The sequence below is a fragment of the Opisthocomus hoazin genome, chromosome 5, assembly GCF_030867145.1.
Source record: "Opisthocomus hoazin isolate bOpiHoa1 chromosome 5, bOpiHoa1.hap1, whole genome shotgun sequence".
Lineage (NCBI taxonomy): Eukaryota > Metazoa > Chordata > Aves > Opisthocomiformes > Opisthocomidae > Opisthocomus > Opisthocomus hoazin.
The window spans coordinates 84,175,787-84,319,965 of NC_134418.1; the positions used below are offsets into that span (position 1 = coordinate 84,175,787).

The 144,179-nt window shown below is 47.4% G+C and overlaps 1 protein-coding gene across 1 annotated transcript; it reads right to left on the minus strand.

Annotated features, from left to right (window-relative positions):
• Window positions 1-35,462: 35,462 nt before the first annotated feature.
• On the minus strand, window positions 35,463-97,594 carry KIT (KIT proto-oncogene, receptor tyrosine kinase). Its single transcript, XM_075421984.1, has 21 exons — window positions 97,510-97,594; window positions 77,796-78,035; window positions 73,831-74,109; window positions 70,303-70,439; window positions 66,822-66,981; window positions 63,049-63,238; window positions 62,348-62,463; window positions 56,213-56,327; window positions 54,761-54,954; window positions 53,503-53,609; window positions 53,283-53,409; window positions 52,910-53,014; window positions 52,716-52,826; window positions 50,528-50,678; window positions 48,195-48,283; window positions 47,723-47,850; window positions 43,849-43,971; window positions 40,594-40,705; window positions 40,397-40,496; window positions 39,512-39,617; window positions 35,463-37,754 (listed from the first exon to the last, which is right to left on the minus strand). Exons 1-21 carry the CDS (start codon window positions 97,565-97,567, stop codon window positions 37,629-37,631), a joined length of 2,874 nt encoding a protein of 957 aa, XP_075278099.1. The 5' UTR covers window positions 97,568-97,594; the 3' UTR covers window positions 35,463-37,628.
• Between the last annotated feature and the right edge of the window lie 46,585 nt (window positions 97,595-144,179).

Sequence of the window (144,179 nt, forward strand, 5' to 3'; positions counted from 1 at the left end):
AGCAGTAAGGAGTCTTACTGGAGCTGCTGGGTGGACTAACTGATCCATTTCTGTGCTGGAAAGAAGCGTGTGTAAACATCTTTCTTTCCAGCAACAGTGGTTAGATGAAGAGATGGATGAAATTTCTTTTATTCAGAAATGATTAGTGAAGACGTCACTCAAAACATGAGCACTGTCTGGAACAAGCCATTGAGATGCCAGTGGTGATATAACCACCATTCACACTACCTGGTACCAGATTCCTGCTTCTGCAGAGTGACAGGGTGTGTTTGACCTCTCTGCTGTTACTGCCAGGCACTAAGAGTCCTAGTCCACTAAATATCTGAAGGGTGGGTGTCAGGAGGATGGGGCCAAGCTCTTTTCAGTGGTGCCCAGCGACAGGACAAGGGGCAATGGGCACAAACTGAGGCACAGGAAGTTCCATCTGAACATGAGGAAGAACTTCTTCCCTCTAAGGGTGACGGAGCACTGGAACAGGCTGCCCAGGGAGGTTGTGGAGTCTCCTTCTCTGGAGATATTCCAGACCCGCCTGGACGCGGTGCTGTGCAGCCTGCTGTAGGTGACCCTGCTTCAGCAGGAGGGTTGGACTAGATGACCAACAGAGGTCCCTTCCAGCCCCTACTATTCTGTGATTCTGTGATTCTGTGATTCTCACCATGGTGGGTGCCAGAGTTTCCTGGGAATCACATTCGGTTTGCAAGAAAAACCTTCTTGGTCCCTTTGAGATCCTCACAGGTCAACCAGCTGCAGTGGGTCGGCTCTTCCCATTCTCTCCCCAAGGCACAACCTTCATTCCCAGCATCACATATCTCTGGGGAGAGACGTAGGCCGGGTGTAGCCAGGACGAGAGTTCACTCCTCTGGATGTGGAGGCGGAGGACTGTTCTCTTTTCTCTGCACCTGAAGGCTGGGTGACGGCCACGTGATGTGAGGAAGTCTGGTTAGGTCATATGAGATGTTCACATTCTCTTTGGCCGATGGACAAGTCTTGTTTCCCATGAAGAGGAAACAATGACGGGATTATGCAGGCTGTAGTCTTGCACCCTTGGTCGGGTGCAGGGTAGACAGAGGGAGAGAGGATATGGTTGCAGATCATTGCTCATTTTTAGCAAAAAGCCCAGCACATTGGAAACGGCGTCTTTTGTCTTTCAAACAATGTCCAGAGCTAATATAGGAGAATTACTGCGATATTGCGGCCCCATGCAGCGGGTGCTCCCTGCTCCCACTACACTGGAGGGAAGTGATTGTTTCTGAGTAAGCACCAGTAACCAGGGCCCTGAGTCTCTCTGAATTCAGAAAGAATTATCAGCAGCAAGTTTCACTGCTGTTCTTCTGGAGCTTTTCAGCTGCCGTTCTGCAGCAAGGAGATAAACACAAGCCTTATGAGGAAGCCTACACGAGGAAGAACTTCTTCACTCTGATGGAGCCCTGGCACAGGCTGCCCAGGGAGGTTGTGGAGTCTCCTTCTCTGGAGATATTCCAGACCCTCCTGGACAAGGTCCTGTGCAGCCTGCTCTGGGTGACCCTGCTTCGGCAGGGGGTTGGACTGGGTGACCCACAGAGGTCCCTGCCGACCCCTACAGCTCTGTGATTCTGTGATTCTTAGGAGTCTCTCAGAACTTGCCCACATACTGTGATATATTTTGGAGATTTAGCACAACACAACAGAGTCCAGTGGAACCGAGGAGCACAGCAGAACTGCCAAAACGGGGGAACTGGTGGGAGACTGCCGCTGCTTCTCTGACATTGCAAGCCTAAAGGCTGCATGAATTTTGCAGTGCACTTCAGCATTTTGAAGCAAGCGCACAATTCTCTAGGCTTTAGGTAAAGTTCAGTTAACACAGCAGACCGGAAGCTCTGGTTTTGAAACTTTGGGTCAGCAATCAGGTGATTGCTACATACAGCAGAGTAACAAGGGAGAGATGACTCTTGTCTGACTTCAAGTGCCTCTGAGGCACATCTACATTCCAGTTTGGTGACTAAGCAACCTTTAGAGTCAGCAGAGTCAATGAAATACAGAGAGAAATTACTCTTGCCTAAAGTAGGTGGTTGGATTTGGCCAGCTGGATTAGGAGATCTTGGCTGGTGAGGATGGGCATCCAGGCACCAAGCCCAGATGCAGGCACCTACCACTGCAGTAGATGTCTAATGTTAGGCAAGATGAACGTGGTCCAGGTATCTGCTCCCTCCTCAAGGTCACCAGCTACAACAATAACAAAGAAGATGCTGTTAGCAACAACCAACGCAGTGCCAAGGCACAAGCTTTTCAGAAAGAGCCGCTTTCTCCAATGCTTGCTAACAGGAATAGGAACCAGAGAGCCTGAGAACAACAACAAAACTCTCAGAGGGCTTAAACAGAGAAATCTAAAGGACTTGCCTGAACATCAGAATTCGGTTATTTATAACCCACTAAGAAAATGTGTCTCTGCAGCAGCACTCCTGGAGTGCCTTCACTTCAGAGACAGCGGCCAGTGATTAACAAGTTAACAGCATCTCCCCAAAGCAAAGCCCACCCTGAATGGTAGTGCCACCCTGGCGGGGCCCATTTTAGGCTGGGGCCGTATTCCCCAGCTCCCTGGGCTCGCACCGGTCTGTTGGTCTCTGCGGGAGGAGGAGAGCAGGAGAAGGGGAAGGCACCTGCAACCTCGGAGCCGGGACGTGGGTCTGGGGGTGGGATGAAGAAGATGCTGCCCATTGACCACAGACAAGCCCAGGGAGGACACCCAGCGCTAGGTGCTTCCCAAAACACCGGTGTGGTTCCCAGGAGCAGCAGTACCGATGTGCAGAATCCTCCTTAACAGTGAAGGGCATTAGGCTTTTCTAGACAGGGCTGTACTTTTCTTGGTCACTTAGAAATTGAAGCTCAGCCTTGCTTTGCTTGCACCTTCCTTCCACAGGGCTTTCAAGCACCGGTAGGCATCCTTGCTGCCCTTTCTCCAAAATCCCCTTCTTTTTCTTTCTGTCTGTGTCGATGGTGGGATGTGCACAAGGCCATGGTCACAGGCTGATGACAAAGCTTCTTCTTCAGAGGAGAACTGCATTTTTTTTCTCAGATATTTGTCATTTGTGCCCTGCTTTAAAGAAAAAAAATAAACTATTTATAGGTGAACTAAATTAACCGAGAACCATTAGTTACATATATACACATGTGTGCGCATGTACGTGTGTGTGCATATTCTGAATCCAGAAATACTCTTCCTCTGTTTCCTCCTGAAATTTTTACATCCTAGTAGTGAATAATTTAACCATTATTAATAATAATAATTTAATCATTATTAAACTGTTCATGATCATGGAATTACAATATAATCACTACTGGCCCGAACAGAATGCAGATATTTACACACATCACTTCTTTTTGCATAGGACATACATAAAGAAGTATACCTAAAGCAATATTCAGTTCTGGCTGAATTTTGTTTTAGGGAACAACAGGAATCAGACAGCAAGCATTGTTTTAAACAATATCAAGACATTTAATTAAGGAAAATCACCCCACATTGCGAGTAAAGCTGTGTGACTGTAGTACTGACGAACCTAAGCAATGCTTTGCTGAAGTCTGCCTCAGAGGTTACTGATGCCAGATGAATAAATAACCCTCTCCCGTGCTCCCGAAGCCTCGTTTCTCAGCGAGGACCCTCCCCGAGGCAAATGCTGAAGAGAACAGTTCAAAGATCTACATGGTTCGGGATGCAAATCTCAGGGGAAGCAACAGATTTCTCCAAGCAAAGAAACAGGAAAGGGAAAAGCAGCAGCTTTCCTTCTTCCGAGAGGGGAAAGCAGAGAAAGGGTCCCGGCGGCTCCTGCCATCGCCCACGATGCCGCAGACAGTCCTGCCTTTCACAGGCTGCGGAGCAGCGGCCATTCACAATTAGCAGGGGATTAACTGCTTTTCCCAATTTTTTTTTTCTTCCTTTTGAAACTGTAAGCACAGCCTCGTGGGAGAAGCTAGTGCTTCGGTTTGCTCTATCTACCAATACTGACCAACCAGGAGCATTAAAAAGCAGAGCTGCGATACACTTCATTTGGCCAGGCCTGCTCTCCTGCCGCCCCGATAATTATCAGTCTCTAATAATATTAGAGATACTATTATCTAGTTTGATAATTGAAGTTAGAGCACTAGAGACTGAGAGCATCGCCTGCCCGGGAGCCGTGGGTCGTGGTGGGCTGATCTCCTCTGAAGCCCCCAAGGCTGCGGGCAAGACGTGGCGTGGCACCGACAAAGTGAGATGTCAGAACGGTCACGTTTCCTGAGAAGCGCTTCCATCTTGATGTCTGGGCGCTTTCCCACGCAAGGCGCTTCAGTGGAAAGCTGATTCGTATCTGTTTACAGCCAGACTCATCCCTGCAAGGCAGATAGATGTACGTTAAAAGCCAAAAAAAAGGTTTGGTTGGTGGGGACGTTGTCTACTGAGATAGCAAAATGTTGACCCTTTGCTGATCTAGCTGCTCTGAAATCTTCTGCTGGTGAAATGTGCTACAGTGGGTGGAGAAATCAGGCCCCATCCCTCCCCAGAGCATCAATGTTTTTGTGACCTCAGGCTGTCAAAAAGCTTTTTACCAGTTTCACAGTCCCAGAGAGGTCAGGGCTACAGCCAAAGACTGAAGTGCTCGACGCAAAGCTTGGTGGGACTTTAATTGCCACAATGAAAGTTAATTTCCCAAACTCTGATCCTTAATCTATGTACAGTTGGGTTTGGGTTGCACTTCTAAGGCACCTCACTTTGCACCTACACTCCCAGGGAGGTGGTGGAGTCCCCATTCCTGGAGGGGTTCAAAAGACGTGTAGATGTGGCACTTCAGGACGTGGTTTAGCAGGCATGGGGGTGTTGGGTTGACAGTTGGACTTAATGATCTCAGAGGTCTTTTCCAACCTTAATGATTCTATGTTTCTAAAAAGGGAGGGTAGGTGCCTAGGCCTGGGCTTTGCATTTCCACTCAGTAGGTCAGCAGTCTACGTGTTTGATCATGTACTTCAGACCTTGTAGCAAGCACAGCGAGACGTTTGGGTTGGACTGGAGGGCTGGACTAGATGACCCACAGAGGTCCCTTCCAACCCCTACCATTCTGTGATTCTGTGATTCTGTTTGCCGTGCCGGGGAGAATCTGCTGCTTCATTTCTGGAGCAGGCTTGGCTGGTGGCCATGCAGCGCTCCTGCCTGCCTCTCCACCCCGCAGATAGACCATGGCCATTCCTCTGCTCTCGTCCAAAGTCGCCGCAGAGCCTGAGCTCCAGCTCTCAGAGCTGTTTGCTTTCAACGCCGCCTGCCTCAATCCTTCTTCACACTTGTACAGCCTGTGTGCGCTGCATCTTTGCCGCAAACACAACGTCTCCTTTGTTAATAACCAGGCGATGCGCAAGCCCCCAGCTCCTCAAAGCACAGTGAGGAGTTTCTTAGGTGCTTTCCAATGTTTTAAGGCAAGTTCATGAAAACAAGAGCGTACTAGTGACCTTGCAAGCTTCAGAGGCTGCAGGCGGGGGAATTTTGCAGAACCTCCTTGCATGCAAGCTCTTGCCACAGAGAGGCAGCCTCGGCAAGTAAGAGAGAAAGAGGAAAAAAAAAAACCAACAGTGAAACGTAAAGAAGAGCTTTGTAGGAAGCATCAGTAAATGGAAAAATCTGGACAGCATAGTCGGGACGCGAGGCTGTGCATGACCCCCTCCCAAAGTGCCCCTGGACTTTGTGCTGCGGATGGAGGCAGCTCTTCGGCGATGGAGGTGTTTTGCATGCAGTAACAAGGTGAAGTTTTCCTGACCTGGGAAGGCAAAAAGAAGTTATATCTGGTGTGAAATGACAGTAGCATCTTTGCAGGAGGTGATTCTCAGACTGGGGCAGCAGTTGTACCTGCCCTGGTGGTTTCTGTGCCCTCATGGAACGGCTTGGGGCATTGCTGAGCCCAGCCAAGGGACCTTGCCTTTGGAGACCGCTCCGTTCTAGCACGGTGGGCAGTCTAAAGAGAGCACGAGCAACAATTTACAGCAGGTAGGGCTTTACTAAAACCATGAAAGCCATGTATAAATTTTTTCCCTTATATTAAAAGAACAAGTTGAGGACTTGCTGGGTTTTTTTTCTAACTGAATATATGGACCTTTGTTCCTTTTTTTTGTTTTTTAACTGGGAACTCTGTGATATCAACATTCCTGAGGAAAAATGTCCTTAGCTTTCCACCTGCAAGTCAAGGATGTTTTTCTATTAAAATCCTAATTGTATCAATGAGGGTTTATTCATTGTTTCAAAGCTACTAGTAACAATTAGCACGCTGATGTTCCCTGATTAAGAGAAGAAGGAAAAAAAAAACCTCAACAGTCTAAGGTAAATAAATCAACTTAAAAATTATCCCTTTCTGCAAACAACAGCTGCACAGGAAAAGGAAGACTGTTAGCCATCTTTCACTGATGTGCTAGGCTGCTCCAGTAGATGCGTTTCAAGTACTCTGCGGCTGCGAGTTAATATATCCTACACTCCACAGGAAAGAACCGTGCAGGAAAACAAAACAAAACAAAAAAAAAAAGGCAGAACAATTGTGTGAACCGAGCGCCCCATCTTATTCTGAAAACATCTGGGCCTCTGGACGTTTCATTCATCCACTTGGTTTATTTGGTGCCCAAGCATTATCAGGCTGCCTCGGTTAATAATAGAAAAAGCAAATGTTGCCGTAAAGATTCTTTGCCTTTTATTCGGTAGGACACGGACTCGGAAAACAGGAACCTCTCAGGGGCTGAGGCTACACGAAGTGTGATGAGATTTGGCGTGGGGGAGGACAGCGGGGACGTGCGGCGCTGGGGTGATGGAGGCTGAGGGGGGACTTTAGAAATGCTTACAAATATCTGCAGGGTGGGTGTCAGGAGGACGGGGCCAGACTCTTTCCACTGGTGCCCAGTGACAGGACAAGGGGCAATGGGCACAAACTGAGGCACAGGAAGTTCCATCTGAACACGAGGAAGAACTTCTTCCCTCTGAGGGTGACGGAGCCCTGGCCCAGGCTGCCCAGGGAGGCTGTGGAGTCTCCTTCTCTGGAGATATTCAAGACCCGCCTGGACAAGGTCCTCTACAACCTACTGACCCTGCTTCGGCAGGAGGGTTGGACTAGATGACCCACAGAGGTCCCTTCCAACCCCGACCATTCTGTGATTCTGTGATTCTGTGGAGGGGATCAGGAATGCCGGCAGTTTTGGAAGTAGTGGTTTATCGAGAGCCTCAGTTCATCACAAAGTACAGGAGGGCTGGAGAAAAAAACTAGAGGGGTGAAAGAAATAAATGGAGGACAAAATGCAGACTCAGTAAGTCTGGGACGATTTTGGCACAGAGCTTCCAATAAGCCAGGATTTTCCCAGTCAGGATATCAGAGTTTCCGACAGCTGCTGCCAAGCGCAGCCATGGAGCCCTGCTGCAGTGCTGAGGAGTGTCCCGTGAAGGGTTAAGTGGCACAAGAGCAACCGCTTCATTTTGTGTAGGTAACGCAACAAAGCCTGGAAATGCAAATGCGTTCAGAAAAAGCCTTTGAACAACTGTTTTGTTTCCCCCCCCCCCCCCCTCAAAGTCATGACGTTGTAGAGGTTTAAGGAAAGTCCTCACTGTTTATTGTCGAGTGTTTATTACTGCAGACGTCAGGAACGGCCGACAAGTTTACATAAAAAATTCCGGATCTTAACGTTTTCCCAGTTGTTACTTTTCCTTTCCTACTGCTTCATCTTTAGAGAAGAAAGGGATTAAAGTGATGCATTTTGTCGCACTTTTTCCTGCAGTGAATTAACCCTTGGCCAACAACAACAAGGAAGACAGCACAGCTTTATGGAAATTAACTTGACAGCCCATAAACACGAGAGCCTGTTGTTCACTGGATTTCATTTTAATAGGCATTAACAAGGCTTTTGGGTTAAGTAAGCAAATGGACCCAGCCCTGAAACTACCATTTATCACCTGGGGCCAAACTCTTTTCAGTGGTGCCCAGCAACAGGACAAGGGGCAACGGGCACAAACTGAAGCAGAGGAAGCTCCAGCTGAACATGAGGAAGAACTTCTTCCCTCTGAGGGTGACGGAGCCCTGGCCCAGGCTGCCCAGGGAGGCTGTGGAGTCTCCTTCTCTGGAGATATTCCAGACCCGCCTGGACGCGGTGCTGTGCAGCCTGCTCTGGGTGACCCTGCTTTGGCAGGGGGTTGGACTGGGTGACCCACAGAGGGCCCTTCCAACCCCGAACGTTCTGTGATTCTGTGATTCTGTGATTCTGTGATTCTGTGATTTCATTTCATAGCCCTTTTCACAGGGATTAGCTCTCAGTCTGAAAGGCCTGTGAGGCTTCTTCTGGCTTTTCAACTGAAATTGTACTGAATCCATCACAATTCCCTTTTGCTCCTAAAATGCTACAAACAAGTGAACAATATCCATTGTCGATCCTTATATTTCTTGGTATGTGTCAGATTTTTAATCAGAAATCTGATATTGGAATGGTGTAAATCCTCACCACTCTACCAAGGGTAGAGCCTGCTTGTTCCCAGATCTTAAGTTAGTGGAAATCTTTATTCCACAATGACCGTTTTGCTTTAAAAAATGCCAAAGTTACATACAGAAGCTGAAGGAGCAGCTAAGCCTCTTTACCTTCCTCTCAGATTTTAGGCACAGTTTGTGCCTGGGCTGAGTTTTAACTGACTGCAAGCTGTCTGGTTTGGGGCACCAAGCTTGTGTTGCTCTGCAAGCTAATCAAAACTGAAGTGACATCTCACTGCAGACCTCGATGCTATCGTTCTGCTCATCCTCCTTCTCAACTATCTTCTCCTCCCAGAAGCAGTACAACAGTTAACAGCTGGGCAAGAACAGAGGCATGCTGCACACGCTTTATTTGGGGCTAAAAGAGCGCAGAGTAGCCACAGCGCCGAAGAATCAAGAAGAGCGGTTTTAATAATCACTTCTGACTGAGAGCAGCATATGGGAAATTAAAATAATGCTTTTATACATGCTCGGGCTGATCAAATCTTCCAGTCAAGAGAAACCACAGAGCTTCCTAACGGGACAGTCAGGGGCTCGCTGCAGGAGCTCCCATGGGGCCCACGGCTGGTGGTGGTGGTACCATGCTGCATGGCCCCAGCTCTGCACAGAGGCACCAAAGCTTGAGCACGTTGGTGATCCTGACAAGCTTAATGGAGATGTACCACAGGGTGCCTGGCATTCCAGAGAGCAGCCCCCTGTTTCAAGCCAGCCCTGTAAAGCTGAGGACCACACTGAAAGTGGCACAGTCATTGCATCCTCCAATGGCCGGGAAACAACCTAGACCGAATGGTTCTTGGCAGAAGACAGTTGGTGCTGGCACCTAGTGTAAGACCATCCCAGTGCTTGCTCCCCACTCATCATGTGCTGCAGGGATACTGCTGAAGTGGGACAGAAGAACGGTGGTCAGAGGGTGCTGATGTTAGAGAGTGTGACAAAAGGGTTAGTGGTGTAGTTCTACCGTGTCCATCGACACGCGCTTCTCAAAGTATTGAGTGGAAGGAGTTGGGTGGCTGATTGAAAACTGTTTTCCCAAGGATTCACAATTCAATCAGCCATGCTTGCATCCTTTTCACCTGCCTTCATGCATTTGTTTGTTTGTATAGATATTTGTGAAGAGTCTTTTATTTATATGAATAAGTATCATTCACACACAAGTGAATGTGTTGACATATGAACAAACGGGTTCCCAGGTACACAAGCACACTCTGGCAGAGATCACCCTGCCACCTGTACACACACATTTACTGGATGAGAACATGACTAGAGAAATCAAATGTAAAACATTCAGGACAGCCAATAAACGTCATTTATCTGTCCTAGTCAGGAAGGAAACCAGCTATTTTTAAAACAGGGATTTATAAATATAGCCAAATCGAAGGCACACTCTAAAGAGGGCGAGCAGGAATCGAAGATGCTCAGTGGCTTTCCTGGAGCACACAGCTTATTCACCATCCCGCTTATTGGCCCAGGCCCAACTGGAGCAGGGCTTTTCTAAGACCCTGTTAATGTGAGCGTCTTCTGCTCTTTTAGCTAATAGCATCAGTGCGTCAAAAAACATCTGTAGAAATATGCAGGCCAGGGCTTACCACTGCTGCAGGGCTCTGCTGTGGATTTCTGGCTCATGAGCTACAGGTGAGTCGAGAGTGGGGTTTTCTGTGTGTCTGCCTCACGCTTTCAGGCACATATGAACCTGAGCGTGGTCCTTCACAGATTGGGCCAAGATAGCATCTCCCCATTTTATTTCCTCTTTTCAAGAATTCAAAAAGACCCAAATGAGTTAAATTGTCCTAGAAAACTGTGCCTTATGGCTCATTCAGTGCTCTCAAGTCTTCATCAAGACCTCCACCAGAGGATCCTGCTGTGCAGCTCCTGTAAGAAGGATGTCCTCCAGTGAGGTGCACGAGCAGGATCCTTAGACGGGGCTGTTGTCTGAGACTCAGGAGGCCGAGAAGCTCAGTGCCTGGAAAAGTCTGTATTTCTGTGCTAAAGAACAGGAATGTAAATATTCTATTAAGATCTTGTATTTAACATCTGTGATCTCAGCAAAGGGGAGCAAAAGGAGGAGGAGGAGGAGGAGGCTGTCGTGAAGAAAACAGCAAACTTACCCAAAGGTTTCTATTTCATAGATCTTCAAAACATTTCACGTGTTATTTGCAAAGTTGTATACTAATTAAAACACACACTGAAATATTTATTAAGATGCTGCATCTCTCTCTTGGCTCCCTCTCTCAAGCTGACTAGGAACTATTATATCAGTTACTTTGGGGGTTTGTGTACAACAAACAGCCCAGAGGCTTAATTTTGTGCAGCACTTCTCAAAAAAGCTACGACCACAAGCTGTGCTTCAGCAGAGTGTAAGGTGGAAATGTAGCAAGATATTGCTGGCTTAATGTTCCTATCACATGGGTATGTAAGGCATGGGAGGTAATCAGTAGCTGGTTATTAAAAATCTATTTACTCCAGTGTTCTACAGTGCAGACATCCACCATCATAAGTAACGTAAAAAATTTTATTGTGAATCTCCAAACACACGGATTAAATTTTCTGATTTTTTTCCTTAGAGTTGCAGTTCCTGGAAAAAAGAGGGCTTGGAAAGGTGTTGTGGGAGCATTAAAACATTCCTGGACTGATGAAAAGGACACAGATATTGTCTTCTTATTTTGCTGCTTTGAAACCATTCTCACAATTTTACAGCCCTTGGTGAATTTTTGCATTTCCCAGTCCCACCAGCATTGACTACATGCAATAACTAGCAACTCATAGAATCATAGAGCAGTCTGGGTTGGAAAGGACCTTAAAGATCATCTAGTTCCAATTAACTTGATACTTCTGATTTGAGGTGATTTTTTTCCACTCTTCATAAGTTTGAAGACTTGATTTTACTCCCTAAATTATAGTCATAGCCCATAGCGTGAGGTTTCACTAGGGCTGTTCAAGATGGTATTTTTAATATCTTTTTTCAGTAGCTTAAAATCCTGCTGAATTTTAGTGAGTTCAGGGATGTTATTTTCCAGTCTGGGAGTCCACCTTCGTTGAACAAATTCTGAGAGTCTGGAGGAAGAGAGGAAATGTTTGCCCTCCTTACCGAAACAAGATGCTGTCCCTGAAGCAAACTTCTTGCCTTCACGCTTTGAAATGATGGCTTACTTTCCTACACACAACACCCCCACGTTTAAATGACATTATTCAGATGGCAAACTCATGCATGCAAAAGGTCAAAAAAGCCAGAATTATAACAAGGTATTTTTTTTGGGGGGGGTGGTTTGAATGTTGTGATGTTGACCCCATGGATAGGAACGTGCACTGTTTCTCTGTAGATGCTACATCTTGCCTAGCAAGTTGCCTTCACATGACTCAAATACATCTGATTTAGTTATAAATACTGAAATAGAGGAGGCGAAGATTCTCTCTTTTGTTGTTGACATCTGTTTTCATTATCATTACAAATATCCAATGGTATCAGACCTTTGCTTATCTCCTACAAGCCCACACAGCACTGTGGAGGAACATTCATTGTGAAATTACACGTATCTGTTTAACACCAAGAAGGACATTTGGTGTTCCAAGTGCTGGATTATACCAAGGTAAGTGAAATTTCTTTCACAGCTATTTTAGATTCACTTCAGTGACAGTTTGGGGAGAGGTGAGCCTTGGCACCAGGTTCCTTCGAGGCGTTTCTGCAGCCTCAAGGCTCCTTGGACTCCTGTGCTCTGCACAACTGTCTTCTTTCGGCAAGGAGCGGTCACTGTAGCTGGTGGCAAGATCTTCTGCCCCTTCCCCTGGGCTCCCCACACATCACCAACCCGGCAGCTGAGCGAGGACTGCTGCTGCACGGAAGAGGTTGGGTGGTCACATACCTTTTTTATTCCAAAAGCAGCCTCAGACGGATCACCAGTCTGAAAGGCAAAGCCAAAGCAGACAAGATAGTGCAGGAACGGCAGGAATTTCATTTGGAGCCAGTTTCGACTGAAATGCAGTGAGCCCACCAGATTGTGCAGACTGCGCTGTCGCATGTGGTGCTGGTTCTTAGCTGTGTTTCTTCACACAGGACTTTTTGCTTAGCTTAGTTAAATGGCAAATAAATGCCAAATAAAAGATCATTGCAAAAAGTACCAGAAAAATCCCTACTTTCCAAATGCCTTGTGGTTAGGACAAGAAATATCAGCAAAGGAAACTGAGGTTAAACTTTATTCCTTACTGTCTATCCATACAGTGAAAGTACCGCAGTACTAATGTGGGAGGCTGTGGAAAAGCCATCTTGGAGGGTTTTAAGGACAGGTTAGCAAATATCTCCTAGAAATGGATTAGGAATCGCAGATACTGCATGGGGGTAGAAGAGAGACGGGATGAGCTCTCAGCTTTTTTTCCTAGCACTCCTTTCTATAACCCATCGCATGCCAGAAATGGGGCTGCTATCCCAGTTTAAAAGAGATTCCCAGAGAAACCTATATTGGTCCACTGGTGCTGTGATGGGTCTTCCAAACCCCATGCTGAGGTCCCCAGCCCTCGCTGCTGTTTCACACCAACACTGAGCCGTCAGAGAGATGAGCCCACCCGTCACCACCACGAGAGCAGCTCGACTCCAGCAAAGCCTTTGGCTGCAGCGCGGCAGGGAGCCGCTCCAGCGGCGCTGGTTCATGGGAAGGGGCATCCTCAGCCCCTCAGTGGCTGCAGACACCTTTCCTGGGTGGAAACACGTTAGATTTCTTCGTTGCTTGTGCAACCCTGGCCAACACGCGGCACATCAAAACATCTTAGGGCCAGCTATGTTGTGCTCCAACGTGTCCAAGCATACCCAGCATCCACTGCTCTGCAGTGACTTGATGAGCCATCACTATTGGAAACCCACACTTTGGAAGAGCCAGAGAAGTCCGTCTCACTTCGCCTGTGAACTGGACTGATCGCCTTTCCATAGGGACAATGACCAAAACTCTCTTTCAGGGACTGAATTTCGACCCTTCCTCCATCACACTCCATCAGCCCAGGGCCATTGCGATAGTTGGTGGAGTAAGGAGGTGTAAAAGCTTTAGCTTAACTACTGCACTGTAGTGAAAAAGAATAGCTAAAAGTTTTTTTACCTCTTTTAAGATCTCATTTTAAGTCTCAACAGAAGAAACAGTGTGAGTGTGGCTCACACCGTCTTGAGGGGACAAATGAGCTTAGACAACTTGTCAGCCAAGGAGCAGAAGATGGGGAGCTACTGAGCGGGACAGCTCGATGCCAAGAGTGAGCAGGGAGCTGATGTGCCACCAGCTTCATCTGAATATTCAGGAAAGTTAGTTAAACGGTGACACCTTGTCCTGGCACAAGTCCCTATCCTCTCCTGTAAAACAAGCCCTGGCACACAGCACATGTCATGTCGCTTGCCTTTTTTCCTTTCGGAGGAAGAGCAAAAAAATTCCACACATTTGTGAGACATCTGCATTTTAAGCCACAATAGCAGGGAATGTAGATGACGGTGTCCTTCAAAAAATCAGTCCTGGGCCATATTTTCACAGAGTGCTTTGTGCCCTACCCTCGCTAGACCGGGGAGTCTTTAGGCCACAGTCACACGGATTAAGGCAGAAGCATTGTGTAGACTGAAGGTATCCACCACACTAGGGGAAGATTTGTGATTAGGGTGAGTAAAATCTAGCAGTAACTGAGATGGCAGAGATTTAATAATGCCCCTAAAATTGCTTGTGTGATTTTCCTGGCTGTTCGTGGCCTGGAGGAAATGCTTTCTAAGATGAGGGTGGTGCGTGCGACTCAGCAGTTCACACCTGGCAGAGAATTTGTGGAGTGAGCCGTGTAAACGCGGGATGTGTTTGGGAAGCTGTGGGGCTAGATGGCACGCGGGGCACGTGTGGCAAGAACGGACGGAGGAGCGGGCTGGGCAGGACACGGGGAGGCTGGCAGAGGAGTCCGGCTGCTTTTCGCAAATAACTCTGAGGTGCAGGGCTTGTTGGGGTGAAACAACTGTTTCGCTAGTGAAAAGCGAGAGCAGCTTTAGGGGAGCTCACCCAGAGTTCAGCCCCCTTTCCTCCTTGTCCACCGCTTTCACTTGCAGACTCGGAAAGTGCTTGGCAGCGCCGTGCTTCTCCTCGCCCATCTCACCCGGGAGCATCCTGGGCAGTGGCCACCCAAACGCCTGCCGTAAATCCTCCCTGACACCCTCCTTGCCCATGCACGCCCCTCGGTGCTGCTCGGGCTGCCCAGGTGCCTCATGTGGTGGCTGGACCCTTTGTGGGATGGTTGGTCACTGAGTAGTGACCTCAGGTCGACTTCCTGCCAGCTCCGCAGCAGCAGATGCCGAGCCAGTGTGGTCACTACTAGCAAAGAAGACTGAACTTGGGAGCAAAGAGCGCATTTTCCAAGGAGATTATCTGGCACATAGCGGTTTGCTTCTCAGATGACGGTGTTGGTCATTCTAGGAGGGACTGTGCTCTAGCTGGCTTCAAACACGAGGTTCGTCTTGCAGATTACAGATGAAACTAGGAAAGGTGATCAGAAGGAAAGACTCTTCAGAACTCAAAGGTCATGTCTCTGGCTTGATGGAGAAGCAGGTTTTTCTCCAGTAGTAGGTAATGATTCTTCTGTGGAGCACAGATTTTGTGAAACACCGCGGAACACTATCATTAATCATAGAAGGCTAAACCATAAAACCTTGCATTGGAGACACTGGGTTCAGAGTTCCCCTAGAAACTTCTCCCTCTGGCTCTTTATCCAGACCGAATCCAGGCTGAGGAAGTGCCCACGTTAATCCGTTTAAGAGGGAGGATCAGAGCAAACATCTCTTGACAGCAGCTGACCTTACAAGAATGCTTCCCTCATGATGGCAGAGACTCGACATAGATGCCTGAACTTGCAAAGCATTTGTCATTTTGAACTGCCACGCTGGGACAAGAGTTCATAGCATCCTTGGGATCTCCAAGCCTTGTTCTCTAATTGCTCTTCAACCTGAAATCCAGTCTGTTCAGAAAAGTCCAAGTAAATGTTTTGCAGTATTTGTTTTCAAATATCTGAGCTGACTTGGAGAACGCAGGATTTTTTCATTTCCACAAGAGCCATTTCTCAATGGAAATAGAAGGGAATTGCTTCCAAGGTAAAGAAATAATAGTTTTCAGCTGGTTAATAATGAAAAGAAATTGCATGCGAGAGTTTGTACTGCCAAATCCTCCTGTTAAACATAGGGAGAGAAGGGTTGCGGAGCACGGCTCCAAGTGAAATAGCATTATCCCTGCCCCCCCCCTCTATTACAGCTTTAAAAATGATCTGCAGGCTGTACCTCGAGACAGCTCAAGAAGAAGGGTCTCACAGAGCCAGAGATAAGCACCAGAATTTATCACCACAAATTCCTTCCATCTCCTGCCCGACTCAAATAGATGCAATCTAGACTGGAGACCTAATGTTCATGTACCTTTTGATATCCTTCTGACTGTGTGAAGGGACCGCAAACGAGGCGTAAGTATAATTTATGCATACTATAGCCTCACTTTTCATTGCCCCAGTGGAGACTTGCTAACTACGAGATTCAGGTCCAGAAAGTTCACATTAACTCGGGCATTTGTTGTTTCTTCAAAGTGTGAAATGGCAGTTGTACAGCTGAACATCCCGGTGGCAGCACCGAAGCTTCACAAGAGGAGACAAATAAAGCATTCAGTGAAAAATACCGCAAGGGCCAGTCTCCATGAATCTGCTGATCTCCCTGGCATCTGTCAAGCAAAGTCTTCTCGGAGACAGTTTGAGACCTCTGCAGCCCGAGAGCTCAGGGGGTGAATCAGATGCTGGGCGGGCTGGTGTGGAGTCAGGCTGGCCAACTTTGGTCAAAACCAGCTCTGAGAGCCGAGAGGCGAGCAGGGAGAAAGAGAAATGGCCCTGTTGTTACAGCCACGGTGCGTGACCCCGAGTCCAGGCTGGGGCCAAGGCAGCGGGCATGCTGCCACTGCTTTCCTTGCCTCCCCCCAGAAAATCTGGGCTCACAGATGCTTTGCTTCTCTTGATTTGCTTTCCCACCTGGACAAGGTCCTGTGCAGCCTGCTGTAGGTGACCCTGCTTCGGCGGGGGGTTGGGCTGGGTGACCCACAGAGGGCCCTTCCAACCCCAACCATTCTGTGATTCTGTGATTCTGTGATTCTGTGATTGCAGAGCAGCGGGCCATCGGGTTGCAGGAACATCTGAGCCACGTGGCCAAGGGATCAGCAGGAAAATAAGGGTGGGCAAAGGCAGGCGGTGACTGCTTACACCCCAGAGCCCTCTGCCAGGCAGTGCCCTGAGGATCGCGGTGTCCCCAGAGCTAGGACCCCGTTTGCATTCACTGTACCCCAACCTGCATTACCTGACGTGGGGAGGAGGAGGTCCATGAGGTGGGGAGGAGGAGGTCCATGAGGTGGGGAGGCCCAAGCGGTCAGCACAGAGTGAGGGAGCCTTCTGGGATCTGATACCTCTCCCCTTCGAGCATCCATCTCCCCCTCCTTCATCCTCTGCACCAAAAACGTTTTTCACAATTAAAAGCGGTTGTTAGAGGCACGCAGACTAACTCTGCTGTTTAACAATAGGTAGTAGCAATGCATAGATAACTTCTGTTTGTCTTCTTACTCTTACATTAAGCCAGGAATGTGTGTTTACATTTAGGATTTCGAAGTATCATGCTTCTCATGTGTGCCTGATTTTTAATGATCTCCTGAATAATTCATTCTAAAAGCCTCTTTATCTTCTTCTCTCCAGTTTAATTAACCTCTTGGTGCAGTCGTTGGGATTTTACCATAAAAGCATAATGCATTTTGCATTAGCGCGTAACTCGTGCTGGAAGAATCCGGGTACAGCCACTAAAGAGTTAATAGCAGGTTCTGGCTTAATGCCGTTTTATTACGGATGGTGAATAATAACAGAACATTTTCTTTATATGCCTGAGTGCTACCTTAGGACACTCAGGAAGGAGCACTCATCCTGCCCAGAGCCACCGGCCAGACCTCGGCACACGGCTTCCCCCTCGCACCGGGGCAAGGGCAGTATCTGGTGTTATGTTTCCTACAGAGTTCTCCCTGCCCTTCCCAAAAGACTGAAGAAAGCTCCCAAGCTGGTCCTCTGACAGAGCCTCAGATGACAAATGTTGTGGAAGATGTGATTGCGATGTCAGGAGGCTCTTGACTCATACGTGCTTTTGAGTTCCTGGGTAGAGACTTTTTGGGTTGCTACCAATGGACTGTATTGACCACTCCATTCAAAAACTTGGAATTCATCAGTAGAAAAGAGCATTTCTCCTTTCTGCTGCAAGTTGGCAGTGATTATCAATAATTGTGTGAGCTAGAGCTCCTTGTGCAAGTAGCTAGACTGCTTTCTGCGAGGAGAAACATTTTTCTGCTTTGGAAGATGGAAGTTGGTATAACATGGTAGTGGACAAGTCTTTATGAATCTGATGTATGAGGTGTCTTCCTATTTCCAACATGTCTTCTGTCCCACGGTTTCTAACTGCCCCGTGGCTAACGGTTCTCACTTCTGTCACCTGGGTGAGAACACCAACAGGAACCTTCGCTTGCTGACCCCGCCGCACTGCTTCAACTGCAAAGCCAGCTTTCCTGCGAAATGCCCCCTGTGCTCATACGTGCTCTCGGTAGGTGCAAGGGCAGCTCACATCTACATCTACTTCAGAGGCAGAAGACCCTCCTGATGCCTTCTGCCATTTATCCCATCTCTGGGCAAGTTTCTGCATCTCTTTCTTGGTACAAAGTCCTACTTGACCAAGTCATGCTTTGGTCACCTCAGTGCAATATGTTCGTGGCAGACCAGACGAGCATCACTGTGGTCCTGTGCTGAGGGATGGCATGGGGGCACGTCGGGTTCTGCTGGGCCAGGACCCAGAAGATGTGCAAAAGGTCACAACAGCAAGGACCCATGTTTTTCCCTGGGCTTATGAAAGACCACCCATCACTAGGTAAAAGCCCGACCCCAAAGATTAGAGCACGACTCCTAAAGCAGGCAAGCGATGAAGCCCCAGCTGGTTTGGTCTGGACTAATTAAGGCCCAGTCTTTGGCAGGGAAAAGTGACATGGGACTTCAATCAGCCCTGCACCATTTCAGGAAACAGATTCTCTCATGCTGGCATTTTTCTTCCCCCCCGTAGCTATTGTCCGGGTTCAGATTGTCAAAACACGCAGCGGCGGTTATTCGCTGTTAATTATTCGATCCTTTCTTAAGATCCTCTTATGCAACCGCTTCGTTATGCAATTCAACAGCAGCAGGTTGCCACACGCCCGGCGGGGCTGGAGGAAGCCGGCCGTACCTTAGATAAGCGTTGGGGTTGGCCGAGGGCCGGGGGCCGGGGTCCGGGGCGAGCGGGAGCAGGGGGAGGGCAGCGCTTCCTACGCGCAAGCCGCACCAGCGCCTCGGCTTCCTGAGCATCTGCGGCTCACGGGACAGCAAAGGCCTTTTGCTTCCTTTCTGACCAGACGAAAATATAATAAACCACCTACGTTTTGCAACGGGGCTAAACTGAAACCGCCTGGGTCGGGGCGGGGGGCGCGGGTGTGTTTCTCTCCTCCCTCTCTTCCCAGGTACACACGCGTGTACGCGCAAAAATGCACCCTAAAAAGAGCAGCGTAGCGGGTGTTTTTCATTAGTGAGAAGAGACGGTCCTGCTCCTACGTTTCCTTTCTCAGTTCCTACGAATCCTTTTCTCAGTTTGAAATCTTTTCTGGTTCTCTTTACTGGGCCTTTTAGGCGTTTTTCTTTCCTCAGCACAGCTCAAGCTTTAATCAGAGAGGCAACTGCTACCTCCACGAGAGAAGCAATCATTCTAAATTATTTTCCTCCCAGTGGTTTCTGAAGATATTTGAGGGGTTTGCATCCCAGCTTTTGCTGAGTGTGGATGAAAAGCCAACGCATTCGGAGCCTTTCACAGAATCACAGAATGGTCAGGGTTGGAAGGGACCTCTGTGGGTCACCCAGTCCAACCCCCTGCCGAAGCAGGGTCACCCAGAGCAGGCTGCACAGCACCGCGTCCAGGCGGGTCTGGAATATCTCCAGAGAAGGAGACTCCACAGCCTCCCTGGGCAGCCTGGGCCAGGGCTCCGTCACCCTCAGAGGGAAGAAGTTCTTCCTCATGTTCAGACGGAACTTCCTCTGCTTCAGTTTGTGCCCGTTGCCCCTTGTCCTTTGATGTTACAAAGTGTCCCCTGCATGACCACGGGGGCTCAGAAAGGGACAGAGATGGCACTCGAGTGGCTCCATTCCTTATGATATGAGGGGGCTCAGAGCAGGGATCACAGAAGCCAGAGCTGGGCTGCCTTTTGCTGCTCAGGCTCTCAACACGGGGGTCTTCCACCTTGCCCTGGGCAGCGGTACCCCGGCTGGAGAAGGGGAGAGCCTCCCTGCTTTCCATAGGTGTTCTCTCCTGGAACATAAAGCCTGATCTGCAGCTTTTTAAGGAGAAAAATTCAAGGGATGGTCTTTATCTGTGGAATCTTAAGTGATGTGGTCCCTGCACCAGCGCCTGTCGCACTCCTGGCAGGACACAGCGTCCAGCCCCAGCATTCCTGCTGGGCGTCACATCTTCCATGGGGACAGTGCCAGCGGCGGCATCTCCAGCAGACCCTGCCACTTGCTCGTCACGCTGATCTGCCCCAGCCTGGATTTGCGGGTCTCATCCCCTGCCCTTCGGGGTAGAGAGGGGAGCCCAGCAGGCAGGGGGTTGGTTTTAGGCATGGGCGTTTTCTTTTTCTGTGTTGTACATGAAGACCATCACAGTGTTCCACAGAAGGGACCGCACTTCTGAGGACACTACAGTAAGCTGTATGCCTCTTTATTAATTTTTTAGTAAGACCTTTTCTACACATCAGCTCAAAGAACTAGTATCCTGTATCCGGGGTTTCAAAATTAGGAAAGCATTCGAAGACTGTATTTGCCTCTCAGGTCTGTAAAATAGTCCCAGCAACAGTTTTCAGAAGCCAGTAGTTCATACTTTTTACACCTGAAGTACTTTTAAAATTTAAAGAAGTCTGAAATGTAAAATTTAAGGAATTTTAAGTTTAGTTATAAACTATTCGACTCAGATCTTTAAAAGCTGAAACATGAGTAGAACATATTTTTTAAAAAATTCTCGTTCCTGGATAATCAAGTAAAGATTGTGCAGCCATAGTTCAGGCTGTTTGTGTTTTTGTCATGTAACAAGATGCTGTTTTTTCCACAACATCCTGGCATTAGAAACATACACCAAATGTATTGCTTAAATTCCAGCCAATTTAGATCGTTTGATCTTGTTTGTTTTTTTCCTAGGCTTCATTCTCAGCCAAGAAAGTTAGATTTCTGTGTCCCAGCAGATTATTATTTCCATCTATAATTATTTGCACTAAATGAAAACATATAGGAAATGCAGGCTGCTTGGGGGCTTTACAGATCGCTATGGAGGAAATTCCTTCAACATAAAATCTGTCTGTCCAGCTGTGACTTGCTATGTGTTGAAACCTTTATATGCTAAACACATGGTATATGGTTGAAGTCTCCTCATGCTATGGAGAGCAGACCTTTGAGGGCATGACTTTAAAATGTACCCTCGCTTGGGAGACCTACCAGCGCACAGCAGCACTCCTTTGTGGGCACGTTGAGACGATGGTCACCGAGTCTCCATCTTTACCAGTAAATGGACTGGGGACACCCTCAAGCCCTGCCTTAGCAGGGTCTACATGTTGCGTGGAAGCACAACAGCCCCAGCAGGGACCATTTTATAGAAAATCTCAAATGCTGAGCAGAGCTGGTGTTTGTGTACCAGAAGTGTGAATTTTCAAAGGAAAAAAAAGACACTCAGAAAGTTTCCGGTGCTGAAGAGCAAATTTTCCTTACCGAGGCCTTTGTGGCAGCGCATACATTGCCAGGTTGTATATTTAAAGGTTTTCCAGCTGTTGTGGTTTAACCCAGCAGTTGGCAACTAAGCACTAGACAGCCGCTCACTCACCCCTTCCCCCGCAGCGGGATGGGGAGGAGACATGGACAGAAGGGGAAACTCGTGGGTTGAGATAAAGACAGTTTAACAGGACAATGAAGGAAATACTAACACTTCCAATAATATTACTACTAATAATGGCAGTAATAATGATAATAATGAATATGCAAAACAAGCCATATACAACACAATTTTTCTCACCGCCCAATGACCGATTCTCAGCCAGTCCCTCAGCAGCGATCGCGGAACGCCAAACTCGTAAATTTTGCAAATTTCACAGAACTCCCCAAAAAGATTGAACTCCTGGAAAAGTTCAAACTCTCAAGAGAAGATTCAAACCCATGGAAATGAGAAAAGCAGAGAGCTTCTTTCCCCCCAGTCCTAAAATCAACGTGACATCCACGGTATGGAATATTTCCACTGGCCAGCCGGGCTGTCTGTCTGGTCATGCTCCCTCCCAGGTCCCGCACACCTTCTCGTTAGCTGAATGTGAGAAACTGGTTAAAAGTCCTTGATTTCATAGCAACAGCTGAAAGCATCAGTGTTATCAACCTTCTACTGGTACTAAATCCCAAACACAGCATCTACTGAGAAGAAAATTAACTCTGTCCCAGCTGAAACCAGGACACCAGCCCACCCCAACGTGAATATGCTTGCTGAATTTTCTAGCTGGGGACCAGCTTTCCAAAAATTTTAATTACCCCATGCATCTTTTTACGGGACAGCATTGCGATGTTACAAGAAATCTCACCTGAAGAGCATAGCGTAATCCTCCACCACAAATTGTGTTAGTCTGTCTTCTGGGACGCTGAAACGCCAAGGGCAAAACACCACCTCTCTGTGTCTGTCAAACTGGGGTAATAATAATACTTACCTATATCACGAGGGTGCATTTAGGATTAATCACCCCTCCTCATGCCAAGGACGAATTTATCCCATGGCATTTGGTACTGCCACCCATTAGTGGTAATTTGTCTAACTAATTATCGTGAGGCCTGCCTGCCAATGTTTTCTCACACACACACACACACACATATACTTTCCATTAACTTCTTTCTAGTAGACTTTCTGGCACTAGCAGAAGTTTTGGGCAGATCTTTCCTAGCTAGGTCTTGCTCATGTTTTCTTTTAAAGAAGTTTATCTGTAAAGCAATCTCGACTGATGAGTCCCCAAGCAGTCTGGGCTATCTGTCCGTAAGGCGCAATTATTTCCTGCTAGCATTTTAGGACACGCTTTCAAGCACCTTTTAGAAAAGGAAGTAGAGTGGGACCCAAAACCAGGCTGCAAACCTCTCTTCCAGCTGGTGGCATCAGATTATGGCATGCAGCTCAGCGAGAAGACTGTCCAGCTCGGTCACTCCAGGGCTAAGGCAACACTCACTTCCCAAAATTAATAGGGAACCTAGTTTCCACTTCCAGAAGTCATTTACAAACTGACTGAAACTGTTGATGATTAAAGGATTCACCTCCCCTATCTTCAGCAGTAGAAATGCCGGCTTTATAGGCTTGAGTGATTCATCACGTCACAGGGTAAGCATCCAAGGCAGGCAAAACAGTCTCGCTGTCGGCTGCAGAAATAAACCGGGGTGGGTAGCTTGGCCAGGACGCCTAACTTTCAGGCAGCCAAAATTAACTGCAATTAATCCCACTTTAAGATGCTTTTGAAGAGGGGAATTAGTTTGTAAAGCCGCGACAGCCCAGAATATCAAAGGTCAGTGAGCACCTCACTCGGGCTCTTCTCCCCATTCTGCAAAATGTTCTCTCTGCACCACACGAAACTCTGGTGCTCGGATAAAAACGCCTGCCCGGTTGTATTTCTGAACTCGAGAATACAATGTCCAGTCTATAGCACAGCGCTCTATACTGTTTTGCATTAATTGAATCCTTTTCCACTGGAAAATTGGCTCTCTGGCTTGGGATATGCATGACACATAGGAAGGATGTCTGCAATCACTTGCACAAAGGTCCATATCCTTCTGTTCTTCCTGCTCTTTCCTTACTGTCTCTCATGCCCAAGCAAACTGCATCTTACACTGGGAAACGACAAGCCACGAACTACTTTCAATCGGTTAGAATTATGTTTGGGTCTCGAGTACCATAAAAGCCAGAAAAAACTGCATTTACTAAAACCTTTTTCTCTGAAAATTTATTAATAATGTATGATCATACTTCGTAGATAATGCAATAATGGCTTGCTTGATTATGTAGCCAAAATAATCATTTTCAGAGATGTTTGATTTTTGCCTGGTGACTACATTTTGCATCATTTTCAGGGCAACAGATGCTCGTCTATTTGTTCTGGTTCAAAAAACAGCTCTAAATTGAAAGTGAATTACTGTAAACCTTCTGCAGGCATCTCATTTTACTTTAAAAATACATGCAGCCTAAATGGTCTTATACTCAGGAGGGGAAGATCCACACACGAATTCCATGTTCAGAGGACTCAGCGCACTGCAATTAGCATCACACCGTGCCAAAACGGACAAATTACGCACCCTGAGAATACAAATTCGCGCACACACACGTTAAAATATGTGCACTGTGTTTCAAATCTGTTTCTTTAATCTTGATTCTGCTTATTCGACCTGGCATGACAGTATTTTATGTATGTTTTTTAAGTACAGGCATATTTCACTAAATAAATAAAAATAAATAAAGTAAATAAATAAGCAAATAAATATGTTAAAAATATATTAAGCAAATAAATACGTTAAAAATATAAGTAAGCAAATAAATACAAGATGTGATCTTGGCTAGGCTGAAATGTATTTAAAAACCTGTTTGGGTAATGATTTGAAAAGTATTAGTCTGTGCAAAACCTGACCTGCAAAATGGGAAAAATCTTAACATACATCTAGGGATAAGCAAGTACTAAACAAAAAAAAAAAAAAAGAGGAAAATTTGTCTTTGGAGATTTTTGTCCTAAAGAAAAGGGAAAAATCCAACAGCAGAAAGCAGGACAAAGATGCAGCTGGTGAACTCACCTGCTTCACTTTTTGGGTTGTCTACCTACAGCTTTCGAAAGCCGTCATCTCTGAACTGGCTGACTCCACCTGCTCCAAGACCAACAGGACCAAGGCTTGGTGAAGACCCCAGTTTGCAGCCTTGTCCAGACCAGCTTTCTTTTTAGGTGCTTAGCTGTGTTTTCGCTGCTCTAACCCAAGGGTGAAGCTCTCTGCAGAAGAGGCTTTCCCACCCGGCTCTGATGCCCTGCAGCAAGAGCGTCAAGGAGGGCACGCTGCCGGTGGGCAAAACCCACCCGGAGAGGACAGCCACCACCACGCCGAGGGCCAGCACGGCCACGACATCACCTATGGGCATTGCTACCCCAAGGAGAGGCCCACCTGGAGATCAGGTTCCACCACAGACCATTGGATTCTTATTGAATTTTGACAACTCCTGCTTGGTTTTGCCAGCTACTTTTTTTTTTAAACAACAGGTAAAGCGTGGGTTTGGGGTTTTTTTTGCGTAGATACAGGTACATTATTTTCTAGTTGTTTTCTCCCTTATTCAAGCGTATTTTCACCATGGCTAGGCCTGAGGTTGAAGGCAATTTAGGGCTTGGAAAGAGACTCGTGATCAGATGTAGCCGGCAGTGTAAATGGGCTCCCTTCTACTCAACCCCACTTATTAGATCCTCGTTCAGGGTGTTGCAATTAGATGAAGTAATGTCTGAGACTAAAAGAGGGAGAACGACCTCATTCTAGGATTTTTTTTTTTTTTTTTTTTCTAAATAAGATATTGAAGCAAAAACAAAGCAATGTCGCACCGGAGAGGAAAATGCAAGAAAGAAGTGGCCAATCTGGTTAGTGAGACGCTACTCAAAATCTGTTTCTAAACAGGAACTTGGGGTGGAAAAGGAGAAGAAAACACCCCAAAAAATATGGTCGGTCTTGGCATGCAGACTAAAGATAAGAGCATCAAAAAGACAGTCTGTGTGTGGCAGGTGAATGAGGTTGGTGCTCAGAAATGGCTCCCGATGGGGAGGAGCTGCTCTCACCAAGGAAAGGAAAGGAAAGGAAAGGAAAGGAAAGGAAAGGAAAGGAAAGGAAAGGAAAGGAAAGGAAAGGAAAGGAAAGGAAAGGAAAGGAAAGGAAAGGAAAGGAAAGGAAAGGAAAGGAAAGGAAAGGAAAGGAAAGGAAAGGAAAGGAAAGGAAAGGAAAGGAAAGGAAAGGAAAGGAAAGGAAAGGAAAGGAAAGGAAAGGAAAGGAAAGGAAAGGAAAAAGGAAGGTAGAGGCAATCTATGCAGTTATTAACTGCCTGATTTAAGAGGTGTTTTTTGCAGTCATTATCTTCTTGCTTTCAAATCCCAGAATATAATGAAATATGGTTAAAGAAATCCTTAAATGGTCTTCCTCCAGTCACAGCCACAGGTTGCTGTTCCCTGAAAAACAGGCAAATGTAGATTAGGAAAAAAAATTGGAGACAAGAGCTATGATGCTTCTTGATTTCAGCTGGCTCTTCACACCACGCAGCACAAAATCCTACCCGCTAAAGGAGCAGATGCTAGTTTGTGTTGTGTCCAAGCTTTGCCTCATGAATTGAAACCTTCTTTAAGCAAATGTAATTGGAACTACCTCTGTTTCAATAAGGCCCTTAATGGAATTGTGCAGGCATCAGTATTAGGCCTGGTTTTATTTAATATATTTCATTATTCATGATCTAGAATTTTACAAAGGCGTCAATTAATTACAGTTGCAGAAAAAACAAAACTAGAAGGTACATTACTAGGCTGCTGCCAGTAGTTAAAGTCAACTGTTCCTTTGCCAGGAAGATATTTTTCCCTTCCAGCCAAAATTAGCAGTGCAATTACCCCAGACTGCTGTGTCGCCTTGCCCTGGAGCAACTCCTTCAGGCAGTGGAGTCTGGTGCCTCAACCCTTCTGGCTGCCTCCCAAGGGGGTCGTGTGTCTGATGGCCATGCTGTGCCAGCCCAGCTCAGGAGCTGTGCGACACTGCTTCAGGCTTGCTTCTTCAGACTGTGCAGACAAAATAGTACAGAGTATGTGCCTACTTTTATCTACTTTTACCCTTTCGATAGACTTCTTCCCACATATGTCTGGGGCAGGCATGGAGGAGAAGCGGAGCAGATGCGCAAGGACTACAGGTTGGTGCTGGAAAGCACTGGTGGCGACGTAATGAAGAAGATGCTTTGGCAGGAGCCATTCTACCAACAGCAAGCATCCTCAGACGTAACCAGTTATTTTAGAAAGTCGCATCTGTGGGCAGCTGGCAAAACAGTTCTCTTGATGGACTTCTCAAGAATAATCACATCTTTTGTCACAACAAAAGGCCTCTGGACACCAGGATGGAAAATTCTGCACAAAGGCTAGGTGGAAGAATAACATGAATTCTGAAGTATTTCTTCTTCTTGTAGAATCTCCACAGTAAGTCTGTCATGCATAGTCATGTCGTAATATGCATAATATGCATAAGCCATAATGCATAGACTTGTAGCTGGCTGTCATAGCAGGCCTGCACAGCCCACTCAGGTTAAAATGCTAAAATCTATCGCAAATGGATTATAATGAGGGTGTCTGCTCAGAAGTGATAGACTTTCCGAAGCTGTACTGGTATTCAGGAATGGTCTTTTTAAGTTCAGCATCTACTTAGCCGGGAGAGAGGATTTGGAAATTATTAGACAAAATGAACCGTATTCATATGGTGTTTATAAAATACATTTGGTTGTTATTTCCCACTGCAGCAGATGGTTCCCAAAATAAGAAATGACCTGGAACCTCATTACCAACTGCATCAAGTCTGCACAAAACTGCTCAGGGGAGTACGAAAATATATGACTCGTCTTCTTTTGAAGAAGGCTTTATTTACTTGTGGTTTCTTCGAAAAGAAAGTTTGTGGAAGATACTCTTCACAAATATCCACTGTGACACTGGGCAGGACAGAAAGTTAGAAGAAATACCCAGGGTACCAACCATCAGCTACTGCCCTGGGTTGCAAAGACACATGCCCCACCATGGGACAACTGTTCGTGTGATGGATGGCTTGTTTCCAACCTCCCCTGAAGCTGATGATGGGGCCGTTGCCCAAGACTGCAACGCTAACTGCCAGCATTAATTTTCCAGGGAAAAGGCTGGAGCCTCCGATGTAGCTAGGTAAGTGTCCTGGTGTCATACGATGCGACCGTCCCACCTTCCCAGCCACGAGGGATGCAGATAAGGGTAATCATCCAAAGATCCAGCACTCGAGAGGGTGCCCATCTCTAATGCTTCCCTATTTTTGGCATCATGCGTTGTAGATTGCTGGAGTTAGCAGCCAAATGCGCGATCTCCTGTTTCCATTAGTATCTGCCACTGTCATGAGTTACTGGGGACAAGGACGAGAATGGAGCACAAAGCACTGGACAGGAGCGGTGCCAAGCCCACTGCTAAGAGCAATAGGATGCAGCCAGGGAAGGAACCAGAGCTCTTGCAGCAGCTCATGAATCTGAAGCTCCTACTGACCATCTGCAGCTCTGTTTAGCCATATAAATGTTCAACACAGTCTCGCCTGGTTTTGCTTCATTTGCTTGTGCTGGTTGACCTTTCACTACGTCCACCCTTAAGGACAGTGGCTGCTGCTGGAAGGGGCTGAGCCAGCAGCGCCAGGACGTAGGAGCCCTGCCCTTCTCCCAGATGCTGGGAAAGCCATTTCCTTTCTCCCTATCCTGTGATTGCCATAACCTGTCTAGATGATAAGCTTTGAGACTGGATCTCTCCACGTCTTGGGTCTTTGCTGGGTATTGCGACACCACAGACCCCGTCCTCAGTTACGGCTCTTACAACTCTGCCTTATTGCCGGGCTCCATCACTCCTGCAAACTGCTGCTGCAGTGGCTTCCCCTTGCACACAGGTTGACAAAACATCCCCCATGACTTCCCCACGGGGTGAGAATGACCTTCAGTTGGGTTTCACGGGAGGCACAACTGGTTGCCCCAGTACCAGCTGCTCGTCTGGCCGGCCATCTGTCTGTCCCTCGCCGAGGATCCTTGCTGCCCTCTCGGGAAGGCTCAGCCCAGCTCAGCTCGTCTTGGCCAGTCAGCTCACACGTCGCAAAGCCTGGCTTCCCTCCCTCCTCTCCTTCCCACATCTTGACGCGTTGCGTAACTTCATATTTTGATATGCGTTTCAGCCTAGACAAATGTGGGCCAGTGTGTAATTCAAATTTAATCTGCCACCAGAAAAATTACTATTTTTAATTTAAAATAGCCATCTATCTGACGGTCGAGCTATTTAGTAGTTATAACCGGAGAAATAGCCATTCCAGAGAATAATAACACTTCAGTGTAGGAAAGCTGTTTTTAGCCTGCTTTCTAAAACTTCCACTGAGCCCCAGGGGCTGTTTTTTTGTCACGGAGGAGAAACAAAACAGTTTTTGTTGAAGTTCCTCGTGCGAAGGAGCAGAGACGTTTCCTTCTCCAGCCGATATGTTGTAGATCAGCTTTAACCATATTTGCAGGTATCGCTGCGGTTAGGCTTGTACGTAACCACAGATTACAATTCGGGTGCCAAACAATCTAGACAGCTCGTCATATGACTGTAACGATCTGACAGCAAGTGGGGTCCCTGCTTTTCTGTGCCATCTTCCTCGCTTCCACACCGGCCGCACGCAAGTATAGAACTGCAACCTTTTCATAGCTGCTCTTCCATTGGAAGGAGAAGGCTTGGGCAGACAAGCAAGGAGCATTGATACCCATCTATAGCCCTAATTTGGGCATATCCATGGGCTCGGGTGAAGATTTAGGCTCTGCTCCAGAGAGGCTTTGGGTATCAGAAGAAGAAATCTTGAAAGGACGGCGAATCTGCACACGCCGTCTGGGCTGGTGACACCGGTCGCGTGTTGTGCTACAAGACTTGCGGGCATCGGGCCAGAAAATACCCTTGGCGATACTGTGGTGTTATTTCTTAAGATATTTCTCTTGTAATGTAAGTGGCTTAAGATATTTCTTCTGTAATATAAATGGCTCTTTGGATTGTTCAGATACTAGATGGCAAATGAGGGGATTGAAATTCTTGCTTTCCAACTGGTTAACAGATATTTTCTTCATTGTTTGTAATTAAATTACCAATGGCCCTGCATTGTACAATGCAAAATATTTTCACCTTCTATCAGGACCCTCATTTTTCTCTCCCTAACCCTGAACTAAGTGTAAAGTGTGAGAAAGCAGGCGTGATGTATTTAGTCCTAAATAATTTTCTGCCATGAAAAACATGACAAAACATGGTTGTCCTTCAGCCTTCCCCCTCCCTCCCCTCCTGGCCTTCAGAAGCTGATGTTTTAAAGGCTCTTTGCTTTGAACAGATGAGAAGAGCAGGTCCAAAGCCCCGTCACATGGTCATCGGACAGGCGTTGCTCGGGGCAGAGCCGACTGTGCCGGTCTGATCCCGAGGAGGTAGATCCATCTATTACTTGTGATAAGAGAAGTGCCGGGGTGGTGATCGGCACACATGACCATCACACGGCCCGGGGATCCTACGTAATTGCAACAATAGCTTACGAAGATGATCAAAGGGAGATTTGTTCCTAAAGCCGTTTAAAGAAGAGGCCGGAGGGGCTTGGGTCAACCGTGCTGCGCGCCTCAGCAGCGTGTTTGCCTGTGGGACGGGGGCTTCTGCAGCTGCCCTGCGCTAACAAACACACAGGCACACAGCCCACGGAGGGAGCCGGAGCCTCCCCGCTGCCAGAGAGAGGCCTTCAGCATTTTGCCTAAAACCAGGATCTTCCCCAGTGTTGTACTGCTAGGCTTCCACTGAAAAAGCAAAAAAATTGAACATAGCAAGAGCCGAGGCTGGTGAGGCAACAAAATCGAACGTAGCAAGAGCCAAGACTGATGAGGTTTTAAGGAGAAAAAAAAAAAAAAATGATTAAAAAGTAAAGAAGCATTAAAGAATATAAAATTTTTTTTTCTTCCCAGCTCGTTGGGACAGAGGCTGTAAGGAAGCGGGTAATATGGTTCCTCCTGGCCAGACTCTTTCCAGTGGTGCCCAGCGACAGGACAAGGGGCAACGGGCACAAACTGAAGCAGAGGAAGTTCCAGCTGAACATGAGGAAGAACTTCTTCCCTCTGAGGGTGACAGAGCCCTGGCCCAGGCTGCCCAGGGAGGCTGTGGAGTCTCCTTCTCTGGAGATATTCAAGACCCACCTGGACAAGGTCCTGTGCAGCCTGCTCTGGGTGACCCTGCTTCGGCAGGGGGTTGGACTGGGTGACCCTCAGAGGTCCCTGCCAACCCCGACCAGTTTGTGATTCTGTGATTTCAGGGCTGAGTAACAGAGGCCACCTGTGAGGCAAATCCTCTGTGTTAACTCCTACCACTCCCAGAGAAATTCATGTCCCCTGCCAAGTGCTGGTACCTTCTCTGCAAGCGGCTGGTGAGATGGAGTGCAGATGTTCTCCTTGATCCTTGAAGTGCTGTGTATGGCCCCAGGGTGGTGACCCCAGGGCCAGCACTGTTGGGGATGCTTGTCCCCATGCTGGGGTCCCAGCAGCGCTGCTGCCCTGGGTCCTGCCGATGCGTCCCTGCAGGGGCCATGCAGCAGAGTAGCTGCTGGAGGGATCTTGCAATAATATTTTTATGATAAAAAATATTGTTTTGTTTTTCCACTCTAGTGGCCAAAATCAGCTTGGCTCTTTTTGCTGCAACTTTACAAGTGAAATCTAAACAACTGCTGCCATTCAAAGGAGCCTGAGGAATCTCAGGAAGTCTCTAACGAGCTGACAGTCGATGGCCGGAGGGGATGCAGAAAGGCGCTGGTCAGCCGTGACCTCCAGGCTGCTGCTGGAGTTCCCTCCCTGTAACCCAAGGCTCTGCTTCCGCATGGCTGTTCCCCATCGCCAGGCTCAGGCACCCCCCCCGTAACGCCCTCTGAAATCTCCCGTGGTTCAACCATGAGCTTCGGAACTATAATCCTGGGATTCTATTAAATTTTCTTGAGAGGGTTTTACCTGTTCTGCTCATATTTGTACACTTTCTCCATGCCCCAAAATGCCAGAAGCTCTAAAGGAAAACGATAAAACTTCCAAAATGAGTTCTATAACTAACTGTTCAAGGACAACGGGCACAAACTGAAGCAGAGGAAGTTCCAGCTGAACACGAGGAAGAACTTCTTCCCTCTGAGGGTGACGGAGCCCTGGCACAGGCTGCCCAGGGAGGCTGTGGAGTCTCCTTCTCTGGAGATATTCCAGCCCCGCCTGGACGCGGTGCTGTGCAGCCTGCTCTGGGTGACCCTGCTTGGGCAGGGGGTTGGGCTGGGTGACCCACAGAGGGCCCTGCCAACCCCGACCAGTCTGTGATTCTGTGAACTGAAGTGATCTGAGATTTTATTATGCTACTTAATTGGTTTCATCAAGATAGTTCAAAGGATGCTGACAAACATGCTCTGCAAACATTTATTTCTATTATTAAAAGAGAAGGTATTCTAAAGCATACTTAATTTCCCCCCTCTTTTAGTGGTTTAGTTCTCTCAGATGGAATAGCTAAAAATGTATTACACCAGTAATTTCCCTCCCTTCCCTCAAAATCAAGTCACTTGCAAACACCGGGATGAGTGAAGACACCTTCGCAGGCCTGAGTTAGGAAGGGATAAAGCCAAAGTTTCTTCCTCCACCACTGCTGGTACCCAGCACAAGAGGCTCATCGTGCTTCTGCTGCTCTTCCTAGCGATGCAGAAGCTTGGGGCTGTCCTCAGGCAGGCAGGGGCTGTGAGACTGCTCACTGCTTTTGGTGGAGCAATTGCCATTTTTGACCGGTTGTTTCTAGTCCAAGGAGGAGTCTTTCTTTTCGTGCTTTGGTTCAGAGACATCCTGTCTACCACACCAAGTTGAAACCCAAAACACGTTGCACAAGAACTCTGGAAATTTCCAAACGATACTAATATCTGGAACAACATGACTAGCTAATGTTTGGTCCCAGCGAAGGAAAAATGCAAACAGCTTTAGAATGATAAATGACTGAAGGGAAAATACAAAAATGTTTTCATCTCGTAAATGAGTTTGAACTGTTTTGCTGTTTTAACTCAAAAGAGGAAATGCCAAAAACAGCATTTGGGAGGTTGCTATTGCCCTTTTAAAATTCTCTTTTAACGTACTGAATGGGCCAGAGGCACGAAGAATGTCTTTCACTCCTTTCATCCCCAGCCCACCAGGCAGCCAGACCTGGGTCGGCTGCGCTGCTCAGCATCCCTCCTCCCACCCTGAGCAGGCAAGCCAAACGTCACACGTTCTTTCGGTCACCAAAAGCAGGTCCTCAGCTGTGCCACGAAGCCAACTTCTTTTTTGATGACCACACTGAAACCCCTCCCCCACAACCACATTTTAAGAGCAAGGCCCCCTGCCCAGCAATGATACTTAGACCAGCCAAAACCACGTGCAGTATAATTCAGAGAAGTGCGGCCAGGCACCGGTGCTGGTACTTCTCATAATGCACACATTTGTGGGAAGCCAAAGATTATTTTGCACTTTTGGCAGCTAGAGAAAATACTGGATTAACTCGCACTACACATGGATGTGTACTGATCTATAGGGGAAGCTACGTGCTGTGCCTTCCCGTGTGGTGACCTGATGGTTGGATAGCGTTAAACCTGTCACGCAGACCCCTTATCTGATGCTGCTGGCACTGCTCAGCGAGGAGCGCACGCTCAAAGCCCAGCGGGTCCTTCAGGATCAGCTGCTTTCTACCGCCCGCCATAACCTAGCTAAAATGATTTCTATCCAGGGCATGGACAGAAAAATCAAGTCACTGGAGCTATCGCCCATAGCAAATCATCTCTGCTGCCTGGCTGGCAGCTGACAGATAATAGTTCTCACTAAAAAGAGTGATCGATAATCAGTTTATGAAATTTGGACAACCTTTCAGACAACGTAGCCTCAGAGAAAATTTAGGGCATAGACTTACTAGTTACGGTGTAATCTTTTAAGAATTTAATGCTTGGGAAACATGGTAATTGAAGGTCTTCTGTAAGCTTTATTCATAGTTATAGACGTTTCTGGAAACCATAAGAGAACTGCAGGGTAGGTTTTCATATTTTCGTTATAGCTTCAGTTCTAAACCAGGGGCTAAAAGGTCTGTGCAACTGCTCCTTGTCTTCTGTTGATACTCAGACCTCCCTACAGGACAAGTAGGAAGTTTCCCAATCCATGTACAGGAAAAGGGAAATGTTTCACTCGCTTGGCTTCAGCCTACAATGCAGAAGAATTAAGCATGCTGCTGTCCAACATCTCCAGTGATTGCTGCAAACACTTCAGTCCAGGGTGTGACTGGTCATTCCCAGTGACTTGGCCGGGACCATCATGTCTCCATTTACAGACAACCTCCCCAAATACCTACATGGCGCACAGATGTGAAGGAGAACCAGAAACAAAAACATCTGGTGGTGGTGATGCATATGATACTGGTCACTACCTCCATCTACACTGTAGTGTTTCCACAGTCTTTTCTCTTCTCTCCCACAGAGCCTGCAAGTATTTTCTTCTCTGGCTAGTAAAGAGAATGAAGGAAGGGTCAATTCTCTCGTTTTCACTATAAGGGTGGGGTTTTCTTTTCTGCTTCTGGCCAAGCAGAAGTTACAGCTGAGATTGTCCAAACTGCCCTTGCTGACTGTAGAATTGTAGAAGGGTTGAGGTTGGAAGGCACCTCTGGAGGTCATCTGGCCCAACCCCCTGCTCAAGAAGGGCTGCCTAGAACCAATTCCCCAGCACCATGTCCAGAGGGTTTTTGAGTATCTCCAAGGACGGAGACTCCACAACCTCCCTGGGCAACCTATGCCAGTGCTTGGTGACCCTCACAGTAAAAAAGGGTTTCCTGATGTTCAGAGGGAACCTCCCATGTTCTGGTTTGTGCCCATTGCCCCTTGTCTTGTCACTGGGCACCACTGGAAACATCCTGGTTCAGTCTTCTTTGCACCCTCCCTACAGATATTTGGTCCATGATGGTCCATGCTGGTCCATTGTCCTGATGGTCCATGCTGGTAACATGGTGCTGGTTTTTCTTTATATCTGGGTACAATAATGCTTTGAAGTCCCGATAAAATACATATTAAATGCCTTCCTGATGCTAAGCTATTGCTTGGAACTGGCGCAACAATTCAAGGGGAAATGGTCTGTGTGACCGTGAACAGGAACGGAGGCGGCAGTCATTGCGAGCCTTGTAATAAGAAAACAGGAGAAGGATTTTTTCAGAAAGCAGAGATGCCATATCCTAGGTTGCTTCGGAAGGGGAAACATTTCAGGAAAATAAAGTTAATGACGTGCTAATGGAATAAATACATAAAATAGCTCCTTTGGCTATGCTAGACAAGAATTCACAATTTGTTTGTATCAGTTGAGCTACTGGTATGCCTCAGTATGAAGTCTACTTTGCTTGAACAGAGGGGTGGACAAGACAATAGAAACAACGGCTCAAAATCAGCCAAATTTTAGTATCTTCTGAAGCATTATTAGAAAACAATGACAATGCTTATTATGACAAAGCTTGCACCTCCTGGCTCCTGGCAAAATTAGCTTTTCATGTCCTTAATTAGTTTGAACAAACAGAGCCAAGAGCTGAGTGGAATAAAAAAAAGAAGAAATAAAAAGGAAGCTGTTTTAGAAAGGAAACTCGAAGAAGGGGAGCTCTTCGAGGAGGTCTGTTGGCAGAACAGAAATGTTTAAGCACCAAAACAGTCGAGGTCTGTGCCTCATATGAGTTAGTAGGGGGTTTCTGCTAGCACAGTTCCAGAAACTTTTGCTTCTAAGCTCTGTTCCTGGTATTAAAGCAGGCACCAACCACGCCGATGCAAACCCTTATGCAGCAGAGGAACACACACAAGCAGATGAGTCAAGGATTTCAAACCTGGAGTAATTCATGACATATAGACTGCATCAACAGTCTACAGGCTCCATCTTCTAGTCGCAATTTTTTTCCACTATAAAGCTACATCTGAGTTTCCAAGTATTTGTCCCATATATTCACAGGTAAAGAACTTCCCTGACAAAAAAATATTACGGTTTTCTGGCACACTTTTGCAAAAAAATGCTATGCTCGACCTCTGTGCGGCCAGACGCTGAGATTTCGCTTCAACCCAAGAATTTATTAAGACTGACATGAAAATATTCCATCTTAACATAGTACACATCGGTAGCATTTGAATACATATTTACAGATTTATTTGAACTTTTCTGAACTGCAATTCTACAACCGAGCAACATATCCATAAGTGTTTCATAAACTTTCAAACACTTACATATTTATACATATAGTTTTTGCATATATATATATAAAAAAATATTTTTGAGACTCAAGGACTGAGAATAGTCAAAAGGACATTATTGCTACATTTCCATATTTACAAAAACAATGCATAAACCCATTCAAAACACCAAGCTGTTGCAAAATAAGTTTCAAAAATCCCCAAATTATAAAAATATAAATTTCAAGAACGAAAAAACCCAAACCTCTTTCAGCTAAGTGTCCGTAAAGTACCGAGACATCTATAATTATAACAACTAGTTTGCCTAGAGTTGCTCTGAAAGCCAACAACGTTACAAAAGAGCTTTTATAGCATCCAACTGAAAATGCTCAACAAGAAGTATGCGTAAGAGTGCCTCCAAACAACTGGCTAACTTTGGAAAGGTGCAACAGCCTAAGATAAAAGTTCAATGCAAATGGCTAATTTTTGACTTAACTCCGAAAGACAGATTCCGGTAACGATAAACCAAATGCACAGTCGTAGAAGGAGCGTGGTATTCAACGTAACCCAAAATGTACTACCAGTGTGTGTATTTACAAGGACCTTGCCTTTGGGCAGTTAGTTACACTTTGAAATTGCATGTAAACTCAACCAAAATCGTGGTAAAGTATAAGTTACAGAGTGCTTAAGTGCATTCTAAATAAATAGGTACTTAACTAGTACTCTGCCTCTAGCAAATGCTTCTCTTGATGCCTTTACTAATTTCTAGGGGACAGAAACAAAGGAAGGAAAGAACTGGCCATGTTTCTGATGGGAAGGGGTTAGAAAGTACTTGAGCACAACCCTGGGCTCAACAGCTACGGACCCCAAAGCCTCACATCTGCCAAACGAGACCGAAGGGATTCTTTTTTTTATCCCACTTACAAATTCAACGCTTCCCAGTTAGGCTCTTCTTCGTTACGATCTCTGGACTACTACAGAAAGATGAAATGACTCTGGGTGGGGGGAAAACAGACTTTTCCAGTTAGCACTATCCACGTCAGCCCGTGGGAAAAGATTCACCTGCGTAGGACAAGATAAAGAAAGGGCCCCCAGGAGGGAATTTTTTGCCTCTGCTCTCGCTTAGATAAGAAGACTCGTTAAACAGCCTCTCCTCCAGACACACACAGTTTACCGGCAGCAGCGCTCCTCCTCTATTTTGACCAACTTGTCAGGGCCCACCCATCTTTGGTGAACACTCCTGGACGTAACTACGAGCAAAACAAACACCGAAGCCCTCGGGCTCCGTGGTGGGGTGAGACCCAGCGACGGGCAGCTCCGTGCCCAGCAGGGAACGGGCCAGTGGGAAGTAGTGCGTACACCCACGGAAACCTCGCGACCGGTCTGCAAGGTGGGTGGAAGCAAAGATGAAGATCCACGCTCTTCTCCCCTCCTCTGGTTCAAAGCCCAGAGCTCCCGGGAGGGTTTGCTGCTGCGCAGACCAACTTTGGAAGGGTCTTGGTCTTGTCACCTCTCTTGCCCAGGTACATGCAGCACCCTCGCTGCCCTCCAACCTACCATACCTGCCTCAGAAAGCTTCTCAGGCTTGGCTGGATATGCAAAGGGGTTTGCAAAGCCATCAGCTTCATATTCTTTTATTTCTTAAATTCAACAGAACAAGCAACTAGAAAATGACCGTACGCTTTCCAGGCACGGATCCAGAGAAGGATCACTGCAGATTTGGTTTGATCTGCAGTCATCTCATTCCACACCCTGGCTCAGGATTTCTTTTGTTGGTTGTTTTTTTGTTTTTTTTTTCCTTCAGATCTGGCTCTCTACTGCAAATACACACAATACAGCAAAATATATACAGCTTCAGTTAGCATTGCAATGATGCCTGTAACCGTGCTCAGCAGATAAGGTTTATGTGTAACAGTGTGTGGCAAAGGACAGCATTACAACAACGTTTCAGCTACACAGTGGTAGTAGTGAGTAAAAGTAAGAGAAATTATCGCAGTCGTCCCTCTCTCACCCCCTGCACAATACAAACAGCTAAGACATCCGGGCTCCTCTTCCTCCAGACACCACTCAAACATCTTCGCGTACCAGGAGAGGCTGAGTAGATGAAGCACTGCTACCCACCGAGTTAATCCTCACCGAGTGATCCGGAGCGTTTCCTTGACTGGAAGGCGGAGTTGAAAAGTTTGCGTAGACCTGCAGAAGCCAAAGACCGATGTCAGTGCCGTGCTGACCGCTCCCTTCCAGATCTCCTTCCCTAGCCTTTCCCCACTGCGTACCACACACCAGCGTGGAAGGGATGCAACCCAGGTGTTCCTTTGCAAATCTAAGGACAGTTTCAAAGGGTCTTGGGCTTAAATTTGAGCCAGCAGTGTGCCCTGGCTGCCAAGAAGGCCAATGGGATCCTGGGGTGCATTACGAGGAGTGTGGCCAGCAGGTCGAGGGAGGTTCTCCATCCCCTCTACACTGCCCTGGTGAGGCCTCATCTGGAGTGCTGTGTCCAGTTCTGGGCTCCCCAGTTCAAAAAAGAAAGATGAGGAGCTACTGCAGAGAGTCCAGCAGAGGGCTATAAAGATTACAAGGGGACTGGAGCATCTCTCCTACGAGGAGAGGCTGATGGAGCTGGGCTTGTTCAGCCTGGAGAAGAGAAGGCTGAGAGGGGACCTAATATATGCTTACAAATATCTGCAGGGTGGGTGTCAGGAGGATGGGGCCAGACTCTTTTCAGTAGTGCCCAGCGACAGGACAAGGGGCAATGGGCACAAACTGAAGCAGAGGAAGTTCCAGCTGAACACGAGGAAGAACTTCTTCCCTCTGAGGGTGAAGGAGCCCTGGCCCAGGCTGCTCAGGGAGGCTGTGGAGTCTCCTTCTCTGGAGATATTCCAGACCCGCCTGGACAAGGTCCTGTGCAGCCTGCTCTGGGTGACCCTGCTTCGTCAGGGGGTTGGGCTGGGTGACCCACAGAGGTCCCTTCCAACCCCTACCATTCTGTGATTCTGTGATTCTGTGATTAACTCCTCTTCTAAAGAGCCAAGGATCTCAATTTCCGTTATTATCAACATCACAGCTTCCAACCGAGCTTGAAAAAACACAGCTCAGGTTATTCCCAAAACTCCCCCAGAAACCTCACTAATTTTTCCTTCGCATTCTTGCTTTTGTTTAAGTCATGCCTGCACCTGCCAAAAACACGCTGCAGGACGCAATCGAACACCAGCAGCTTTCAGCTTCCTCTCTTCTCAAATTATCAGGAAGCCCTGTACTCGGTGCCCAAACAAGGCATCCAGAAGGTAAAAGGAAGCTTTATTTTTAAACCAGGTTTGAAACTTACTTTTTTAAACCCCAGTTAATTCACACAATGTTATTGCGAGACACAATGCAGGTCTCTGATGTGCCTCCACTTTTTTCCAAGGACTGTTTTGTCCAGTTACCCTCCCAGAAAAAGCTTTTACTATGGAATGGTCAAAAGAGCAGTGAATACAGTTTGTCACCACATCCCTGCAAGGTCACATAAATAGAGTGAGGGGAAGTGAGTGAGAAGAGGCAGAAGAGCACCGAAAGCTCAACCCCTTTGTCCAGAAAGCTTTTCTAATAAAAGCTAAATATACTTCCCATTGGAATAGAATTCCTCCTAGTTTAAGATCAGATGAATTCACGCCGTACCATTGCATTTGATAACACCAAAATTGTTGTGCCAGGTCTACTCTGAGTGAGAAACATCAACCATGCAGAGTCTTCTCCAGCTGGTATCTGTTTCAGGCGTGGGCTTAGCACAACGAAGCAGAAGTGAGTACCCCCTACATCATTCCTACCACCCAAACTGACAGTGCAAAGCTACTACATGAGTAACACTGGAAAATAAATGAAGCGCCCAGGCTCTTTGCTCCTCGCAGCTCTAGTCCAACGTCTTGCTTGAAACTACTATGACTCCAAAAAGCTGACGATCCGTAACTCACCCGGGGGGCATTATCTGAAAGCTGCTGCTCTATCAGCTGTACAATTTGTTTAAATGTGGGCCTCTGCAGAGGATCAGCATCCCAGCAACTCTTCATTATGTCATACCTGCAAAGATACTGAAATTAAGTACTGCTGATGAAGAAATCTTGAGGCTTATCTTGCCTCCACGATTATCTGACAGAGAGTTGTGAAGCACTGGAACAGGCTGCCCAGGGCAGTGGTGGAGTCCCCACCCCTGGAGGGGTTCAAAAACTGTGTAGATGTGGCACTTCAGGACATGGTTTAGCAGGCATGGGGGTGTTGGGTTAACGGTTGGACTTGATGATCTTAGAGGTCTTTTCCAACCTTAATGATTCTATAAGAATAGAAATAGTGCTGCTAACACCCGTGCTTGCGACAACAAGGGACTCAACAGTAATGGGAGTCTCTGGACACAAGTTCTCCTTGACAGCTTGCTAAGCGCCAGTCCCTCCACAAAACAGTGAATTAGGGATGGTTCATAAAGAAAGTCAGCAGCCCGTCCTCTTGCTGCCAGGAAGTACAGCACAGATGCAGGTGCTGTAGAGTCTTGTGATATAGCTGACTGCTTTATCTGAATTTAAAATATTTAATTATGTTCTGTGATTTGTCAATAATTTATTGACACGGAGCAGATGCCATGACAAAGTGATCAGATGGTGCAAGGCATGAGTGTAGTCCATCGCTTGTAACAACACAGGTCACGTGTTACGCTAGTTAGACTACATGAATTACTCAAAACGTGAAAAGAACTTAAAAAAAGACAACGGGGCAGTGCAATGAGCCTTAATGCAAGAGTGGAAGCTTCCTTTCCCCCGCATTCTTGCTGATGCTTGGTGGTTAGAGGTGCTGGTCTGCTCGCTTACATTTCAGGCGGTGCGCACTCCGGGCTGAACATCCTGTATCCCTCCTTGATCATTTTATAGAACTTGGAGTCCACAGGCATCCCCGGGTATGGGCTGCTTCCTGTTGAGAGAGCACATGAGCAACGTGATTCTTGCATCTGCAGTAAAACCAAGATGAAACACAAGTGCCCTGAAGTACAGATCTTACAGCAGCTCACCTAAAGAAAAGAGCTCCCAAAGCAGTATCCCGTAGGACCAGACGTCACTCTCAAAGGTGTAGACGCAATTGAAAATACTTTCAGGTGCCATCCACTTCACGGGAAGACGAGCCTTTCCAGGGAAAAGGGAATAAATCCAGACAATGGGCATAAGGCATACAAAACTTACAAGATAAAATTAACCTTTTCTACGTCTTATGCGCTTTAAATACTCATTAAATCAAGAAATGGAAGCATCCAACTAAAAATGGAAATGTCAGCATTTTAGAGTCTCCAAGTGCTGCCCGGTTATTGATCCATCTTTTTGTGGATCTCACGTAGCTCCTTGCACTCTGGTTTTCTGTAGACTGTGTGATTCCTTCTGTGTTGTTTCTAAGAGATGGCAGGCAGTCAGAGCAAAATAATATATATGACCATGGCATGGGTCCCTATGCAAACACAACAGTCTGCTTCCATGGACTTGCTGCCATAGGCACACAGATGAGAACAGCGTAGTCAAGATGCTTCAAGGCTTTAATCAACAGTTAAGACATCTGCTCCAGCTCCTCAGTGTATCAGGAAAAAAAAAAAAAAGAAAATTTGTATGAAAGAAATATATTTTGACATTTTTCATGTTTGTGTGGGGACAGACATCCCTCAGGAATGCTAACTGGAGCACAGGAAAGGGCACAGAAAGCCTTTAGATGTGCTTCCACCTTCCTCTCCCTGCTTTGCCCTTTCCTTATCTGACTGCAGGAGCCAGTCAAGCTTCCATCCTACGCGTTCATACGGCTGTGGGAGAAACCAGACCTCTTCCTTTTGAGTGGTCTTGCAATGCCGTGCCCAAAGATACACCTCAACCGCACTACAGAGAAGATCCGTGACGTCTTGTGAGGAAAGGAGGCAAATGGAAAGGACAAGAAGCGAGGTGGAGGAAAGGCAGCATTTGCCATGGGCTGGCTCAGCAGAGAGGCAGCCCAAGGTGTTTACTTCCCAAACAAACAGACAGCAGACACTCTTCCCGGCCAAGCCCGAAGCTGCTGTCAGCAGCGCTGCCTCCCAGCACTGCCCACAGCGAGCGATGCCCCGGCGCTCCCCATCTGCTTGAAGATCAGGCCAGACGCATCCAGCCACCTCCGACCCCCTCCCTGGGCAGCTGCAGCCAATCCTCCTCTGACCCTTTCAGATCCTATTCTCAAGCGACTCAGGAAACTTAAAGGGTAGCCTAGACAAGTAAAATTTCATTACTTACTGCCCACTTTCCTCCCAGGCTGCTGGTCTGCACTTCCTGCTCCCAGGAGCCTGGACTGATCGAGCAGCTCCTGACCTGATCCTGAGCCTGAAAGCAGCTTTCCTACACTAAACGCCACTTGGTACTGTGCCAGGAGAGCCATTCCTGAATTATTTCAGCTCTTGCTGTTCCCTAACTGCAACTTCTAGGCACCCACTGGATGGTGCCAACCTCGTTTTTGAAGACAACCACTAAACCTGTAGCCTAAAATAGGGATGCTGTAGGTACCTTGGACATCGTCCAGTTCTGGGCTCCCCAGTTCAAGAAAGATGAAGAGCTACTGGAGAGAGTCCAGCGGAGGGCTACAAGGATGGTGAGGGGACTGGAGCATCTCTCCTACGAGGAGAGGCTGAGGGAGCTGGGCTTGTTCAGACTAGAGAAGAGAAGGCTGGGAGGGGACCTAATATATACTTACAAATATCTGAAGGGTGGGTGTCAGGAGGATGGGGCCAAACTCTTTTCAGTGGTGCCCAGCGACAGGACAAGGGGCAATGGGCACAAACTGAAGCAGAGGAAGTTCCAGCTGAACATGAGGAAGAACTTCTTCACTCTGAGGGTGACGGAGCACTGGCACAGGCTGCCCAGGGAGGCTGTGGAGTCTCCTTCTCTGGTGATATTCAAGACCCGCCTGGACGTGGTCCTGTGCAGCCTGCTCTGGGTGACCCTGCTTGGGCAGGGGGTTGGACTGGGTGACCCACAGAGGTCCCTTCCAGCCCCTACCACTCTGTGATTCTGTGATTCTGTGATCAGGAACTGCTGGGTGACAGCAGAGCAGCAGAGATACCTCAGATATCTGAGGTGCCGTGGACTGACTGAGGTTAACCAAGCATGGCCAACCACTTGGGTGAGAGATGCTCCGGTGGAGGATTTTCTCTCCTTGCCAGCTTGCCCAAAGCCCGGGTGGGTGACCTTCAGTCTGCGTGTCCTCGAGTCCCTACCTAGCGACCAGCCCCAGGCCACGGAGCGCTGGGCTGGGCTGGGGAGGAGGGCTGCCTTGTTGGACGCGGATCTTCCCTCTTTCGAAAAGCCACGCAAGCAAACACACGTGGAGTCTGAAGGCCGCACGTGTCCGATGCAGACCTAAAACCCTCATCGGTTTGAGATGCAGAACGCCTGTACTCGGTAGCACGCTTCTCCAGCTTAACCACAGATGCGATTTTCTTTTGCAGTAGGGCTGCTTTTACTGCACCAGCACTTTAAAGGGGACTTTTGAGTACTGCCAAGGTAACCTGCACCACTTCAAAGGGTCTTTGTACCCCTCCAGAGGTCTAGCAGGTACTAGTGTGATCGGTACTCTTCTCCATGGGAGGTTTTAAACTCTTCTCATCAAACTGCAGTGTCTTGGAAACTATAGCTGCAAGTTAAAGCTGTATGTTACACATCCGCGACTAAAATCTGTAGAGGCCACCAGAGAAAACCAAGGTTTTTTGCCTCCTGCTATGCCCTAATCAAGAAATTTACACTCCAGAATCCAGTTTCCATTGTCTGAGTGTTGCTTTATAGAGAAGAACAGGATGCACACCCCTGATTACTCAGAGATTTTTAAAATAAACTATTTCAGTCATGGACAAATACAGCAATGCCCAGAGAAAAAGTTTCAAAATAATCGTATTTAGGATTGGGCTACCAGAATATTCCAATTTTAAAACCTGCAGTTACTCACAGAGCCGTAACTTTTAGTACGTTCAGATATAACAAAGACTGGGCGTTTTACTGGAGTGGCAAAACCATCTTCTCCACTACAACACACATTCAGGCAGCAGCACGTTCCTTCCAGTGTAACAACATGTGCACACCAAGGGTTTTTATCAGCACACACATCTGCACCAGGAATCGCCCCTCCTAACGCCCCTGACCAGCGCGGATACGTATCAGAATTGGGAAATCGAGACTTCTGCCTAAGGATGAAGATTCTTTTCTCCAAGTCAGGACACCGGGAACTCCCCTACCTTCAAACAGGTGGAGAAAGTATCATATATACTTACGTTTCCTTTGACCACATAATTTGAGTCATTCCTTATATCTCTTGCCAGGCCAAAGTCACAGATTTTTGTTATCCGACCATGAGTGAGCAGAATATTTCTTGCGGCCAGATCCCTATGAATGCACTAAAGAACAAACAGAAAAACAAACAGAGCGATTTTGTAATATCCTTAACGGGCTGTCACTTGGTCACACGTTTACTTAGCTATATGACTTACTGCACCGTGCATTTTATGGCAAGCTGAAAGTCATAAGGAAGCCATGCCCTAATAAGCTTACTCCGACGATTCGCCATTCTGGTGTAGTATCTTTACTATCACGGCGTTGATCCACACGGTTAAAGTTCTCTATGTATTTATTTTGGAAAAGACCACTTGCAGTCACTTGGAGTTTTCTGGAGTTCCACGTCTGCAGCTGAAGTTTAATATACTTTTTATGTGATTTTTTATCAAAAAATCGCTGGCTTATTTCCTAAGACAGGACATTTACAGGTAAAATGTGGTTTGTTTCTAAAGTAATTCCAACCTTTTATTAAGTAGGTATTGTGGTTGAGGGGACAGTGCTGAAAAGCTGAAAACGGGGAAAGTTACGACCACGAATTTGAAGCACGCAAGTCTCCTATGAGGAAAGGCTGAGGGAGCTGGGCTTGTTCAACCTGCAGAAGAGAAGGCTGAGAGGGGACCTTAGAAATGCCTACAAATATCTGAAGGGTGGGTGTCAGGAGGATGGGGCCAGACTCTTTCCAGTGGTGCCCAGCGACAGGACAAGGGGCAACAGGCACAAACTGAAGCAGAGGAAGTTCCGTCTGAACCCGAGGAAGAACTTCTTCCCTCTGAGGGTGACGGAGCCCTGGCCCAGGCTGCCCAGGGAGGCTGTGGAGTCTCCTTCTCTGGAGATATTCCAGACCTGCCTGGACGCGGTGCTGTGCAGCCTGCTCTGGGTGACCCTGCTTTGGCAGGGGGTTGGGCTGGGTGACCCACAGAGGTCCCTTCCAACCCCTACCGTTCCGTGATTCTGTGATTCTGTGAAGACAGGAAACTGAATCCCATTTCAAAAATTCTCCTCTGGGAGATGTGAATTATTAAGCACCTAGGAGAGTTTTACAAGCAGGCCTAAGTATTTGAAAACACTGCAAATTTTCACACGCCGGTGTCTTTGAAGGAACAGCCACGCGTCTGGCGACCTCGCTAGCTTTGACTCCAGCTGTCACTCGAGCAGCGTGCGTGGGTTTGTACCCGCAGCCCAGACGGGTGCCCAGTTTGCCAGCCGTTGCGTTATCTTTGTATGCAACTGGGGAGCCCATGTGCACTGGTTAGAGAAGGGAGGTAGCTCTCTAACCAAATGATCTCTTTCTTCCATCTGGAAAGGAGAGCATTAAGCTCGTGCTTTATTCATGGTGTACAGAAAGCAAGCCACAGCTGCCTAAAAAATAGCTGAAGATGCATCCATTTTTATCTCAATTTTTTTCCCCGAAATACAAAACTTTAGCAAATCCCTACAAAAAATCACTTCAAATATCAAGAATTATGCAAATCCAACTCAGCAAATGATGACTGCAGGTTGCACAAGCAACTTCATCTCTGTTCCTTTTGCATGCTTACTTGAGCAACTATTTTTCATGACAATTACTGTCTCAGGGGACTCTCCTTCACCTCCCAACCCAACACATTCTTCACTTTGCATCTAAAAATTACTGTGCGAAGTGGTGGGAATAGCCGAGCATCCAGCACGTCCTTGCCTTGTTCCTCCAGAAGCACTGAATAAAGACTTTGTCCATTAGAGGAAGCCCTGTCTTGTGACTGAGGCACCATGTGCTTAATCAGGGAATTATCCCCCCAGGACAGGCTCCCAGCCCGATTCCCGCACAGAGGCACTTCCATGCCTCTGCGCCTTGACACACAAGTTGCAGAAGAGTAGCCGGGTACTCTGCGCTGCTGGTCTGCATGGACCCTCCTTGTTGTGACAGGACAAGGAGTAATGGCTTTAAACTGAGGGAGGGGAGATTTAGACTACATATAAGGAAGAAATTTTTTACCATGAGGGTGGTGAAACCCTGGCACGGGTTTCCCAGAGAGGTGGTCGATGCCCCATCCCTGGGAACATTCCAGGCCAGGTTGGACGGGGCTCTGAGCAACCTGGTCTGGGTGGAGATGTCCCGGCTCACTGCAGCAGGGTTGGGCTGGAGGGCCTCTGAAGGTCCCTTCCAACCCAAACCATTCCATGATTCCATGATTCCCCAAGGGCCTGAGGTGATCTGAAGCATCTCACCCATCAGCCCACACTACTCTGTCTTTAGCAGCTGGAGGGAAGAGCATGTATCTACACAATGACCAAAGAGGACCGAACACAGCAATGTGTTGGTGCAAAGGTAGCACTATAAAGAAAACGGTCACCGGGAACGATGCCTAGTGAATCCTGGGGCTATTCTACAGGAAAATAAGAAGAAATAAAGAATATGTGCGCTAAGCACTGGATGTCCTGCGCAGCACAGGATGCAGGAGTCTGGTGAAAACCATTAAAATCTGTAATATAATGTGTTTGCCTGTCAGGCCCGTTTTGAAGCTGTTGATAGATGAAAAATAAACTAAAGGGTTTGGAAGGAGGAACAGTGGGATAGAAAAACAAGCGCAAGAGCAAGTTTTAACGTGGACTCCCTCTGCAGCAGAATTAGAGCCTCATCTCCCACTCCTAACACAGGAATTCCTTCTTCTCCTTAAATTGGCTAAGTTTGGTTTCGCACTTTATCAAGGTGCACCTGTACTATTCTGTGTCTACATTAGTTACAATGTTTACATGTTAAATGGCATTTTTCCAATAAAATGTAAGAAGAATCATAGGAAGATCATAATTCTGCAGTGCTTAAGACTTCTGTTCCATACAAACCCCCTTCCGTTACGCGACACCTCTCCTATGAAACCCAGAGAAATGTCTGGTACATTCAGGGTAGCCAACAAAGAGCATTTGTTGGTCTCCAGGCTGGTTTTATCTTTTCAGAAAATTAAAAACCAAGATGTATTCTGTACATTAAGCCACAATGCTAAAAACAAAGAGTATGCAATGTGATAACTCCCCTGTCTGTGGCAGTATTCTGTATGAGAGAATTAGCAAGTGCAGCAATGTTTAAAGCTCATGCAAATGGACAGCTTCTCAGCTGTCTTCATACTGTTCTTTAATCCAGCAGTGCCACAGAGAACAAACTCTTGAGATTTAACTGGTTTTGAAGGCATCTGCATGTTAGGTTTCTGATTCTTTCATGAATTCCATTTCATTCCCATACGCCAGAGTCGTCTGAAGAAATAACTGCTCGGGGTTCCTATGGGTTTCACTGCCTCCAAAGCCACCAGGAGCTCTCATAAAACTACCCAGATGCTCGAGGAAACGGAGGAAAGGCTGAAGACCAAACCCGAAAGAGGCACCACCCGAGCCGGGGTCCAGCTGTGCCGCTGTCTCCCAACACATGACACGATCAATGTGTGGAGTCTCGGGGTGCAGCCAGCGTACTTCGCTGCGATTCCTCTCCTGTCTCGCCCCTTGACATTTTGATGACTAGTTTCTGTTCATGGACAAGGCCACTGGTTCTGCTAGCCTGAACTGCGGACACGCAGTAGCGCTGCTTCACACCGACTGCTCTGTACCCTGTATTCTGTTTTCTGGAATATAAACCACCAATTTTGGCCACTGAGCACGGCAGAGAACTCCAACATCAGCCCAAGCTTCAGGTACAAGAAGGAGCATATCTGTTTGCAGCGCTTGTTGAAAAGAACACAGAAATATTCAGCGCTTAAACAAGTGGATCACATTAAAACACTGAAAGTGATACTAAAGGAAATCAGAAATCTACTGATTCTGTCCAGCTCTGACAAATTCTTAACTTACATTTTTAGAGGCGAGGAAGCTCATGCCCTTGGCCACCTGGTAAGAGAAGCTGAGTAGATCTTCAACATCTAGAGCAAGCTCATCATCTTCCAACATCGAAAGGGTAACATCCTGATCAGTGTAGGATCCTGTGCAATATGAACAACAGCTTTTGAGTGGACCTGGTATAATCATTTAGAAAAAGATTTGTCTGATGTTAAACAAAACAGTGATCTTTGTAATATCAGACTAGAGCCAGAGAAACAGCCGACCGCCGAAAAGCAAAAAATAATGCTGATACTCCATTTAAGTGTGGAGATACACAAGACACTGTAACTTAGCATATTGTTCTTTCTCAAGCCTTCTCGTACCAATTAATGAGTTTTAGTTCTCCTCATCCATGAGAGAAAAGTATGATAAAACTGAAAAAATCCATAAAGCCCTCCTCTCCGCACTCCCACCAGCAAACAGAATTCCTTGTCACTGTACTCACCAGACTTTGCTGGTCTTTTTTTATCAGTTTTTGGTGGGACTGCGTACGACACTCCTGGTTTCATGTCCATGTACTCATTGGCAACATCACTGTAGAGGCAGCAGATGAAACAAAACCTCATTTAGTGAAGAAGACCTCAGAAGCCACCCAAACAAAAAGCCAGATGTTTCACAGGACCTGCTTCCTTGTGCTGCTTAGGCCAGCTTCTACCAGAATATTTCATCAACTCAAGTGGCAATTGAAATGCAGAAGACCAACAGTAAAAAACGTTGAATTCAGAGATTCCCAGGTCCCAAAGGGGATCGGTATGTATTTCGAAGAATCAGCTGAGGCTTGGGACTGCCATCTGCTACATTTTTTAAAATTAAATTTTCTTATTGCTATATTTAATCCAAACGTACAGATTTTCATCCTATAAGGCTTATAAATATAGAGTTGGGCACCTTTAGAAATGATGGATGTACTCTGGCATTTTTCACTTCATTGCCATTAGAACTCATATGCATAGCCCTCCCTTAGCCTGAAATATCTGTTTAGTTTATGAACAATAAATGCAGCCACAGAGCGAACATGAAAAGGAGCAATGAGATCACCAATAGCTTTAGTCACCACCACAAACACATCTGATGCATTTAGCAGCTGCAACTTGACAGTAAACACTAATATGAGCATTTGGTAAATACTCCATCGTTAATAGCTCAATTTACAACCTGTGCTCAAGCAATGACATTTCTGCAGTGAAGAGAGGGCACATCTCCAATGCCAAACCACAGCTTTGTGTTCATCGCCTCGGTGGTCCCAGACTCTCTGGGGTATCACCAGCTATCCATGTATCACACAAACAGCTTCACCGGCACTGCGTCTTGCTGGGACAAAGGACTTCACCACCTCCTCAGGGTCTGCCTGGTTCTGTTGTGTTGGCCAACACAAAGTAAGGGGCCCAGTGGAGCAATGCGTGTAAATATGGCACTTCAGGACATGGTTTAGCAGGCATGGTGGTGTTGGGTTGACGGTTGGACTTGGTGATCTTAGAGGTCTTTTCCAACCTTAATGATTCTGTGATTCTATAATAAACACACTAAAAATTAAAACGGGCAGGTATTGTAACAGCCCCTCTGGTTTGGTAAGTTATGGTTCCCTCACTCTGCAAAGGCAAGGAGTGAGCAGGAAATCTGTTTGGAAACAGTTCTCCTTCCCCTCTACTCTGCCCTAGTGAGGCCCCATCTACAGTACTGTGTCCAGTTCTGCGCTCCCCAGTTCAAGAAAGATGGGGAGCTACTGGAGAGAGTCCAGTGGAGGGCTACGAGGATGAGGAGGGGACTGGAGCATCTCTCCTGTGAGGAAAGGCTGAGGGAGCTGGGCTTGTTCAGCCTGGAGAAGAGAAGGCTGACAGGGGACCTTATCAATGCCTATAAATATCTGCAGGGTGGGGGTCAGGAGGATGGGGCCAAGCTCTTTCCAGTGGTGCCCAGTGACAGGACAAGGGGCAATGGGCACAAACGGAAGCATTGGAAGTTCCAGCTGAAGATGAGGAAGAACTTCTTCCCTCTGAGGGTGACGGAGCCCTGGCGCAGGCTGCCCAGGGAGGCTGCGGAGTCTCCTTCTCTGGAGATATTCCAGACCCGCCTGGACGCGGTGCTGTGCAGCCTGCTCTGGGTGACCCTGCTTGGGCAGGGGGTTGGACTGGGTGACCCACAGAGGGCCCTGCCAACCCTGACCATGCTGGGATTCTGTGATTCTGTACTTGGAAAGAGCTCTGGGCTTGTATGTAAAACAGAGCGGTTAAAAATACACAGATGAAGTAACTGGAAAAAAATCAAAGTACAAGAGCCATCTCCGAATCGTGACACGGGACGTGTCATCACAAAATCCAGCGAGCTCCCGGTGGCAGCTTGCCTCCGATGCCGTAAGGCGCGGGTCTGATTTTGCAGGAAGCCATTTCTGAAGGCAGGAACTTTGGTGAGCTCAGGGTGTTAACCCCCCAACACTGGGGGAATTGTCATCCAAGCTGCTAAATGAGCACTGCCAACGTTCAACAGGAACGACAAACACAAACACGTACAAAGGTTGGAGCCAAGGAGTTGCATGAAATAACTACAGGAAATTTGATAAAGAAGCAAAACCGAGTGTACACAATCAATCGCTCTCTGTTAGAATAAACCACCCACTGTACAAATCGTCTCTTTAATTAAATTATTCCCTCGTACGGCAAAGAATCTTCAAAGCCTGCCGCAGGGAAGGTTTCTCCACATCTCTTACCCCTAATAAACTTTGGTCTTGCCTCCTTCCCAACCTACTAAAAGCACGAGCACATTTCAGCGGGTCGTACTTACGCCGCCGGCTCTGCCTGACGCAGAAGATTCTCGTAAACCGCCGCATCTGCATGTTCTTCGTGTTTCGGGCAAATAAAGGAATCTCGTTTCCGTCTCAGAAAATTTAAAAGATCGCCATAGCAGCAATATTCCGTAATGACCAGAGTGGGACCTGCAGAGGTACGTGAGGTTTAGAAAGCAGCTGAGTATTGCTTTTGAAGCAGAAAACTTTACAGAAAGAGAGCATTCAGCCAAGCTGGGCTATTAAAAATCACACTGCCTAGCACTGTCTAGACTTGAAAAGTTATAGAAAAGTATCCCGGCATCTTCCCTTTCACAGACCAGCAGCTCTTGTCCAGCTAAAGCCGCGTCGCTCCCAATTAATTTCCCCTCCCCCCTCGCCCCCCAACAGCATTGCATTGTACAAAAATTAAACAAGTGGGTCTTTTTCTTCACGCGATAACGTTTCTGGCCAGACACATCTGTTTGATTTTGCTCGCTTCCTGAAGGAAGTTATTTGTTCCAAACCTTAGAGTAATTCCAGCTTCAAACATTAATCCTTTTGATTCACTCCTGTTTACAGTAGAGCTTCGCACTCCTTCGGTAATGTTTTGGAAATGATGTAGGGTGTTCTATTCCGCCGCATAATAGGAAAAATCATTCAAACAGAACAGCCCGCTGCGACAGAAAACTACGCTGCACCAGGTCTCAGAATATTAAAATGAAATCGGAGAGGAGAATCAAGTCTTCCCCAGCACGGATGCTGATAGATCAAATATGTTTTCTGAGTGACTGACTCCAGCGAAGGCCCCTGAATATGTAATTGCGCCGCGTGTTATTTCATCTGTAAGGTTATTCCGTGCCGCCGTTTCCTAACCTCACTGGTTTATTTCCATTTTTCTGCAGTTAAAAGCTATAGCTTTCGTCATGGCGAGAGCAGTGCTGGCGGTGGGGTTTTCTTGCAGGCACCACATCTTCTCAGCCGAGGCGGACACACGCCCGGGCCAGCGAGTCTACTTTGTCGACTGCTTAAATTAAACCGTTTCACCCTATTTTTAAATCACTAAATGTAAGAGTGAGAAATGCTTTGCCTCTGTCTAAAACTACCGATATTCACAAGCTCCTTTTCTTTGAAAGATAAAGCAGAACCTTAAAGAGCAAATATTTGTGTAAGAAGCAACACCATCTTTCTTATTAAAAAGCTCATAAATTAAAAATCCAGGACTGTGCCGCTCTGTATTGACACTTCAGCTGTTTTGTAGCTTTTACTGTGTAGGAGAACAAGCTTATTAAGTTAATATTAAACGTGAAACATTTGGGTTGTGCAACGGTTTAGCTGGAAAATTCTTTTTCTCAACTTTCTGCTGCTTAGAATTTGTAACTTCGGTGGTGTCTTAACAGATGCGTTTCCAGTTTAAACAGCAGGCTGGAAGACTGTACCACACTGGCCTGTTGACTTCACCTTGGACATCTCCCCTACGAGGAGAGGTTGAGAGAACTGGGCTTGTTCAGCCTGAAGAAGAGAAGGCTGCGAGGGGACATTATAAATGCTTACAAATATCTGAACAGTGGTGCCCAGTGACAGGACAAGGGGCAATGGGCACAAACTGAGGCACAGGAAGTTCCGTCTGAACATGAGGAAGAACTTCTTCCCTCTGAGGGTGACGGAGCCCTGGCCCAGGCTGCCCAGGGAGGCTGTGGAGTCTCCTTCTCTGGAGATATTCAAGCCCCGCCTGGACAAGGTCCTGTGCAGCCTGCTGTAGGTGACCCTGCTTCAGCAGGAGGGTTGGACTGGGTGACCCATAGAGGTCCCTTCCAACCCCTACTATTCTGTGAGTCTGTGACACCAGCAGGGACCCAGTTCACCTATCTCTTCTCATTCGTGAGAAACAGCGTGGCTGAGGAAAAAACTTCTTCCCCACATTTTGTCCTCTCTCAAGGAGAAAGCGCACAAGGGCTCACACGCGGGAGAGTAACAGCAGCCTCCCTGTTAGCTGCAGCTACAGCGGTGTCGTTATTGCTTTTAGGATGAGCCTAAAATCTCGATTCGGTAATTCACAGGTGACAGTCACGACGATCGCAACTTGCCTAAGCAAGAAATGCATTTAAGATTTTTAGACTGAGCAGCACTGGATTCTGCTTCACGAGGTTCCTCCTTCTGGCAATAAGCAAGGAACAGAAATAATCAATAACCTGTTGATAACCCCACCTCCGATAGTGCAAGCTCCCAGCAGATTCACGATATTAATGTGGTTTCCAAGGTAACTCAGCACTTTCAGCTCCGACATCAAGGCTTCTCTTTCCGTTAGATGGGCGCTGGCTGCAAGGCAAAGCACAGAGCTCAGCACGTAACCCACCGCCCAGAAAGGAGGGAGCAAAAAACCGCACGCGACCCCAACTTACGTTTCAACATCTTTACTGCTACGGTCATAGCGGCGTCGGATTTAAACAGACCGTAAGCAGTGGCTTCGACAACTTTTCCGAAAGCTCCGGCACCAAGGGTTTTACCTGATAAAGCAGAACAACATCCTCTGTAACCACGCGGAGCGCTTCTTCCCGAAGGGTTCAACGCTTTGTTTCCTCTTATCGTATCAAGAGGGAGCCATCGTAGATACGCCCGCTTGCTTTTCCTCCCAAGGTAAGCCTGAGCAATTAACACTATCTGCATTATTGCACGACATCTTTTTGACAAAACCCTGCTGTGTTTGACCAAAAGCCTCATCAGAGACCTGAAGTCTTCCCCTCGCAGATGAAGTTAAATAAATCCGTAACTAACCAAAACTCAACCGGTTTCTCGGAAATTCCCATTTGTGATCATAAGGAAGTTGCGTTGGGTCTATGTAAACATAGTTGTTTCCGTTTATCTCTTCAACAACTTTCCACTGAACTTCGTATTTGGGTTTCTGGAAAAGGAAAGAGAATGGCTGTCAGCGCCGAAGCCTCCGCAGGCAGCTCATGCGCTTCCCCAACTCCGGCTGCGGGGCTTCTGCTTTTACCTGCAGATATACGTACACCAGGATCATGACTACGATGCACATCAGTCCTGCCGCGACTCCGAACGCGATCAGCAAGGGGGTGAAAAGGGTGTGGGTACGGATTTGTTCTGGAAAGAGACAGAGAAAAATTCTGCTTCGATACTGAGCGTGAAAAACCACATCAAGAAGATGCAGGTGAAAAACTCTTCCTCCATGACCCTGCTTCAGCAGGGGGTTGGACTGGGTGACCCACACAGGTCCCTTCCAACCCCGAACGTTCTGTGATTCCGTGATTCTTCCTTGTGAAGCACGGTGTGGGGGTTGGACTCTCCCCAGCGTGCTCCCAGCACATCAGAAAGGCTTTCCCGAGCGAGCTCTGGGGCGCGGAAGCCATCGGCGTGTTGCCGCGGGACCCTCAGCGTCGTCGATTCAGGAGGCGTGACACCAAGGGCAGTTAACTCAAGGGGTTTGCGTGGCCTCAGTCAAGTTAGGTTAAAGAAAGAAGCTTTCTTCTCAAGTCCTAACACCTTCTCTTCCCCTCCACCCCCCCAGTACGATCTCTACAGCACGGTCTTTACAAGCAGAGGCTGCGCTGAGTAGCGAAGGAGTACCACTCCAGTAAACCCCATCTGCCCCAAATCTGGCTTACTCATTTCTACGCTGAGTGTAACACAGAAAAAAAGAAGCAGCAGAACATTTGATTTTGCACAGATTTACGAACACATTTCGAACCATCTATGTTCCAGCACTTTTTTTCCCCCCCACAAACCCACAAATCCTGCTACAAAACTCATAAGCCCTTTCGCAGTATGTCGTTACTTGCCTTACAACAGCAGGTCCCTTAGGCTCTAGGCAAGCTCAGAACCACATTTTTCCCAAGACATTGTAAAAACATTAAAAAAAAATGCCTTTTTTGCTTGGAAAAAAGAAGCGATGGCCTAAACAGTCAAAACAGGCGATGACATGAAAAGGAAAGGGAGGGAGAGAAGGAAAGGCAGCGTAAGGCTGCAGGTGGTTCACCCTTGTGCTGCACAGACAGAAGAAAACCAGCGACCTACTGCGCTGCGGAGCCGGAGCCGTGAAAAGACAGCACCGCAACATTCACTGAAAAATTAAAAGCAACGCTTCGACGGGCAGAACACGCAGCGTGACGCGTTCTCACGCGCTCAGCCGCAGCGCCGTAGACTTTCTCCCGGCCAAGGCAAACCCCTGAAAACCCTCTTCCAGAAAGACCTGAACGGCCCCCGCGTTTTACGGTCTCATTTTCTCCAGGCGCTACCTTTAATAGCGAAGTTGAAGAACGCAGAGCTCCGGTCCCCGTTGCTGGAGGCCTCGCAGCACACGGTGCCCGTGCTCCGGAACATGCTGGCGTTGATGGTGCTTTCGACCAGGATCCGCTCAAATGACGGCACCGACGAGTTGGCGTAACTGATTTTGACATCCATGGGGGATAACGTTGGGGAATCAAAACACCTGGGAGAAAAATACTGACAGTTACCGGCCGCGGATTGCTACCTGGAATGGATGATGGGTCCTGCTGTTCAGGCAGAGGATCGCTGCCAGACCATCAGGTAACTAAACAACACTGCTCTACAGAGGGACTGAACTGAAGATCTCATCCCATTCACGATGTCTCCCTGTCTTCCACGCAGTGGGTTAAATGGGTACGTACACCAAGCCCGACCCAACTGGACACCATGAGGTCTTCGCGTTTGCTTTTGGCTAGCGACACATGCAGGTCTGTAAGTCCACTATGGGCTTTGTACCGTTCAACCTGCATCTCCAGCTTCAGCTTCGAGCAGACACGGTCCATTTCCTACTGTTGAAAACTCAACCCGAGCATTGTTTTATTGTATACAGCACAAAAATATCCACGATATACGTACACCACCACCAAGTTTCTATGCAGCCAGAAAACAGCCAGCTCTGTTTTCTCAGGATGCTGCCTCCCTTGCTTTCCTAAGAAACCACCCACAAACTAGTTAAAATTTAAAATTTTTTAATTTTTTTAAATTAACTGCAGTGTTAAAAATGTCACTTATTTACTACGAGAGCACACAGATAAAATAGAATGTGCTATTTCAAAAAAACTAGGGAAATAACAATTATTTTTGGCATATTACGCAGGTGGAAGACCCATGACTTGCCAGTAGATTTATAACCATGGTGGAAGTCAACAAAAACCTCAAAATACGCTTCACAATCTCTCACTTCGCAGTGGAATTCTACAATCTTTTTAGAAATGTGTTCACCAGGCACCAGGTTTTATTCGTAACAGCTCCGGACCTGTTTACTTGTCACACACATCACGTGAATAGAAATCCAATTACTTTACGTCTTGAGAAATTATATCGTTGCACAACAAAAGAGAACAGCCACATTTCACAAGTGATTCTGTGACTGTTGTCGGCACACAGAACGCGTGTCGTCTGGGGCCGAACCGATATAAACCTTAGCCAGCTTGCAGTGCAGAGGAAGTTTGGCTTCTACTTTTCCGCAGCAGAACGCGTTGGTCATCGCCCTTCCAAGGGCTGAATGCAAAGGGGAGTCGTGACAGTGCCCCCGTCTTTCCCTCAAACCACTGCAAATAACGGAACGCCAAGAACGATGAAAACGGTGACGCAACGTTCGAACCCAACTGTTACCGAGTCAGTTTATGGTCTTAATTTTTATATCATCGATTGGGTGTGTCGCATCTGGAATAACCTTTGGAGACTCTTACTTAACTCACCTCTGCTCGGTTCCTGGGCAAAAATACCAGTATATGGTGGGGGCTGGGAACCCAGCTGCTACGCACTGGAGAATGCCATTGCTCAGGATATCCAATGTGAGAATCTCCGGTTTTGCTGCAATAAACACAAAGGAGAGTCACATCTTAGGGCAACCCGGTATTGCCACTCGCTCTGCACCCCAGCCACTTGTCGTCATCATCCATGGAATGCCTCAGGCGAGCAGTGCTTCGCATGTTCAAGGGAATCCGGGTCTGAATTGGCGTCCTGCAAGCACCGACCATCAGCGAAAATATCAGTTCTTACACTGAATGCTTGGGCTGGACTTGAGAAGAAAACCTTACCTCCACGGAGTATTTGGTTTGACGAAAGATCCTAAGCCAAGTTTGAGGAAAGATCCTAAACCAGGTTTGAGGAAAGATCCTAAACCAGGTTTGAGGAAAGTTCCTAAACCAGCAAAGCTCAGAGCTTAAAAAAACCAAGGGAAGCATGCGCTTGGAAGGACCATGCAGTTCCCGTTCCTGCACGGCGTGACTTCACCCGCCTGTAAAAAGGTCTCCACAGACAGCAGAGTGCTAAATCTGCCAAACCACATCTCTCTTACCTCTGCCCTGTGTGTTAAATATTACTGCCACGGCCAGAAAAGAAACTACAGTGCGAGGCAACCAGCGCAGACAGAGTCCCCGCAGAGGACATACGTCCCTCTGAGACACCGAAACGCCCGACCACCTGGCTCCCTGAAACACCGCACGCAGAGGAAGCTAATATTTGGCTGGCTATATTACCTTCCCAAATGATAATTCATGATTGTTTTGGTAGTTTAGAAAGCAATCCGGCTAGCCGATGCCTCCCGCCACATCCCGCGCTGGAGCTGGTCCTGCACCCGGTTCCGGAGCCGCTCTTCGGAGCGCGGCAGGAACCCAGAGTGATCAGATGGACCTTACAGTCATCAGTGCAACGTCACGGGCTCCAGCCAAGGGCACTGCCAACATGGCAAGATGTTTGTCTCGTGGAAAGTCACATTAGAGGCCTCATTTCTGATAACTACCTTCGCTTCCTTGCAAAATCACCCAAAATAAAAGCTAAGGGGGAAAAATCCAGAATATATTCCAATGATGCTGCTCGCCTGGCAGGTCAAGGGTCCATTATCAATTAATATAACTTTAGAGAAATGTAAGATGAACTTCTAATATCCTAGTAAGTTGTGAAGCTGTATAGACTACAGTGGGAAAATGCAGATTTTATATCACAGAATCACAGAATCACAGAATGTTCAGGGTTGGAAGGAACCTCTGTGGGTCACCCAGCCCAACCCGCTGCCCAAGCAGGGTCACCCAGAGCAGGCTGCACAGGACCGCGTCCAGGTGGGTCTTGAATATCTCCAGAGAAGGAGACTCCACAGCCTCCCTGGACAGCCTGGGCCAGGGCTCCGTCACCCTCAGAGGGAAGAAGTTCTTCCTCCTGTTCAGGTGGAACTTCCTCTGCTTCAGTTTGTGCCCGTTGCCCTGCACGGCGTTAGTTTTTAACGAATATTCTCCTTGCTGGTTAAATGAGAGGCAATAAAGCACACGTGTATTCTCCATCACGTAGCAGCTCCTCGTGACTCATGCGACAGGAACCGAGTGTTCTTTCATTTCTAAATCTGCACGCTGCGTTTTATGCAAACACCGAGAACCAAACATCGTTGCAAAATGTCGAGGAGGGTTTTCAGCATTACTCATTTGGTGAGGAACCTTCTGACAGCACGCGGCATCTCACCCAGCCTCAGCGCTCATGGAACACGCGCAATCCACATTTCCAAAACTCTTACCAAAATGGCTGGATGGTGAAATTGTAATTAGCTAATTTACTGATGATTCGCAAGCAACTTGTTTAGGTGAATGCTGTGCTTTAGGCAACATTACAATGCAACGTTAACGCAAGGAAGGAGAGAAATGAAAAGTCAAGAGAGGAAAAGCAATGTTAAGCCCTGGCGAAAAATATCGTGCCAGATTTGGGCTGCGTTTCACGCTTTGAGTGAGGGAAATGAAAATGCCCATGCTAGCCAGGCTTATTCTGCTGTAAGAAACCATTGCAATGAAAGGCTGCCCACAGGGCCATGAGTCCAGGCGGACCCATCCCGCGGCTGCGGAGGGAGAGATGCCAAGCTGCCACCGAGCATCTTCTTTAAAAGAGATGTTACTGTGCTAGACTTCATGACTTTCACTGTCTTATTACCCCTGAAGAAGTTCTTCCTCATGTTCAGCTGGAGCTTCCTCTGCTTCAGTTTGTGCCCGTTGCCCCTTGTCCTGTCGCTGGGCACCACTGGAAAGAGTCTGGCCCCATCCTCCTGACACCCACCCTGCAGATATTTAGAGGCATTGATAAGGTCCCCTCTCAGCCTTCTCTTCTCCAGGCTGAACAAGCCCAGCTCCCTCAGCCTCTCCTCGCAGGAGAGATGCTCCAGTCCCCTCATCATCCTCGTAGCCCTGCACTGGACTCTCTCCAGTAGCTCCTCATCTTTCTTGAACTGGGGAGCCCAGAACTGGACACAGGACTCCAGACGGGGCCTCCTACGATTCTGCAACTAGACTTTGCTTACCGCTGTGGCTTTAACCCTCTCAATATTTAATGTTTCGTTACATTGTTTGGCAAATATGCATATTGCCTTCCATAATCAGTCATTAGATGTCTTAAACGTCTAATTTCACTAAGTTTATGAACTGCCTTTCAGCTTTTATCAGTGTTAATTCTGAACATAGCGAAAAGGATTTATCCTATTCAATAGGAGGCCACTCCTATTTTATCTCAACCCTCTTTATAACAACACTGTGCATTTAATTGCTTTCTATTACTGATTTCCTTCTCTTCATCGTTAACGAAGTGAACGCCTAAAAAGTAACACTTCATTGTCTGTCACTGCAGCCGAAGAGAGGGGGCTTTCCTCCTGCAGCCACATTTTCTGGATCAGAACGAATCTTTCTCTAACCCCACGGTGACTCCTCGGTTGTTCACTGCACATCCCGACGACGGGAACACCGCTGCGCTTGATCCGTGACACCGCGGCCGGTTCTCTCTTTGCAGCACGAGCCCCAGCTGCACAGGTAAGATTTTGTGGACTGTAATTAAGCCCAGATATCATTTTGCACTGGTTGGAAGGTTCCTCCACTAATTGCTAGGTGTACTGTACCTTGGCACTCTGGAGACTTCTACAGTTTCTTCATTGTAACTCCGTTCAGAATGCTGCTTGTCAAGTTGTAATTTTCTTTTTTGGCTCCTAATTTCAGAGCTCCTTCCTCCCTTACTTCATGTCACATTTACTACGACTGACTACATTTTTTTTTTTTAAAAGCAATTTAGTATTGTTTCAGATGAGCATATGCAATTGCTAAATGTGTTTAAACCCAAGGCAAGTATTTCTGCATGGGGTTTGTCACGTCCTTCAGCAAACGCTTCAGCATCGCTTTTTGTTTACATGAAGACATTTGCCTGATTACGAATCCTGTTTTACCTGTTTGATTACTTTCTGCTGATTACTCGCCCCAGCCAGGCGGGTAAACATCAGGAGCTACATCCCAGCAATTTCTGCGAAATCCCCGCTGGCATCAATGCCGGGTCAGGACGTACCATTAGACCAGGATCTGACCCACCCACACAAGACGCACCTTTGGCAGCCTCTCTGCTGTGTCAAATACTACGGTACGTTGTCAGGCAGTCTGTGTTTCATACCTAAATGACAGGCATTTTGCAAGCCACTGAAAACAGGTTATTTTTCCTAAAAACAACCCCTGAGAAGGATCCATCTATTTCATCTCCTCTTTTCAAAATGAAAAGCTATTTGCAGGAGCAAAGTGCCACAAGAAACTCGTTTTGAGTCAAGCGTGCCAAACCCATCCGCTTCAGCAACGTCTGCGGTCCACCCAGAGCTGCCGCGCGTGGTAAGCTGGGCTCTGCCGAGACAGCTCAATGGTCTCCGCTGCATCCCAAGCCCATCTTACCACCTACAAGGCCAGCAGCTGAAGCAAGGGGGGAGAAGACTCGGATGCTGCTGCTTGCACAGACAAGCTATCCAGAAGAACTAAGCTCTCCATGCTCCCTCCTGCCTTGGCCATGCTGTTTCACCACGCTGTCCTTAGTCGGGTTTCCTAACCATGACCCACGGGCGTTTTCAGCTTTTATCAAGTCACAGATTCCTCAAAAGCAGCAACATTGAGCTCTGCGCTGGGAACTGAGCTACTGGAGAGAGTCCAGTGGAGGGCTACGAGGATGGTGAGGGACTGGAGCATCTCTCCTACGAGGAAAGGCTGAAGGAGCTGGGCTTGTTCAGCCTGGAGAAGAGAAGGCTGAGAGGGGACCTTATCAATGCTTATAGATATCTTAAGGGTGGGTGTCAGGAGGATGGGGCCAAACTCTTTCCAGTGGTGCCCAGTGACAGGACAAGGGGCAACGGGCACAAACTGAAGCAGAGGGAGTTCCATCTGAACATGAGGAAGAACTTCTTCCCTCTGAGGGTGACGGAGCCCTGGCCCAGGCTGCCCAGGGAGGCTGTGGAGTCTCCTTCTCTGGAGATATTCCAGACCCGCCTGGACGCGGTGCTGTGCAGCCTGCTCTGGGTGACCCTGCTTCAGCAGGGGGTTGGACTGGGTGACCCACAGAGGTCCCTTCCAACCCCGACCATTCTGTGATTCTGTGATACGTGACGATGGCAAAAACCAGGGGTTGGGCTTTTTGGTCCCAAGGAGCCTGCAGAACCTGGGAGAGCCGGGAGGCCCGTGAACAGCCCCTTCCTCCAAGCACACATACGATGCCGCGTGTCAGAAAACACCACCCAGCCTCATGTGAACTGACAGTTCCACAGGCAACCTGCCATTTCTCTCATTCCTTCCCAAAAATTAAATTTCTGGCTCAAGAATTTGCTCCGCTAATCTGTAAAATAGAATTATCCCTCGTGATGGTAACCCGCGCTCATCCGTGGTGGCAAAGGACATCGGAGGTCACCAGTGCCCTTGTCTCAGAAATCACAGCTGGGAAATGGAAAAGGCACCAGAATACAAATGACAACATTCGCAGATGGAAGGAAGAAATACCGTGTCTTGAAAGGAGCCCAAGCGACATTTCTAGACTCAAACTATGGCATTGCTAACAGTGATGCTACAAGTGTCGGCCTACAATGATAAATGAGAAGAATTCAGACATTAATATCTGGAATTCTGTGTGCTTGTGCAGGTCTCAGCAGTCCTCTGCGTAAGCCTGTGCCCAGGGAAGGACACCTCACTGCTGAAGCACAACAGCAATGCAGAACTGTACTTGCAGCACATTCCCTCTCTTCCTATACAGTTCCTCGTGCTGGGCTTGAAGGCATCATTCTCTGCCTCGCCTTAGTTTCTCCAGCCTGCCCGCAGTCCCCTCCTGGTTTCATTTGCCTGAAGCTTGGCATCTGCCAGTACTTGTTTGCCGAGAGCATGGAATGTTCTGACAGGATGGCTCTGCTAAGAAGGACAGAGTTTCCTGAAGGTTTCATTGAATCAGTTTTGAAATTTAGCTCTTGTCTTGAAGAACGCTGTGTGGAACTGAGAAGGATGCTCTTCCTTCACAAGCGTGTCCCAAAGATGACAGAACACGTGTTCGTAAAGCTATGCAGACTCCCCTGGAACAACGATGATCTACATTATTTTACGGAAGTATTCAGATGCCAAAAGGCACAAGTGAGTAATTCTCCTGACAAGCCTTCAAACTCTGCATCCAACTCAAACAAATTACAGACAATTAATAGCTTAACTTGGCTGTCACAAATGCAAATTATAATCCCTGCATATAGTGCTCCACCTTAAATTCTCCAGTGTTTATGGTACAAGCTTATTTTTGAGATCAGCTTTCCAGGTGCAACAGGTTTTTTTCCTATATAAACTACCTACCTGCTCTCTGATAACCTCTGGAATACATTCGCTAGAATGGAAGGTCATGCTGGATAGCAGGTGGATTCGTGTAAGTGCTCTGCACTTTTATATCCTGACATATTAATAGTTTTCCAGCATGTGCTTCGCTTCAGAAAGCCTCTCATATGCCGAACCACACTGTGACATCCTGTGCAGACATTATGTTGTATAAAATACAATGACTGCGATAATGAAATATTTCAGACTGTTCACTTTACTTACTTTTCACATAGACATTAAACGTTACAGAGGAGCTGGCATCAGAATTGGACACAAAAAACGTGTAAATGCCTCCTTCTGTTCCTTTTAATCGGGTAAGGTGAAGTTCACTCGTGTAGCTGTAAAGGAAAAAAAAAAATAAGCATTACTGATGCTCACAACTCGCGGGGAACACGCAACCACCGCATGGAAGCGAAGTAGTGAATTATTAGCACGCTGTCTTCTTCTGCAGGCACCATCCACGCCAATCCTCTTCTCTCAGATTTAGGACTGCCTTCTGACTACGGCATCCAGAAGTTTTGCCACTTCCAACCCCCACACGCGTGCCCAGGGTGCTCAGGAAGGTAAAGCAGAAATAAAAGCATAAGCTTTTTGCCCAGAGCGCTGGGCTCTGCTGTGGTGGTGGAGGGAGGCTCTGCACACCATCAGCTTTATGTTCTTTTTTTTGGTTATTGGGAAGGAACGGCGTCTTGTAGGCGAGTCGTGAGTTTGTGGCCCACTGGTCCTCAGATGGTGTGCTTAGCTCAAAGCTGCTCCAAATCTGGGTTAGCAGACTTTGCACCAGTGACAGCGGTAAGCCGCACAGGCTACGAGGTCTTTTCTAATCACAGTTTTCTCACCATCTCCACTTTCATCTTTCCAGAGCAGACTCTCGGTTGCTGCTCCAAAGCGAAATCAATAGCACTCACAATGGTTCTTATTACCTGTTGTTGCCCGCAGTCTTGAACTTGACGTAATGGTCTGATGAATTCTGTAGTGTTTCGTTCATGTACGTCCAGACTTCTTCCTTCGGTTTTGGATACGCCTCATATTCAACTGTTAAATTTCCATTTTGTCCTGCATTTATGTCTATGGTGGTATTCATCGTCGCAAACAAACGGACAAATCCTTTAGCTGATGGCCACAGGAGGAGAAGAAAAACAGTTTCAGGGCCATTTAGAAAGATTGTCAGCACTCTAACCACACTCAGACTACTTCAAGATCTAGCGATCAAACATCCAACCGTGAAACAGGAAACCTGATCTACAAAGCAGAACCTGAACCCTCACCCGCCAAAGCCAAGGCCACGAGCTATACATAGCAACGAGGCACAGGACCTACAGCAGCCCTGAGTGCCTTAACAGAAATAATTCCGTCTTCTGGTGATAAATAGCCTCTCTTTGCTCTTGGAAAAATGCAATGCTTCTGCTCAAGTATTTACATTTTTCCAAAAATCCAGAGTTGCTAAATGTATGGTACAAAAGAAACACGAAGAGAACAGCAAGATCAATTGATCACTTTTGACGATATACTAGGGTATTTAAGGTTTCTTTGTCAAGTGTAATTAAGAATGACATTACAAATGAAGCTATTAAAAACTGTAATTAGAGAAAAATGTGCTAAGTCCACAGGCCTGGATACCAATTGTCTTAAATTAAGGCATTTCTGTTCATCTACTGCTGGGTCTTAATCTTTTCTTTGGCAGACACCATTTATCATCGTGCAGTTCCGCTCCAAAGTATCATCACGTGGAGCAGCGTCCTTACTGCAGTGGTTTGAATTTCACTAATAAACTCATCAGCTTCAAAATTATTCACTTTGAAAAGACAAATTTTTCAGACCTATTACACAAATTCATACGGGAGTTGTCAGTCTGACAGGCAGATTGCAATGACAAGGAAACGCATTTGCTGGGAGAGCTCGAATTCAGCCCGAGAGTCAGTCTCGGATCCCTGCTTCGTGCCACTTTCCAGTAATCAAAGTGCTGTGGCCAGCCGGGCACCTGAGCTGGGGAAATCCAGAGCCAGCGGGGCTTGCTGAAAGCATCTGGAGCTGCCAGAGCACTTGACAGACGCTTCGGAGAGGAAAAGATGAAGTAAACCCACAGCAGGCAGGTACGCTCTAAAACGCTCTCCATCGTCAGAGAAAAACGTCTTAACTCTGGCAACTGAAGATTTTCAGTTCCTTCACGGAGCTTTTTTCTGTTTTCTGTATGAACACAGGATGCCCTATGCAACCTAGACTCCAAATCACACCCAAAAGCCTACGAATAACGTTTCACGCCTGCGCTCTCAGTCACCGAAACAGTTCTAGAAACCATTTATAATTAAGTATATCAACTGTTAAAAAAAAAGTTAGGACATTTACCAAAAATACCCATTATTTCTCGTAAATCTTTTGTCTAATGTTAAAGCCACAGCAATTTAGAAACTGCCACAACCCCAGGATCTCTCCAGTGCGAGCCCTACACCACTTCCCAGGACGCCGGGAGGTGGTACCGCTCGGGTAAACGCAGTCTGTTGGGCAACGCGTGGCGAAAGGCATCCAGGAGACAGAGTTTGTTTTAGTTTCAGTCAAATTGGAGAGGATGGGGGGAGAAAAGTGTCCCAAAAAGGACAGATTCCAGCTTTTCTCTGGTGTTTTTTATTAAATACGAACTTTGCATTTTACTAAATACAAACTTGTTAACTTTATTTTCTGCTTTTTATCATGCCGTGCCTTATTTTAGTCCCCAGACCTCCCCAAACCAGTCCTTTTTAAAGCCTCATTTGCATACATAGCAGTGCTAACTGCTGTAGTTAAGAACTTCCCTCCTCTTCTAATAAAAGCTTTCATATTGTTCCCCTTGGGTAAAAGATTTATCTTTCATACTTCACACCGTTTCACTCTTTTACGTATGAATTTAGTCTCTCTGTTGAAAAAAATGCAGAAAGCATCACCATCGTTCTGAGTGCAGGGTCCTGCTCCTGGGGAGGAACAACCCCAGGCACCAGTACAGGCTGGGGCTGACCTGCTGGAGAGCAGCTCTGCGGAGAGGGACCTGGGAGTACTGGGGGACGACAGGGTGACCATGAGCCAGCAGCGTGCCCTGGGTGCCAAGAAGGCCGGTGGGATCCTGGGGTGCATCAGGAGGAGTGTGGCCAGCAGGTCGAGGGAAGTTCTCCTCCCCCTCTGCTCTGCCCTGGTGAGGCCTCATCTGGAGTCCTGTGTCCAGTTCTGGGCTCCCCAGTTCAAGAAAGATGAGGAGCTACTGGAGAGAGTCCAGCGCAGGGCTACGAGGATGGTGAGGGGACGGGAGCATCTCTCCTATGAGGAGAGGCTGAGGGAGCTGGGCTTGTTCAGCCTGGAGAAGAGAAGGCTGAGAGGGGACCTTATCAATGCTTATAAATATCTGCAGGGTGGGTGTCAGGAGGACGGGGCCAGACTCTTTCCAGTGGTGCCCAGCGACAGGACAAGGGGCAACGGGCACAAACTGAAGCAGAGGAAGTTCCAGCTGAACATGAGGAAGAACTTCTTCCCTCTGAGGGTGACGGAGCCCTGGCCCAGGCTGCCCAGGGAGGTTGTGGATTCTCCTTCTCTGGAGATATTCCAGACCCGCCTGGACGCGGTGCTGTGCAGCCTGCTCTGGGTGACCCTGCTTGGGCAGGGGGTTGGGCTGGGTGACCCACAGAGGTCCCTGCCAACCCCAACCATTCTGTGATTCTGTGAATAGAGGAGCAAGGTTACGGGCACCCAAACCTCTGCCGCTCTGCTGAAGACCTGGCCCACACAGGCCAAACATTTCTGTTTTATTAAGTGACCCAGGGAAAGCAAAAAAAAGCAATGTTGTGGGAGTTTCTGTGCAACAGAAAAACAGATTTGAGAAGGAAAAAAGGATCCAGGGCTACACTTCCCTCGGTCACTACACCCCTGAACGGCAAGGAACTGAAAACGCTTTCAGCCAACTACGCAGACTTCTTCAGAATGATCTTCTTACGTACAACAACCTGACCTTAACTGGTTTATCAAATCAGCAGGCTTTGGTGGCTTTAAAATTCAAAAGATAGCCAAGTTAATATACAGCAGATTCTAAACGAGTCTGTTCTTAAATGAGAGGAGGAAGGGAGTTTGCTCCCCGTGATGGGAGACAACCCAAAACCTGTGGTAGTGATGGACAGTGAGTTTACCATGGGGGTGAGCTCTGGAACGATTTCACGCTGTCTATGCACGCTGCAACGTTCCTCCCAGCATCATCTTAACTAAGGGTACATATATGCCTTCTACGGAAAAAACACGGACGTGCTGATGTCAGCAAAATTTCCTGCGCTTGGAAGGCGGGTATGAAAGACACGCTTTGTGCTTGCACTGCCAAATGACTTCAGCGTAGGGACAGTTCCAGGCAAAGGTAAATTACTTGCTTCATTAAGACTGGATTAAATTTAAAATTAAACTAGGAAGGACGAGACAAACCCGAGAGATGGAAACACCCTTGGACGGTTGTTTTACCACCACGTCCCAACAACACGCAAAGGGTTACAGAAATTCGAGCAGCCACACGCACCCACGGCACCTCCTCAGCCACCCCGTATGGTACCAGTCGGCGATAACCTTCTCACAAAGCAACTTTACTCACTGAGGTCTGGGGGAAAGGAGAGAGGTGGAAGGGAAGGCTCCCCAGTGCTCTCCCTGTCCACCTCCCGCTCTTAGATAGACGAAGATTTCCACAAGAACTATTTACCTAGTGCTTTCAAGGTTACCGTGGCATTGGTTTTTCCGAAAGGGTTTTTTGCTTGGCATGTGAATTCTCCAGAATCATTAACTCCCACTGAACGGATGTTCAATGTTAATTTCCTTTCGTATCCATAATCACCCAAATTTCTGCTTTTGCTTGTAACAATCTGTCGGTAAAAAACAATTAACATCTAAAACACTGTGTATGCAGCATCTTTCCTAGATAAATTAAAAATAGAAGTAATTATAACTTCGCTGTATTAATATTCATAACCTTAAACCAGAATAATAAGCCAGCACGACAAACCTGTCACTAGAATCTCTCCATGCAAAACAAGTGTGTGATCAGCTGTCTCTGGGAGATAATGTCCTCTCCTCAGCCCTATCCCCTCCCTTTCTTCTTTATTTTTTCCTTCCTCAAGCTCCACCGTCAGGCATCATCTCACTCCTCAGGCAAGAACACGGGGGTGTGTTCACCCGCCCCAACAGAGACAAACGGGAGAGACCAGCCCACGCCACCAAGCTGAAACTCTAATTTCTTCAAATATTTCAATCATAAGGAGAAAATGGTGTCATGCCCAAGGTCAGACCCGGCTGCCTCCGGCTAAATTTCTAACGCTGATGAAGTTGAGGAACTCACAGAAGGTTTTATTTGCAACACCAGTGCTTGTAGCTGCAGGGCTTGATGCAAAATGACCGCTGTGCCTTCACTTTCACAAGGCTCAGAAGCTGCAGCTATCGTAAAAAGTCACTGCAGCTCGGAAGTGTAGCTGACCACTCCAGCGGTGCCTAAAAATCACCAAACCCTCCAATGGTGCTTCCCAATGAATGACAAGGGAGAATTAAAGGTGCTGGAGCTTCATTTTAAGCTGGGTCGCTCTACGCCCCAAGTCCATGGCATCTCCTCACCGCAGACCTGCTGCAGAGGGACCTGCCGGTGGGACATCTTACATGGCACCCTTGCTCCGGAACCCACTCTGCTTCTCAGCTCACAGCAATCCAGATTTATTAATCTCACAGGCAAATTCATTCTCTTTCCAAAGCATTGAGCATCTCATGACTCTATGCCCACATACATGTGCTAAACTAATGGAACTAAAGAAAAAATAAATGCTTCGAGGTGTTGACTTTAGCTTCTGTGAGAATGCTCCACCTGGTTGGGAAGACTGGTAAATTTACACTGATTAATCCAAAAGCGGACCTGGACTTGTCATGATTTTCTAGCAGAGTGATTTCAGTTCTTGGAGGTGCCAAGAGGTCTTAGATAAATCTAATCCCAACACAGCTTTGGTTCCTCCTGAGCTATAATCATCACAAATCACAGTTTGTTTTGCATGGACGTGCTTATTTATAACATCTCCTCATTTTCAAAACTGGTGATAACTTAGAATCATAGAATCATTAAGGTTGGAAAAGACCTCGAAGATCATCAAGTCCAACCATCAACCCAACACCACCATGCCCACTAAACCATGTCCTGAAACTTCCATCATGCAGGGAAAGCTTTTTAGGGTTTTTTTCCTTCAACCTGTTCAGGTCAAAACATAATTCTGCATCTGCTCAAACGTGAACTTTATGAATTCTGTTTCAGTATGAAAATTATTCGATAGTCAATATTTAAAAGATGGCACTCCTTGCTGTTTAACAGAAAGGACAGAAATGTCAAGCTTGTTTGGTCAAAAATGTTTTCCTCATGGCTTTTACTCATAAAATGAGAAGTGCTAAAGGACAAGAACTTAAGGGAAGACCCCGACTTCATCACACTGTAATAAAGGGGAGGAACGAGAGAAGAAATGAAGTTCTCAGACGAAAGACTCACAGCTGACCTTGGTACACGACCAAGAGCCCCACCTGCGTGTCCCACGCAGCCTCCACGTTACTGATACCTCCCCAACCCTTGGAGCTGTGAGGTGGGATTTCTGGAGCAGCGAGCACTTAGCGGGATGCCAGAGCCATCGGATTCGCTACGCACGGCATACCCGGCCCCTGGGAACGGGCCTCCCGCTCGCCATCTGCCCGAGGAGATGCCATTGATCCAAACATCACAGAAGCCTTTTTTTTCCATCCACACGTGGACTGCAAATTACATATTCTGGTCACTACCATTAGCAGTTAAAAGACCAGCCAATTAGCATGGGAGCGTATACGGCAGGAGTTACGAACAGATCTTCACAAGGGCTTTTATTTCATTTAAATTCCAGGGTCTACCCAGAAGACCAAGAAGCGTCCTTAAAAACAAGCCGGTGCCTGCCGCTCGTTCCAAAGGCAGGGCTGGCCGCACGCCGGCTGACCAGGGGAGGGGACCTCTCTGCCCCTTGTCCTCAGAACGGCTGCGCTGCCGGTAACGAACTCTCCCGGAGAACTTCGCCTGCCAATAATTTAATTTGGTGATGCCAGGCGGTAACTTCATCTATCACTACAGACAGAAGCCAGTTCACTGGTTCATTTTTCAGAATTTTCCCAGTCAGCGAGGCACACCATGCAATTTAAATGAATTAATCATTCCTGCAAATGCTTACTACTATTCCTGTCACATACAATCCCCTGCTAATTAGCAGGTATTTTACTGTTAATGGTAACGACTAGAATATGTAATTTGCAGTCCATGTGTTGATATTTGCAGCTCCCATTGATTGCAATGTGATGTGTAGGCACTCCGTGCTTCTGCATTGAGGCAGCCCAACAGAGGTCACCTAAACTTCACATTGAAGAGCCTAACTTTAATTTGGGAAGGGAAGCCCGTGGCAGCTGCTTCTCCTCCCCACCACCCTCATGGGCACGGGACCGTTGTTGCTGGCCCCTCACCAGCCTGTGGGATGCGGGACCTTTGGAACGCAGCAAATCCAAATGGATACGGTCAGGTATCCAAGACAAAAACATCAACTGTCCCTCTACTCCACTCTCGTCAGACACCACCTGGAGTCCTGCGTCCAGCTCTGGAGTCCCCAACATAAGAAGGACATGGATGTGTTGGAGCAGGGCCAGAGGAGGGACACAAAGACGATCGAAGGGCTGGAGCACCTCTCCTACGAGGACAGGCTGAGGGAGTTGGGGCTGTTCAGCCTGGAGAAGAGAAGGCTCCGGGGTGACCTTAGAGCAGCTGCCAGTGCCTGAAGGGGCTACAGGAAGGATGAAGAGGGGCTTTTCACAAGGGGGTGTAGTGATAGGACAAGGGGGAATGGCTCTAAACTAAAAGAGGGCAGATTGAGATGAGATATTAGGAAGAAATTCTTCCCCATGAGGGTGGTGAAACACTGGCCCAGGTTGCCCAGAGAAGCTGTGGCTGCCCCCTCCCTGGCAGTGTCCAAGGCCAGGTTGGATGGAGCTCTGAGCACCCTGGGCTGGGGGAAGATGTCCCTGCTCATGGCAGGGGGGTTGGAAACAGATGATCTTTAAGGTCCCTTCCAACCCAAACCATTCTATGATTCTATGAAGATCTACAGAGGGTTTGCGTGCTGTGCATACGCGATACAATTAACGGAACTCACCACGCTTTTGTGAGAAATCCAGCTAGCTTTGACGCTGCTGTCCACATCCGTGATTATGCACGTGACTTCAAACTCTTCCCCTTCTTTGAGAAGCTCGTAGCTTTTGGATAAGGTGATGACGGGAAGAGTTTTGTGAACTGGAAAACAATTTAAAAGCGCATTACTTCTCATTAGCTGCAGAGCTTCCAAGAGGGGATAAAAATCAACAGTCCTTAACTTTCCAATAAAATTCCGGGCCTCTGAGAGGTATTGAAATTTCTTTAACATATTACACAGTTGTTCCTTCACAAGAAGCCCATTTCTGCTTCGATCTCCCTTCAAATTGCATTTAAAGTTAGATAACGCTTGTGACAGCGTAGCAACTTGCATGAAGAAACTTGAACGCTGTCGAACCATCAATGAGACAATTCACCCCGCGACAGCGATTAAAAAGCTGCCCTCTGGAACCAAAAAAAGGGCAAGGATCACACACTGAAGAATCGCAGCCCAGCATTAACCACATCTTTTTGTTAGAAATTACTACAGCTGACGTGAAGCCCTGTCCAACAGGTCACCAGAAAGCCCCTGATGGACAGCCTAGGAAGGCCAAGCACAGCTCAAGGCCCTGGAAGCATCACAAGCTCTGCTCACGGCGAGGGCTCTCATGCTCTGCTTCAGGGTGTCTTCTGCCAACCGTCAAGTGTATCTGAGGATTACGCGTCTCATCCCCGCACAGCTCTTTAACTCCTCCTCTGTTCCCCCCAAGTCTGATTTTCTGTTTTCTTCACCCTTTCTTCAAGTTCTCCTCATTTATGGGACTCCAGCGAACCTCCCACCAGGGTTTTTGCGCAGGAAGACTCACTTTCCAGCCATGAATGCAACACAGATCAGATAAGGCCTTCCAGACTCTCTTCCTGCCCCTGACACAGGCTTTGTAGTTGTCTTAGGCAAACTGTACAAAACTTCGGAAAACGCCACGCTTTTCAGCCATTCATGCTTTAACAATAACGTTTTCCTTATGTTGAGGTAAGAGAATAAAGAAACACGTTTGCTCTCTTCAGATATAAAAGCTCTCACAAAAATCCCACCCTGGCATTCAGCGGTACCCAAGAGACCGGAGGAAGCCGGTGCAGAAGCCATGCTGTGTTCTCACCAACCAGCAACATCTATGGACAACCAAAAAAAAACCAGCTGTAAGGCCATAAAGCCCCGCATTGTTTCGAGAAGGGCTGGACACGAACACTCCCAGCTGAGCTGCTACACCCGCAGCAGAGCTGGCGTACGTCTGAGTCCGCCTGCACAGCTCCCTGTTTCATGGATGCCTCTTCTGTCTTTCCGCACCAGAAGCTTGAGCCTGGGGGGCTGAGTTCCACCGTTACGATTACAAAAGACAGCACCCACCAAAGGGTCTCCAACACACTTAAGCCAAGGAGAAGGCAGGAGGTTCACCTGGTGCACTCCACCAGGACTGAACACTACAGCTCAGCAGTGCAGCAGGAGGAGCTACTGGAGAGAGTCCAGCGGAGGGCTACGAGGATGATGAGGGGACTGGAGCATCTCTCCTATGAGGAAAGGCTGAGGGAGCTGGGCTTGTTCAGCCTGGAGAAGAGAAGGCTGAGAGGGGACCTTATCAATGCTTATAAATATCTGCAGGGTGGGTGTCAGGAGGACGGGGCCAGACTCTTTCCAGTGGTGCCCAGCGACAGGACAAGGGGCAACAGGCACAAACTGAAGCAGAGGAAGCTCCAGCTGAACACGAGGAAGAACTTCTTCCCTCTGAGGGTGACGGAGCCCTGGCCCAGGCTGCCCAGGGAGGCTGTGGATTCTCCTTCTCTGGAGATATTCAAGACCCACCTGGATGCGGTCCTGTGCAGTCTGCTCTGGGTGACCGTGCTTTGGCACGGGGTTGGACTAGATGACCCACAGAGGTCCCTTCCAACCTCTACCATTCTGTGATTCTGTAGTCACAACGCTGCTTTGCTGCTGATGTCCTTCAGCAGATGCTTCCACCCTCCCACAGACAGGGCCACGGGCAGAGCGCCCAGGTCCCACCGGCCACCCACGACTGCCCACCATCGGCGGGCCGCTGGCGGTGGATACCAGGGCAGCACCCTCCCATCTGCGAGCGAGTACAGACCTTTATCCCATAAAAAAAATGAAATAGTGCTATACTACAACTTGCATTCTCCTTTGTCAGAGAAGCATCAGTTCTGTCAGTCAACTGCTTTCCTCCTTTGTCCACGACTGAAAAAAACAGTTGAAAAAAAAAACCCCTTTTACAGAACAAACACCAGAGACAGCAAGAATGGACTTGACTTTTGTCATCAAAAGAATGCCAGAGATGCCTGTACTGATTAAATTTTTGTTCTCTTCTAATTAATTAAAATTTAGTATTCATTAAAATTCACTGTATCAACAACAAAAAACCCCCAACGGGACATACGGCCGTGTGCACAGAAATGCACTTGCAGCCAGCAGAAACTCCCGGCCCAGAACCCGTGTGTGCACGGACGGGGATGCTCCCTGCCCACACCTCGCCGCAGCCCCTCCGTCGCACACACGCCGTACGGAGACACGCTCTGCCAGGGGTTTCTTCACGCAAAGAGCCTCACAGCGCAGAATAAACTCATTTACCCGCCCCCGAGGAAACGCCGAGCCAGCCCGGCTCGCTGAACCGCTCCCTCCGCTTCCCTCCTGGGTATTTACACAGCGGATTAACGACACACGGGGTAGCTGTAGGCTCCAAAATGCCCAAACAAAACCAGCCCGCAATGTGCTCGGCGTTGGGCTTCTCCTCCTTCCCAAACCCACTGAACCCCCCAACACTAGGGCGCAAGGACGCATGAAGGTCAAAGGCAGGGCTTCAGCGACAGGTTTGCAGAGCCAAGTGATGCATCTGGCAGCTCAGCCACAACGCGCTCCTTCTCATGATCTGGGCACGTGGTTGCTGTTGTGACCATCCTCACTCGTGAAGAGGGACTCAAACAAGGGCCCTCAGTTGCCCCAAGCTCTGTTTCTCCACCGAGCCCCTCTTCTTCAATGCCATCAGCCAGTTCCTCCTGCTGTCACTTGTGGGCAACAATGTGAGTCGGGCACCCAAATCTCCACCTTGCCTGCGCAAACAAACCTCAGGGCACTGCTTTGTCCTCAAAGTTTAACAGCACAACCCACAGTTGTTAGAAAAGTGAAAAAAAACACCTGGAAATCACCAGGAACAAAAAATAAAAGCGATCACAGCCAAACCTGCTCAGCACAGCCACAAGCGAGATGTCACGAGATCAGCTTGCGCCCACACACAACTTGCCCAGAACAAGCTCTCTAAGCCCACCACGTTCCTCTGGACCACCTGCAGCAGCCACAGACACCACAGAGCAATCCCCTGGTGCATAAGCACATCTGGCTTTGAGTAGTAGACCTCGTCCAGAGGAGACCACCATCTCCAGCCTCCCTAGGACAAGGTCAAGACACAAGGCGAAGCTTCACAGCACTTCCCTGGGAGATAAAGGGGAAAATCAGGCACTTTACAAGAAGGTGAAAATCCCGTGTTACCTGGCCTCACATTCAGGAAGATGTGCTCCGATATCTTCTCAACTCCGTTGTGCTTGGCCAAGCACTGGTAGCAGCCCTTAAACGACCTCTGTACGTTCTTTATAACGATGCCTTTCTGCGGATTGGGAATAAACGTCATATTTTTGGGGAGAGGTTTGCCGTCGCACTTTCTCAGCGTGAAATTTGAAACATCTGGATCTGTTAGTGGGCACACCAGCAGGATGTCACTGTCTTCTCTTCCATAGATCAGAGAATCAACAAGGAAGAGCACGTTTGGATCTGTGAAGAGACGCAAAGAGAAGCTGACATTGCACAGGGAACTTCTGATGACCTTAACTCTGCCGCTTGGCGCTTACGTGAAGGAAAGTTTTACGCAGAGCCAGTAAAACCGAGCACTACCCTATTTGTGTTTGCCAAGAGACATTAAATTTTGAGCAACACAACAGGAGATGTGCAGCAGCATTCAATACCAGACACACTGAAGAATCACGTGCACTCAATATAACCTCGGTGCTTTTTTATTTGGAGATGGAGGTGGGTTTTTTGCCTTGTTTAGCTCCAAAACCTCCAGCCTCCATCCCCAACAACAGTAAACCGATTTTCACAGACCATTAAAAGAAATTTGCTTTTAGCTAGTGGCAGGGCTGTAAGGTTTCATGCCCACAGGAGGATTCTGAAGAAATTTATGAGCAAATGGAAGTTGAAAAGCACCTAAATTATGGTTTTCACTTCTGTAAAATACATAATCTAAATGAACACACATTGCTACCAGAGGAAGCACCTAACAACTTCTCTCTCTCTCTCCCCTCCCTGAAAGCAGGGGTTATTTTTAGCGTCCTTAGAAAATAACTGGGCATACAAACAGCATATCTGATTGAAAAATCGTCATGAAATCTTTCGCAAGGTATCTTTTCTAAAGTGTTTCATCTCAGCCAACCACAACACACAAACATACGGCACTTTAAACACCTACACAACCACAGTTGAAGCCCGTGATAGGTAATGACCTTGAAATCCTAAGGAGCTGGCCATTAATAGCCAAAATAAATAGGTGATGACCTTGAAATCCTAAGGAGCTGGCCATTAATAGCCAAAATAAAGGATGGTGTGGTGGCAAACACCCTGTAAAAGCTGATTTCAGATCCCATCTGCCCTCCCTACAGAGCAGCGTGAATTAGAAACGTAGAAAGAGAGGGAAAAGCTTGCTTTCTTTTTAGCAAACTGGCCTCGTACTTCTTGAATGATGAAGAACAACAAACCATGACTTAACAAGGAAGACTGAGAGAATTTGGTTACGATGACGGACAATGTGCATTTGGTTTAAGATAAGAAGTACCAGGCTGAAAATGAAGCATGGGACATTTAGGTAAGAAATTAGGAAACGCTAAGTCGAAGGCTGCTCATCACTGAACAGAGAAGTTGCCAACTGGTTTCTAGCTTCGAGCGAGGGTGCAGTTTCAACCTCATTTGATACTGCTGCCCAAGAAACCGCCCCAAACTACAAGCTTTGAAGCATCAGTCTAGAACTAGAGGATGGAGACTGCTCACAAATGAAAAAGTAAAGCATGTCTCAACAGAACCAAAGTGTGATGTGTTGCACACAGAAATACTTAGAGAAACGCTATGGATAGCCGTCACTCCTGAGCTGGAAGAGCATGGACTAGAAGTGCTCATCTAAACGTCCCTGTCAACAGTCTTAACTGATTGGTTTCCTCTCAGTCCACTTTTTCTCCAATATGGACAGAGCCAAGATACCATTACAGCTCCTCTTCAGGCAAAAGAAAAAGGCACTCTTCAAAGTAGAAGAAAGGAACAAAGACCCGTTTCACCAGCTGCTGAAACTGCAGGGAAGGCCTCACTGGGGTAAGCAGAATTGCCAAGATGCTCCCCTTCCCACTTTCCATCCCGCTCTGGAAGGGAGATGTCACGGGGAGAAGACACAAAAGGATTTGTCATAGGGAATCCAGACACACACAAGGCTGCTCATGGTCATGTTCTTCCCTTCATGGCTTTCCACCCAGGGTACAGCTTGGGTAGCACTTGCTTTCTGGGCATACCTCGGGTTTCCAGCACAAGATGTGGCTGTGCTTATCACTGCTTGTGTCCGAAAAGACCTGAGATCAAAATCAAGAGACTTTTCTCTCTTACGTAGATGCCTGAACTAGCTTGATCTTCACTAGACTTACTCGTAGAGGGACTCAAATGTCTTCTATGGAACAAACACAGTCAATTTCTGCCAAAGTAGAAAGGTGAAAGAGGTAAGTGCCTACAGTCTGTCAACATTGTGTCATCCTTGGTCACAGAAGCAAGAAAATTCATTGTTAGCAGTTCCAGATGAACGTAAGAGATAAACAGCTGCCACCATTTCATGTGCCACTTGGGACTGCGTAGGATCGAGGTTCTCCTTCCAGTGAGTTACTCTTGGTCTTGTTCTTTTTTCATGCCCAGCTTTAGAGGCAGAAAGCATATAGGGTGCTCATGGCAACCCCACAGGCAGCTGAGCTCATGGTAGCATCTTCAAGGTGTTGCAAGGCGTCCCTGAGCCACAGCTCTAAAGGTTACCCTACTGCAAAATGATGGCAAACCTCACAAATGTACTTACTTTAGTGCCAGGAACCTGTCAAAGTGAAGCTTGCACATTTTTCACACAATGAAGACAAAGAAATTAACAACATGTTGCACGAGGGCCACACGACCTCTCTGATGATTTGGTAATCGTGTTCAGTGGGAGGGCTGCCTGCTATCCTGAGGAGAAGGAGTCACTGACATAACAAACGGCACAAACGTATCTATGATCGCAGCCGTCTGGGATAATTACCATGACCTTCAAGAAAACAGTCCTGGTAGATAAAGGCAACAATGTTTGTCACATATGGGTGAAGCAAATGACTGATTTCCTTTAGTCATAGTCTCAGAGAAACACAGAAGGTCAAGCAAGCTCATCCATGGTAGCTACGTGGATATTTGGACTACCCAGGAGTTGTTAAAAGAGCACTCTAAAATCTGTGGCCACTGTGTCAGATACCTGCCCTTGGGAAAATACTCTTCGCTGTGCTGTGCTGGTATCTCCCTGTCTTGGGAAACAACCCTGCAGTAATTCTCAAAGGACTGGCAGGGTTCAAAGGAGGCACTTTGAGGCAAGCCCTGTTGGACAAGGAACGCTGTTTCCTAGAAAGCGGACGCTGGATGAGTTTTTTCCATCAACAGGAAGAAAGGACCACCAGAGCTATGTGAAGGAGGAGCAAAATAACTGTCTTCTTCGGAAAGGAACAGGGAATACCAGGCACGGGGAACTGGAGACTTGAGGACAGCTGATGATGACACGGATAAGGACCCAACAAAAGGAGAGAAGAAATCTGAAGGAAGCACTGGACAAAGATGAAGGGTAATAAAGGACTGGGAACACATGTCGGAGCACAGGAGCTTTTCCCCCGTCTGAGACGATTCTGATCAGTCATAAGGTAGATCAGGAGCTGGAGACAGAGGAATCGCTGCAGCTTGCTGGCTTCAGCCTAAGAGCGCGCCTCGAAAAGCCAAATCCATTAGCTAACGGCCTGAATAAACCAAGAGCTTGGGGCCAAACCTTTCAGGACTCCATCCTGATGGATGGCATGGAATTAAAGAGACATTTCTACACACTGCTTGCCTCCTCACAATGCAACTGACTCACACGAGCGATTCAGGGCACTTGGCGAGCTTTGAGAAAGAGAGCTCAGGTAGATCTCACCACAAAACCACAGAAACTCATCCGGAGCTTTGCTCTGGTGACAAAGGCCATTGCAACCAAAGCTGGGAGTGAGTTTTATTCCTACTGGACGGGGAAGAAGACTTCTTCCATCAGACTGTGTTCTCCCTCTCTACCTCATGTCCATCCGCTCCTCTAGCATTTACTGTCCTATTATTTTGGGAGTGGGAAAAGCTCTGGGGGGCGGGGAAGCAAAAATAGTGCTTTCTTTGATATTTACCTTTAACAAAAACATAAAAAGAGGTGACAATATTCCCTTTGCTTTTGCATACGTATCTGCCTACGTCTCTGACCGTTGCATTTTTGGTGTACCACTCTTTCTCATTGGAACTCCTTGCTTTTGCCGATGGGTCTGAGTTCTGGAAATTCCAAGTCACGGGTCCATCCTCGTTGCACCTCAGCCTTAATTCCTCCCCTTTATTCACAACCAGTGAAGATTCTTCATGGGGCAGTGAACCACCTGGGGGAAAAAAAAAAAGCACAAAATACAATGCCTGTCATTACAACACGCTCTTTTTTTCTGCAGCAAAATTGTTATTTATAGTTGTATATGTGCGGTTAATATTTTGGGAGCTATTTCTTAAAAATACCAAGCTGCAGTGGCACTGTGCAGCTCTACAGACACATTTTGGCTCGTAAGACCTTTGGCACACAGAGCAAATAACCACTGCAGATGGAAACTGGCCTTTAAAAAAACATTTGAAACTAGTTTCAGATGCACCGGTTTCTGCGATGGTTTGGCTTTTGCATGGGAACAGACCCAAGCTATTTAAAAATTAAATCCAAGAACATATGAGCCTGATTCTACATGGCAGTGCTTTTAATCATTCTTTGTCATTTACTCAGTACGTTGCCAAGAACTAAAGTTTCCTTGCTCAACAGTTATCTTTTTTAAACTGCTCTCTCATGTACTCAGAAGCTCCGCTCACGCTCTTGGATTAGAAGCGTCCAGTTTAATAAAGGCCTCAGTACATGCTTTCCACGCTCGCTTACTTCTTTAGCTGAAGTGCTAATCTGTCATTTCTTACCTCCAAAAAACTTTCATGCAAAATACCCTTCAAGCTTCCATCCCAACGCTACCACACGATTTTTACTGAGGTACCAACCTCCTAGTCACCAAAGCTGCTCTGAATGACCCCTTAGCTCCTCTTGCACTCAACATGCCATAACACAACTTCTCCAAAGTTCCCTGAAGATAAAGCTGCGTAGAATTAGCAGCCTAAATCCACAATTCCCAACTGCTTCCCACCTTACACTGTGTACTTGGAGAGAGGAGGACATTCCAGCTTCTCTGGCTCCACTGTTAAGATAAGTCAAGCAGGCGGTTGCCGAATTAGCACACCCCTGATGTGGAAGTCTCAGTGAACCTACAAAATGGCGTTCACCAACTAAAACGCACATAAATTCCCACTGCTATGGGCCTACTTGAGCACCAGAAGACCACACGCCAATATTGAGGTGGTCTTGCAGGAACAAACCTTTCCCCTTCCAAGTAGCCCTTTAGTCCTACCAGTAACCCTTCGCTTGTAATCACTGTGCTGTCAGCTCATGTCCCTCTCATCCAAAGCACAGTTGCACAAGAGCGTACAACATCCATATGTAGTAGCAGCGTCATGCCACTGAAAATACTACTCGCATTCAAAAACACACTCTGCGGCTCCTCTCAGAGCCGAGTTTCCCTACCCACGCAGATAACAACAGACGCTCAAGCAAAACAATCAGATAATTAGTTGGGATGAGGTTAGACACTCCAGACTTAATTCACTCATCTCACGGCTTTAGTTGTTCTTAAGGGTTAAGACCAGGTCAGCTAACCGCTCCTCTTCCTGGCAAATCCACCACGGGGTAGGAAGGAAAGGACGGTCGGACCACCCGCGGGCTCTAGTTACTTGGTCTGTGGCCTGGGTTTTGGAGAGAGCCCTTGCTCTCTCCCCCACCTCAGATTCAAATATATTTATCAGCACTAAACCCAACAGGCAGTCATTTTCCCAGCGCCACCACAGATTTTCCAGATGAGGTCCACCAACCCTGCATACACGCTTCCGTGACTCAATGCATAAACAACCATCCTAGAAGTAATAATTGCCAGAAAAAGGTAGAAAAAAACCCCACTTTTAATTTCAAATCTGCTGCCTCGAAGTGCAGTGTGAGCCTGAGCCGTGACACAGCAGCTCTGCTGAGGAGAGCGAAGTCCAAGATGCCAGGAGCACAGGTCCCAGCCAGCAGCGGGCTCTGCCGACAGAAGAGCTGGAAAACCCTTTGCCTGGGACAGAGAGCAGGGTAAGGGGAGGCAAGGAGACCCCTGATCTGCAAACCCTTCAGGTCAGACCAAGCAGCTTCCACCACCTGAGAAGGCAGAGGGCAAAGATCTCTGAGAAGGTCTCAGGAGACACCATGAAGGTCCTTCATGGTGATGCTTTCGGAAGACTTCTCTGCTACTTCCCACAGGCTACAGGGTGCTTCAAGCGACAAAGGACACGAGTGGCACCAAAAAGCAAACGTGCCATACTGAGTACCCACTAGGGCGCTAGGTCCTCAGACGAGGCAGGGAAGGCTGGGACAGGAGAAGATGGGGACGTCCTCCACCAGCATCACTCCCTGCCTGCAGCCAGCAAGGTCTCACCACTCACCACCAACGTGGTGGCTCTGGTCGCAGCACGGGGCAGCCCCATCGCCAGCACAAGTGGCCATGACGGTGGGGCCCAGCCTCAGCTCCCAACGCCTGGCACGGGACGGGCGGGGGGACACACGCAGCCGGGCACCTCCAAGCACGAAGTCAACCAACACAGCTCCTACCCAACACTCTGCTTTCAACACCAAAAACCCCAACGGGACACCTCAGCCACACGAACAGAAATGCCCCTGTATCCAACAGAAACTCCCGGTCCAGAACCCACGCGTGTGCACGGACGGGGATGCTCCCTGCCCACACCTCGCCGCAGCCCCTCCGTCGCACACACGCCGTACGGAGACACGCTCTGCCAGGGGTTTCTTCACGCAAAGAGCCTCACAGGGCAGAATAAACTCATTTACCCGCCCCCGAGGAAACGCCAAGCCAGCCCGGCTCGCTGAACCGCTCCCTCCGCTTCCCTCCTGGGTATTTACACAGCGGATTAACGACACACGGGGTAGCTGTAGGCTCCAAAATGCCCAAACAAAACCAGCCCGCAACGTGCTCGGCGTTGGGCTTCTCCTCCTTCCCAAACCCACTGAACCCTCAACCCTAGGGCGCAAGGACGCATGAAGGTCAAAGGCAGGGCATCAGCGACAGGTTTGAAGATGAAAGGGACCCATCAGAGGTAGCACCACCTAGATTAACGTCAGAACTGACTTGATGATCTCAGAGGTCTTTTCCAACCTTAATGATTCTACTAACTGAGTGCGGATCTGTCAAACCACGGCCATGGCTGTGCTGTGTGCAAACGCCAACGGATGCGGCCACAACAAACCCTTCTCCTTCCAAAGGCTGGCTCTTCGGTCCTACCAACGACCATCATCTCACGCCCCTCCAACGCACAGCACAGCTTGGCCCCGATGTACAGCAGCCGTGCCCGAGCCAGTGGGGAGAAGTTCTCAAAAACCAACACCACTTGCACGGAGAAACACTCTGCGGTTCTGTTCAGAGGCTGAATTGCCCCACAGATGCAGATAACAACAGATGTTCAAGCAAAACAATCGGATAATTAGTTGGGATGAGGTTATACACTCCAGACTTGATTCGTTCATCTCACAGCTTTAGTCGTTCTTAAGGTATATATTGGATTAAGACCAGGTCAGCTAACTGCTCCTCTTCCTGGCAAATCCACCACAGCGCAGGAAGCAAAGGATCATCAGACCACCGGCAGATACTAATTACTTAGCCTGTGGCCTGGGTTTTGGAGAGAGCCCTTGTTTTCCCCCCATTTCCCCCGGATGAAGATTTATTTCTCAGTGCTAAACCCAACAGGCAGTCCACCAGGACCTGTTGTTCCAGTGCCACCAGAAATCTTCCACAATTGGTCCACCAATCTTCTACACAAACTCACCGGACTGAACATATAAATAAGCATCCTAGAAATAATCATTGCCAAAAAGTTTAAGGAAAACATAATTTCATATTTTTATGGAACATTTGTGACTTTCACCTACTCCTTCCCCTAGCACTCCTCATACCCACTCAGGTTAGGAGTTGAAAATTTTGTATTACTGATTATCTTGACTAGCTAGCAAGTTGTTGGAAAGTTTTTGAAGGTGGTAAACAACACGGCACAGCATGACTCCATCCAGAGGCACAAGAAATACGTTACGTATGGGAGCTGGGGAAAGAAAGGCGAAGAGGGAACAAACACACTGCGGCACGCCGCAACAAAAGCCACGATATTCCAGTTGAAACCATCACTCATGTTTCGAGACAATCTCGCTACGGTTCCTTCAGCACAGCCTACAGATTCTCAGCAAAACAATTTGCAACTTGAATTAACGCCTCGTGCAAAGGATTCCCACAACGTCAAGGGTTTTTTTGTCGCCTTCTAAAAATAACGTCTCTTCAAGAGAAGTACGGCAGTGTAGGGGCAACGGGTTGTAAGCGCAGCTGTGCTTGGTATTATGCACCTAAATAGTGCATATGTATAAAAAAGAAGAATTAAAACAGTGCTTAGCAAGATGGGAATGACTTCTTATCTTCTTTTTGGAGGAATAATTAAGTAACAGAGATATGAGAGTTTAGCCAACAACTTGTAATCCAGGGTACTAATCCCCATCTGGTATCTCTTGATCTTTCCTCCAACTGCCAACACCTTGCATCTGAGACGGCTCCATTTGCACCACACCCGAGGTATGACGGGGCTCCTCCTGGCCCACAACTAATCTTACACCCTCCGGTAACACAGACCATGACCAGGTAATCATCACCACGTGCTAATTCGGGAACCGGTTGTGCTGGCAGGATACATGCCAAGGTTGGTAAGAGATCTCCAAGCGCCAAACCCCACGGGATACGGCGTCTGCTGTTTCCTCCCTGGGCTCCACGTTCACCCCAGGCGTAATGGTGACTTCGCCCGTTACCGGTGGGATTGGAAACTCTGAGTGACAGGATGGAGGAACCCATTGCTGTGTCTCACTGAAGATTTCCAGGCATGGGTCCGCACCCTTACTCGGTTACCCGACCCACACCCAGGCATGTCCCCACCCTCCCTCCACCTCTGCACACCTTGGAAGAGGAGGTGGATCCCTACTTCATCTGAGCATCCCCATCTGAGTTATGGGGCCAGACTCTTTTCAGTGGTGCCCAGTGACAGGACAAGGGGCAACGGGCACAAACTGAAGCAGAGGAAGTTCCAGCTGAACACAAGGAAGAACTTCTTCCCTCTGAGGGTGACGGAACCCTGGCCTAGGCTGCCCAGGGAGGTTGTGGAGTCTCCTTCTCTGGAGATATTCCAGCCCCGCCTGGACGCGGTCCTGTGCATCCTGCTCTGGGTGACCCTGCTTGGGCAGGGGGTTGGGCTGGGTGACCCACAGAGGGCCCTGTCAACCCCTACTATTCTGTGATTCTGTGATTCTGTCCCCACCTCAGCGAAGCCCACCCGCCCACAGGGACCCCAGAGGACAAGGCGAAGAGAGGAAACCCATCCTCTGTCCCCGTGGCTCCTGTGGGCTAGCAGGGACAGATGACCCCACCGTCAGTCACGGGCTGTGGACCCCAGTGCAAAACACTCAACACTCCCCACACGTCGCGCAGTCAGAGCACCATGCTGGGGTTCTGGATGACCCCATAGAGTTGTCCTCAAGGGCAACGAGCAGATAGTTATTAAGTTATTATACACTCACAAAGTATGTTGACAATGGCAAAAATTTAATAACTAACAGAAAAGGAAAGAAAAAAAAACCACCAAGCCCTAAAATAAATTGCAAAGCTCAGAGTTGGACAGCCCAGGACCCATTCTGGATGTTCCAAATTTGTGTCCCACAGCTGAAGAGAGTCACTTCCACCACCCTAGCTGCTCCTTGAAATAGAACAAATTTGAGTTTTAAAACTACAATGCTGGGATCGCTTCTGAACAAGGCTGTGTTAACCACAAAAAAAAAAGCAGAATGAATGAATATATTACAAGCAGCTGTCTAAGCCCTGAAAATGCAGGGAGAGGGAGGAAAGAGGGGGAGCACAGCCGTTGTGACTTCTGCATGCAGAAGGAACATCTGGAAAACCGGGCTGGAGGAATTAGCATAACGAAACAGCTCTAGATAACACCGATAGGAAACGCAGGTCGAATCGCAGGGATATGATTAAGGACAGCAGAATGCTCCTGTAACAATTAAGGGATGTGCAAAGAAAAAAAAAAGCTTTGGCTAAGGAGTGCACCATCCTGGAAAAAATAAAAAACAACACCATACATGTGTTTTATGAGGGAGTTTTTCACCCTCGGCCAGAACATCGCTGTCGCAAGGAAAGACACGTCAGGGTGCAAGAACACCTCAGGCTCACAAGCAACTGGAGACCGTCTCCAGCTGCCAGGCAAACAGAGGACGTGGGACTGCCACGGAGTAAGACGCAGAGTGGAGCGGCGCGGATTTTTTTTCCCCCGGCTCTGCCACGGATTTCCTGCACGAGCTTAGGCCAACAGGTTTGTCCCTCCGTGGCCATTTCCTCTTCCAGCTCTTTATCTAAACACTAAAAGGAACGAGAAGTTTGTGGCAGGTCCGTAATGCAAGACTGCTTTCAGAGGGGGAAAAAAAACCAAAACAAAAGCACCTGCGCCTTATCCCACCCCCTTCCACACTAAACTTGTCTCCAACATCTCCCAGGACAGGGGCATGGGGCAGCTCCCCAGTACAGCCACGACCCGGCTGCACCCAGCACCAGCCCTTCTGCCAAGCCCAAGGGACCAGCAGTGCTTTGCTGGTGGGTTCACCACTGCCCAGCAAGAGCAAACCCCTTCCCCCTGCCTCTCCCAGGGCACGGCAGGCTCTTCTGAGCTTCTGCTTCTTCCCCTTGGGGTTCTCCACAACCTTCATGGTCACGAAGGACCTTACACGGCGAGCTCTGTAAGCCGTACAAACACAGCCCAACGAAAACATCGACCTGACCATGACCCGATCCTGACCGTGATTTCCAAACCAGTTAAAGTTCTCCTACGACAGATGCGGCGAGGAGCTAAACATCACGGGACAAACGTCTGCGACTTTCGCGTGAGATTGTGGCGATTGGATACGATTAGAGAGGTTGCTTTCTTTCCAGTGCCTGCTCATTCTGGGCGCTGGGTTCATCGCGAGGGCTATCGCCCAGACCTCACTCGCCGCATTTTTCAGTTTCTCATCCACAACGACACAAGAGAGCAGAAACAAGAGATACGCTTTATCAGTTCGAGTGGTGGCACTGCTGTAGACGCCATGGGCTGGGGGATATCAGCACGGCATGGCTTGCAGGGAGGTAATATCCTCTCTCAGTATAGCCGGGGCTGCTGGAAAAATGAACTTGTTTTCAGACACGCAAGTCTCCTGCCAGTCTGCAAGAAGAGCAGAAGCAAAAATGCGTCTTTCGCAGAAGTGCAGAAGTCCTAGTCAGAAGCCTGCCCAGTTTTCTTTCCAGTACTAGTTGGCCTGACCAAAGAGTATCCTCTTTAGGCCTGACCTAAAGAGTATCCCCTTTCCTAACCCTTTCTCTTATTTCACAGAATCACAGAATCACAGAATAGTAGGGGTTGGAAGGGACCTCTGTGGGTCATCTAGTCCAACCTTCCTGCCGAAGCAGGGTCACCTACAGCAGGCTGCACAGGACCTTGTCCAGGCGGGTCTTGAATATCTCCAGAGAAGGAGACTCCACAGCCTCCCTGGGCAGCCTGTTCCAGGGCTCCGTCACCCTCAGAGGGAAGAAGTTCTTCCTCATGTTCAGACGGAACTTCCTGTGCCTCAGTTTGTGCCCATTGCCCCTTGTCCTGTCGCTGGGCACCACTGAAAAGAGCTTGGCCCCATCCTCCTGACACCCACCCTTAAGATATCTATAAGCATTTATTAGGTCCCCTCGCAGCCTTCTCTTCTTCAGGCTGAACAAGCCCAGCTCCCTCAGCCTCTCCTCGTAGGGGAGATGTTCCAGTCCCCTCATCATCCTTGTTAAAGCCACTGCGACCCTGGCCATATGCTACAATGAAGATGAATTTTAGACCTTTTCAATTATATTTTCTTCGTCCTGCCATTTCATGCCCCAAGGAAACAAACACAAATTCGCACGTTCATCACGCTGAAACAACTTCAATTTACTCCGATGTATGAAATCTCCTAGATTTTTCGAAGGAGAGATGCTATCATGTGCCTACTTGTTTTGTTCCACTTCACTAAACAGACACTCTCCCTTACCCAGGGTGAAAAGTTTAGCAACGGCACAAGTCAATTTTAAATTATTCGATCTGAAAGCCACATCAGATCCTGCTTCAGCTACGCTGCGGGGGCAAAGAGGGCGAGCGGTGCAGCCTCTCACTTCGCAGAAGAAACCATCCACGCCAACAGCCACGCTAGTGGCTTCCTCAAAGACACAGACCAAAAAAGACCAAAGACGTGACTGTCCCCTGCAAGCATCACAGACTCTCACTATATATGAATGCCACAAATCCTTGCTGATAGAAATGTTGACCAGCTCCTCTGCCCCAGCTTCATCTCGGAGACTGAAAAATAACTTCACTGTCACCGGGCATGTATTACGGGGCCAAGACTGCTTAGGCTTCCCCGAAGAACTGAAGTGGCTTGCTGCTAACCCATCTAACAGAGTCAGTGCCATCTGCTGACCAACAGACTCTTCAACTCCATGCGTTTCCCACGCAGAAATGCAGAGCTCTGAAGTTCCAGATCCCCAGAGGCTGTACATTATGAAGCAGAAGACCAGGGGAGAGGATCAGTGGGGGCTTTGACGTTTGCCCAGATGCATGAGGGCAACCACTGTCTTCTCACCCAGCCTTCTTCCCCCCCGTAGACGCTTCACCTTGAAGGTGAAGGGGCAGGGGAAGGGCATGGTGGAGGGCACAAAGCGGGAGCTCGCCAGCTCCGTGCTCAAAGGCACAGCCAAGCTGACTCCACCGGCCGGCAGCGTGAAGGACAGACGGGTATCGCCCAACACAAAGGGTGAGCGTGGAGCCCACCAGCCGATTCCCACCCATGGCAAACCCCAGAGAGGGAGTGGAAGGAGGCTGGAACAAAGGCTGTCTTTATCACCTGTGGAGGCACGAGCGTGGGGAACCACAGAGGCAGCCGGACCGTGGCTGTGAGACACCCCGCTTCGCGGCGATGCCCAGTGGGAAGCTTCCAGCTCCATGATCTGGGATGGCTCCTACATGGACCTGCCTCATTAAATACCTCATTCCATGGGAGGCCATTCTACAGGACAAGCAAAGGCACTTGGTGCTTACCCCTTGCAGAGGAAACAGCTCGGGCGAGTGAGGAGACACCCAGCTACACCTGAAGAGAGGTTCTACATCCCTCCACACGAGACGTGGTCAACCAGAAACAGCCAGCATCAGAGGCAGGTAGCGAGAAAACAAATCCAGCCAGCTCTCTGGCCCCCACATATCCCACCCTCCTAGCGAGACCTTCACAGATCTTCAGGCAGGACAAACGTGACCGCCCGGGCTGATCCCCTGCTTGAGGGCGGAAGCCAGCAGATCCTCTCGTCGCAGCAATTAGCGACGCAGCTAATCGCGCTTCGCTTTCTTATTTTGGAAGCAGGCTTCGCCGGGCAGATTCCACATGTGAAGTACCTTGCCCTTTCCACGCCAGGCAATGGCAGACATGTAGCTGAACGCAACTCTAGCTTAGCACGCGTACCGAACCGCCATGGCAGGATCACGCTTCTGTCCATGGCTGGGCACGACGCCTTTCCGAATCCTCTTTTTTTCTGGGAAGTCATGGCTTTGGGGCTTTTTCTGCTGTTTCACAGAACCACAGGTTTCGGGGGCTTGTTTTTTGAAGAAGCACCATATGCACCGCAGCAGTCCAATCCCTCATCTTGAAGCACTATGAGCAACAACCTATTCTAGGTGATTAACTCATTTTATTGCAGCAAGTTCACAGAATCACCGAATCACAGAATGGTTGGGGTTGGAAGGGACCTCTGTGGGTCACCCAGTCCAACCCCCTGCCAAAGCAGGGTCACCCAGAGCAGGCTGCACAGGACCGCGTCCAGGAGGGTCTTCAATATCTCCAGAGAAGGAGACTCCACAGCCTCCCTGGGCAGCCTGGGCCAGGGCTCCGTCACCCTCAGAGGGAAGAAGTTCTTCCTTGTGTTCAGCTGGAACTTCCTCTGCTTCAGTTTGTGCCCATTGCCCCTTGTCCTGTCGCTGGGCACCACTGAAAAGAGTCTGGCCCCGTCCTCCTGACCCCCACCCTGCAGATATTTAGAGGCATTGATAAGGTCCCCTCTCAGCCTTCTCTTCTCCAGGCTGAACAAGCCCAGCTCCCTCAGCCTTTCCTCGTAGGATAGATGCTCCAGTCCCCTCACCATCCTTGTAGTCCTGCGCTGGACTCTCTCCAGTAGCTCCTCAGCTTTCTTGAACTGGGGAGCCCAGAACTGGACACAGGACTCCAGACGGGGCCTCACCAGGGCAGAGCAGAGGGGAAGGAGAACCTCCCTCGGCCTGCTGCCCACACTCCTCTTGATGCATCCCAGGATCCCATTGGCCTTTGTTGATGCACTTCGGTCTCTTACACCTGAACGTGCCACCACAGAAGGGATCTACAGGCAACGTACTAACGAACCAAACCAAACCCAACACATGGCTGTGTATTTTTTTTTTTAAACTAGAATGGCCTAAGCTTAAAACGACTACCTGCTAACTCTTATTCAAAGGGAAATGGAGAGGACAGATAAATATGTATGTATGTACACACGCATAAGTAGGATTCGCAAAAAAAAGAGCAACTGTTTGCCACAACACTTGTCAGCGTCGAGATTCATACATCTAGACGGATCCTTACTCCTACTGAATTATTGGCTTCTTCCCTCTAATTTCCAAAATTACTTATTAACCAGCTGTTCCCGCGGTTAGTTTTATCAGCTGTTCGACGCACAAATAAACAAATTATAAAGTAAGCACGGAGAACGATTAGCAGGAACGAGAACGCACACTAACGCACAGCGTATTCAAATTCAGCTGTCACTCATCCAGCCTATTCCTTGAACGGCTTTTTCTTCTCGCTTCTCTTTGCTGACATTTACATTAAAAGGTGCGGCGTCTCTCAACTTCCATTTTGAACGAATGTTCCTTGTAATGAGCAACACGGGCTCGAAAGCGTGTTTTTCTGAAACGCAGTGAAAAGGTAGTTTTAACGAAGGGAAACGAGAAAACTGGAGACGGGTGAATCGTTTCGCAGTCTGACTTCCTGCCTGTTTGGAAAAGGCTCAGCCGAGGAAGGAGATGCAAGACTTTTGGCAACGCAAATTCTAATTATTTCAAGCCTTGGCAGTAATTCTATCAAATAGTAGCAATTTCATTAAAAGGTGCACTGGTAATCATCTACATAAGGCCTCCAGAGGGGAAAATATACTAATAATTGCATAATTCTGTTATCATTGCTCTTGTGATGGACCACATTAAATACCGCAAAGAGGAGCACTGCTTTTTAGTTCAGCACCTTTTCCTAGAAGCTTACAGCAATAAACCAGACTTCCAGACTAATAAACACGTTCACCAAACTTTGTGGAAAAGACACGGTTATCTTTTCTGTCCGTATGGCTTGGTATTTTCTTTTCCTTCGCTGAAAGAACTGACAGATTCATGAGAAAAATGCTGGGTTTGGTAATAACTAAAGTATTTATACAGCTCAATTAATGACATACAAGCCATTGCATCACGCCGTGCATCCACATGGCACATGGATCCACTTAAAAAGGTGTCTTTGGAGTATTTCCACTTTTGTCCACGTAAATTAACTTCACCTGTCCAGTGATTTTTAATAAGCCTGCAGTAAGTCAGATGTCCCTTGTCTAACTACCACGCAAGCTTTGCTACTAACTAAGATGTTGTTAAAAAATTCATGTCAAAGCATTGTTTTACAGACAATACCAAATCTACTAAACATAATTCTAATGAGGGACCCAGTATCAGAGAAGTATCTTCACACACGCCTTCCGAAACTGCGACTAGGACAACTTCTGGAGGATCCATCGGCAGGTTCTCCAGAACCTCCTAGGACGAACAAATCTCGCCTCGGGTAACCACGCTAACACCCAGTGAGATGCTGTCTTGGAAGTGCCTTGAATGCAAAGACCTGGATACATTTCTGACAACCCAGTTTCATTTCCCCAGTCTTCTGGCAAGGAGATACATAACTCGGCCGTTGAACTTCATCTCCAGCGTCAGCAGAAGTCCCGCTTCTATTTTTTTGCTTGCAAATTGCACTTTCCTAGTTTAATGATAAGCCTTACTATAAATGGCATATATGTGGCATATATGTGGGTGGCTGCTGATGGAGAAAGTGGTCCTCCTTCCTACCCCAGGAGGGCATCGCACCGTGAGCGCAGCCTGAGCAGGGAATCCCAGCTCAGCATCGCTTCCGATGGCATCCAGTTTATGGGAGGAGACCAGAAATACAGGGACTACTTCTGCTCCTTCCATTTGACCTCCTTTATTGTGCTGCATACCTCGAAGCCTAGGTATGATGATATTAGCATTACTGCAAAGTCAGCAATTTTACTTATAATACCTGGAAGTCAGACGTGCTACAGCATAGGAAACTTCAACGGCTTGTCTTACAAAGAACACTACTGGGAGGAAGCTTTTCTTTTGCTGAAGATAACATAATTCCTTCTCAAAGTCAAAAAGTTACGCTCACCCAGGCATAGAAAGCACTTCAATGCCATATAAAACGGCAAAGAATTAGGCAGCAAAAGTAAAGAAAAGAATCGGGCAGTCACTGAGCAGCAGGAAACGAATGCCTCGGTACCAGATCCTAGTGCAGAAGAGCATCTAAGGCCTGCGAACAGAACCACTTCAGGTGGAAATACCCCATTAAACTGCATATTTCATTTAATATTACATTAAAAGTGAAAATGTAGCGTTTTTATAATGCACATTTTCCTTCTAAAAAATGAAAATAGTCAACAGGAATTCTGAAAATGCAACAACGTAAATTTAAACTTACAACTCCTCTCATCGTAAAGGCAAAAAAAGTTATTCCAGCTGTCCATTTGCTGCCAACCTTTTAAAGACGATCAAACCCCTGAACTCCTGGGAGCCAGGGGCTGAGCACCTCTCGGCAGGTTGCGCCGCAGCGATAAAACCAGCCTTTGGCATCTGGAGGTCCCCAGCAGGTGCAGCGAAAATATTTTCTTTATTTCTGTTCATTCAATACAACTCCATTGAGCACCCAGCCCATTCAGAGAGAAGCTACTGATCAGGAGTCAAAAAAAAACCCATGAATGTTTCCTTCCACTGCCGTTCTAAGAACAAAAAAAGGATGAGATGGACTAGTTCTAAAATTATTACAGCGTAGTGATTAGAAACCACCAGTCTTGACTACAGATAGGCCTTTCAGACATTAATTCTTTATTTCAAAACATTTCTCAATGAGTTTTTTCTTCTGAATTGGCTGGCTTCTATGCGGTGCTATTTATCTAACGGAAGAACATTTCAGAATTCTCATTTCCTTCACTGTAATCGATGCAAATCATCAGCAAAAAATCAATTATCTAATACAAGAAATGTCAACACTTTCTGTCTTCATACTAAAACACACACAAGAAGAATCAGAATAAGTGTACATATAACAAGCTACATAATTGCTTAAATACCGGCACAGTGATTAATCAAAGTAAGTATAACATTAAGTGCAAAGGCTATATTTAATTAAAACTCTACCTCAATGGTAACAAAGGAGGTTAAACCTTTCTTTACAAAATGATTAAGTCCAAATGCAAAGCAGTTAGAATGAGGCTTACTGTCGGCTGATTTCAATCATGATTAAAATCAGATTTACAGTGCTTTGAATCAAATTGAAGCGCACAGTAGACAGGGAGGTAACTATTTGGTTAAACCTGGGAGCACTACGTTTCTGATCGGGAGTCAGGCGTCAATTTTACACATCGTACCGGGAGGAAACGCAAACAAGTTGGAGAGGGCTGAGAAGAAGAAGAGGAGGAGGAGGAGTGACGGAAGATGCACCAAAAGAAAAGGCGGAAAATGGCTTGTCACAGAAAAGAGAAGTCAAAGATGTCAAATTAATTGTCAATGGGTAAAGTGTTACTACAAATACAACGGTGATGAGCAGTTGGCTGCATCCACCAGTGGATTCCCCTGCGGCTTTTGCACATAACTTTGCTTTAAAAGAAGTCTGCTCCATGCCACGAGGAGGAATCCATGCTCTGCACGAGCAGAGGAATCATAGAATCAGAATCACAGAATGGTGGGGGTTGGCAGGGACCTCTGTGGGTCACCCAGCCCAACCCCCTGCCGAAGCAGGGTCACCCAGAGCAGGGGGCACAGCACCGCGTCCAGGCAGGATTTGAGTATCTCCAGAGAAGGAGACTCCACAGCCTCCCTGGGAACACTCCTTAGCTGAAGGCAATCACTGATGGGAAAAGAGAGGAGACGAGGGACTAAGCTGGCACTTGCCAGGCTTCCAGAGAACTTGTAAGAGATGGATCTCTTTGACTTTCAAATTTGCCTGCCACGCGTTTCACCTCTTCTTAACTCAAATCAGCCCACCCATCCTCTTCATCCTGTAGATTTACAACGTAGCTGACCTGAGAATTCTTCTCCGTATCAGATATGGAATGGTTATGTTGCACGGTTACGGACTCAGCTGCCAGCCGACATTTAAACTCACAGACACTCGCCGCTGCCAGCGCTCCCAAAGGCAAAACCCCCTGTAGCCGATCCCTCTACTAAATGACGCCTCTTTGTAGTTACAATTCCGAGGAATGATCCGTACGGAGCAGCCCAGGAGTTGTACCGCACCGCAGCAACGTTAGAACTTCTCTGTTATTTACATGCCTGTAGGAGATACTATAAAGATACTATAACCATGAGCCTTACACGGTGCACGAAAGAATTCTGTTACGACACGAAAAAGATCATTAAAAGTCCATTTAAAGGTGCAGGTGAAAACCTACGTTTTCAGAACAAATCAATATAATCCCCAAGAGTAAATCCACTGAGAGATGAACGTTTAGGGCGCTTTCTAATTGCTGTACCCTAAGAGACGGGAGTCGCGTCCTCCCTCCGAAGGCAGCTGTCTACGCTCCCCTCACGCCTGTGTCAGTCACGGCAGCAATCTTGGCCGGGGGACAAACAGGACACTTCGGCTGCCATCAGGGCTGGCAACCCGCCACGGAGGGAGGCTACTCACACGCGGAAAACTGCGTCCACCTGCGGCTGTTTGCAGGATTCGTGGTCAAAGAAAGTCCTTCCGGAAAAAAAGCCCTTCTAGTTTCCTCCTGAAGGCCCGTGAAAAAGCCAAGCACAGCACTTCAGCAGTAAAGGAACGCAGAAGAGTCACGATCATTTTAAAACCTCTTTTATGTCAAGTCCTAGCAACTCGTCTGCGCGTTCTCTGCAGATTTTTTGTGATAAATGCCCAGAAGATGTGAGACACTGCAATCTGGATCACCACGTTCATCAGATGCCTTCAGCCCCCGCTCTCCCCTTTCTCCTCGGGTTGCAAGAAACACCTTAAGCTCCACCAAGGCTGAAGAGCCTCCATGGGGGGAGCCGCGTTTCTGCAGGACAGAAACTCATGCGAGTTGTTTCTTGCGTGTGGGGAATATTCAGAAGGACAGTCAGAAATGACAGAAAGGCCAAGTTTTATACTTCAAGTGAGGGGGTGCTTCCAGCAAATGCGATGCATTAGGGCATTCGACTTCATTTCCTCCAGCCATTCTCTGAACAGCTGAAAGAGACTGAAGGAAATGAGTCAAAATCCTGGAAGATGTTTGTGCTAGATGAAAAAGAAAACAACATCTGTAAAATCATGTGTCACACACACAGAGAGAGCAAGACAATGTGCAAGGCTCGATCTCTGCGGCGGCATTCATCTTCCCGGACAGAAAGCTGAAAAGTGGCTTAACCTTGAGCAATTACCGCCTCTCCTCGGCAAGATTGATAGGAGATTAGATGGGCTGTCGTGTATTGCACATAAACATGTGTGTTGTTGAAACTCCGTGATGCTGTGCGGGTCTTGTTTCACCCAGAATTTGTTCTTCCCTACCTTCAGACGATGCCAGGGTGTTTACTGAAAGTTCAGCCTAGAAAGCAGCTTTCCTTCAAACTACGAGCGCGTAATATTTGGTATTTAGTTTGACAGCTCCAGATCTGCCCTCAAGATCTTGCAAATAGCTTGCACTAACAACAAATTATAGCTCAGACAGAAACCCAAAGAACACAGACATATCACTCGAGTCTCTCACAGCAGAGCAGAGAGAGAAAAGGACAAGCGTCGCTACGAGAAGCTCCTACGGACTGGAACGTGACTCAGACGTTCCTCCTAAGACCTGTTCACAGGTGCTGAAGACACATCCTCTCTAATTCCACCCATGTCCTGGTGGAACAACGTCCCTTCTGGAGGTGACTCAGGACCCTCCGGTCAACACCGGCACCCGCAAAGCAGCGTCGCTGCTTGGAAAATCCAGGAGAGGTTTCTGGGAGGGGTAGAGCGAGGTGGGAAGCCCGCGGAGAGCCAGCGTAACCCATCGGTGCCGCAGCTGCGGGCATCTGAGCACGCGGAGATGCCGCCCGTCTCTACCAACGGTACCTGAACGGGATGCAGACGGGAGCCTCGCTCCTCGCCAAATTCATCACGACCTTTATGACAAAGCCTGAAGGAAAAAATCGCTTCGGCGCTGGTGGAGATGGAAACGGGGGAGCAGGGAGGGCGGGATACCCAGGGTCAAGGCAGAGCCTGAGTGACAGCAATCGGAACCCACATCAAGCTCAACCTTCCTCCTCCCAGCCTCCTCCCTCCCGGCTGACAGGTAGCAGGAAGCATTAGGAAAACAGACATTCATCCCTCCGGGCACGGGGAGAGCCTCCTATTACTCTGCAGCTGACTGGAAAAAGGCAAAAAAAAAAAAAAAAAGGCTATGTTGATGGATGCTGAAAGGAACCACAGCCAGTCTTCCATGACCAGGGGGTGGAAACGCCACGGAGACTCTGGCAGAGGGCTGGGGGACAGGGTGAGCCTTGGGGGAGGACAGGAGAGGCATCCTTCCAGAATATTGCATAAAATGAGGACTAGGCAGTTCCCAAAGGGAAGCAAAAGTGGAAGCACGTGTTAGGATGCAAGAAAAAGTAAGCAGGGGCTGTGGGCAGAGGAGACGGATGGTTCACCGTCCAAGAAGCCACACTAAGCTCTGTCTTCTACCTCCTCCCTCCCTATTTGCAACCAAAGGAAGAAGTTCTTCAGTGAAGGCCAAAGAAAGCTACTTAACACAGAATCACAGAATCACAGAATGGTAGGGGTTGGAAGGGACCTCTGTGGGTCACCCAGTCCAACCCCCTGCCGAAGCAGGGTCACCCAGAGCAGGTTGCACAAGACCTTGTCCAGGCGGGTCTTGAATATCTCCAGAGAAGGAGACTCCACAGCCTCCCTGGGCAGCCTGGGCCAGGGCTCCGTCACCCTCAGAGGGAAGAAGTTCTTCCTCATATTCAGGTGGAACTTCCTGTGCTTCAGTTTGTGCCCATAAATTTGTGTACTGATAAACAACAGGGTAGGTCTGAACGGGGACTGTGGGAGATCCTCCAGCCCAAGCCTCTGCACCCCGAGGCAAACCAAAAAGCAAGCCCAGGGTCAGGCTGGCTCCGGAGCAACCCAGCGCAGCAGATCAGCTCTGCCCTGCCCGTCACTCCTCATGTCCCCGTCACTCCTCGTGTCCCCGCCAGCCCACGAGCCACCACTCCGAGACCTTCCTCGGGCACAGAACCAGCCCTGAGTATTCCTAAACACGTATGTGCCCGAAAACAGTTGTCTTTCACAACAGCGAGTCACTCACGCCTACAACGCGGCATGGGTTTGTCCACAGGAGTTTGCGACGTGCCCCCGAGGTGACACGGCTCCCACAGTGTCTGAGCCCAGCACCAGAGCAAGGATCACGAGGAAGGCTCCCTCCTCGCCTCTCCGGCGCTCTGGAGCCCGCATCTCATGACTTCCAGAAGATGCTGCCAGTCTGACCTGTTTCTCACGCTTTCCTGAAGGACCATCTAACCATATGACCACTGGTCACCCTCAAGCGCGGGCAAGAAATACAAGAAATGAAGAAAGTTGGTGGGTGTTCATCATTCCAACTTTTTTTTTTTCATTTATTTCAAGGAATAACCCATTGGCAGGACTTTCCCACCCCTCACAGAATCCCAGCATGGTAGGGGTTGGAAGGGACCTCTGTGGGTCATCTAGTCCAACCCTCCTGCCGAAGCAGGGTCACCTACAGTAGGCTGTAGAGGACACCTGGTTGTAGAGCCACCCCTGTGGCTACAGCACTAACATTTTGCAGACACATGTGGGTATTTTTAAACAGGAAAGTCCAAACTGTCAAATATCACGCTTTAGCTCAGATTATCAGTAAACAAACCCAAAATGTTACCCAAACAAATCTATTCACAAAAACGCTCATAAATCAGCTGCTGCCCTCTCTCACACCTGAAAATAACGCGCTTACTACTGTGAGTTCCTGGTGTTTGGGTTTTACTTGGTGGCAGCAGCGTGGGCAGAGGCTGGTGGAGCCCTGTTCTGCACGGGGCGCTGGACATGGGGTGACTGACGGACACAAGGGTGGTGGACACGAGGGTGCTCACACGGAGTGATGGACATGGGGTGATGGACATGGGGTGACGGACACGAGGGTGGTGGACACGAGGGTGGTGGACATGAGGGTGGTCACACGAGGTGATGGAAACGAGGGTGACGGACACAAGGGTGTTCAGCACGGGGTGATGGACATGGGGTGACTGATGGACACAAGGGTGGTGGACACAAGGGTGCTCACATAGGGTGATGGACAAGGGGTGACGGACACAAGGGTGACGGACACGAGGGTGGTGGATACGGGGTGGTAGGCACAAGGGTGGTGGGCACGGGGTGGTGGACACGGGGGTGACGGACACAGGGGTGGTGGGCAGAAGGCTGGTGGACACGGGGTGGTGGACACAAGGGTGGTGGGCACGGGGGGATGATGGACAGGGGGGATGATGGACAGGGTTTCTCCGTTGGCGGCAGCAGCCGGTGAACACCCCGCGCCGTGCATCGCTCCCCAGGACGGATCCTCAGCTCCCAGCCAAGCAGCAAACCGACCTTCCCCACCACCCGCTCCCGGACTCGGGTGCCCGGGGACAAATTCCTCCCCGGGTGCAACACCCCCAAAACCAGCACCCCCCTCCTTACGGGCACCTTCCCCCCCCAAAAAAAAAAAACCCCCACCGAGCTGCTCGGCGACTCCCAACAGCCACGTGCAAAGTTTCCCAGATGCTCTACTGGAAACCACCAGCCCCGCCAGCCAGAACTGGGAGGTCAGGCAAGGAAACCCCCAACACCCCCCCCCGCCCCCCGGCCACGTTTTACCGAAGAAAGGGAAAAAGGGGAAGGGATCCTTCGCTTTTCTCACCCCACACACCGAAGTTTTAGCGCGGCCAGACACCCCCCCCCCCCCCCAAAAAGCCGGAGCGGCCGCTGCGAAGCGGGGGATGGGCAGAGGGACCGGGGCACCGAGCTCCCCCCCCCCCAAACCCCCCCCCCCCCCCTCCCGGAGAGGCTTCACCTTTGCCGGGCACCCGACGGCGGCGGCTCGTTCCCCGCCTATTGTTCAACGAGCGCTTGAATTTTTAAAATTATTATCATTATTATTATTTTTTTTGCCCTTTTCCCCGGCGCGGCGTCCCGCGGAGCGATGCTAAAGCGAACGCCGCGAACCCCCCCCCCCCCCGCGCGAAGTTTCTCCCGGGGGTCCCCGCGCCCACCCGGGGGTCCCCGCGCCCACCCGCGGCTCCCACCTGCGGGGCAGAAGAAGCTCAGCAGCAGCAGCCCCCAGCCGAGGTACGCGCCCTCCATAGCCGGGGCCCCCCCCCCCCCGGACCCCCGGCTCTCCCGCTCTGCACCGCCCGCCGAGCACCGATGCCCGAGCCCCCGCGGGAGGGATGCGGAGTACAGCCGGCCCCCCCCCCCCAACCCCCACCCCTCCGCGTCGCCGCTGGCCCCGCCCCCCTGCCCGCCCCCCCCCCCCCCCCCCCGCCCCGTCGCTGCGGGGATGGGCGCAGGTAGCACGCCTTCCCCCCCACCCCCCAGGGAGAGGGGGAGCGTCCCGAGGTGCCTCGGAGGGGCTTGACCCACCCCCATCCCCCAATAAACTAATTTTAAAAAAAAACGGTGGGTGAATGTGCACGCGGCGCTGGCACCGGGGGGAGGGGGGAGGGGATCGCCCCCCTCCCCCCTCCCTGCCGTGCTGGGCACCAGTAAGTGCTGCGAGGGGGGGGCCGTGGGGCTGGGCAAGCCCCGGAGGCAACGTGGGCTGGGGGGGGGGGCGGGGGGGGGGGGCCACGGGGGCTAGGAGCAGAGGGAGCATCCCTCGACGGGCAGGTACGAAGCCCTTTGTGGCTCTAAAGCCCTCCCTTCCAGCTCTAAAACCCTCCTAGATCTAAAATCCTCCCTTCTAGCTCTAAAAGCTTCCCTTCCAGCACTAAAATCCTCACTTCTACCCCTAAAATCTTCCCTTCTGTCTCTAAAAGCTTCCCTTCTAGCATTCAGATCCTCCTAGATCTAAAATCCTCCCTTCTAGCACTAAAAGCTTCCCTTCCAGCACTAAAATCCTCACTTCTACCTCTAAAATCTTCCCTTCTAGCTCTAAAAGCTTCCCTTCTAGCACTAAAATCCTCCTAGCTCTAAAATCCTCCCTTCTAGCACTAAAAGCTTCCACTCTAGCACTAAAATCCTCACTTCTACCTCCACAATCTTTCCTTCTAGCTCTGAAAGCTTCCCTTCTAGCACTAAAAACCTCCCTTTTAGCTCTAAAAGCTTCCCTTCTAACACTAAAATCCTCTCTCCTACCTCTAAAATCTTCCCTTTTAGCTCTAAAATCCTCCCTTCTAGCTCTAAAAGCTTCCCTTCTAGCACTAAAATCCTCACTCCTACCTCTAAAATCTTCCCTTTTAGCTCTGAAATCTTCCCTTCTAGCACTAAAATCCTCTCTCCTACCTCTAAAATCTTCCCTTTTAGCTCTAAAATCCTCCCTTCTAGCTCTAAAAGCTTCCCTTCTAGCACTAAAATCCTCACTCCTACCTCTAAAATCTTCCCTTTTAGCTCTGAAATCTTCCCTTCTAGCACTAAAATCCTCTCTCCTACCTCTAAAATCTTCCCTTTTAGCTCTAAAATCTTCCCTTCTAGCTCTAAAAGCTTCCCTTTAGCACCATAATCCTCACTCCTACCTCCAAAATCTTCCCTTCTACCTCTAAAATCTTCCCTTCTACCTCTAAAATCTTCCCTTCTACCTCTAAAATCCTCCCTTCTATCTCTAAAATCCTCCCTTCTAGCACTATAATCCTCACTTCTACCCCTAAAGTCCTCCCTTCTAGCTCTAAAGTCCTCCCTTCTAGCTCGAAATGCTTCTCTTCTAGCACTAAAATATTCCTTCTAGTTCTAAAATCCACCCTTCTAGTTCTAAAATCCACCCTTCTAGTTCTAAAATCCTCCCTTCTAGCTCTAAAATCCTCCCTTCTAGCTCTAAAATCTTCCCTTCTAGCAAGAAAATCTTCCCTTCTAGCTCTAAAATCCACCCCTCCAGCTCTAAAATCCTCCCTGCTAGCTCGAAAATCCTCTGTCCTCGCTCCTGGAGGTATCACGGCAGATGCTGCACGCCCCAAAGTTGCCGCTTCTGCCCCAGCCCGCACCACCGAGACCTCAAACTGTGCCCGCTTTGGGCTGTCACCTCTTAGGGGTCGGTCACAGAAAGAGAAGGGAGCCTTCAAAGTGTGTCCTGTGACACAAAAGGGAGGGTGGAAAGAGCTGGCTGGTTTGGTGTGGAGAAGAGAACGCTGGCAGGGAGCTCAGACGTGGAAAAGGTTCTTACAGAGAGGATGGCGAGCGATTGTTTTTCATGTCCCTCAAGGGCCAGATAAAAAGTAATCCATTTAGGTCTCTGCAAAAAAAAAAAAATTAATTAAAAAAAAATAGCTTAAATGTTAGGGAAACGCTTGCAAAGGGTAAAGAGAATTTCGGCTACAAACGCACTGTGGAGAAGAGGTAGCGGAATCCCACCGAGGGGGTTTTTTTAAGCACAGATCACAGAATCACAGAATCACAGAATCACAGAATGGTCGGGGTTGGCAGGGACCTCTGTGGGTCACCCAGCCCAACCCCCTGCCGAAGCAGGGTCACCCAGAGCAGGCTGTAGAGGACCTTGTCCAGGCGGGTGAGAGAGATGAGACAGTTGACAAGGAGGATCCGGGAGCGCTTGCTCCTGGAGCTACGGAGCCGGAGCGGAGCAGCTCCTCGGGCAGAAAGCAAGCAAACCACAGAAACATCTGTCTTGGACACTGCTTTGTCTGTCGGTGCCGGGCCCTGCTGGGGCCACGGGAGGGTGTGGAGGTGACCCAGGCGGAGGAGTCAACCGGACATACACCCAGGTAGCACCCGAGCGGGCGGGTGGGAGGAGGACACGCTGTCAGAAAACCCAGAGCAACGCTTCGGGATGCGCAGGAAGGTGTAGGGGACGCATGGCAAAACCCTCACCCAGATGGGAAAGCGTAAACGTAGACTCCTCGAAACGTGTCGGTACAGATCAGAAAAATTACGGAAGGTAAATTATTCCTTCCTTTTTCTTCGTCTTCTTTTCCTTTTTGCAGCGCTGTCAGATTTTTTCCAAGGTTAATAGCGCTGTCCCACATGGTCCAGCGTTAGATGAAAGTCTTGTCTTGTTTAAAATGGCTCTCTCGATTTCTTTCCTCCCTTTCATCTCTGACAGCCAGTCGCTTTTGATGGGTGAATCCTTTGCCTCAAAATGGAATGCGCTTTTGTCAGCGCACCGACAATTTCAAAATCAAACATCATTTTTCAATCATATTTTTTCAATGATATTTCTCACTAGGCGCTAGCCTCATCAAATTAATTCTAGGTAGAGGAAGAAACAGCTGAAATACTTCAATTGAAGTTGAACATGCGGCTGAACATGAGGAAGAACTTCTTCCCTCTGAGGGTGACAGAGCCCTGGCCCAGGCTGCCCAGAGAGGCTGTGGAGTCTCCTTCTCTGGAGATATTCAAGACCCGCCTGGACAAGATCCTGTGCAGCCTGCTCTGGGTGACCCTGCTTGGGCAGGGGGGTTGGACTAGATGACCCACAGAGGTCCCTTCCAACCCCTACTATTCTGTGATTCTGTGATTCTGTAATTTTTAGCGCGCTCCAGACTTTCCAGGTGCCTTCGAGTTTTGCTTTTGTGGGAGGAAAAAAAGGGAGTTGGGAATTTTTTTAGACAAATACTTGGAGAGTTTAGAGTTGGATTTCTGACAGACGTAAAGGCAGCGGAGAAGAGGTTTCCACTGCAGCATTATCGGGGAACGCTCGCTGTTGTTATTGCCACAGGTTTCTCCCTGCTCTTCCTGATTAGTGCTCTTGCGGTTGGTGGCCTGCCTCGGTGTCCCGCACGTCCCCCATCACGTGAAGCCAGACCCCATGTGTGCCCCCGCTTCACCAGCGTTGGCTGAATGTTAGAGATCTCACAAAAAGAGAATGGCAGCCGTATTCTCCGTGGGCTTTGCCTGGATATAAATAGCTATGGTAAGTGGGAAGCAAAGGTGAATTGCACCAGTACAGGCTGGGGCGGACCTGCTGGAGAGCAGCTCTGCAGAGAGGGACCTGGGTGTCCTGGGGGACGACAGGGTGACCACGAGCCAGCAGTGTGCCCTGGTTGCCAAGAAGGCCAATGGGATCCTGGGGTGCATCAAGAGGAGTGTGGCCAGCAGGTCGAGGGAGGTTCTCCTCCCCCTCTGCTCTGCCCTGGGGAGGCCCCATCTGGAGTCCTGTGTCCAGTTCTGGGCTCCTCAGTTCAAGAAAGATGAGGAGGTACTGGAGAGAGTCCAGCGGAGGGCTACGAGGATGGTGAGGGGACTGGAGCATCTCTTCTACGAGGAAAGGCTGAGGGAGATGGGCTTGTTCAGCCTGGAGAAGAGAAGGCTGAGAGGGGACCTTATCAACGCTTATAAATATCTGCAGGGTGGGTGTCAGGAGGACGGGGTCAGACTTTTTCCAGTGGTGCCCAGCGACAGGACAAGGGGCAACGGGCACAAACTGAAGCAGAGGAAGTTCCAGCTGAACACGAGGAAGAACTTCTTCCCTCTGAGGGTGACGGAGCCCGGGCACGGGCTGCCCAGGGAGGTCGTGGAGTCTCCTTCTCTGGAGATATTCAAGACCCTCCTGGACGCGGTGCTGTGCAGCCTGCTGTAGGTGACCCTGCTTGGGCAGGGGGTTGGGCTGGGTGACCCACAGAGGTCCCTTCCAACCCTGACCGTGCTGCGAATCTGTGATTCTGTGATTTGGTTTTAACCTTGCCGCTTCATTTATTTTTGATAATCGTAATGATAAATGCAGTGACCCTTTCCACCTCTGTGTAATGTATTGCACTGAATGCTCTAAACTGTCCATATTCTGTTTGCCTTACAGAAGAAGGTTTCATAAGCAGTGGAGCGTTCTCTCAGGTCTTTTTTTCTACCTTTGTCCAAAATCTGGGAGCTTAAGCCAAAAAAGGGTGTCCTCTGCGTTTACAGCCAGCTGCACGTCTACCTCTCTTCGGTCATCGCTGCGCTCCTGTGGCAGTAAGTTTAGGACAGGTAACGCCGTCTCTCCGCTTCGTCTGCCGGAGCCAACTTGGAGCAGGTTGACATTTGGGGGGGGGCAGAACACGAGGAGCGAAAAAGCTGCAGGCTTTGGGGGCAGCGGACACAGATGAAGTGATTTAACGTTTATGGACCAGCTCCTTGGAGTAGTCAATTCGAATGATTGCTTGCACACATCCGTGGGACTGCAGTCAGCGTTGAATTGATCGAGAATATCAGTCAGATTAGGCTAATGTCGTTGAATAAATGGTGCCCTGATGAAGGACCGGGGTTATTCCTGTATCTGGATGAAAACGCATTTGGATATTGGCTAGTTTAGTGGCTTCAAGCAGTTTGTCAGGGCTATGAAAACCTTTTTATTCTAAATCTTTGCAGCATAAATAATCCATGAGATCTATATTATCTATGGCACGACATATCTAATGAGGAGAGAGGAAAATACCCTTCTGATACAGCCAGTCAATGCCAGCGAGAATCCCTCCCGATAACCCGGTGATAACGACTTTTCTGTAAGGTTATACTTTCCTTTTTCTCGATTGCAGATTGATAGATCTCGGTCTGGGGCATCGCTGTTCCGTACGAAACCGGCAGCCCCCGCCAGCCAGCCGGATCCAGAATTAACTCCTCTGTGATTGCTGAAGGCTTTGAGAAATTAAGAGAGTCTGAAACGTGTATCGATTTACCAGCGTTGTTGTAGAAGCTATCTAATCGTCGGCATGAAAGTTTGTTAAGCTTTTAAAAAGTGGAAAGTGGTTAAACTTCTGCCTCGCGCATTCATCTAAACCAGCATTTCTGAAGAGCGGCTGTCAGGAACGTCATATGATCGCCGTGCAAAAATATATACCCAGCACTCAGCCGTGTCTTAATTTTAATCGACAAAACCAAGCTGTGAATTTTCTGAGCCTCGTGTTGATTAACAAAAAAAAAAAAAAAAAAAAATGCCTGAAGTCTGCTGGTCTGAACTGTTGGTACAGCGAGGTGTAATCCAGCTGGACCTGTTTTCTCGGAGCCTTGAGATTTCGGGATGTCCCATTGCGTTTAGTTTTATTAATTTCCAGTCTCCTGCATCCTCACACCGATGTGTAAGAGGTGGGTAAGTGGAGAAAACTGGTAGTATTTGACAGGCACGTGTCTTAAGCCTTCATCTGTAGGTGGTAGGATTATAATGTCTTCCACGCAGTTTAACTGAAGGAACTTCTGCTGTTTTTGGCAGGGATGACACTGAAAGAAATGCAGATGAAGTGGACACCTTTATCTCATTCCCCCTGGAGTACGAGCCGTCAAACTGAATCCATTCAATCTCACTAAAGTGGGAGGTATCTCTTATTCCCTTTTAATCCAATTTGGTAAAACACTCGCTAAATTCCATTGTGCCCGTGGTCTTAAATCAGCATGGCCATCCTGGTTAATTAAAGGGTTTTCCAGCATCGAATGTCAAGAGCCTAGATACAATCATCCTTGAAGCTTGAAATATATGCTGCTTTGAAAGACGTCTTGCATTATCACATGCCTAGCACACTATTGTAAAAACCGTCTTATCAGTATGAGCGTAAGTGGAAAATAAAGGCTCTAATCTTCTTGATAGCATTTTTGTTAGTCTATAGCCTGCAATCTTACTAAGAAAAGAGATTTGTCTTTGTGAGCTGCCAAATACAGTTCTTGGTTTTATCACTTGCAGCTTGATTTGCACAGGCCACTCTGGAGAGCTGACTCCCTGCAGCAACTTCGGTCTTTTCAAGTGTTGTTTTGTCTTATTTCGTTTTGTTGCTGGGCTTTTTTTTTAAAAAAAACGAATTTAAAGTGTCAAAATAATTGTGAAGAAACAGCTGATGTGGCTTCCTCAGAAGCGTTCTCCTTTCCCAGCTCGCTGCCCTTCCCATCCTTCCCTGGCCTTCCCACGCATGGCCGCTTCGGGCTGCAGACCTGGAGAACCCTGTCCTTGCGCTCCCTGCCTGCTCCCAGCAGGATGTTAATGCCTCAGGATCACAGAATGGTAGGGGTTGGCAGGGACCTCTGTGGGTCACCCAGCCCAACCATCCTGCCCAAGCAGGGTCACCCAGAGCAGGCTGCACAGGACCACGTCCAGGCGGGTCTGGAATATCTCCAGAGAAGGAGACTCCACAGCCTCCCTGGACAGCCTGGGCCAGGGCTCCGTCACCCTCAGAGGGACGAAGTTCTTCCTCATGTTCAGGTGGAACTTCCTCTGCTTCAGTTTGTGCCCGTGACCCATTCGGCTGCTGAAAACTTAGGACCCAGGCTCTGCATCTCGTGACGAGAGCCAACTTTGCTTTGCCGCTCATAAAGAGTCCTTCTGTGTTTCCTCAGAGCACTTCGCCGTGTCTGAAATCTCAATAAATGGCCAGAGAGGGGGTTTGTCAGACATTTTTCTTCTCAGGTGATCAAAGCCACATGAGATCCAGTTGACTCTTTTGACATTTTTGTTGAGCTGCACTATTTTGCATGCAAATCTGGGGATCAAATAAGAAGAAAACACAAAGAAAAGCAAAAGAATCCCTTCAACTGAGATGATTGATCAGGCATTGGACCAGGCTGCCCAGGGAGGTGGTGGAGTCCCCATCCCTGGAGGGATTCAAAAACCGTGTGGATGTGGCACTTTGGGACATGGTTTAGCAGGCATGGGGGTGTTGGGTTGACGGACTGGATGATCTTAGAGGTCTTTTCCAACATTAATGATTCTGTGATTCTATGTCAAAAGCGTGAAGGACCGGGTGCTTGTCCTGTCTGTGTTCCCAAAGTAGATAAACTGAAAAGCTTGTTTGTTCTATCATGTCTTGCTACATCGCCTCTCAAAATATCTTTCTTTAATGAATTTTAATTTTTTGTTATTTAGGTGTGCCAGAAATTGCTTTTCAGCCTTGCAAGGCATCTTCAAAGTTCTTTAGGTCCCACTTTGTTTGCATCTTTGTGTAATTTGCAGAAATGTGTCGGTTCCCCTCTGTTCAAACTCATCAGTAACCTGGGTTGTGCTTGATGGGTGAGCAGCCGCTCTCGGCTCCTCCTGCCAGCGCTTCTCTCACATGTCTGGCCTGGAGCGCTGAGCCGTTGTCAGGGGAGCATCATATGAGCCTCCCGCTCTCCCCCGGTCCCATCCTCAGCGCCCGCTCTGCCCGTCCCCTTGCGCAGAGCAAGGCGGGTTCGTCACAACCCTGCCACCTCGTCTGGAACAAGGATGTCACTGTCCGACCTTCAAACCAACCGTTACATTTATTACAGCATTTCAGAGAAGATGGGTTCTTAAAATAGTAAATGGGCTGCACATGTGACCTGTTTACTATTTTTCATAGAAAGACCAAGAAGGCTGGTCTCCCTGCCTGCTTCTCCGCAAAGCTTCTCTCGGTTTCTGCTCGGTTTTGTTCCATTCCCAGGATGGCCCTGGGCAAACTGGACTCCTTAGAGACCGAGGCACTTTTCACAGAATCACAGAATCACAGAATAGTAGGTGTTGGAAGGGACCCCTGTGGGTGATCTAGTCCAACCCTCCTGCTGAAGCAGGGTCACCTACAGCAGGCTGCACAGGACCTTGTCCAGGCGGGTCTGGAATATCTCCAGAGAAGGAGACTCCACAACCTCCCTGGGCAGCCTGTTCCAGTGCTCCGTCACCCTCAGAGGGAAGAAGTTCTTCCTCATGTTCAGTCAGCATCTCTGCCTTGGAGCGGGTCGCTCGCAGCTTTGGCAAAGCAAGGCTTGCAGTTTCACAGAATCACAGAATCACAGAATAGTAGGGGTTGGAAGGGACCTCTGTGGGTCATCTAGTCCAACCCCCCCGCCGAAGCAGGGTGACCTACAGCAGGCTGCACAGGACCTTGTCCAGGCGGGTCTTGAATATCTCCAGAGAAGGAGACTCCACAACCTCCCTGGGCAGCCTGTTCCAGTGCTCCGTCACCCTCAGAGAGAAGAAGTTCCTCCTCATGTTCAGACGGAACTTCCTGTGCCTCAGTTTGTGCCCATTACCCCTTGTCCTGTCACTGGGCACCACTGAAAAGAGCTTGGCCCCATCCTCCTGACACCCAACCTTCAGATATTTGTAGGCATTTATAAGGTCCCCTCTCAGCCTTCTCTTCTTCAGGCTGAACAAGCCCAGTTCCCTCAACCTCTCCTCGTAGTGGAGATGTTCCAGTCCCCTCACCATCCTTGTAGCCCTCCGCTGGACTCTCTCCAGTAGCTCTTCATCCTTCTTGAACTGGGGAGCCCAGAACTGGACACAGTACTCCAGATGAGGCCTCACCAGGGTAGTGTAGAGGGGAAGGAGAACCTCCCTCGTCCTGCTGGCCACACTCTTCTTGATGCACCCCAGGATCCCATTGGCCTTCTTGGCAGCCAGGGCACACTGCTGGCTCATAGTTAACCTGTCGTCCACCAGGACACCCAGGTCCCTCTCCGCAGAGCTGCTCTCCAGCAGGTCCACCCCAAGCCTGTACTGGTGCATGAGGTTGTTCCTCCCCAGGTGCAGGACCCTGCACTTGCCCTTGTTGAACCTCATCAGGTTCCTCTCTGCCCAGCTCTCCAGCCTATCCAGGTCACGCTGAATGGCAGCACAGCCTTCTGGTGTATCTACCACACCTCCCAGTTTGGTGTCGTCAGCAAACTTGCTGAGGGTACATTCTAACTCTTCATCCAGGTCGTTGATGAAGAAGTTAAACAAGGCTGGGCCCAGTACTGACCCCTGAGGGACACCACTTGTCACCAGCCTCCAACTAGACTCAGCGCCGCTGATGACAACCCTCTGAGTTCTGCCATTCAGCCAGTTCTCTGTCCACTTCACCGTTTGCATGGATGAAGCATCCCTAGAGCTTCTCCATCGCCTCTCACTTCTGCCCCTGTGACTTTTTGAGTAACCCCTACTAAATCAAAATGCTGTAGATGTTGTTGCCCTGCTCTGTGGGGTAGGTAACCCTCACCAAGTCAACGCTGCGGTGTCTTAGGGCACCGCACAGTAGGTCCGTACGTATTTACGCTTTCATTACAAGCTATCTTCACAGTTCTCGGTAACCAAAAGTCTCTAAGAGATTATTTTCCTATCGGTCTTATTCCATTTTCATACAGCTATCTTGTACTGCCAGAAGCCTTTGGGGCTTTTTTTTTTATTTTTCAGCTGTGTATATTTGTGAATGCGGTGTATATTATAATCCCCAACCCCACAGTGCTGTTAGACAGCAGGGAAAACGTACGCACTGCTGGGAGAGCAAAGGGCAGTCAAAGGTGCCTCCCCGTTAGGAAGGTCGTGCCCATCCCATTTATCATCCAATCCTCTTTTTGTTTTGACCTGTAGAAGTTTTTTTCAGTCTTTTTGAGAAGAGTTTTCAAACTGAGATGGTGCAGTCACCTATGGAAGTTTCTGTTTGTAGCCTGTTCCGTGGCGTGAGTGAGCTTTCGCAGGCTCTTTCTACCACCTCGCTGATGGATGCTGGTTGTCCCGGCGTCCTGGGAAGGCCTGAAATTGCACCCTGACGGATTTACATTTTGATGGCTTGGTTTGTCCAGGCTGGATAGCCAGAAAGGAAAAAATCAGTTCATGAAGATGCCCGGGGAATAAAAATGGTGTTTGTCCCTGTGAGACGGGTGTTGTAAAGCCTGCTGATATTACGGAGCTCATCTAGCTTTAGAAGGCTTGTGAGTTGGGACCTGAAGAGGCAATATTCTATTAAATGAGATGGCTAGTTCTCCTTTCTTCTCCTCCTGTTCTGAGTTTAAGCAGATTTAGTGGAGCCATATCAGTTCAGCATGCTCAAATGCAGACAAATGAATTTTAGGACATGTCTCCTGGCACCGTTTTCCTATTTTTTTTCTCAGTTCTTTTAGTGAGTTGATATTAAAAGGAAGCATTGTCCGGGTGTGCAATGCTGATCGAGATGTTTCTGCACATTTTCTGTACATGTCTGGCCAATATGCAGTATACACAACTGCATTAGTGTAAAAAAGATATTCTAAAGACCATATCTGGTCCCTGATTCCTTAATTAACTGCCTTCAGAGCCGTCCCCCACTGATGGGGAGGGAGCTGTTGTCACCTGGCAGCACACGGGACAGGCTTGAGGCGGGGAGTTATCCAACTGAAACTGGGATTTGGGATTCTTTGGGGTTCAAGTAAGAAATTACAGAGTGTTCCTGTGCCATCTGCTCCACCAAGGAGCCCCTTGTCCTGTCGCTGGGCACCACTGAAAAGGGTTTGGCCCCATCCTCCTGACACCCACCTTTCAGAGCTGGTACCGTGGTTTCTGGGTCTGCCTCCACCCTGAGCTGCTCCCAGGTCGTTCACACCGGCGTTTGGCACATGCAAGACGCTGGCTGTGAAACAGGCACAGGAAGGTGCTGGCCCTCCTCTCCCTAATTCTGTCCCCTGCTGCGGCACCTTAGCTTGCTGACTCTTTGTTTTGCTGGCACAGCTCTTTTGAGGAACCGCAGAAAAGGTTCTTTTTCAGCCCTAATCTAGTCCGTGATCTGGTTTACCGTGTGGCTTCGCAAACAGGTCTTGCTGCCAAACTGGGGGGGGGGGAGGAAAAGCGATGAGGACGGGCGGCGAGAAGGAACCTCGGCTGGCTCGCTGCCAAAGCTGGCGCCTCGCGAAAGCAAACCCTGCTCACTCCCCAGGAGCCGGCCTTGAAATGCCAAAGTAAAGGCCAACGATGCCCCTCTCTGAAGCCAGGTGTGAAGGTACCGACAGGTGATTTCCCCGTTGTGGACGGACACCTGGATAGCCAGGGCGGCTTAAACAACGCAAGGCAGCAGCCGGCTCCTCCTAGGAATGGAGATCTTGGTTATCTCGGAGCTGTTTTCCCTGCCCCACGTCAGCTGGCCGACTGCTCTGTGCCCAGTCCGGGTGGCCACCACCACCTTTATTTGTCCTTGTATTAAATGTCGTACAAGATGTCTGTTCCAGGTACAATCTGTTAAAGGCGTGATGTCTGGTGTGTCACCAGCCCGCGTATGGCCCGTTAACCCAGATGTCGGCCCGGGAGCAGCTTGCTTCTCACCACACCTCGGAGAGCAGGCAGCTCCTCCCTCCCTCCCAGCTTTCGCTTGAGTTCATGTATCGGAAGCGGATCGTTTGTTTGGGGCTTTGGGGATGACATCAGTACAGCGATTAGGATGTGGCTGCGGCAAATGGCCACTCATTGGTCTGTGACAGCGTGCGCTGGATTTACGACAGTGGCAAGAAGTCAAAATAACATGGTAGGGTAGCTCCTTTCAAAGGCAAATTGAACAGGTGCTGTTTGCTGAATCTGAGTCAGAGTCTTAAGCCGGGGTTAAATCTTGGGGCGTTATTATCTGCAGAACCTCGATGCCATGTTGATGGTTCTCACTGCACAACCACTGTACATCCGAGAAGCAGAAACATGCAGAAAATTTTGTCAATTGTGTTTAGAATTCTTTCATCTTCTTTCACAGATGATTTCTCAGTTTCTCTAAAGCAATCATATGATGAAACATGTGTCGTTTTGACCCTTGAAAGCCTGGAAGAACATTAGCATCTCAAGTCCCTTTGCAAACACTTCAGAAATCCTGCTGCAAACAAACGCTGGAGAAATCCAGAACTAGCAACACATCACAACCCTTGGGTTAATGTTTGCCTGATGCTCTCAGCCACCGATAAAACTGATGACTGCAGCCTGTGTTCAAAGTGGTAACAGTGTCCTGGGTCAGCACGTCAAATGCCCATTTATTTTGTATTCGTGTCATAGTGTCGTGTGGTCAACCACGTTGGATAAAATGTTATTGGTTGACAGCACATTGAGTTTTGTTTCTCTCAGTTCTTTAGTGAAGATAAAATTGCCACTGAAACAAGCCAACTGAGATGGAGATTGACCTGGGTCTAAGCCAGATGACTAGGTGCTTTCTGTATCCAGTGTGGAAATGCAGGCAACTCTGGAGTGGTAGTCACCCAGCCTGAAGCAGGTGGGATGAATCATCCTCTGGAGATGTCTTTCTCCTCCTCCTCAGCAATCTAGACAACTCTGTGCAAGTTGCATATGCTGTTTAGTCGCAAAGGGTAACAGTCATTTCCTTTAGATGCCTAAAAACTGATAAGGTGGACAAATGCAATCAATGAGGAGTTTTCTCTGTAAACGAATCCAAAGCAGCACTAACAAAATATTTAGACACGGAGACTCAGTCACAAGCACAAATCTGTCTGGATCTTATATCAGTACCAGCTACATCTCATACCACTTCACTGTTTTCAGCTGTGAACGGCACAGCCTTAAACCGAGCAAGTCTCCTTTCTTGGTGGGATGAATAGGACCCTGCAGCTGCCATACACCCCTGGGATTTGGGGCCCCCCTTGCACCGCCCCGCTGGAGGACTTCGGTGAAGTTTCTTTGTGCCACAGCAGCTCCAGCTACAAAGTGCACTGACCTCCTTTGCAAAATGCTTTGTGTTCTGTGCCTAATGAGGGCAACGTAAGAGCTGGGTATTAACCTCCCAAAGCAGTTACTGAGTGTCTCCAGCGCGTGCCACGTTCATTTCCAGTATGCCTGTGGGCCTTGTTAGCCGGCTGGTGTGTATTAATGGCCTCAAGTTGTGTCAGGGGAGGCTTAGATTGGATGTTAGGAAAAAATTATTCACTGAAAGAGTGGTCAGGCATTGGACCAGGCTGCCCAGGGCAGTGGTGGAATCCCCATCCCTGGAGGGATTCAAAAACCATGTAGATGTGGCACTTTGGGACACGGTTTAGCAGGCATGGGGGTGTTGGGTTGACGATTGGGCTTGACGATCTTCGAGGTCTTTTCCAACCTCAACGATTCTATGATTCAACGGTTCTGTCCCTCCCTGAAGCTCCTCTCCTTTCTTTGCATCAAAACCAACATGGCACAAAGGTTGTGGGTTGCAATTGCCCTCCCACTCGGTTTCCTACCAACACCTTCCCTGAACAGTCATCCTTCCATTAAAGGTGATGTGGAGCAATGAATGTTTCCTGGTGGAGTCAGCAAGCCCAGTAACTGTATTTGTAGGTGGTTTCCTCTACTGGTGCACGCTGCCATGCTTGTTCCTCTAGGAATACTTGTAGCCCAGTGAGACAGGGTGTAGCTGGGTGTCGGTGAGCTGGACCAGCAGCAGCGGTGGGTACCGGAGTCTCCTGCATCCCTGCACTGCTGTGATGCCCCAACACCACACAATCTCAAAGTGGTTGCGCTGCCCTGTCTGCGACTTACTCACGCTCAGTGGTCTCCCCTCCGTTGTGCTGGGCGAAGATGTGTGTGGCCGTAACGTGGATCCAGGTGGAGAACTAGCCTCGCTGAAGCATTGCTATAATACAAAAAGGGGGGTGGGGAACAGGGTTTCTTAAATTAACACCACTGTCAACGAGGTGCATTGTGGACTGCAGCCCATGCAGTTGTTTACTAGGTCTTCGTTGTCTCCTAGAGCTGACAACTTCTGGCCGCTGCTTCTGATAAAGTTTTCGGTTCCTGCAGTTGGACTGTGGTTCCACATAGATTTTTTAATTTCCTTCTACCAAAGATATTTGAGATAAATTGCAGCTCCTCTTTCACAGACGTGCTAAAGGAGATGCAGGGAATGCTCTGCTCAGCCCCTCTGCACTGGAATTCCTACCACTGGCAGGTGCAGAGCATCCCTGACCGGGATGCACTTGAGGCAGGAGAAGGGGAGGAGCTGGAGATGGCTCCTCTTTGAGCAGTCAAAGATGGTATGGGATTATCTTTCCTACAGCTGAAGCTCTGCACAACAGCCAGGCAGCGCTGCGTATTTTGGGAAGGGATTCCCTCCTGGCACTGGCTCTTGAGTGCGCTCCAACGTGCGCACGAAGCTCTCACATCCGTATCAGCTCGAGCCTTAGTGCTACGTGTGCCTTGTCTGCACCATCCCCTTTGCAGGGGGTATTACCGGAAAGCTCTTACCCCGGGTTGTGGGACCTATTTGTGCTGATGTCACTACATGAAATAGCATCATCGGAAGCAAACCTGGCCTGGAAGGGCCGTGGAAATGAACCATTTGTGTACAAATTGCCGGTAGACGTTAGTACATCCTCAGGTATGATGTTTCTGAAAAGGCTCAACTTGTGTGTTATGTTTTCCACGGAGAACTTTAATTCATATTCATTCGTAGCCTGCTGGCACTGTTTGATTGACTGCGGCTGGATAAAAAAGGAAAATATTTGCTAACTCCTTTTTAGCCAAGTATGCAAAGGTATCTCGATTTTTAACAGCGAGCATATCTTGAGAGGGCATCTTTTTGTGAAGCAAATTATTATAGATTTTGCCCAATCTATAAAAGAGCAGTTTCAGTGTTCTTCTGATTCTCCTTTACTTTTATGATAATCTCAGCATTTATAAGACAAGATATGGTTTAGATGTTCAAAATAGAATCGTATTTTTGGACCGTGACATTGGTTTTTATGCCATTTCACTCTATTTTGAGCTACAATTAAAAGTTCTTTTTTAAACAAACTGTATCTAATTTCTGTACTAAATCAAACCAGGCAGTGGGGAATGTTTTTACTTTTAACTAGAATGTCATTAGAGACAAGACATGCGAGTACAATGCGGAATTGTAAGATGTCTCTGCAAAAAAAAAATGACTCAATTGCAAAGTCTTTGTCTGCAGTAGGAGTGGGGTGGTTTTTTTTGGTAGAGAAATGCCAGCAAACCCTCCTGAAGAATCACTGCTTACACCAAAATAAAGTGATTTCCCACTAGAGCTCGTTGCAGTTTTCTGAGCCGAAGCAGCAATGCCAAGAACAATTTTGCCAGCCCAGCAGCGTTTGCGAGCGTGGTGGTTTTGCTGAGAGCTGTGTCTGATTGACTCCTCCTCGACAGCATTATTCCAGGAAAAAGTTTGGACCCAGCTACTGCTGCGTTTGGGGTATTAAATCAACAGAATTAGCACAGAAGTGACCTTCATTTTTCCACATGAAAAAAGGGGTGCAAGAAATGTTCAACAAGTATTTTTTTCTTGTGGAATATTACGTTTGTAAATAGACCGTTGCTCCAGTTATTTGTCCAAACCTACATGCTGGGACTAAATTCCTTTACGGTACGCCTTTAAAGGACCACACATCGCATACGTATAGATGTAAGTTATAGATAACTTTTCTATTTCTTCGAACATATCATTGTTCTCTGAGAACAAAGCCTGTGGCAAAATACAAAGTTTTGAAAAGCACGTGGTTCTTTGGGTTTGCCAGACAATAAACCAGCGTGTGACCAGCGTCTCTTGCTGCAACTGGTGCTGTAGTTTTCGCGCTCAGCTGGCACAGAGAGGTTAAACTAGATTTAGCCAAAATCCTCCAAAAAATTCTTTTTGGAGATGCGGATTTCTCCGCCATCGATGAGCTAGGTCAAAAATTCAGCAGCTGTGGAAATACAGTCTTAAGGGTGATGCTAAGACCTCAGGGCCCAAAAAACAGTCAAGTGTTGAATCCCTGCCTCGGATGGTGTCACAGAGCTGGAGCATTACCCGTGGCCCAGGGGAAGGCTGTAGCATCGGGGACTTCGATGTCGCTGGCACCAGTCAGTGTTGATCAAAGACTGGTTATGAGCTGAATGAGGTGCATGACCGGGCTTGGTTAGCTGTAGAAAGAGTCAAATACTCCAAGACTAGAATTGTGGTCTTAGATCTCTGCCTTCAATGCTACCCAAGACTCACGGGGAGGCTCACAGGGACGTTCAGCTCTCGTTGCCTTAGTCAGGGTCTCCGCAGGTCCCGCTGCAGGAAGATGTCTCTTCTTGATGTACTTCATGATCTTACAGGTCTTTTCCAATCTATGATTCTACGATTCTGTGATTCTATGATCCTGTGATTCTATGATTCTATGATTCCTGGGGCTGTCTCGGAGAGGCCGTGCTCCATGATGGGGTGAGACCTGAGCTCAGCCTCTCACATTGCTGGTGGCTAGGACCTACCCATTCACCTCCTCCACCTGCGGCCTCAATTCATTGTGGTTCTTCTTGTTCCCAGCCTCTCCTTTCTCATTCCCAGCCTCCCATCCACCTCTGCAGCCCCTTCTCCTCTCTCTCTGCCTCATTGACAATACGAACTTTCCCAACCTAAATGTGGTGAGGACTTCTCCCAAGGTTAATTCGTCTCTTGATAAGTATGAACAACTCTGCAGGTATCCAGGGCAGGGTGCTGCTGTGAGCTGAACGCGAGAGACCGCTCCCCGTCCTGACTTGGTGTGCACACAGAAGAAAGTAAATCCCTCTGGTCCCAGTATGCCTAGCAAACCTGCAGCTCTGCTAACTCTAGGAAACCTCTCCCAGACACACATGAGTTGCCTTTGTTTGACCTGTTTCCCATCTCCTAAGCAGAGGGGACTTCCCCCAGTTTCTTTTTGGTCTCTTTCATCTTTTCTTTTTTCTTTTGTGTTTTTTTTTTTTTGCTTCTATACTCCATTATAAATAAGAATTTCCTAATTATTTCTGATCTAACCCTTTCAAAGTTTCATGTGATGATGACACAGCAAGGAAATGAAAGAAGGGAGATGTATTTGCGAATTGGTCTGGTCACCCTCAGGCTTTGAAGTGGGAAAAAATTTCGGTCTGATGTAAATGTTTCAGTCGTATCTCTGGAGCCCCCATTAGCGAAGGGGCAATCTGTCATAGGCGCTCTCCCTAGACGAGATGCTTTGTGCCCTTGTTCTGCGAAGAAAGAGCTGTAAACACAGGAGGTGACTATTAAACTGAGGGGCTGAAAACACCACTAATAATGTTCATTAACAGCAAGACAATTACTTTTTTTTGTTCTTTTTTAAAACATGAAAGGGAAGCAGAGTGATTTGGTTTTATTGATATCGGCAAGATAAAGAAAAAAAAGCCCCAACTATTAAGTCTACGGGTAAGTATATTTCCTTGCAACACGAGATGTGTAATTCCATGGAAACAAACACACAGGCACAAACTGCAAAATGCTTGGGGGCATTTGTAGCTTATCAGCATAGGAGAAAGGGAAAGTAAGCATAAATGTCACAGAAGCTATAACCAAAATTAAGAGAGCGTGCATTGTGTTTAAATCTTACGGGTAACGTGCTAAAGATGAAGTTGCGTACTAATAATACACAGCACGCTTTTTAAGGTGGTAACACATGAATCAGATGAAAAAAGGAAAAAGAATTTAGTAACATAATATAAATTATGGTCATATTAATATAGATCTGTATCAGATGCAACTCCTGCTCGTATTTTTAGGAGGCTGTTAATTAAGAAACTGTGATATTAGTCCCATTTTTCTAAATTGCCAACTAAACCCAAGGCCGCCGTTGGTGTGCGAGAAGGATTTAACCTCGGCAAAATCCCTCCGGGCGCATTAGGCAGACAAAGTTTACTAAAGCTGATGTCAGATTATAGAAATAACGACTCTAGCAGACGCTCTTCTCGCCGATGCACTTTGGCAGCCGCGTTTCGTTGTGAATATCGTAGGACAGAGTTTGCGGGAGCTTCCCCACGGGAATCACCGCTGCCACCTCAAATGTTGGTGTAAACAGCTGAGATGCTGCCGGATTTGGAGACCCTGAGAAGAACCACAGCAGGCTCGCTCGAGCTTGGCGAGCAGCACCGTCCTGTAAACGACTTGCCGATCGTTTGTCCTGGCCTTTCATACCCCTGGTGCAAGGCTGGGAATAAAAGGAAGCTAATAATTACATTTATTCCTCCAGATGTGATGGTGGAGCCTGCGGGCAGGCGTGTTGCCCGAATCTCATTTACTCCAATTGATTTAAATTTTATGGGGTCTTTTTAATGAGTAGGACCGGTGGCTGCTGCCAGGAGCATAGATGCCTGCGTGGGGAGATGGTGGTAATTGTGTTTGTAAACCACGCAAGGGCTTTCATCACTTTCATTTTTTTAACTCCTGCACTAGAAAGTCGGGCTTGGAAAGACTTTCCATAATTCCTAGACAGAAACTAGCGAGGAGAGGTGTTTTTTTTTCCAAAACCCTTCTCGGAGCTTGAGCACGGGTAGATCCGTGTGATGCTACACAAGGCTCTGGCCCTCTGAGCCTTGACAGTAAGACAGCAAGCCCCGAGCCCAGCGTTTGTTCCAACACAGGACCTGAGAAAAGCTTGGTTAGCTGCCAGATTCCTACATTTTCCTCTCTATGAAGCTGTCGTACATCTGAGGCGGCTTGTCCTATTTGGATTCAGGCTGTAATTTATTAACTTTCCCTCCGCGCACGTTGTATGTCTCCAGCAGACCTAGTTTTGGAGGAAGACTTCACAACCTGGTTTTGCAGAACATTTTTGCAGGCATCTCTAAAATAATGAGAATTTCAATTAAAGGAAAGTGATTACGAAGGAAAAGGTGGGGAAAAAGCGGAATAGCTGTAAAGTTCAAAATGTTTCCAGCAATTACTAGCAGTTTTCCAATGCATCTGAGTGTTGCAGTATGAATTATGTCTTCAAGCAGTTCTTGAGCCTTCACAATACCGATTTTCAGATATATTTGTTTGTGACTGAGGCTTACAGCATAATGCAAATAATGTAGCAATACAGCAAGCGTGAAGCATGACATAAAAAAATACGATTAATGTCAAGCTCACAGATCCAGTGCCTGCGTGAGGCGTCCTTAAAGTGCCCTTCGCCTCTGAGTTACACGTTTGAAATCAGGAAGACGTAGCCTAATTTTCATTATCTTTGGATGCTCAGTAGTGTTTAATAAGAATGAAACTTATGCATGCATTTCTTCATAAAGATCAAATCTCGCTTGGGAAACTTGATAGCTTTTCTTGGGTGCCTTTTAATTCTTTTGGTAAATTAGCAAATGAAGAAAACATGGGAGTGGTAATTTGAATTAAAAACAGCAACAGCCTTTGATACAGTGGCTGACAAAGTCTTACTCTCAAAATTAATTCAGAATGGCTTGGACATAGAAATTGCTTTGCAAATTGAAAACTGAAAGCCTTAAGCGTAACCAAACTGGACATCTATGATGTTTTCACAACCAAAAAGCCTTTCCTCCTGCATGGGAAAAACTTTCCAAAACACAGTAATGCTTTGTTTGTGCAGCTGCGGTCTGGACACGAGAACTCGAGATTTTTTAGAAAAGTTCATAGGCTCTGTAACTGTTCTAGACACACAATCACAGTGTGGTTTCCTATGCTGGTGAATTCAACCAAATCAATACTGCCCGACCCCTTGGGAGTTCTAGATTTGCCATGATGCTGTTATTTGGAACACCTTCAGGTCTCTGACAGACACACAGATGATTCTCATTCATTTTTCTTGCTGCTTCAGAATCCCCTGTGTCAGATTCCTTTATTTCATCCTGTGTGAATTGAACCATTGTTTCTGCCATTTATGATTGGTATAAATAAATAAATACATTTTATGTACAAGGTGCCAAGTTTTCAGATATGTTCTTCGCTGTTCCTGTGGGCACGCCTGAAGAGGAGCCCTAATTTCTGAAGGAAGAGCCTTCCCAGCAACCCCCTTTGAAGTATGTTAAGGATACTTTAGAAATGCAGGTATTATTAATCACTGTTATGTCACTGGACTGCTAAGCGTCTTCTCCACCTCCAGAGCCTGTGCCAATAAGGCTCAGATGTTCTTTCAGTAGCGATTATACCTGCAGGCATACATATGTTTGTAGTTAAATACACTTTGTTATGAACATCTATCAAATTAGATGTGCATTTTCAGGTGTGGTTGTTTTGGACAGTGATACATTGCCGTGCGGTAATCATGACTTACACAAATAAAAGAGATATTCCTCACCTTGGAAAAGTTTGCAGAATTACTCAGTCCCTTCTGTAAGGTAAATAAACAAGGCAAGAGGTTAGATGGATAGTCAACACTCCAACCTGGTGCAGGGTACAATGAGACAGATCTTCCCAATGCCAGGTAAAGGGCAGGTTACTTCTAAAAAAGTTGCCATGATTGATGTTAACTGCTTCCAGTTAAAGATGCTTTACCTAGAGGAAAAGGCTGGCTGCTTTGTCTGGAGAGGTGAGAAAACAAACATGGCATTCCTAAACAAGTATCCTCCCAGAAAAAAAGAGAGGAAGGGAAGCTGTCAAGAGGACAATACTTTTGCCCTCGCATTGTAAGGCCCAGAGACCAAAGGAGTCAACTCTTCCTGAAAATGGGGACTGGCTTTTTGACCTCCAGAAGCAGTTCAGTGTTTTAAGCTCATCCGAGGGCCTGTCATTCAGATAGAGGATGACTTTGGTGAGACTGGACATGGAGCTGCATCCGCCCCTCTGCCCACCTTGGAGACCTCACAGTGAGCGAGCTCCTGCTGCACAAGTTAGGGATGAAGTTCAGGAACGTCTCAGGGGTTAGAGATGTCTCAGGAAATGGGAATTTGCTGTGACTGAGGGATTTTTGAATGTGGACAGACATTTATTAGCACCCCTCTTTCAAGTTTGTTCAGCAATGAGATCCCAAGTAGATAAAAGCCAACAGTGAGATGCTACCAATATGCTTTATCGCTGTTTTTGTGGAGTCTGAGACTTGTTTGAATCAAGACCCCACAAACGTGCAGCCTTGGGTACTTCCTATTCCAACTATTTCGGATAAAAGGCTTGGAGGAAAGCTTTGAAGGTGGATTTTTCCATGGCTCTAGCACTTATCAGAAGGGGCTCATTAGACAGATGCCCTTCGATGAAAATCTGTGGGCTTTCCTGCTTGTTGAGGGCACAGTCACTCACTAGCTATGTCTGCATCCAGGTCTGGCAGGACAGACTCGAGCTCAGCTGCAGAGGTCATTCAGCCATCTGCTGAACTCTCAGGTGGACTAATTTGCCCTGGCTACACCTCTGGGTCTCAGCAACCTCCGTGGCTACAAGTGAGCGGCTCATGGGCTGAACCAACATGCATGACGGGAGCCCGGCTGGAGGAGAAGCTCGCTCCGATGAGACACGGCAAGGCAAAATCATAAAGCACTTCTTCCCACTCCCCTTCCTGCAGCATCTTCGGCCATGTTAATTTTTAGGTCTCTGCACAAACACCTTCAGTCACACTCTGTTGATTTCGGTTGATGGTCTTCAGCTCTGTAACATACATCCTCCTTGATGCGATGTGGGGTTGAATGACTTGCCAACATGGACAAGGAGTGCTTTACTGCTCTCCTGCAAGTGGCAAACATTGCTTGATGTGGCAAGTTTCCCTGGCCAGGATAGGGCCAAAACTTATTAACGGGAAACGCTCAATAATGCTTGCTGTCACCAGAATTCTTTTGTCAGACCCAGAAATTTGCCCACTGCTGGTCAGCAACACCCAAAGCCAGTTGTGTGCTGAAAAACTTTCCATCTAATATTGTAACTGCCATTTTCAAGCACTGAACGAGCACTTGACAGTGCTGGCTCTGCCTGAGTGGGTTTCATTACCCGAGATACGCTTGAGGATACTACCTGAAAGACACTCGTTGCTCCCATCCCAGCTAACACTTCAACCACTTGTGGGGGATAGAATTTCTACCCTGGCCCTAAGTGATCTTCTTGCCCCATGTGTTTCCATGAAAATTTTCCATGTTTATGAGTCCGCGTTTTCTCGTGAGAAAATCCTTCATCAAAACATTGCCTATCAGCTGCAGTTTTGTTTCACTTCAAAGAAAAACACTATGGCAAGACCTGCATGTTGGGAAATTTTTAAGTCAGATGTCTTGTCTTGAATGTTGAAAGGAGCCGTTTCTTGATTTTTGTACACAGCACATCATGCCCAGCATTAAGTATTTGATGTAAACCACATGAAACCAGAATAGCATCCACAGTCTGCAACATTTAGCGCTGCCTGAGCTGTGACCTGGAGCCGTCTTGGGTTTTTTCTCATCATAGACTGTGAAGTCAACAAAGTGTTGACTGTCTAGAATAGTGCTTAAACCTATATACTTACTAAACTCCCCTTATTTTTTTGCAGATAAAGCTCTGTGTGTGTTGGGGAGAGAGGGGTGTTAGTTGCCAACATGCCAGATTGGTGGAGTGTTCGCCTGAGTAGGGGCAGCGCAGAAGATATTTGGGTCTGTCTAGAAAGCTGGGTATGGTTCCTGTTCTGGACACGTGCTGACTGCCATGTCATGCTGGAAATATGGACCTGGCCACTCTGACTGGAGAGGCAAAGACAGCCGTGTGCAAGGTTGCCCATGTCCTCATCATGTCTTGGAGGAAAATATGCCCTCCAATGCAAGGGGGAGGAGAAGGCGGAAGCACAGTATCATCAAAAAGCATATATGACAGCAAGGTAGCCTCTCCAGACAAAGTTATTTGAAGTTGTTCAGCTATGTCTGCTCAAAGTCACAGCTTTGCTGGTAGGTGACTGGAGACTGTGTCAGAGGAGAGAGTCTTTGGGTCACAGACCTTTGTAGCAGGTATGCTGGGGTCGTAACTCTTATATGGCTTATCTTCATGGAAAGTACTACCAGGGTAGTTATGTTAACACTCTGACAAAAGCCAAACGGGGTCTTCTCTTCCTGAGCAAGTTCACTATCCATGCTGAGGTAGTGTCCCTCACCATCACAGTTCACATCTTACTGCCACAGACCAAAATACCTTTGGCTTCTCCAAGCAGTTGTCGAAGGCTCCCTTCATCTTCAGGCACACATCCATTTCGTGTTCACAGGATTTTCTTTCAGCTCTCAGCGCAAAAGGCGTATTTATTCACAGAAATGAAAGGCAAGCTAGATTTTGAGATGCATGTACATGCTGTAGATCAGTGTACCAGACCAATCTAAGCTCTCAGAAACAGCGCTAAGCCTTTTATCTTGAAACCAGGCTACCTCTGATAAAGCATTTTGGTCCAGTGTGTGTGTGCAAATTTGTGCTGCTTTAAATCTGGTGATAGCACAGCTCTCTGCGTGGACTGCCATTTCATCCATGGAGCTAGAAGGTGTTAAACAGCAGCTACAATGATTAAACATTTAAACTCAGCAGGTTTGGATAACCTGCACCTGTGATTTTTAAGACAGCTAACTGAAGAGAACTGAGCAGCAGAAATGGTGATTTTCAACACACTGGAAAACTTCCAGCAGTTCCCAGAAGACTGGAAGAAAGTCAATGGCATGTCAGTATTTTAAAAACCTGTATCAGGAAGCTTGGATATCACAAGTATCAGAACTATTTGGAAGCAAAACAAAATGTTGAATTGTGAGTATAGGACTTGATTTTAAAGGATAGAAATAAAACTCTTTCAGACCAAAATTAGTTTATGGAAAACAAATCCTGCCAAACTAGAATAATATCTTATTGTAATGAGACTGACCATTGCTGTAGACAAGTTATTAAAATAAAGGGAGAAGACAAGACACTACTATTTTTGCAGAAATTCTAAAGCACCAGAAATTTCGTGTTTGGACTGAGACTGAAAAAGATAAAGAAATATTTAAATTGCTTAGCCAAAAACTTGCAGAAATAGCTCTTGGGTTCCAAAATGACTAAACACTGCTGACAAAACCTGCTCTCCTTTGCTGGCAATTTTGAAACGTAGGAAAAGGTAAGATCCATATTCCTCACCCATGTAAATGGATTTTTGCATAAATGAGGCAAAACCTAATGACAGCAGGATAGTCGTGGCTTTGATTGCTGCTGAGCGGCTCAAGTTATGCAAATATACAAATACTGTTTCAACAGATGAGTAAAGGGCAGTGGCAGGTAGGTTCACCAATAAGCCTTTGTTTGGGGTGTTCTTTCTCTTAGATTCTCTCTTAAATAGTCAGGCTGTGGCATTACGCTCCAAAATAAATACGTGTTAGTCGTCTGCCGCACATCAGCAGTATGCACCAGATGTTGGAAAGCCGTGAATACATTTAAAATGCCATTTTACAGTGTCTGGTTATTAAACGGGATGAAAATTTTGAGCGCCGTGCAGGAAGCTGCAATGACTGTCTTATCTATGAAGGATTTGTTTAATTTGTGGCAGAATGGCTGCATTTCCCCGCTGCCAGAGAAAGCAGTGGAAATTAGGATGGTCACACTCTTACTGAAGAGGATGGGAGCAAACTCATGTGTGTACGTTCATAGAGGTGTTGGCTTTAGGTTGGTCCAAGCTCTCCAGACCTGTAAACTGAGAAAAGGTGAATGAATCCTTATTAAAATACTGTGTAGCCATTCCCGTGTGGAATGAAATTGGTTTTACTCCATTTTGATTTAAGTCACTGGTGGGTGGAGCAATCAGCCCCCCCTCTCAGCTGAGAGTTTTTGCTAGCTGATAGCTGTGCTTCCCATTGGATGTTGCGGATGACCCCATGAAATGCAGCCACAGTCCAGTGAACACAAAGGATCAAATTATCACATCGCAAAAAGCTGCTGCTCCTTGGCTGAGAGTTACCACCATGGGAATGGCAGATGTGGAGTTTATTTCACTTTTTGCAGGTCTGGAAAGCCCAGGTTTAGGGTGGTTGCATCTCTAATTCTCCAACCACTGCCTGCCACCACCTAACAACACCCAAAGCCTGCATGTTTGAGACTTGCAAAGGCACTTGGGTAGTTACCTCGTATCAGCTTCCCATGGGCGTTGCTGGAGACTGGAGATGGAGCCAAACCACCCTTCGCTGAGGATTGCTCGTTAGCTATGCAAGAAAGGGGTCACTAACATAGCTGTATGTATGCTATGGACAGATGCCTAACATAGCCAGGACAGATCTACCATCTAACACTAGTAACAGAGGCACAGCTCATTTTGGAAACAAGAGAACTTTTGCTGGGATAGCTTAAATGAATAAAATGGCCTACACTTGCCACTGGGCTCTTCTGGTGGTCCCATTACTTCTGCGTTGAGCTGCACCCCAAGGCAGCTCAGGGTGCAGCCGTGCTAGTGCTTCCGTTTGGAGCAGGAGGGTGCTGTTGAACTGCATGTCCCAGTTTAGCATGCTTTGTGAAGCAGTATTGGAAAGCACGAGCTGGGTTCTTCTGGGATCAACCTAAACCAGCCAGTGAAGGTCAGGAGCGTGCCCATGAGGTCCTACTGTACAAAAGGAGGAATGGACCAGACTAGAGCTAAAATATCTGTCAAGTTGTGTATCACGAACATCAGGTCCTCTGCACCAAACTTGCCTCAAGTTGCATCAGGGGAGGGTTAGATTGAACATTAGGAAAAATTTCCATACTGAAAGAGTGGTCAGGCATTGGAACAGGCTGCCCAGGGCAGTGGTGGAGTCCCCATCCCTGGAGGTGTCCAAAAAACGTGTAGATGTGGCACTTCGGAACATGGTTTAGCAGGCATGGGGGTGTTGGGTTGATGGTTGGACTTGATGATCTCAGAGGTCTTTTCCAACCTTAATGGTTCTATGATTCTTCTATGATTCGATGATTTGCTTTGTGCTTCACCCTAGCGTGCTGCTGCTGCTGCAGATATTGCCGGTGGCCCCCCACCAGCTTGGTGTGTTCATTGTGACTAAATGTCTCCGTGTAAAGCAAAATTGCATAGTCTGTCTTCCAGCTGTAACTGAAAGAGCTGCATACCCACACACACTACTCTGTACAGAAAAAAAATCTTCTATTTGAGTCAAAAAAAAGTCTTTGAATACACCCTGAAATAAAATGGAGGAGACGGAGAGATACAGAAGAGAGCAGTAAAGTAACATACAGGCATCCCTCAGAGAGAAGTCTGGAGCCCCAGCCCACGGAGTGGTTTCTGCAATGGCCTTGCTTATTCCTCTCCAAAAACCTCAATATCTCTGATTCAGGGCAATAATTTTCTGATGCACCTGTGGAACTGGGTAAGCAGGTGACAAGAATAACATCCAAATCTTTTTCATCAGGAAAAGGGAGCTTTACATTGGAATTTTTTTTGCAAAAGTGGCTGCTTCAGAAAAAAGTCAACATGTTTTTGGAAGGCACTAAGTTGGATAAAGCTCACGAGATTTTCATTTTTGAGAAATATTCAGGCTGTGATAAGTTTAGTGCTTAAAATCTGGGGGAAATTTTAACCAAAAAAAACACTAGCGCGATTTTCTTTTTTGCTTATGCATAAATCTTACTGTGAACAGGATCCATGTTAAAAGAAAACACAGAAGGTCTTCTCTAACGTGCTACAGTTTACTACAACTGCCACAAAGTAAATTTATGGAAATTTTTTTAAGAAGAATGTGTGAATTTAGATCCAGAGGTGAAACAGAAATGGAGGAGGGTGTTGGCAATTTTTATTCCATTTGTAAAGTAAAAAAGGAGTGATTTTTAATTCACATTTTTAACGCACCTAGTTTTTAAGAAACATATCCATTGAAAAACAGGGAGAAAATATGATGTGCTTCCAGTGTCACAGAGGTACCTAAAAATCTAGATGCATAAATGCAGAAGCAGATGTAGAAATACTATACCGTTTAGAAAAAGCTAATTGGTGGAAACCTGTGAAAGTATTCAAGTGCCATTTACATTTACCTACATCTTAATGGATACACAAGGAAGATTCAGAGAAGAGGACGGCACTAAAAAACAAAACCTGTCATTTCTGACACTGCTGTCTACCTTTTTAGTAGCCAGGTTTTTGCACATGGACTGTTCCCCTGGCAGACGGATAAAATCCTATTTGTTATATTTTCTCTCTTGCCTGCTTGCTGCTTCCTGTCTGCATGTGATGACGAGATGTCATTTCAACGCACAGCGATGAGAGGTCTGACAACAGCCACTATGCCATCCCAGTTTGAGCTACTTCCACTGCCAGAACCGGGACACCTTGAATATGAAAATATCCAACCTGCGATCTAACACAGAAAAATATTAGTCCAGATGCTGCAGGTGTGGAAAGCGCCGCAGTCGGTCGGGGAAGGAACAGGTGCCCAGCTGCCAGCTGATGTTGTCTGCGAAGCTGCGCCAATGCCACCAAGCATGTAGGTCCCAAGGTCTTCCCAGCTGTGATGCAGAGTGAAAAATACAGAGAGGGTTCTGGCACCTCAGAGGGTCAGGACAGGACAGCATGGAAAGCAAGGTTTCTCTTATTTTTCAGACCACTAAGCTGAAGACTTCCATTAATTTTCTTGTCCTGCATCCATGTAAGTCAATGGCAAAACGCACCATGGTAGGATGCTCTTTAGAGTGTTATATTAGAATCACAGAATCATAGAATCATCGGGGTTGGAAAAGACCTCTAAGATCATCAGGTCCAACTGTCCACCCAACACCCCCACGCCTGCTAAACCATGTCCTGAACTGCCACATCTACACGGTTTTTGGACACCTCCAGGGATGGGGACTCCACCACCTTCCTGGGCAGCCTGGTCCAATGCCTGACCACTCTTTCAGTAAAGAGATTTTTACTAATATGCAATCTAACCCTTCCCTCATGCTACTTGAGGCCATTTCCTTTTGTCCTATATTGCGGGCAAAAGTCTCCTGTGCAAGAAGTTGTGCCGACTGGTACTGCTGAGTTAATTTTTATTGCTTCATTAGTCCGTGGTATTTATTTGGAGTACGCTGAATTGTCTAGTGGTGTTACTTTTTTCTTAACCCACAATATTGACTGGTGCAGTTCAACTGCCTGCTGCCATAGCACGCATAGCACCGGCACCTCGAAACGCCAGCATCCCCCGGCAGTGAGGGTACGTGGCAGGGTGCGTACGGGCAGGGGTCCGAGAGCGTGGCAGGGTGCCCGCTGCGGCAGGAAGCAGGGCAGGGGCATTGCACCTCTGGAGGGGTGGCAGCGGCCGTGAACGTGGGTTTGGATTTGGGGGAGGTAGAACATACGGCGAAAGGATGGGTGCTGTGGAAGGAGCGGGTTGTGTCCAGAAAGGGAAAACAGGGGGTAGAAATTCTTGCAGCCACCTCCTTGCCTGCATGCCATGCTGCCTGACCACCACCAGCATTGCTTGATGAAAGCAAGCCACATCCATTTGGGCATTAATTTGTAGTGGAAGCTCAGGACAGTCCAAGGATGGAGCCTGTCTCCCACCTGACACCAGGGCTTGGAAAGAAACCTGGGAGGACATATACACCACCCCACTATCCTATGACACTTTCATCTTTCCCTGGACAATTCATCAGAAAAGTTGGTCCAGACACACTGCTAGGGATCCCTTGCCTCCTTTAGCAATATCTTCCAACCTTTCATCACTGAGAACAGGTTTCCTATTGCCTAAAATAAATAACTCTTTGCTGCAGTTTAAGCCCCTAAACCTCTCGCTCTGTCCACCTGGGATGAGAAGAAGAGTTTGCTCCGTCCTCCTTCCAGCTACTTCTTACACATCAGAAGATTGTTATTGCGTCTCCCTTCCGTCTTCGCTTATTGAGGCAACCATGACAATAGCAATGTTCTTTAAGGTTTGTAATCAATAGACACGGAAAGAAAAATCAATCAGATTGACGTCTTGAGGCAAGCGAATTCTTCGGCCTACTTTGCAGCGATGAGATTTCCTGACTGACCAGAGTGTTGCTCCGCGGGGGGGGATGGGGAGGTGGGAATACCTCTGGGCCGTGCAAATTGGGAGGGCGAGTGAACACAGGTGTGAAAATATCTATTTACCTGCGGGGGATTTGTTATGGTACTTTTCGATGGCAACTGAAGAAACAATTTTCAGAGGTACTGAGCCATTAAGTTTAAATAGAAAGACAAACCCAGCATCAGAAAGGACTTAAAAGTGCTCCATCATCTCCAAAAGTCTTTCCGAGCCTGCTTTTATCAGGGACTGTAGCGTGGAGCCAGGAGTCCTGCTCGTGCAGAACAGTGCGTGAAGGAAAGATACGGCAATGGTCTCTTTTGAAAGATCAAATTCCCCTGAACGGTACCAGCGAAGCAGACTTGGTGTCACCCGGGCCAAGCTTCTGGCATTGTGGAGGTCCTCTGCATTTCACACATCGCGTCCTGCCAGCACAGGCTCTGATGCCATCACCCCAAATTCTCAGAAGCCATTTTTTCAATACGAACAAAGAAAAAGCAGCACAAAGTGTTTATTACATAGTTTCAGTTCACACACTCGTCATCCGATGAGTAAAATAAAAGCTTCAATGGAAGAGGGTCAGACTGCGACAAAAGCTGCAGTGAGAAGCGCTGTGAAGGGCTGCAGTATAATTAGTGTTAGGTTGTGTTTGTTTCAATAGTTTTATTTTAGTGACATTGATCAATGAAACATTCAGAGATTTCGTACGAGTTAGAGCTTCGAAGTCTCACTTCAGTATTGGTTTTTATTTTTGAAGTCAGTCAGTCATTGATGAAGATGGCAAATGATGCCATGCTAATCAATTCATTGTTCCACGCAAATACCAGCAAATAAATTTAAATATGATTAACTGAATTATGTTAATACTAAGACAGATACATGCACTTCCATTAACTTGAAACAGGGCATAATCAAGTAATTAAAAAATAGCCTCTGGATATTGGTAGATTTTCAAGGAACACAAAGACAGCAAAATTCTGGGGACTGAGCAGTGACTGTACAGCTCGCAAGCACAACAGATCCATTAACAAAACATCCAGCTTTTCAACTTACTGTTGGCTACAACCGATGTGCTTCTCAACTGCAATGCAAGATAACAACGCGGCAGTTATTAATTTCAATGACTCATTAAATAATAGAGAACAAGTACATATAGCTTTATCTCATCTCTATAACCACCATAATCAATGTTCCCGCAACTGGAAGGAACACGCTGTTGTCATTGACTGTCAAAATAAGCTACAGCTGAGAACTGGCTAGGTTTCTGATTAAAGTCATCTGGCAAACTGAAGCAATTTAACCCCGCAGTGAAAATGATGCAGTGACTTCGACGGGTAAAAGCGACTTGTTACGTGCAAAGCTCTGGTCAGCGCTTCGGTAATATTCTGCGGAGCAACGCGAGGAGGAGGGTCGCGGTCCGTCACCTTCCTGATGCTTTGAGGAGCCGTGGGGCATGGAGTTTTATTTGCTTTTGCAGGCATACATATACCCCCACAAATAACCCGAGAAAGACTCGCTGAATCTATTTCAAAATTAATTTTGCTGGGTGCTATGGCATTGTTTTCATTGGTTTCCCTGAAAAATGCTAATAGCCCCTAACACAGCAAATTCTATCCGTGAAGCTGACTGCCCGCTGAAGCGAGATGTTAGTACGACTTGTCACAGCAATAGCCTCATTTGCCTGTTTTAGGAAGGAAAACATAATCCTCTGGCAGCATGCAAAGTATTTCGTTTTCCCTACGACAATTAAAGCTGCATAACGAAGAAGAAATGTATCCCTATAGCTAGGGCTCGAAACAGCCACGGTTTCACCTTTAACGAGTTTTTCCTTAATCTTGCTGTATTTGTAAAATCGCGGTAATGCTACTTTCTGCCACTCTTTGTCTCGTGTTTGGACTGCAGCTCTTCAAGGCAAGAGCTGTCTCTTTTTATGTGCGGTACTGCCAACTTAAGATGTTTTTCACGTGTCTCATGATATTTGATGTTTTCCCCAACTCTTCTCATTATGTGAGAATCTCAGCATTCATTTAAAAAAGCAAAGTTCCAGTCCTAATGGCTGTAGATAAAAGCCCAAATATGGGCCATGCATATACCGAAAGCCTCAAAGAGCAGAAAAAAAGAGGATAACAAATAACAGGAACCCTGTGTTTTTATAGCTACTGGTAGATCGGCGTCCATTTGTCTGGTTTTAGTTGATTATTCATGAACCCTCAGTTTTGGGGTTGCCTCAGTACGTACCGCACAGAAGACTAGTTCTTACCTTCTGGGGCTGATGCAGCAGCTGGAGAAACCCCTATGGTGGGACCTCAGTCCTGCCTTTGGGCACACACGTGTAGACCCCTCCTCCTGGGGCTAAGGCTGCTGGAGTCAGTTTGGCTCCTCACATCTCCACAGCGCTTGGGACAAGGTGATGTTTTTTCTGTGTAACCTACAAAGCGTTAGTAAAAAATCATAGAATGATAGAATCATTAAGGTTGGAAAAGACCTCGAAGGTCATCAGGTCCAAACATCAACCCAACACCAACATGCCTGCTAAACCAAGTCCCGAAGTGCCACATCTACACGTTTTTTGGACACCTCCAGGGATGGGGACTCCACCACTGCCCTGGGCAGCCTGATCCAGTGCCTGACCACTCTTTCAGGAAAGAAATTTTTCCAAATATCCAATGTAAACCTCCCCTCATGCAACTAGAGGCCATTTCCTCTCATCCTATTGCTAGTTACTTGGGAGAAGAGACAAACACCTGCCTCACTACATCCCCTTTCAGGTAGCTCCACCTTCTTTTAGATAGTTATATACCTACATCACTGCTTTGCTGGTACAGGACACTCAGAGATACCATCCTCTCAAGACCTCTTCTTTTTCCTTACAGTAATTATTTTTCTCTCTGTGTGTGGAATATTTTTCTGGGCTGGGCCTGACCCCCTGGTTGTCCTCCACATGGCCGGTGAGATCAGGATGAATCACTCCATAATCTTGCCCAGCACCGAGGTCACGCTGACAGGCCTGTGGTTCCTGGGATCCTCCTTCCGGCCCTTCTTGTAGCATGTGTGTATAAGTACTGTTTGGACCCTTGTTCTGCTACAGACAGTATTTTTCAGTATGGATTTCACTTGTGGGGGGTTACCTCTGCTGTTTTGCCTCGGTGACGCTGGTTTTGGCAGAAGATGTGTCTTCTTTTCCCTTCTCTGCTTCCTGTTCAGAGGGGCACTGCGAATCCCAAGCCGTTGCAATACCTGTGATACCTGCAGTTTTGGACTGCAGCGTAGCAGTTGACTTGAGTCTGCTGACAAGCTTAACCGTTTCTGTGATTTCTGCTGTAGGAAAGTAACTTGATCTTTTCCTGAGGTTTTGTGGTGGATTCGGACAGACACCACAAGTGAGGAATATGTTTCTGTGACTCCAGTGCAGTACTACTTCTCCACACAGTACTCAAGCTGACGTACTATGGAAATCACACCTCTAACCTCAGTTTCCCTGTCTGAAATTACACTTAATTTGCTGTTTTAAAGAAGCATGAGATCCTTTGAAAAATGCACATGATGTCTTAAAACCAAAATACTATTGATCTGTTTTGATTTTAAGCCACATAAGCTCCTTTTTTGCTTTCCCATATTGTCTATTTCTTCTCTCCAATGTAAAATTTACACTACTCTCTGAACGAAGGATAGGAAAGTGTCTTGGGTATAATGCACTAATAAATAAGGTCGTGGTACCTGATGAGTTGAGCACATCAGTACCTTTGCAAAAGAAGCAGAAACAATGGAAAGGTCCTGCACAAGTCCTCTGGTCTTACTGTTCACAAGGGACACAGTGCAGGAGATTATCTTTGTATCTACAGTACACATGTGTTCCTCCTGGCTACCAGTTTAAGAACCCCTAAGGGTCAGCAGGGAAAACCAGGGATTTTTAGGGAGTAATTAACCAGAAGCGTAGTAGACATCTGCTTTAGGATTAAATGAATCATATAACCAAAATGCTTAGTTTCTTCCAACAAATATGCGTAACAACCAGCTCAGATACAGGTGTTTTCACTGCAGCCATCTACATCTGATCACATAAAGTCCATGCCAGCAGACTCGTTTCTGATATGGAAGGTACTTTATACCCCATAGATGGGCCTTTCCATCCATAGACTCATTTCAAAACGGCCTTCCCATCAAGCTCATTATCTTCCCTAAAACTCATGCTTGTCTTCAGGTGGAAGACATTAGCATTTCCATTTTATCATTGCAGTCTGGGTAATAAGGTTGGGTAAATGAGACATTATAAAAACCAGACAGCAGCTATTCCTTTGAGATCTGTGCTTTGGACTGTGGCTGTGGCCTGCTTAGGTTATCATTTACTCTGATTCATGCTGAAGAAACTTCAACTTATCTTCTTCATGGACATTTTGCAACCTTCACCATGTGTGCTGTTAACTACAGTTTACCAGCCTGATTTTGCATCAGTACGTCAGCTAGATCTGACTTTCCCTTGGCTGCCACTAGGATTGGACTAGACTGCTGAGTCTCGCTCTAAATAGTCTTCTTAGAAGCAATGCTGGACATTTTCCAAAGAATAACGGTCTCCTTATTTTTTCAGACCCCAAACTTCTTGTGTTATAAGAACAGGATAGCAGAACAGCAGGAGCAAGGGAGGGTGATAACAGGAAATCTTCTCAAACATATTTGAACTACCAATTATCTATTGCTTGCAGTTGCAGGGGCACTGCCTTGGGATTTTAACAGGGGTAGCATGCAGCCTCTGCATGCACGGGGTTTGTAAACAATGTGAACACTGGCAAAGTAAATGAGGCACTTGCCAGTCTTTGTGAGAATTAGATCAGGCAGCAGGATTTAGAGATAGCTGTACAAGCAGCCTTCTCATTGCCAGTGTCTTACAGTCAAGACTCTCTTCCTATTTCTTAGTCTCGTGACAACTTTCATCCCCAAAGTCCCAGACTTCTACCTGGGCAGCTTGAGTGCCAGCACAACTTCTAAAACGACCAGTAGAGCCTGAGACTGTAACTTATTGAGTTCTTCGCAGTCTTAACTTCAGTTCCTCTGCAAGTACGTGTGGCTTGGTAGTTGCATTTTGAGTAAAGAGACTGCAGTTCTTCCCCCAGGTTTGCAAATGTGCCCTTGTGAAAGTTAAATGAAGCCTGCCTGACCTCTATGTTTTGCCATGACGGACCTTTTTCGGCTAGAATAACAAACCTCCTCTTTCAGTTACATTAAGACCCACAGCCACAAACACAGGCCAGGCACAAGACTGCTCAGAGCTAGATGGACGGGAGGATTTCACTGGGGAAGGACATATGCAAGTGCAGGAGGTGGATATTATCCTGGTGGAGCTACACATCCAGCACAGCAGGAACCAAAATAGTTGAGGAAGAGTTGCAAAGAAGCCCCATGGACAGCACTTGCTGTGTAACCCTAGGGAAAGCACTGGGAGAGACCTCTGCACTGGCTGGAAGGAGGACTGGAGCAGCCAGTGTGGAAACTTTCTTCTGGTGTATAATGGGAACTGTGTATGATTTTTATGAGAGGTACAGCCACAACAAGGAAATGCCACGTTCCACAGTGAGCTTCTCTTAGGCTGGATTCAACTTTCAAGACCCAGATTACTGGCAGGTGACCTGTATGAGAGGAGCTAACTCAATGATTGCACACTGCATGCTTACACCCCATGTCATCCCTGATGACATCTCTGGGCACACAAAGCCAAAACTGTCAAGGTGAAGAGACTGAGGAAAATAAAGTGCTGGGTATTTAGGCAATCACGAGGTGGATGCAATCAATCAGTGTGATATAGCCAGAAAAATACAGAAGTAATTGTGGGGTGCATCAGCTCAATATATCTTGTAGTTGGAGACATGCTCATGGTGTTGTACAACTGACTGTTAGGATCTGATCTACACAGCTCTGTGCAAGCCCATACTCAAAAATGTGAATTCCAAGTGTGAGAAATGCAAAGAAGGGTCATAAAAAAAGAAGAGAAAGTGGAGCCCTAGTCCCACAAGAACAGAAGAAAAGAGCAATGGTGGCTTAGACTAGAACACGGAGTTGTGGTTGCTCTGTATATATCTGTTGAATGGCTAATCACCAGTTAGTCATTACAGAATTAAGAAATATTTAAGTAAGATGGCAGCACTGGCACAAGGAAAAATGAGAGGAAAATGACAATGAATAATTTTGAGTGGGAATTAAAAAGCAGGTTCTCATCCTCAGGTGCCCTGGAACGTATTTCCAGTTGTAGTAAGGAAGCAAGATGTCTAAGGTTTTTAAGATGGGCTTGTTGTGACTAAGTGACAGTGGACAGCTTCCTAGTGCATCCTGCATTTGCCTTTTAAAAGAATACAGGCAAAAAGGAAAGCTCAACATTTTGTTGACAGTAAGGTCTTTATCAATGATTGAAAAACTAACCCAAAAGAGCAGCTACGCATATTTAGAGCCTTGAGACAGGGACGCTCTTCTTCACCTAGACCCCAAACAGGTGTTTTTTTCTGGCTCAAAGGACATCAAAGAACAATTCGAAGCCAGACAGTTCCTTTCTGGCTTCTCAAGGATACTCTCTGCCATTTGTAAAATTTGCAGGAACCAATCAAATGCAATTAGTTCATGGCAGGAACACTCAGGGTGCATCAAGGGTTGTGCTGTGTTCAGTGATATTACTCTCTGTGTAAAATCCTGGCTTCAGTGAAGTCAAGGTGAGTACCGTCCTCGATGTCAAGGTTTTTTTTTCCAGTGATCTGACACTCACACATTCATGCTTGCTGTTAGTCACCATGTCTCAGAGAAAGAGGCAGAAGCTGGTAGGGTGGTTGGAGGGTATTTATGCCCTAAAAATCAAAAAACATGCCAAAACAAAAATGATGGCATTCAAATGGAACTCAAGGATTTTTTTTTTGGCTTAAAAAAGAAATTCTCCATCTATCCATGACACTGTAGACATGATTTCCCCGTGACATACTAAAAAGCTCTGTGAGCAATGCTCGTTCTCAGAGGTGTTTTTTTACTTTGTTGTTCTTCAATCTTCATTTATGCCACTTCTCCTTCAAATGTTCTGCTTGGGTTTTATTTATGTTTTTTATCTTCCCCCCCTCCTCCATTCCTTTCACTCAGCTGCAGTAAGATGTCCCTGGAAAGATGAAATATAAAGAAAAGCACCTGGCAATTCAGATGAATTTGAATAGTTTAATGTCCTTTCTAGTTTAAAATTCTTCAGGGTTTAGACTCTTTCTTAAAAGACTTTTCTGATTCACTTACCTGAGATTATGCAAATAGCTGCTGAACTCAGAGCTGCAAGGGTTATTTCCCTGAATAAAATTAGGAGACACTTAATAATAAGACACCTTTACATTTGTACAGCACATTTCATCTAAATGGATCCCAAAGCACTGCTGAAATGTAGTACGATGTTGAAACTGAGAAATATTCTTGAGGCGCTATTTCTTCTCCCATTCTCACTAGTTTAGCCCGCTAGATATTCGAGCAGTTATTCCTTCTTCAAATTTCCAGTGGAAATCAGAGGCGAACCAACACATAACTTCTTCCAGTTGTTTGCCAGAGTTAATTAGTTAATCCTGGAGCATTTATTACCTGATCACGAAAGCTTTATGCAAGTTTTCTCCAACTGCATTCCTCCATATGTTCCCAAAAACATACTATTAAATAAGTATCCAAAATGGGCTTTTTTCAAAGTCATAGCCATTGTGCATAGAGCTGGCAGGACATAACTGCCCATCCTGGACTTGGTTTGCAGCCTGAGGTGTGTCCTTCAAAAGTGTGTATTTCCTACTGTCTCGTAAGATTTTGAATGTGTCTGCCTATATGTGCATTCCTAAGAAGGAACTAGTTTTTCTCTTTTCCCTTTATTTGACCTTTAACAACAGCTGGGACCCTGATAATCTCACCCCTTGTTTGGTGGATAGGATTTTAGTGGTCTTTGTGTGTTTAAAATTATTAAAAAGAACCACTTTTCTGTTCTTTGAGTTCAGCCTGTTTGTCCCTCTCCTCTTCATCAGCACAGGCTCATCTGAACGTGTCCTCATCCTGTGCTGAGAGCTGATATCCCTGGGGGTTTTTTCACACTTCAGACAGAGCTGTAGAGAGGCTGATAGTGAACACACGCACCCCCCTGCATCTGTCTACTAGTTATATATTTGATCCCATTTTATGTGTACTTTATATACAAATTTACATGATTATGATACAATGAAATTTTAGTATAATTCAAATCCATACTCAAAAAAAAGACAACAGGAATATCAGCAGCAGTTGGGCATTTCCCAATGGAGATAAACACTTTGAGCAGACTCCAAGCAGAAAATGCTGTATCTTCGATAACAATCACTGTTTCTTGGTAAGATCTTGCTTTTGTTTTCCAACACCTCGTTTCAGACCAAGTGACAACACAAAGATTTTTCAAGTATTTGTCTTTTCTTCAATGCAGCAACATTGTCCTCTAGCCTGAAGATAAGTAATAAAGCCATCATGATGTCTAGAAAATTAGCCAGATTTTTAAACCTGTTTTTCAGTCATTTCAGGGAAATGGCTAAAATCTGTTTTGTCAAACATTCAGTGAAAAAGACTGCAGCTGGGCTGTCGCTATACCTGCCTGGTTTTGTTAGCCTGCTTCTAGCAGTTGTGCCTGAATTTGTGCATTAATCTCCAAGAACCTGGCAGACAACAGAGCTTTCTGATAAAGATGTCGGCCTTGAGCCCCAGCCAGATGTCAGCAGGGGCCTTTTTGTGGACTCCGGTAGGGACTGGATCATGCCTCACCAGCAGGAAAACCTAATGTATCACCCAGCAAATGTGGAGCTCAGCTATTAGCAGCCCTGAATGGAAAAATCACCAAACGGGCTTTGCTCTGTGCATCGAATAATAGTTGTGGATGTGTGGCCTTTGTTGTTAGCATGTTCACGAGAGACACCTAATTAGATTAGGAGGGCTTTAAAGAAGGCGGTACTAATCGTCTGGGAAAGCCCGGTGCAGAGCAGCGGCGGTGAAGGAAGGCGACATCCCCTGCAGTTACCAAGACTACAAGGAGCTTTAGCGGCTGGAAGGGAAGAAACGAAAACCAAAGTGCAGAGTTGAGTACCAAGGTGGGCATCAGCACCTTGGAGTCATAAGTTTTGGGTAAAGGAGGCTGCATTCAAGCATTTGGGGAAGCTCTCCTGCAACATGCACAGTGGGGCCGTCCCGGTGGCACCAGGGCCATGTGGGACAAGGGGTGGGGATGGAGCAGAAGAAGCCCACAAGCCTGGTGCCACTGGACAGTGAAGGAGAAGAAAGGAGAGCACATCGGAATAGGTTAAAGCACTGTTTGTCATAAACATCCTTCACGTTTGGTCATGAAGTGAGGCAGCAGATATGAGACAAGAAACTAAAAATGCTAATGCTGTTTGTAAAGCATGAGAAAAATAAATAAGCTTCCATTCGATTGCAGCCAAACATCAGCTCACACACGTCTAATTAATTAACACGGCAGTTAATTAACAGGACAGTTTTGATCTGCCGTAGCAAAGCTTTGAAATACAGTGGCTCGCTAAGTCATTTATTTCAGTCAAAATTAAAAGCAAATATTGTTTTATTGGCCCATTTGCAGAGCTCCGTATTACCCTAATGGCATCAGCGTGGCATCCCAGTCATCTGAATCCAGCCAGAATTAATCTGAGACTACAAAAGGTAAATAAAGCTTGGTCTAGGTCATGGAGCACCAAAAAGACCGTGAGACGCACCCGGATAAGCAACTGGCCTCCCACAGCCTCTTGTTTGCTGGTTTTGGTTATTTGCCTCTCAGAAATCAGAGCAAGACTGAACAAAGGAACAACTAGGACAAGAAGACCTTGAATTAGTTGGTTTTTTTCTCCCTCAGCAATGCATCACCTAACTTGGGATCTTGTATTTTAAAGGAAACACAGCTAGTGTAGCCAAAATCCTTTACTGACCCAAGTTCCCATGACCCTGCACAATGCTAAGGTGGCTAGAAAAGTATGGGTAGGACTCCTGCTGCTGACTGCAGTCCCAGAACAAGTGTCTACAGGAGCTGTCAAAGTCCCCCTTCAGCGGTGAAGAGATTTTCCTCTCTAGGCATGGTCTCGGGCAGACCTGGTCTCCTACAGACCTGAAGACTGGGACCCAGAGGGGAGGAGGAGGAGCTTCACATCACCATGCGATCTGTGAGGCATCATGATTCAGAGACAGTTCTGGGGCAGGCCACAAAAAAGTGGTTTAAAAATACCTCTGCCCTTTCAAGGGTTTTGAGTCGCACCCACCAGAAGCAGAGAACGGAAGCTCACCTTACGTTTTAATCAGTCTTTCCCTCACTTAATTTTAATCTGACCCTGAGTAATGCCCTCTAAGAAGATTCATTTTGAAGCAGATTACAGCATCTAATTTGCTAATGATGAGACGTCATTCTCAGAATCACAGTCTTCGGTCGGGACTTAGTAGACGCATCAGGAAATAAGATAAAAACATCGTGTCCACCCTTGGCATTGTCTTACAGCTGGAACACTCATCCCCATCCCCAGCTCCAGCCTTACCTCGGGTGGGAAGGGCAGTGCCTTGCCATACTGGACTGAAAGAAATAAGAAGAAAAGCCTGGATAAGGGTATGTTTGGGTTAGAGACCTGTGGGAAGGAAAACGATGGCTTGTGTAGCTCGTTGCTCCAAGACCAGTAGGCTCAGGTCAGCACGCGAGTATGGGCTGCAGCTGGCCCATGCAGCTTGGAAACGTGTTATGGAGAGACACTGATTTCTTATGTGCAGGTGAGAGATCAAAAGCTCCCAGTTTACTGCCAGAGGGAGTGACGGCAGGTTTTTCCTCAGGTTTCGTGGTCAGGTGTAGGGGCAGGATTTTCTGGAGAAAGCAAAGAGGAATGACAGGACACCCCTGGTGAGTGAAACATGGGGGAGCCTGGACTCCTCGCAATGGGACAAGGAAGGGAGGGACACGGCCTCAGGGAGATCCTCATGTTTTGCTCAGGAAAGGTGCTTAGTTAATAGAGAAAATGTCAGAAAATGCAGAGTGTCCTCAATATTCCCTGATCATAAAATTGTTTGTGATTACAACCTGATTCAGCTTAAATTCAGTGGAAGGCTTAAAAGTTTTTCAATTTCTAAAGGGTACTTTTGTGTCATGAAATGAATTCAAACAGCTGAAGAAACAGAAGACAAGAATGAAAAGAAATGCACTAAAGCCAACGGTGCCATAGTATCTTCAGCTTTTATCCCAAGCAGAAGAAAATCTTTCAGGCAGAGCTCCAGACTAAGCAAACTGAGTCAGCATCTCAGAAGTTGTATTAAGAGCAGCAGAGAGCTCAGAAGTATTGCAAAAGCATTTGATCAGCAAAGAAATCTGCGTTCAGTAAAAGGAGCGTTGCCAAAAGTCAAGCTGAGTCAGACCTGCGATGTGTATTAAAAGACACAGCAAAAGGTTCTCCACCAGCATGAAAGAAGTAGGAACAAGTAAGGAAGAAAACTCTAAAGGTAAAGCAAGGGTCCAAAACTAGCTTCCAAAAATTTCCTGGGCAGCAGCCTATGTGCCCATCCAGCATCCAAAAACAGAAGGTGGTCAGGGAGTCAGAGTGGCCTTCCCAGTTCATGGCAGACCCATCCCATGGGCCACACGACCCATGGGAACCTGCCCTGGCTCCCCCCCGGTCCCCCTCATCGTGACACGCAGGCAGGGAGGGCACATAGCCTTAAGCAAAGGCTGAAAATCTGAACAGGGGAACTCCTACAGACAACTATAAATGCTCAAACAAAAAAACTCGATCTCTTGGGTGCGTGCCACTGTAGTCCGTAGTTCCTAAGGTCAGGGAATCACAGAGTCACAGAATCACAAAGTGTTAGGGGATGGAAGGCACCTCTGTGAGTCATCTAGTCCAACCCCGCTACCAAAGCAGGATCACCCAGAGCAGGCTGCACAGGACCGCATCCAGGCGGGTCTTGAATATCTCCAGAGAAGGGTTTGGAAGGACAACATTGGCTATAAGCTAAGAAACAGGGGAAGATCTGCCCCTTGCACCTCCTCTCCAGCCTTTTGCTGGTCTGGCACCAAGCAGGCAGGAGCTGCTGCCAGCCCTGCAGGAATGGGTGCCTTTCCTGCCTTGGCCTCCCTGGCATCTCTCCTCCCTCTGTCCTCCTCTGAGACACATCCCGCTCCAGCAGTGTTCCCTCCAGGATGGACATCCGGGTATACCTGCCTCGTGCCCGCTTCGGTATGGGGACAGGGCACAGAGGGGTAGGAAAAGGGTTTTTGCAGCCTCCTCTTGATTGTAGGTGTCTGTAGAAGAGAGAGAGACAAACCCAGCAGTCCTGCAGGGATACACGGCACGGTGTCCTTGCTAGTGTCTACCCACCCTGCAGCCCCAGGTGGTCACAGAATCACAGAATATTAGGGGTTGGAAGGGCCCTCTGCGGGTCATCTAGTCCAACCCCCCTGCTGAAGCAGGATCACCCAGATCAGGCTGCACAGGACCTTGTCCAGGCAGGCCTTGAATATCTCCAGAGAAGGAGAAATATCTCTAGAGAAGGAGAAAAGATCTCCAGACAAGGAGAAGATTCTCAAGGACAGAGTTTTCTGTGGGACGACTGGGATAAACCCATTTCTCGTGAGGAGTGGGGGAAAGCCCAACTCTGAAGAGGGACTGGTATGTTCCTTCTGTGCCATGGGTGACAAAATTGCCTTCTGCAAGCTCTTCTTCTGCATGCCAGGGAAGTCAGGGTGGGACGTGGAGGGAAAGGTTGTTCAGGGTTGTCCAGGGAAGGAGGGGAAGTGGAGATCTGGGGCTACATAGGGAGGCCACTATTGATCCATTTTTTTGGAGTCTGCCCTAATGAAGAAGTCAAGAATCTCCTGTTGTTTCCAATGCTGCGAGGCGGTGAGTGGAGCCTCTGAGCACAGCTGGGTCATCCCACTAGCATTTGCTGTGCATCTCATCCCTGCTGCACTACTGAACATCCAGCCCGAGGGCTGGGAATCATAGCATACAAAAATCACACCGCATACAACAGGCTGCCCCATCACTGGACAACCAACAGGAATTTGTTGATTTAAAAGGTTCATACATCCAATTTTGCCCCAGATAGCAATACAGCAGACTAGGTATTCTCTTAGGTGCCCCAGGAACTCTCAAGGACTTACTTGCCTCCTAGAAGATCTCATGATGCTGTAGTTCACAGATGTACCCAGGACCAATGATGCACATTCGAATTTCCTTCTCATGCATCAAAACCCCTTTAGGAACCAAAGTGACGCGAAGTAAAAGGGAGCAGAGGATTCACATCAAAATGCATTATTGCTCCAGACCAACTTACTAAGGCAGACCTGGCCAGTGGAGATGCTAAAAGAGGTGAGGAAAGCTGATTCTTGGCAGAGAGAGGTTCTCCAACAGCCTCTGACAGCAGTTGAGTTGATGGGAGAAAGGAAACTGGTTTTAAGGTGGAACTTTGTATGATTCTGAATGTCATTGCATGATTGTAAGAAAACTAATTAAATTGTTCAGGCATCCCTTCCTGTTCTGTGTCCTGCATTGTAATTTATACCAACACTATGCAGTAAGAACTACTAAGATCCTCTGTTTATCCCATTTCTGCCTGCTGGAGATTTTCACCGGTTTTCAATAAGCCGTGATGATCATTTATTAAGCCAGGGGTCTGGACGAGATGAACAGTGGATTGGATCTAGTTCCAAAATTGTGCTTTAACACGTGCTACACTTTGGTTTTTAACCAATTGGTTCAAGTAAATAGCTTTCCTATAGAGAAAAGTTGTTTCATAGGTCTCTCAGGAAATTATCGCATGGCCTGGAACTGACCTGCATGTAGATAAGAAGACTTGACTGACTGACAAGAAAATAGACAGGACAGTTTCTAATGTGAGAGAAGGTGGTGTTTTGGGAATTTAACAGGAGATTATTCAGCTATCAAATGTTTACAAGCACCATTAAAAGGACTTGCAAAGATCTCAGTTTTTGCTTTGAGTTTATATATGGAGCTACAAATATTATACAGTTCAATTTTGCTAAGTGACACAGATAGTGCGTGTGCAATAAGCAATTCCTTAAACCGAAGGAGAAAGAGAAAAGGAAAATAAAATTTTCTCTAACTAGCCACTTGCAAAGAAAAATGGCATTTCATATAATAAATTTCAGGACTGCATTACTGAAAAAAAGGCATCTAAAAATGTCACGCTTACATTTCACCAAAATATTAGATGTGGGTTGATATGGTATCTCTTGTACTCAGGAAATTCCTCACGGATTCGCTTGATGACACATGGATGCCTGATCAGTCGGTCTGTAGCAAATTTAACTATGACACACTCACCTCTACTCACAGAGATATTTCAGATTTAAAATCTAAGGGAAGAAATACAAAGTTGGGCACCATGTTGGAGACCGAAATCTGTCTGCACATTTTTCTTCCTAAAGAAAGTCATGAGCTCTTCAATATTGTTTTTTGTGCGTTCCTTTAGGAAGAAAGCATGATGTTATGGAACAAGGTTTGAGTAAACTGAAAATAGGCTTGAGGAAACGGGATAAACCAGATGAGATGGGGTAAGAGGAGAGATTCTACTCTATTGTCATTAAATGGGATGCACTTCTACTGTCAAGAACTGAACCAAATATACATGTAGTTGGTGGCAGCTGATAGCCATCTACCTTAAGGGAAGGACATTCAAAAGGAAGTGCTGAAGAATTTCCATGAAGATACAAGATCAACATTACATACTTATATTCAAATCACTCTCCAAGTTCACACAACAGCATATAAGGGACAAAGAAGACCTAGTCTAACCCACTGGAGATATCTAAGTATCCAGCAGATCTTTCTCAAATAATCATAGGGTAACAAGCGTCAGTTGTGATCATCTGGCCTGGTGTCTTGTGGAACCTACCAGACCAATCTACCAGACCTTTTCAAGTCAGTTCTTGTTTGAACTAGAGCATCCCTTTCAGAAAACACATGTCTTGGTTAAAAAAAAAAAAATATTTCGACTGGATTCACCAGATCCTCTGACAAGGTTTCCTAGTGGTTAATCACTTTCACCTTTAAAAGTCTGCACATTTCGGGACTTATCAAGCTGACCGTCGATTTCCTGCCGCTGAATCTTATTACACACTTCTCTGCTAGTTTGAAGCCTGCTGATGAACATTAAAAGTCACATTCAGCTTTTGCAAGTGCCACATGTCCCAGTGGCCATGTACAAATTGCCAGAATTTGCTCAGAATCAGCCCTAGTTCACAACAAAGTCCTAACAAGAGTTTCTGTAGAGCATCTCCTACCTTGTCTTGGTAGGTTTAAGTGACCCATAAATGACAGCAAGGAACATAACTTTACCTATATCACTGGGGCACTAACTTCAAATCCCCACGCTGTTTCAGGAGAGGGTCTTGTGTCCACATCTCCCACACTAACCACAAGCAAAGGATGGCTGGAGCAGGCTTTTCTCAGCCTCTTCCATGGAAAGGATGGTGATTTGACACAGAGAGATGTGCAGCCCTGTGGCGAGGGTGCAAGCCCTGGCAAGGAAGCTGGCTCAGGTCCTAAATTCAAGGACGCAAGAAGTGCAGCTCCCACAACTGCTCAGGGATGTGCGTGCCAAACCCTGCAGCTGCAACTATCGTTTAACACACGCTATGGCATGGAGGTCAGCATTGGGAGTAGGTTTACCTCCTAGGCCCCCTTGGCAGTAGCCCTGGAGTGGTCCCAGCAGTCGCTAAGATACATGACCAGGTGAAATATTGCTAAGGAAGGAGAGCAAAAGAAAGATACCAAACACCATGTACAGTAGCTTTAAAGAGCTCAGTTGCTCTGTAAGCTCCTAAAGGGGAGTCTGATAAAAGCCGTGAGGAAATATGTCTCCATCACTGTCATTTTTTAAAACCAAGAAGCAGCATGAACTTTCCTGGGATCAATCTGCAGTGTGTCTGTCTGCCTCTCACTAATGCACACTTGCAGGGGGTGCAAATGACCCTGACACCCTGCAGAGCCTCCAGCCCTCCCATGTCCCAGGGTGTAAAGTCAGGCAGAAGAGATGGCCCTTCATTGGGTCTGGGGAACCATTGGTCCAGTGGGGTGCATTAAGAACACCAGTGGAGTTCATCAAGAGGAGTGTGGCCAGGCAGTCAAGGGAGGATCTCCTCCCTCTCTACTCTGCCCTGGTGAGGCCCCGTCTGGAGTACTGTGTCCAGTGCTGGGCTCCCCAGTTCAAGAAAGATGAGGAGCTGCTGGAGAGAGTCCAGCGGAGGGCTACGAGGATGGTGAGGGGACTGGGGCATCTCTCCTACGAGGAGAGGTTGAGGGAGCTGGGCTTGTTCAGCCTGGAGAAGAGAAGGCTGAGAGGGGACCTTAGAAATGCCTCTAAATATCTGCAGGGTGGGTGTCAGGAGGATGGGGCCAGACTCTTTCCAGTGGTGCCCAGCGACAGGACAAGGGGCAATGGGCACAAACTGAAGCAGAGGAAGTTCCATGAACTGAACATGAGGAAGAACTTCTTCCCTCTGAGGGTGATGGAGCCCTGGCCCAGGCTGCCCAGGGAGGCTGTGGAGTCTCCTTCTCTGGAGATATTCCAGACCCGCCTGGACAAGGTCCTGTGCAGCCTGCTGTGGGTGACCCTGCTTCGGCAGGGGGGTTGGACTGGGTGACCCACAGAGCTCCCTTCCAACCCCGACTAGTCTGTGAATCTGTGTGATTCTTTGATTCTTTGATTCTGTGATTCTGTGATTTCAGGGCTGCTGTTGCAGTCTGAGAGCACAATGGGCTGCAGAAACAGTTTGGACCCTCATTCCAGGTCTTGGGAAAGGTCTGGGATTTGGTCAGCCATTACAACACTGAGAATTGGGAAGCTTCAGTCTCTGTGTGGATTTAGCCCCCTGTTATTTCAATATTAATTTTGCTGCAGGAAACATGCTTCTGGAGCTAACGCTGTGTGCCTTTTGCCAAGCCAACAACATAACATCGTAAAGAAAACAGAAATCTAACAAATAGTATTTTCTCAGCAAGTGGTTTAAAATATTTCCTCACACAAGCAATAAAAATTATTGGAGCAATTTAATCAGGAACAAGGGAGGTGGCAAACTCTGGCAAAGACAGTGCAGTACATGTGCAGGAGTGGTAGGGGAGATGGGGGACAGGAGGAGATGCAGGGATCCTGTGGCCACTGGACCATATTGCCTTCCTGGACATGGAACTGAATCTTTTCCTGCCTCAGAGATGTGCAGATGGCAGACAAAATCCTTCACCTTAATGTAGAAACAGAAAGAGGATGGAGGATTTGGTGTGGATCTATAAAGGTCCCAACCCACTGGTAAGAGTCAAGACTGAGTCACATCATGGAATTAATTTTTTTCTGTGGTTTGTCTAGAATTTTTTGGAGGGAAAATAGGAAATGGTTATTTATTTTTTCTTTCAAATACCGCATTACAAAAAAGTTAAGTGAAGAAATTAGGAAATGGGAAGATTAAGAGTTCCTGTACAGCCTTCATTTGACCCCCTTTATGCACATGCTTTATAGCTTGGTCTCCACAACACTTTCTTTTCATCCCATGGGACGCATTTCATTCTCTGAAGATAC

Bases quoted from the DNA above. Each gene is read 5' to 3' on its own strand.
- KIT (XM_075421984.1), bottom strand. From the start codon at position 97,567: ATGGAGGGCGCGTACCTCGGCTGGGGGCTGCTGCTGCTGAGCTTCTTC. The intron at 54,955-56,212 runs GTGAGTTAAGTA...TTTTTCTCCCAG, and splicing joins TGCCCAGGAACCGAGCAGAG to GTGTTTTGATTCCCCAACGT. The intron at 48,284-50,527 runs GTAAGTACGACC...CTGCCTCTACAG, and splicing joins CGTCAGGCAGAGCCGGCGGC to TGATGTTGCCAATGAGTACA.